General features: G+C 52.1%; 4 protein-coding genes across 6 annotated transcripts; 3 read left to right on the top strand and 1 right to left on the bottom strand.

Annotated features, from left to right (window-relative positions):
* Positions 1-24,477: 24,477 nt before the first annotated feature.
* ITGA5 (integrin subunit alpha 5) lies at positions 24,478-45,361 on the top strand. The gene is made up of 30 exons (XM_082849864.1): positions 24,478-24,738; positions 31,199-31,329; positions 32,706-32,821; positions 32,957-33,077; positions 33,285-33,346; positions 33,436-33,481; positions 33,747-33,872; positions 34,099-34,143; positions 34,285-34,328; positions 36,064-36,120; positions 36,308-36,360; positions 36,597-36,805; positions 37,087-37,278; positions 37,500-37,545; positions 37,717-37,818; positions 38,015-38,070; positions 38,206-38,360; positions 38,663-38,800; positions 38,932-38,999; positions 39,347-39,497; positions 39,580-39,672; positions 39,818-39,897; positions 40,044-40,124; positions 40,237-40,342; positions 40,875-41,027; positions 41,934-42,020; positions 42,131-42,244; positions 42,841-42,942; positions 43,495-43,617; positions 44,254-45,361. The coding sequence occupies exons 1-30, from the start codon at positions 24,518-24,520 to the stop codon at positions 44,335-44,337; spliced, it is 3,162 nt and encodes a 1,053-aa protein (XP_082705990.1). The 5' UTR covers positions 24,478-24,517; the 3' UTR covers positions 44,338-45,361.
* Positions 45,362-55,448: 10,087 nt separating this feature from the next.
* ZNF385A (zinc finger protein 385A) lies at positions 55,449-68,165 on the top strand (the record flags this gene model as incomplete). Of its 3 annotated transcripts, none has more annotated exons than XM_082850674.1 (7): positions 55,449-55,566; positions 62,873-62,983; positions 64,633-64,795; positions 66,707-66,949; positions 67,317-67,486; positions 67,695-67,790; positions 67,935-68,165. In XM_082850674.1, the coding sequence occupies exons 1-7, from the start codon at positions 55,480-55,482 to the stop codon at positions 68,163-68,165; spliced, it is 1,101 nt and encodes a 366-aa protein (XP_082706800.1). In that variant the 5' UTR covers positions 55,449-55,479. The 3 variants fall into 3 exon arrangements, with proteins under 3 accessions (XP_082706800.1, XP_082706801.1, XP_082706802.1); XM_082850675.1 differs by having other exon boundaries at positions 66,701-66,949; XM_082850676.1 differs by lacking the exon at positions 66,707-66,949.
* Positions 68,166-72,771: 4,606 nt separating this feature from the next.
* Positions 72,772-75,113, top strand: GPR84 (G protein-coupled receptor 84). Its single transcript, XM_082849958.1, has 2 exons — positions 72,772-72,843; positions 73,753-75,113. The coding sequence occupies exon 2, from the start codon at positions 73,761-73,763 to the stop codon at positions 74,949-74,951; it is 1,191 nt and encodes a 396-aa protein (XP_082706084.1). The 5' UTR covers positions 72,772-72,843; positions 73,753-73,760; the 3' UTR covers positions 74,952-75,113.
* Positions 75,114-85,593: 10,480 nt separating this feature from the next.
* Positions 85,594-105,809, bottom strand: COPZ1 (COPI coat complex subunit zeta 1). The gene is made up of 9 exons (XM_082849727.1): positions 105,756-105,809; positions 94,417-94,485; positions 93,046-93,127; positions 92,328-92,419; positions 91,100-91,155; positions 89,517-89,594; positions 89,309-89,360; positions 87,809-87,847; positions 85,594-86,992 (listed from the first exon to the last, which is right to left on the bottom strand). Exons 1-9 carry the CDS (start codon positions 105,771-105,773, stop codon positions 86,945-86,947), a joined length of 534 nt encoding a protein of 177 aa, XP_082705853.1. The 5' UTR covers positions 105,774-105,809; the 3' UTR covers positions 85,594-86,944.
* Between the last annotated feature and the right edge of the window lie 16,219 nt (positions 105,810-122,028).

Raw genomic sequence — 122,028 nt, 5'->3', positions numbered from 1 at the left:
CTTCTTTAATCTTTAACTCTTTAAACTACAATAATGCTAATGTTACATTTCATTCTTTAAAAAAAAAACACATACGGGCTTCCCTGGTGGCTCAGTGGTTGAGAATCTGCCTGCTAATGCAAGGGACACGGGTTCGAGCCCTGGTCTGGGAAGATCCCACATGCCGCGGAGCAACTGGGCCCATGAGCGACAACTACTGAGCCTGCACGTCTGGAGCTTGTGCTCCGCAACAAGAGAGGCCGCGACAGTGAGAGGCCCGCGCACCGCGATGAAGAGTGGCCCCCGCTCGCTGCAGCTAGAGAAAGCCCGCGCACAGAAACGAAGACCCAACACAGACAAAAAATAAATTAAAAACAACAACAACAACAACAACACCACATACACTCTCCCCCGTATTAATCAGGGTTCGGTTGCAGAAAACATCTATTTGAGCTAGTCTAAGCAGGAAGGGACGTGTTACGGGGCAGTAAATGGATCACAGAATTATTGGGAAGACTGAAGAAACAAACTCTAGACCGGACTTCCAGAAATAACACCCAGGAAGCTGCTGCTTCTACTACAGTAAGGAAGCTGCCACTGCAGCTGCCAGTTCAGGAAGCACACTACCTCTGCCACTGTCAGCATCCCCAAATGGATGCCCTGTACCCTCTCTTAATCGCCGCGGGCTTTAGAATCATACAATGGTTCATCTGATTGGCAGAACCGAAATCACGGCGGAACCCTAGTTACAAGGGATTATGGGAAATGTAGTCCAGCTTTCCAGAGCGGTACACTAGAAGAGTATCATGTTAAGCAAATCAATATATAGAAACCTCCACACTCCCTCCCGAGCTATTGTTTGCTTGCTTCTTCCCTTCAGTGCCTGATTTCTTGAAAGAATTGCCTATATATAGTTGGTCTGTAGTTCCCACTTATCCCTTAATCCATTGCAGTCTGCCCACTCTGTTCTGTCTCCACCCAACCTACTAATTTGCAGGACCAGTGGTCTATTTTAGTCCTACTCCCTTGGACATTCAAGAAGCAGCAGGTTGTTTCTTGTGTTGCTTGTGGTAAGAGCCATATCAATGTGATGCACGAAAGAATTACTTAAGGTCACTTTCCTGGAACAGGCCTTGGACTTGGAGGCACTTAAAGCCTTGAGCTTCAGCTGCTATCTAGACCTGCTCTCCCTCATACGTGACTAATCTAGGTTAATGATGTTTCTGTTCGCCTAGTCTTTTCAGAATCCCTCACATTCAATTAGTCACCAGATCCTGGAATTTCAATACCAATGATGACTTCTGAAGCCAACCAGTTCTTTGTATCTCCACTGCCACTGCCTTATTTCCAATCATCGTCCCTGCCCGGATTCTTACAGTAACCTCCTAAGTAGTCTTTCAGCCACTAGGTTTTTCCCATTTCAGTTTATCCTCCACCTGCCTTCAAGATATTTAGTAATCGGTTTCCAGTTTACCTAATGATAATAGCAAAGGCTTTTTGAGCACTTGGTCTGTGCCAAGCACTGCACAAAGCACTTTATACGAACTGTCACATTTAATTCCCCGTGAAGTAGATATCGTTGTGTCCCCACTTGGTAGATAAGGAAACTGAAGACCATAGAATATACAAGATTTGGCCATTAGTTACCCCATGGAGGAACTGGAATTGGAGTCAGGTCTGCTACCCCGCAAAGGCAGTATTCTTACTCCCACCACATTTTACAGTTGCTCCAGCCTCATCTCTCCCGACCCTGTTGGTAGTCCAGCCGTAGTGAACTCCCCATCCCTCTAGCGCATTGTGCTCTTTAATGACGACACCTTGGTGCATCTTGTTTCCCTCGCGTTCCAGTGATTCTCTGCTTAGCATATTCCACCTTCAAGTTCCAACTCAAGTGTTATCTGGGTAACTCCAGGCTCTGTGGTCTAGGCTCCTGCTGTTCTCTGTTAGTACTCATTTTGAGTTGCGTTGTGATTAGCTTCTAAATGCCTGTACCCGCCAGTTTAGAATAGGAAACAGAAACCACTCTCAATATCTCCATATTTTAAGCAGAAAAGAAATTTAATACAGAGAATTATGAAGTGCTTACCAAATCCTTGGAATAGCTGGAGAAGCAGGCTGTAGCTGAGGCCTCCAGGAATGACTCGCAGAACACTACCAAACTAACCCACCAAAAAAAAAACAAAAAACAAAAAAAAAACTAACCCACCAACGGAGCTACAGCCTTGATGGCCATGGGGGTACCGAGTGTGAGAACGTAGCACTCTAGTACAATCCAGGGATCAGGAAGCTGCTGACAAACAATCCCACGACATATATAGTGTCAGACTTCTTGCAGAGCTACTGACCAGTGTAAACATCCAATGCGTAGTCAGCAGAGGGAGGAAAAAGGAAACTGCATAATCAGAACCTGGAGCACTGAGGGTTTGTTCTAGGGTGGGTTGGGGTTTTTGAATGTTTGCTTTCAAAAAGTAAGATTGAGGTAAGACTTTTTTTTTTTTAAGGAAATAGTTATTTTCAAAGTCCACAGGAAAAGATAACCATATGCCAACCTCCCCACTCCAAAAAAAAAGCCAAAAATTCTGTAGCTACAATACTTGAGTACTAAGTGCGCAGGCAAAACCATTTGAGAAAAGCGGTTACGAAAGCAATTAAGAGAGGTAATGTTAAACTGGGAGTCAGTACAAACTTACCTTGAATCTAAGACCAGCCCTGTGACCTTGGAAACATCATTTAAACTGTTTGTCCTTCATTCTTCTTTTCTCTGACCTTCAAGATTTAATCCAACCCTAAATTTTGGGTTTGTTAGTTATTCAACTGAAAAAAGCATTTTTAAAGTAAAGAGGAGGAAGATTATGCAACCATCTCTAGGACTCTCTGTACTTTTGATCATTCTGTAAAAGTTCCCCGTCAACCTTAAAACATTCTCTGAGGCCATCAGGATGAGGTGAGAGAAGCAGTGGGAAAGAAAGGAACCTAGAAAGTGGAGGGGATTTTGCCTTCACCATATTGAATCAAATACAGTCTTTTAAAACACACAGAGCAGCTTCGAAGTTCCCTAATTTCCCAGTTTGGAGTTTTGGTTAACCTGTCCCCCGAGTTAAGGGAGAAAGAGATTCTTCAAAGATTCTAGGAGCTAGAAGGGCTCATCACAACCTCAGAAGCCAAGCTTGTTATAAAAAGTGCATTAAGAAGCATCCTCTAGGCTATGTTAGCTAGGCCAGAGATTAAATGGAGCCTTCCCCAGGTCCCTGCAGCCTCCTTTGGGCTATTTGAGGTGCTTGCTGTATTTTTTGGCCTAATTTTTTTTTTTTTCCTGCAAGACTTGTCCTTCATCTTCTTGCTTCTCTGATGTAAATGGCTTTTCAGAACACCATTCCCAGACAAACCTTCAAGTGTTAGCGGAGGGTCAGTTTGCCAATACTGTTTTCTGTTGTTGTTATTTCCTTCAAAATAAGAGACTGGTGCTGTCTTCAGAGAACGCTATGGCATGACAGGAGTTTTGTGCAGCCGTTCATTTCTCCCCTGCTAATATGCTTCCTTCGTTTGCTTCAAAGCTTGTTTACCAACTCTAGCTTGGTCCCTGGACTCTCCTCCCTTCACCCTGCCCCCTGCATTGTGCATTTCAAAAGGTAGAGAAAAATAACAGCCTCTTTTCAGCCGTCTCCAGTGAAGACAGCAGAATTACCAGGGCCAATATGTCAAATTGTACAGCCTTCACAAAACCTTAGCCCAGAGATATTTCAGGTTAGTAAAAGAAAAAGCCACTTCACATAGAGCACAAGGGCCTCTAACAGACAGGGAGGTTCCAGGGCTGCCTCTCCTCAGTGCACACACACACAAAAAAAGAGAGTTAAGAGTGAATAGGCAGGGTTTAGTTCTTAGCCACAGATGATACAAACCCCAATGATACATCTATTGCTACATGCCGCCAAATTAAATGGGATGTACACATGAAGATTTGCTATAGTTACAGCCCTACCCTCAAGCCGTTTATAGGCAAAGGCAGTGTTTCTCAAAGCATAATCCAAATATCACCTACATCATAATTACTTGGGTGCGTATTTTAAAATGCAGATTCCTGGGATTTCATCCAGATTTCCTGAATCAGAATATCTGGAAGCAGCACACAGGGATCTAATTTTCACAATACACCTCGTATAATTCTTAGGTACAGTAAAGTTTCTGAAACCACATATTACTTTGAATAAAGGCTTTTTAGGAATTTACAAGGAAGATAATTATACTATTTGAGTTTTAAGCCTCCAAGTCCTTAAAAAATCTGCACATTAATCACAAAGTAAAGAGTATAGCATAGCAGCAATTAAGAACAGGAGTACAATATAGCGCAGTACCCGAATCATAAGATCATTTAAAGGTATAAATGGGGAAAAATGCGTTAAGGTTTTTAAGAGTGTTCACAGTAAGCCCTCAATACATTTTAGCCGTAATGAATAAACTGAGGGCACCTAATACACAAATGACGTGACGTACATGGAGCACAAGATTATCCCCATACGCGGTCTTAACGCCTCGATTTCTTCCTTCTAAAACAAAAATTTGAAAGCCATTAAAGGACATCCTCTCAGTCAAGGTCAGGCAACCAAAAAGTAAAGCAATGGCTGCTTTTTACTTAACCTGGGTAAATCACAATATCACCTGGGAAAGGAGAGTAGATTTCTAGATCTGCTGTCATTTGCTTGCCTAGCCCTGTAACTGCCACAGATTGATGTTATTGTATGTCCTGATCAATCCTGAGGGTATTTATTGACATTGTCCCATTTCACCAATAAAAGATTCATTTGAGAGCTATCGCTACTTATAAATGACCTTCACCTCTGAAGATATAGCCTGAGGACTCTAGGGGTTAGCTAGCCCATGGTTTCAACATGGACTGAATGACGCTAATGGGTTGTAGTGGTGTTGTCTCTGCTAGGAGCATAGGAAGATGAGAACAGCCAGTGAGTATAAAGAGAACAGTAGAGGATGCCCCCACTTTCTCCCATACCTGGGTCAGGCAGGGGATAGACAAATAAGGGCAATTCTTTATCTAGGATTTCCTTCTCCTGGCCTCTAAGGCTAACGAGTACCTAGTGATTTATGCCCAAGCATAAGCCCACCTGCCTGCTGCTTTCTGTTTGTGGACATAGCTAACCTGTGTGAGGAGGGGCATAGATTTCAACCTCCCTACACCTCTGGCAGCTGAACAAGGAGACAGGGCTCTGTATTCAGCCTCTGAGTTTTCGATAAAAGACAGCATATGGGGGAAACTGTACCCAGGTCTCCCTTGAATCCAGTCTCCGAAAAAGGCAGTCTTCCGAGAGAAAACTGTAACTTCAACAGATTCTGAGAAGGAATAATTTAACCTTGGAATGAAGGTGGAGTAATTGTGAAGTTTTATTTAATTCTATGTCTGAAGAGTTGACACAGAGTTGTCGATCTCCTTGGTGTCCAGCAGGTGGAGATACAGTCTAAGGCTGCCCGGGACCGCAGTGGAAATTCCTGGGCAATAGGTACATTCCAGAGTCTTCTGAAGCCTGTGGCAGACAGTAAGCAGGGTGCCTTTGCTGCTTACCAGTCCCCAGTCATCCTAACCTGCATATTTCTCTTCCTTCCCTTTCACAGAAACTTTAGCCTGAGACTATGACCTGTCAGCTTTTGGTTTCAGACTAGGAAGGGGTGATACAAAGAACTCTATGGTGGAGGAGAGATGGGAAGAGGGGGATCATGGAGACATTTGAAGAACTTTCCTGAAGTCCAGGATCTGTGCTGTTTAGCACAGATTCTGTGTTGGCAGTGAGGTGTCATTCCTGCCAATCTGGAAATGTCAGTATCTTTAAATCCATGGAGACACCACCCCCCTAAAACTCAAATAAACAAATACCAGGACCAGGAGACCAGGCAGGATTCAGCATAAGTATCTAACTAAACTTCTGGCATCTGTGGTTGCCAGGCATCAGGTAAAGATATGGGTGGGCGCCCTCCCTGCCATTGGGCACTAGGCCATGGCCACCAGTTGGGTACAATCAGCCTGCCAAGGTGAAGGGCATCCCAGGATGTTGTGCCCATCAGCTTCCCCTGCCACAAACTGAATGGAGCCCGAAACTTACGAGAGCCCTCCTCCATAGACTCAGTTCCTCCTTGAGAACAGCAGGAGAAAGGGAAGCAGGGAAGGGCGGTAATGCTCTACTTAACCTAAAGACAGTAGCAGAGGCTCTTCACTCCTCCACTGGAAAAGAAGAGTCTGGAAATGGACCTTTCTGAATAGGACAAGTTAGTTACAAGTTAGTAGGATAAAACAAGTTACAAGTTAGTAGGATAAAACAATGTATGATGGAAGTAGAGTGAAGGCAGTGTGGCATCGTGGAAGGAGCTAATTTGGGATAAGGACACCTGGATTCTATCCCACGTTAGCTGCATGACCTTGGGCAAGTCATTTATTTTCTCTGGGCTTCAGTTTCCTTGTCTGTAAAATGAGGACATTGGGCTGGATGGTATCTAGAATATCTTCCTTCTCCGACATGTGCTATTCAATTTTGAGAACTGATTGACTTTCCCTTGTTGAGGGTGACTAGTCTAGCACCACAGACCCCCATGTGACTAGACATAAGCTATGTCTGAGCTAAGGGAATCAAGTACTAGAGGAGTGGGGGAAGTGAAAGTTCTGGGTTCCCAAAGTGCCTCCAGACTCACTATCTCTATTCCCACACTACGCCACAGGGATTCCCCACCACCACAGAGACATGAAGTTCAGAGGTCCAGACCTCCTAATCTTCTGTCTACTGAGAAGGCTGGAGGCTCTTGTTGTCAACCTTGTAACTAAGAGAATCTAAAACCCCTGTGTCAAAAAGAAAGTGATACTCATCTGGGTAACATCCATTGAATTCCTATCTACTGAGTTTGGATCGATCGAATGCAGATCTGTCTCTGATCTCTGCTCCATTGCCCCCAGAGCTGCCCTTCCTCACTCAGGTCCCTTCCTGCCCATTCAGATTCACAGTGGGCTGAGTGCTGGTTCTGGCTGCCTGTGCAGGGTTCACCTGGTCCCTAGGATAGGACCTGTGCCTGAATTTATCCTGTGAAGAGAGGTATCCCTTTACTTCCCCTCCAAGCATTGTCTCACTTCTTTGCCCAGGTGAGTTTCCATAGGATATTGGAAACTCCTCATTTACCAAAGCTTCCCTATATACCCAGGCTTAAGAAAATATTCCACTTCAGAACTGAGAACAGGGAGTTTGGGGAGATTCAAAAATGACAAATAATCATACTCACCTGAGACCTGAGTGCTACTCCCTTGTCCTCCCCTCCACCCTGGGGAATCTTAAATAACACCCTCAGGGAGGAAAAAATGGTTGGAATAGTCTGACAGATTAACATCATGTTGCATTGTGCTGAATTTCAAAGGGAAGTTAATTTCACCACTCATACTCCACCATATATTTGAATATGCTATAATCTTCAAGGCGGGGAGGGGCAGGGAGATGCAATAGCTTGAAGTAAAATAGGTATAAAACATGAATCCCACTTTCAAGGAATTTATAGCCTATATTATTTATCGATTAACACATAACAAAATTACCCCCAAAATGTAGTGACTTAAAACAACAATAAACATTTACTCTAAAAAAATTTTTTTTTAATTTACAATTTAAAACAAACATTTATTCTCTCACACAGTTTCTGTGGGTCAGGGACTCGGAATCCGCTTAGCTGGGTGGCTCTGGCTTGGTGTCTCTCATGAGGCTGCAGTCAACATGTCAACTGGGGCTGTAGTTATTTGAAAGCTGAACTGGGGTTGGCCACCACGTACTGCAAGATAACTCGCGTGAGTGAACTTGACTTCTAGCAAGTTGGTGCTGGCTTTTGGCAGAAGGTCTCAATTCCTCTCCACAGGGGTCTCTCCATAGGCCTGCTTAAGTGCCCCCCCTGACATGGCAGCTGGCTTTCCTCAGGGCAAGTAATCCAAGAGAGAGACCAAGGTGGAAACTGCCGTGTCTTTTATGACAGCCTTGGGCGTTACACATGACACTACCGCAGTATTGTGCTGATCACACAGGCCAGCCATGACTCAGTGTAGGAAGGGAACACAGAAAGGGCATGAATACCAGGAGGTGAGGTTTGTTGGGCCATCTTGGAGTCTGGCTACCATATAAGCCATCTGGGATCTCAATGTTGTCATAAATAATACATTACGCTAAACAAAAGGGGTAGAATATTTATAAACCTGCAAGAAATTTGAATACGCCATGATAGGGCAAATTTCATAGTTTTTCACAAAATGCCATTAAGTAAATGACTTCAGCAGATTCTGTTTTCATTGAAACTTGCTTCAGTTTTACCTTTAAACTCCTTGAGAACATTCTTCAGAGTAGGCTAAGAGATTGCATGATTGCATTGCGATCTTAATCTTTATTCGAAGAATGTAAGCCATGCTGCTATAACCAAGAGATGGGCAAATAGAGGGGCTCAGATAGAGTAATAGTCCAGAGGTAGGTAGAGAGTCCTTGACTGGTGAAGAAAGCTTGCATTGCTGATCCAAGGTGGCTGCTTAGTTTGTCACCATGTCCCAACAAGCAGAAGGAAGAAAGAGGAAGTAGAAGATCATCAGCTTTCCTTTTTAAGAACATGACTGAGAAGTGACACACGTTGCTTTATTCACATCCCATTGACCAGCACTTAGTTGTGTGTCCACCCCCTAACTGTTGGAGAGGCTGGGCAGAGTGCCCTAGCTGGCAGCCACACACCCTGCTAAACTCAGCGTGTGGGTGGCCAGGTGGAGGGGGTCATATTACTAAAAGGAAGAGGGGACTAGATCCTGGGCTACAGTGCTCTCTGCTACACCTACAAAATTTCATTCTTTGGGGATAGGTCAGGTGACCGAGGTTAACACGTAATTGGATCACATCTCCAGCTACATTTTTTAAAATATTAATTAAAAATATTTTTAATATTAATTAATTAATTTGGCTGCACCGGATCTTAGTCGTGGCACACAGGATCTTCGTTGCCATGAGAGGGATCTTCGTTGTGGCACGCGGGATCTTTAGTTGCGGCACGCGGGATCTTTAGTTGCGGCATGCGGGCTCTCGTTCCCTGACAAGGGATCAAACTTCGGGCCCCCTGCATTGGGAGCGGGGAGTCTTAGCCACTGGACCAACAGGGAAGTCCCTCCAGATACATTTCAAGAATTGGATGTACATTAAAACACGATAGCAAGAAGTGCTATCTTGGGACTTCCCTGGTGACACAGTGGTTAAGAATCTGCCTGCCAATTCAGGGGACATGGGTTCCATCCCTGGTCAGGGAACTAAGATCCCACATGTCGTGGGGCAACTAAGTCCGTGTGCCACAACTACTGAGCCTGCACTCTACAGCCCGCGAGCCACAACTACTGAAGCCCGCACGCCTAGAGCCTGTGCTCCGCAACAAGAGAAGCCACCGCAATGAGAAGCCTGCACACCGCAACGAAGAGTAGCCCCCGCTCCCCGCAACTAGAGAAAGCCCGCACGCAGCACCGAAGACCCAACGCAGCCAAAAATAAATTTATTAATAAAAAAAAAGAAGAAGAAGTGCTATCTTGATGGAAGACTTTCTTGGTTTTGTGGTTTTTTGGCCACACCACACAGCATGTGGGGTCTTAGTTCCCTGACCAAGGATGGAACACACACCCACTGCAGTGGAAGCACAGAGTCTTAACCGGGGAAGTCCCTAGAAGACTATCTTGTTAAAATAAATAAATAAAAACCTTAACTTATTTGTCATAGAGTTCAGAAATTAGTTTTATAATATCACTGTTATGTTTACCGTTACTTTTTTTAAAAAGACTCAGTTTATTCACGTAATGTTTACTGATCTAGGCAAAGTGTTAGGCAATGATGGGAAAACAGAAGTAAACAAGATTCTCACAGAATTGAGTCTAGTGGGGGATGCAATTAAACAATGAGATACAATACAGTGGGGTAAGGGCTATGACTAGTGAAATCTGGGGTACTGGGTAGGGGATTAACGAAGGCTTTTTGGGGGAAGTAATATCTGTGCTGAGAACTGACCTATAAAATACATTCCATTCTATTCAGAGAGCGCATCAGACTGAATAGTTTTCAGATTCCTCAGACAAACTGAACGAGGCTTTAATCTGTGCAGTCAAGCACTGTGGTAGGTAATTTTACATACAGTATATTAGTTTAATTCTCCCAATAAATCTATGAGGAAGTTGTTATCTCCATTTTACAGAGGAAGACGCTGAGACCCAGGAAAGTTAAGTAGCTTCCCAAGGTCACATATCTATTAAGTGAGGGAGGAGGCATTCAAACCCAGGTCTTCTTTCCAGTATAGTATACACCTTTCCTTTGCAAATTAAAAGTACTTCAATTAAAAGCAAACGTTAGCATTAAAAATTCTATGGAATATGCTTTCATAAAATATTTATAGTTGCTTCTATCGTATGTACATCCAAATGTATTCCATTTCTAAATTGCACAGCATTTTGTAAATTCCCTGCATAATTAAGTGCTGGACTGTGTAGTCCAGACTATGAGTGCAGGAATTCAGAAGAGTGGGACGTTACTGAGAATTATAATGAGCTGGAGAAACGTATGCAGGGCTTGGGTGGGCCTTGATGAATGATACAGAGGTCAGTGCATTCCAGACGTGGGAATCACAGGAGCAAAGCTAAAGATAAACTGGGCACAATAGTGAGACAATATGGAAACACAGAGACTCAAGTGACTGGACTAGAGGTTGTATTGGAAAGAGGCTTTTTATGGTCCTCACAGGTGGGGGAAGAGTGAGGCCTCGATGTCAGTTTACCCTCATTTAAGTGGTCCTGGTAGCTGTGGCCCTAACCCTTCCCCTTTTCTAGGAAAAAATATATCCCAGCATTCCCAAGGTCTCCCCTGCTCCTCTATTATCATATTGTCACTTTGCGTATCAAGGAGTATAGTATAGGGCTTCCCTGGTGACGCAGTTGTTGAGAGTCCACCTGCCGATGCAGGGGACGCGGGTTCGGGCCCCGGTCCGGGAAGATCCCACATGCCGTGGAGCGGCTGGGCCTGTGAGCCATGGCTGCCGAGCCTGCGCGTCCGGAGCCTGTGCTCCGCAACAGGAGAGGCCACAACAGTGAGAGGCCCGCATAATGCAAAAAAGAAGAAAAAAAAAAAGATGTATAGTATATTATTTTCCTAATGCTGGTCTAGGGCCTGTACCAACTGACAGACACACAATCTTTGTTCCATTAAAGTTTCCAGACTAATGGGGCTACAAACAGACAATTCAGAGAAAAGAATGGGGTAACCTTAGTCCAAAATAAGAGCATCATGATTCCCCTTAAATGTCAAAGTGCTTATAGCTACACCACAGACGGGCCATGACAAATTTCTTTACATGGAAGAGAATACTAGACATGGGATGGTTCCAGACTGGATGGGGTTACTTATGCCCCCAAATCCCTGCGATTAATCCAGAACGGTCACCTGGAAAGGGGCTGACAGAAGGGGTACCTTTCCTCCAAAGGAACCCTGCCTCTCCTCTCTCTCCCCCCCTCAAATGAGCATTGAGTAGGAAGCTGACCAAAGGAAGAGGTAGGAGGTGCTGTGAGGGTCAGACAAGACCCAGCAACCTGGACCCAAGCCAGCGGAAACCACCATTGTCTGAGTTGCTTTCTCAACTTCCTGCCCCCCTCCCAACGTGCATACTCCATCTCAGGCCTCCCGCTCCGTCACTGTGGTTCCCAGGTACCACAGACCAAGAGGACAACAGACCACCAAGGTTCTCCTAAAGTGAGAGGGGACATCATCCAGACCTGTCCCCAGTGGGGAGGGGCAAAAGACATGACATGGTCGCAGGCCTTTGAGATCGCGAGAGGAGGCTGTTTCCAGATCTTAAAGGAGATCCAGGATACTCTTATCTCTTTCAACCCCACTTGCAGCTCACAGGAAGATCTGGGGTTTTCTGGCAAAAGTGAGCAACAGCTGGATGGGGGAAGAGGTGGATGGGGGTTGCGTCTACATAGGTATCTGTGCCTCTAGGCATGTCATAGGGGGTTTATCTGTGGGAGAGAATATGGCAGACTGGGTGTGGCAGTGGGCGTGTCCTGAATGGGATGAGGGCGACAACCCTCGCAGGCATTTCTCATCATTACTCAGTTAAGATCTCCAGCCTCCCTGTTCTACCAGCCCTGACCCTGAGCCCATTTCATGACCCTGATGAGACTGGATTCCCGGTCCCAGCTGATTCCCATTCCCAGCCACTGGCCTCCAGCTCCTTGGTCCCTCCCCCATCGCCACACTCACTCCTCTGGCAGGAGAGCTGGCTCTCGGCTGAGAACTGAGCTCAAAGCGGAAACGGGCAGTTTGGGAGGTGTGATGGTGTGATTTGTGTCTCTGACTGCACCCCAGGCTGGAGCCCAAACACATGGACCCTCCCCTCGAGAACCCTTCTGGCAAATTTCCTCCTCCTCCTCCTAGAAGTCTCAGGCTCTTCTAGCTGGTCAGAGGTCATGCGGGCGAACCACCCCGTGTCCACGTGTCCACTACCATCCCCCTCTCCATCATCCCCCTTCTCTACCACCACTACCACTACCCCTCCACCTCCCACAGACTGGTAATGGAGGAATGCATTGACTTTACAATCACCCTAGGAGCGAGATTCCCCTATCGGCCCCAAACAATAGGGAAGTCCCTCTATATATCTAATTGCCTTCTCTCCTGCTGTTGGGCCCAGTAGTTAGTGAAAACAAAGAGCAGTTAGCTCACTCAGAATTCTCCCTCTAGCTTCTCAAGCTCCTTTTGCAGATTTAAGGTAACCCCCAACCCTATGGGGGTGTTTCTATCGCTGAAGACTTCTAAGGCGCATTCTCCAAGATATCAGTGTCATTTTCCCCCTCCTACTCAGTAACATGTCATGTGGCCTTGGTGCGTATCTTCATCTCCCTATTTGTCAAGGGCTGGAAAGCACACCCCACTCTCCCTCCAGCTAAACCAATCTAGAAATCCAGAGCCAGCAAAGATCTTCCTGGGAAGTGAGGGTCCCCTAACTCCAGGGTCTCCCACCTTCACCAGTTAGAAAATCCTACTAGAAATCTAATTTCCCTTTTTCCGGCTTTTTCAGATCCCTCATTAACCAAATGGCCTTGTTAACTTTAGAGGGTTGTTAGGAAGATGAAATAGGGACATCGATTTGAAAGATATAAAATGCTGCCTCACAGGATTTTGGGGGGGGGGGGTTAAATGAGGTAATACATGTAAAATGCTTAGATGTGTACCTGGTACTTGGTAACTATTCGCTAATTTTTCCCATAATACCTCAAAAATTGAGGAGGGACCTGAGAGTTTGCCCTTCCTAGACATCTAGAGCTCAGACTCTCATACAGCCTCCTCAGATGGGAAGCTCAGCTCTCTAGGTTTTAATTTCTGAAGGGACACAGTTGAGTGAATGAATGAGTCCATCCTCCGTTCACTGTTCTGGGGTCTGGCCTTGCGTGGCCTGGCTTCCTTCCCATCCCCCACTGCAGAGCCTTTCCCCCAGAGCCCTGAGCTCATCCTAGTTACCAAATGTTTGTTTAGTTGTAACCCCACACAAGGACTCCAGTCTCCACGCTGGTTTTCCCCGCTGAGTTCCCATAGAGGAATCTGAATGTGTTGGGGATGGAACCTCAGGGATCATCTAGTTCAATTCCGTTGGCTTATGAAAGACAAAATGGAGAGCCAGAAAAGGGGAGAGTCTTGCTTAAACTGGTACTTCCAAGTCAAATACCTGGATCTATCCCAGGGGCTTCCTGGCTGCTGTCAGGGCTAGAAGAATTCTCATCCCTTTCTTCCTTTCTCCCCCTCAGTGGGGAGAATAAATCACTATTTTTAACTGCCTAGAACAGAAGCAAAGGCTGGGGAGGGGCTCAAGGAAGTCCCTCCACACACTCCCTGTGGCTTCTCCTTCATTCTCTCAGCTCGGCCCTAACTCTCACTTCTCACCCCTTCTTGCATTCCCCCACTCCCCCATCTCCTCCCTGCTCCCCAGTCACACTTATTTAACTTCTGTGCTAACCTGCATATCCTTGGCCTGTCACTTAACAATAGATTTTGGTTTTAGTTTTTGGTATTTTTTTAATACATCAGTGGCTCTCTGGGAGTATATACTCTGAATCCATGCAAACACCCAAGGGGCCACAGTAGGGCCCCTGTGACCGGCAGCTTCTGTGAGGCATCGCCATCCCACAAGCCACTTGGGCATCCTTTATGCCTCCGCCAGTGAGTCTCAAGGATTCCATAGGCAAAGCGAGTGGGTTGGTTTCTCCTAAAGAGAAGCCTGATTGCTTGGGTTTGAATCCCAGCTCTTCCACTTACTCTGGGCAAGTTACTTAACCTTGCTGTTCCTCAGTACCCTCCTCTTACCAGATAGGTCAACGGTACCTCCCTCATAGAGCGGCAGTGCCAGTTAAATGAGTTAATACATGTAAAGCTCTTAGAATACATAGGATGTGTTATAATAGGTATGATAATATTTATAATACTATATATTATATAGTATGTATAATAATAGCTTATGAGATTATTATTATTGTAGGAAAGACAATAACTCCGGGAAGCTGTGCCCTCACCCCCGCCCCCATACATACCTGGGTCATGCGGCCCAGTTCCCCTTTCTTCCCGGGATCCCGTTACCCTTCTCCAAACCTGCCCATCTGGCCCCTGTGCAGTCTTACCCTTACCCAGCCCCCTTCTCTCCCCTGGGGCCCAAACCGGGGTGTTGGGGAGGGAAGGAGGAAAGGAGGGAAAACGTGGCCATTTTAGGGCAGAGGAGCTGTTCGAGGGGAGAGGGAGTTAGGGGAGTGGACCCGGAGTTCGAGGCTCCTTATTGGGAAAGGCCCCTGTCTGATTCTGTGAGACAGAGGCCAGGCCTGGGCAGTCAGCCAAGTGCAAAGAGCGGGCCCCAGGCCCTCGTCCTGGCCCCGAAGGCAGCACTGGTGAAGGGACTAGATGCTCGGTTGCTTTGTGCCCTTCTCCGCAGTCACAGCACTGTCCCCTACGCCAACCCCACCCCTTCTGCCTAAACCTTCGTGGCCCTTAAGATGGCTGGACTCAGGAGTACCACCTCCGTGTGTGTGTGTGTGTGTGTGTGTGTGTGTGTGTGTGTGTCTGTGTGTGTGTTTGTGTGCGTGTGTGTTGGAAGCAGGGGGCTCCTGCTTTGGCTCTCTCTGGGACACTGCCCACCAGACACAACCCCTGCTACTGCTACCTCCCCTCCACGTCCAACACCGGAGCTCCTCCTACAGGAATTCAGCCAGTTCTGGGGAGACGACTGCCGGTGAGGGGGGGCTCAAGGGTGAGTAACAGTTCCCGTGGGGATCGGGGCGCCCATGACTAATCAATGGGAGAGTGAGGGAGGAAACTTACATTCCTTGACTTGTAGGGCAGTGGATGGAGGTGGGAGGTGGGGCGGGGGCAGACTGAGGCAAGGACAGCCAAGTAGGGACACAGAGATGGAAGCCAGGCTGGGGTGGGGGTGGGGTGTCTCTCCAGCCCTGATCTCTGCGCACCCCAGGCTGAAGGAGAGGCAGGCCCCAGGTAACCAAACACCTGGGCCCCTGCTGTGCTCAGAGAGCTTCCCACTTGCTGGCCAATGAGCCCCTCCCGAGATCGCTCAAGTCAGCTTACAGACCTTGAATGGGTTGAGGGAGGGGCTCACTGGCATCTCATTTGCATTCCTCAGCCCCCATTCCCACTCATCTAGGGGTCCCCATGCCCAGAAATCCAGCTTGGAAAAGCTCTACGGTGCCAGGTCGAGGGCTGCGCTAAGGGCATAAGAGCGGAAATGAGCTGGGAGCCAAGGTGCCGTGGGGAGGAAGGAAGCCAGTCTGCCGCCACCGAGGAGTCAGGAAAGAGAGGGAACAAAGAGCCAAAGGCTTCCTGCCCCCCCATCCCTGCCTCCCCCTCACATGCCCCACCAGCCTCCTTCAGCCTACCCCAGCATCTTGGGGCTGGGAGAGGGAGAAGAGGGGTGCAGAGACCCACACCGGACACCCAGTAATGCTTCCAGCTCCATAGCCTTCACGGCAGGGCGCCAGGGGCTACTCTCACAGCAGCCCCTGCACCCGCTGCTGGGTGATCATCGTCCCCCAGCCAGCTCGGAAACCCCTTGCCCCAGTTTCTTCCACTGGGGACGAGAGTGACCCATTCCTCTCTCTGTTCCCTGGCTTACTTTCTCTAGCCTTCCCGTTGTCTGTGGTTGAAAGAGAAGGCCCTGGGTTAGGGAAGGGATGGGGTGACGGGGAGGGCAGGCAGCTGTCTCACCTCCCACTGCACTGGGAAGGGAGCAGGGTGGTCTCACACACGCACGCGCACGCATGCACACACAGGTTTTCACCTCACATAAACATTCACATCACACGGCATCTTCCCAGTCCTGCCAGGGCAAATGGTCAACATTCACGTGTAGGGATAAAAGAACGTGGGCCAACGTGGGCCCAAAATCTATCCTAGCCTTGGCGCTTCTCAAGGCTCCTCCCCCGGGGCTTTCCCCGCTGAGCACAGCAGAGGTGGGTTGGGGCCACCTGGGGGTGCCCCATCCCCAAGCCCGCTTGTGAGACTCGGTCAGCACTGTCTGGGTTTCTGGAACCCAGCCCCCCTCCCTGAGGTGATCACATGGAAAATGTCCAGCTGTGGTTGCCTGGAGAGATGAGCTCAGCCAGTCTGAGTGGGGCTGGGGGCCCGGACTCAGCGTCAGACTTTCCACCTCAGACGTTTCCCCTCCCCCCACCCGCAAATACCACCCCAGGGACTCTGGAGCAGGAAGGGGGCCAGAGGGACTTCTGATACACATTCTCAGCCCTGCACTGGTTTGGAGAAGGAGGGGGACCACTGAGTGCAGACTAGGCCAGACCTGGATGCACCTCTGGTCTGTTTCATCCCTGCCCACCCATTTCAAAGACAGAAACCCAGAAAAGAGGGCCACGGGAGACTGCCCCGCAATGTGATGAGTGGGAAGGACGCTGACTTCAGAAATCTGTGCCCAAGAGATGAGGGTGGGGAGGAAAGGGAACCAGAGGAGGAAGAGTCAATTCAAGGACCCCCAAAGGACATAGAAAGTCCTAAATGGGAAGGGGGTGGGGAGCAGACAGGTGGCCTGCGGGCTGTCTGACCATCGAAACTGCGAAACTGCCGACAAGAGGCCAGAGGGGAGTGTTCCCCCTTTCTACCCATCTCCCACTCCCCATGGCTCCGCACCCGGCCTCTCTCTCTCTGCCGGTCCTCTCCCTCCATTCCCCTCCCTCTTCTTTCCTTCTCCTTTCCTTTCCCCTTCCCTCCCTCCTACCATCTTTTGGGGGCCCTCCTTCCTACTTCCTCCACCACCTTCATTTCACTCCCCACTCATCACTCCTGGCTCACCCTCCTTGGTCACTCTGCCTTTTGTCTCTTTGGAAGCCTCTCTCTACCTCTTTGCTCTTATTTGTGTCTCCACCTCAGCCCAATTCCCCCTCTTCTTCTCCCTCTTTATGCCTCCCAGCATGGCCCCCTGAGCTTTGTACATAATTAGCACCCAAAGATGTATATTGAATTGGATCACTACACTTACTATGTGACTTGCACAGTTCTAGACATTTTATTTTCTTTTTTATAAATTTATTTATTTTATTTATTTATTTTTGGCTGCATTGGGTCTTTGTTGCTGCACGCTGGCTTTCTCTAGTTGCAGCGAGCGGGGGCTACTTTGTTGTGGTGCACAGCCTTCTCATTGCAGTGGCTTTTCTTGTTGTGGAGCATGGACTCTAGGCGTGCGGGCTCAGTAGTTGTGGCTCACAGGCTCAGTGGTTGTGGCTCGTGGGCTCTAGAGCACAGGCTCAGTAGTTGTGGCGCACGAGCTTAGTTGCTCCGCAGCATGTGGGGTCTTCGCGGACCAGGGCTCGAACCCATGTCCCCTGCATTGGCAGGCGGATTCTCAACCACTGCGCCACCAGGGAAGTCCCAGTTCTAGACACTTTAGAGTAGACAGATCTTTACTGATTAAAAAGTTGAAGCCAGGGAAGGTTTTGAGCTGACAAGGAACATCCTTAGAGCCTTGGTGAAGAAGATTAATTTGTCTGCCTGCAGTGAGTAGGGCAAGTTGTGGGGAGATGAGACCCTTTTTCACGTCCTTTCTCTCCCCCTCCAGCTGTTTCCCTCTGGCTCTTCCTTATCCTCACAGGCTTCCCCACCTGACCGCAGCTTCTCCCTCTCTCCCTTCCATGGATCTCCCTCTCCTCCTTCCTTCAGTTTTCCTTCTCTGCACCCCCTTTCCACCCTCCCTTCTCTCAACCCCCCCCTTTCCTAGAACATCTGTAAGCAATCGGCTTGTGGAGGGGGGGGTAGGGTTGAGAGCTCTTCCCAGCCAGCTGTGGAGGGTGTGGCCTAAAGGAAGGGCTGATCTCCAGGAGGTGAAAACTTAGAGCTCCATCCCACCTTCCCCTCCCCCAGCCACTCAGCTCTCTACCCAAACCCCAAACTTTCCTTCTTCCCCTATCAATCTCTACCACACACCCCTCCTCTATCTTTGAGACCTGAAGGCCCTAGCCCTGCCCCTAACCCCACAATTCCGTCATCTGGGACACTCTAGTCAAACCTAGATCAGAGACGTGTCCCAGTGCCCAGGCTCTGAACTGCTGGACAGCTATTGAAAGGGATCTAAGCCAGAAGGTCAGGGAGCTCCTCTCCTCGGCTTCTCCCCTGGGGCTCTGAAGTCCAATCTAGGGTTGAGGCCAGAGGTGAGAAGAGATGGAGGGGAAAGGGCATAGTCCATTCGACCTTGCTGCAGGTAAGACAGGAAGCCCAAGATATTTTTATACATCAGACTTGTAAATTGTATCCACCACTACCTTCTTTTATATTAATATCTCAACTCAGTAAGGCCACAAGCTTGAAGTCCAGAGGTTGTTTAAAAATCTTTTAGGGCTTGGTTCCCCCTCCAGCTATAGCTACGGAAGAGAGGGCTGTGCAGAGGAGCTCTCCCTCTCGCTGCGCTCCTGAATCTCGGCCCCAGAGACTTCTCATTTTACCCTTGGGGTTGGCTGCTGGGAACACCTGGATCCCTTCAGGGATCACGGTATACCCCCATTTACCCCCTAATTCATTACCCCAACATATTATATCTCCCTGAAGGGAAGGGCAAGGGGAGGGACCTATTCTTAGCCCTGTACATGATGCCGGGCAAACAAGTGTGCTCATTACGAGGTGACGATGGACAGGAAGGAATTGGCAGCCAAGGAAGGAGTGTGTTTGTTTGGGGGTGGACGGGTGAGAAGTGCTAGAAGTCCAGAGAGCTCGTGGGAAGACCTACACGTTTTCATGAAAAGCAAGAAGGGGAACGTGCTAGCCCCCATCCCCAACCTGATGCCGAAGCCAATTTATTGTGTGTGTAAGGACAGATGGCATACCTGTGCTGTACACACACACGCGTGCATGCATGCGCGCACACGCACACGCACATCCTGATTCCAAACCGATCAGAGATGCTATCTTTTTTTTTTTTTTTTTTTTGGCTACACCACATGGCCTGTGGGATCTTAGCTCCCCAACACGGGCCCTCAGCAGTGAAAGCGAGGAGTCCTAACCACTGGACCACCAGGGAATTCCCGCTGTCCTCTTTATAGAGCCAGAAAAAGCTGAAGCTAGTGAAATAGTATGTCTGTGTTTTGGGTGCCATCTCTGGCCCTCTTGCCCTCCTCCCGGCCCCTTCCAATGCCCTAATTTTCTGTCTGGCATTGGTAATATTTTCCCAAGAGCAGGCTAGAAATGGCAAGCGTCGTGGGGGTGGGAGGGAACGCCTGGCTCCTCCTCAGCTCCTCACAGCCCCAGCTGGGTGTGCACTGGGAATCCTGGTGCTTCAGGTCCCTCCCTGATGGGCTCCAGATGTGCTTACATCTGGGAAGGCCATCCCAGGAAACGACGCTCCCGCCCACACGCTCCCACCCCGGATGGATCTCTCCTTCAGCTTCCAGGCCCTTGAGCCCAGAAGCTTCAGGCACTCCTTTCTTCTCTAGAGGTAGGTACATGGCAACAAAGGAGAGAAAAAGGATGGACAGCAATGGGGGTGGGGTGGGGGAGCAAATAAAATGAGGTCAATGCTTAGGACACCCCAGAGAATCCTATTTCCCTTTTAACTTCCTATGTGAAGTTGTTACATTTTCCTGCAGAATTCTGTTGCCTCAAAAAAATGCCAAGAAGTAGAATAGGAAAACTGAAGAGGGTTTGGAAAAGAAGACACTAGCTTGGATGGTGGAAATTCCTTCCCATTAACCTGATTGCTCTGGACCCCTGGGCCTTGTATTTTTTTACCCCAGTGTTCCCTTAGCCCTGCCCCTCTCCCACCAGTGCCCTTCCCCTAATCCCCGTCCCTCTGCCCCTCCCAAACCTAGTCCAGCCTGGAAAAAGTCCCAGTTTCGTCCCTACAGAGATACCTGAGCACAGTCTCAAGCCTTAGGTTCAGAGCCCTAGAACAAGAGAACCAAAGCATCTCATCTCCCAGGACTGGTCTTGTCCCCATGATGTCTAGCAAACATCCTTCATCCACCCCTCCTGTGCTGTGAGCAAAGTGGGGGTAGAAAGGGGAGGGGAGTCTGCGTTTATTTTAGGTCAGGACATGGGGGAGGGGTTCCCCCCCCCCCCCGGGTCAGACAGGGAGTGGGGATGGTGGTGGGTGAGTCACAGATGATGGAGCCGTCAGTTCCCCTAAGCAGAGACCTGAGTCAGGGTGGCGAAAGAGCTTTAGGGTTCGTATGGCCCACTCCTGTACTTTCCGATTTCTCTCTCTTGGACACACATACATTTCAATGCTCCAACTTTAGCAGGCTCCAGACCCAGACTCCTGGGATAACCAGGATCTTACTCTACTTCCAGAATCCTCCCCCCCAACCCTTGCAGCTCCATAATCTGTACACCTATCCCTCCGTCCTTCCCTCTGGGAGACCGAACTCCCACTCATCACCCCACCACAGGGCAGGAGGAGGGGGTCCCAGGAGCCGCAAACCAGTAAGCTCCTCTGATCCCTTTGTCCAGCAAGTCTTCCCACTCTTTTTTGCATCATATCACATTGAGAACATTAGATTTGGACCATCCCCAGAGGTAGTGAGAGAAGTCGCTCTGGCCAGAAGCCACTAGCCTGGGGTCTCTGGTGCTCCCAGGTCTTACCAGGCTGCGAGGGTTGAGGGGATTGATACCTGCCTCGGCACACCCACAGCCCATCTGTGTGTGTGAACACACACCAGTTGGGAAGTGTTATTTCAGGAAGACCTCACCCAGCCTATGCCACCCCACCAGGCTTCTTACAGGCCCCACAAGGCTCAAGTCTATTCCCTGAAATCAGGATATCCAGCCTCAGTGCTCTCAGAGTTTGCAGGCATTTGAGAATCTGGAAGAAGCAACCCCAGAGAAATCACACACACACACACACACACACACACACTTCCATCCTGTTTCCGAGGATTAATGAATTGTGCACCCAATCTTCCCCACCCCCACCCTAGGAACAATGGTCCTATGTTAAATATCTCTGCTCCAGAATCTTCCCCCTGTAGAAACCCAGCCCAGTTTAGAGGACTAAACTAACAGTGCAGTGGGGAAAGCAAGGACTTTGGGATCAGTTGGGATGAAATTTGGATTCTACCTCTGCCCCTTTCTTTGTGCTGATCTTGTCTTAGTCACTTCACTCTCTGGGCCTCAGTTTCCTGACAGTAACATGAGAATCATAATACCTGCAGTGCTGGAGATATTCGGAAGATGAAATGGGATAAAGGCAGGTTAATGGTCAAGCCCAAGGCCAGGCATATAGCATGTGCTAAATAAACTGTTATTAATATTCCTCAGCCCTCTCCCATGCCACTGACACTCAGCGTGGCTCCTGGCTTTAAAACTTGCACCTCTACCCTGAACTCCTCTGAGGAAATTCAGTCTCCTAGTTCTAAGCTCCAGCCTTCAGGGCAGGCAGGCTGGTGACAGCAGGAGTCTGGTGAGTGTCCTGCCCTTGCCCTTCACCCCTTCTGCCCCTCTGTCAAGCAGACCGTGATTAATAATAATCAGTCATCACAGCAAATAATTCTTACTGAGCAATGAAGGGACAGAGGGTAGCAGAGAGGTCAGAGCCGAGAGAGAAAACAGAGACACTTGGAGACACACAGACTGGCCAGAGACAAGCTGAGAGATACACAGAGAAAAAGCTGACAGGAGACAGAGCATTTAGTGGGCAGTGGGCTGAGAGGAGAGGGTATTGGGTTTAGAGTCAAAACACTTCGGTTCCAGACTCACCCCTAACTAGCAGCCATGTGACCTTGGACAAGTCAATTCACTTCTCTACACCCATTTCCTCTTCTGAAGGAGAGGGTTGGGCTGATGATCCCTAGGAACCCCCTCCTGGCTGACCTTTCTAGGCCAGCTTCCAGGCCTGGAGGGCTGCCTGAAGCAGCTCCAACTGGGAGGGAACCCCAAGTGCAGGCCTGACCCGGAGCAGAGGAAGGGAGGGCCAGGCAGAGGCAGGCATGGTGAGATGGAAGGCAGGAGGTGTTGGGGCCACTGGGAGAGGACTTATAAGGGCAGAGAGAGCCAAGAGAGGAGGGATATTGGGGAGAGTAGAAAAGCCAGCCAGAGAATGACTAAGGGGCTCCCGGTGTAAACAGGAGCAGGGAATGGACAGGGAGGGGGCCTGTTTGACTTGGCCAAGCGGGGTGGGGGGGTGGGGTGGGGAGGAGAACTGGGGCAGGACGCTATGTCCCTTGTCCCTCACCAAGGCTCCTGGGAGGAGCTGAATCACACACCTCCCTCCCTATATCCCTCCCCACCCCCACCCCAAGCTCCCAAATCCTGGGAAAATCTAAAGAGCTTGTGCCTGGGCTGAAACAGGAGAGATTTGGGTTCACACACACAGGCTCTGCTGGGTTATACAGCAGTCAGCCCGCAACCTCTTTCCTCCCAGAGAGGGTCTCAGCCCTTGGCTTGAGTAGTTTTCACCTAGAGGTTACCTTCGCGGCAGTGCTGTGCTTAAGATCCTGACCCAGAGATTCTTTGGGTTCCTCGCCTAAGAGGGGGTCAGGACCTGCAGATGTGAGAGTGGGATGGGAGCCAGCACCACTCCACGGTCTGACCAGCTGCCTTCTCCCTTGGGCTGCAGCTGGCTCTGGAGAGGGGCTTTTAAAAAAACAGCCGGGCGATTTGGGACAGGAAGTAGAGTAGTAGAATGAGGAGGAGACTCGTGGAGAAGGAAAAAGCATTGATTCTGAGTCCCCCAAGCCAGAGTGGGGCAGGGGACTGGAGAAGAGAAGGGGCAGGGTTCCAATTCGGGGGATTATTATTCTGGAAGGGGAGGAGTCCTGGAGGAAAAAGACAGGAGGAGGGCTGGAAAGGAGAGGAGGTTAGGAGAGGATCTAGGCCCCTTGGTCCCCCTCCCCCAGACTAAGATAAAGACTAGAATCCTGAAAGGTGATCTCATCACACAGAGCCAGGGCTGGGGGAAGGGATGGGCAGGGGGTCACTGCCTTCTCCTGCTACAGTCCCTTCCTCTACATCCACAGGGCATCTTGGGAGAATGGGGTCCTGGGTTCCAGCTCCCAGAGCCTAAAGACAATAGAAGCTAAAGGTTGGGCCCCTTTGCAAGACACCACCCCACCCCATCCTACAATTCTCCAGGTCTGTAGGAATCAGGCCAGTTTGATCAAGAAGACACTGAAGGGCCAAAGCAACCCTTTCCCCCTCCCACTACCAGGCTCTTGGTCAACTGCCAGGTTCTAGGAAGGGACTCAGCAGAGGTTTCCATATCCTGCAACCAAGAAAGGGGGAGGCCTGGACCGGAATCCTCCTGGTGAAGTAACCCCAAATTTCTGGACTCCTGGGTTTTCAATTCTAGCAACTTGGGCGGGGGGAGGGGCAGGGAGCGGAGAGCCGGTGTAGGTCCTCCATCGGATCGGCCTGACTGGGAGCACCCTGTACCTCAACTCCTGAGTCCCAAATCCAGCTGGCTGGAACCCAGGCACCCCATGGCCCCGGAAGGCAAAGGGGGAATCCCAGTTGGCCAGATGCCAGAGGTGTCTCCTCTGCCTTTAGACCCCAAAGCCTCCTCCCTGAATTGGTGAGGGAGACCCCACACACATATTCAGACTCCCTCCGCCCTCCGGAGGTGATTCCTTTCCTCATTAGGAAATTCTCCGCTCCCTTTTTCCGACTCCTTTTCCGAGCGTTTACGTTGTACATCTGGAAAGGAGGCGGGAGGAAGTAGGGGGAAGCAGCGAGAAGGAGGGGGAAGAGCCCAAAGCAGCCCAGTCTGACCCAGTCCAGACAACCGGCCTCCAGCTGGGGCTGGGGCGAGGGAAGTGGAGAGGTGCGTCCCCCCCCACGCCCCTTCGGGGTGGGGGGCGCGGGCTCAGCGTTCCAGGGACCCAGGAATGCCCCCCCGCCCGCCCCCCCGGCAGGCGGGGGGAGGGCTCAGCCGGGAGTTTGGCAAACTCCTCCCCGCGTTGAGTCATTCGCCTCTGGGAGGTTTAGGAAGCGGCTCCGGGTCGGTGGCCCCAGGACAGGGAAGAGCGGGTGCTATGGGGAGCCGGACGCCAAGGTCCCCTCTCCTCGCCGTGCAGCTGCGCTGGGGCCCCCGGCGCCGATCCCGGCTGCTGCCGCTGCTGCTGCTGCTGCTGCTGCCGCCGCCGCCCAGGGTCGGGGGCTTCAACTTAGACGCGGAGGCCCCAGCAGTGCTCTCCGGGCCCCCGGGCTCCTTCTTCGGCTTCTCGGTGGAGTTTTACCGGCCGGGGACAGACGGGTGAGTTGAGGAGGGTTGGCGGCGGGCTGGCGGGGTCGGGGGTGCGCGCCTGGAGACAGGGGGCGCGGCTGGAGTCTGGAGGGGACCAAGGCTTGAGTTTGGGAGGCGGAGTTTGGAAGGACTAGGGTTGGAGTTGGGGGCCCTCGCCGGAGTTGGGGGCCCGCGCTGGAGTAGGGAGGGGACAGTGACCGGCGTGGAGGGTGGCCAGGAGTTTGAGAGCGATCAGCAGGGAGACGTGTGGGGTGGGGAGAGGACACGAAGCTGCAAGCTGGAGGAGTCTGGGCCGGGGTCTTGGGGCCAAGAGAGAGGAGGGCGCGGGAATGGAGAGCAGAGGGTCTCTGGCTGAGATCCGAGAGCTGCCGGGACCGGAGGCGGATGGGGACGGAGAGGGGGCGCGGAGGCCAGGGTGGGCATTTTGGAGCACTGGGGAACCCCGGGACCCCTGAGGGCCATTGTGCGGAGAGAGAACGGGTCGAAGCAGAATGAGCTGTGTGTAGTAAGAAGAGAGTCGGAGGCTGAAGGGGTCCGGAGGTTAAATGGGGGCCAGCCTTACCCTCCCCTCCCCCCTCAACTCAGACTGGGAAAGACTCGGGAGGGGGACGGCGGCTCCCTCCCCTCTCTCCTCGGTCTCCTACTCCGCCCGCCACCCCCAATCTCTGTTCAGAAGAGGGGATCCGGGAAGTTGGGGAGAGTCCCGGGACCCTGGTCCTGGGGGGCGCCGGGGCTGGGGGCTGGCTCAGACAAGGGCGGCGCTCGGATGTGTCGGGAGGGGTGTGTGTGCGCCCGTGAAGGGGGGTGGGCGGTTTCCCTCTTCCTCTAGCTCTTGGGAGGAAGAGAAAAACTGATTTCCTGTAGCTTGTCGGCTGGAGCTGAGCTGAGACCGGGACTTCTGGGGCTGGGGTCGGAAGCTGGGGAGACGCGGGCTCGCAGGGCCCAAGAGCGTCAGAACACAGGACCTCAGAGACCGGGGAAGTCTCAAAGGAGGATCCCCATTCCCAGCTCAGCAGGGTGACAAGCAGAGCGGACCCTGTGTGCCAGGAAAATGGGGAGCCCACGGGCTTGGGGAAACGAGCTAGGCAACATCAGAACAAGGGTGTTTGTTTAAATGTGGGGGGGGGGGGAGTAAGAGGGGAAGGAAGCTGCTCCTGGGGTGGGACGGGGACTCCCCGGTGCCAGATGCCTGATCCTCCACGATGTCTGGAATAATCCTCTTTCTGCATCTCTGGGCTCTGAGATTGCCACTGCTCCCCACCATCGCCACCAGCACAACCACCCCTGGTATCCAGCTTTGATAGGACCTCTGTCAGAGGTGAGCTGTTCCTACACATGATACAGTTAACTGAGCTCTACTCATTTCCTTTAATTTTTGGAGAAAAGGGGTTAATCTAGGTAATTCACTTGGGGTATGAGGCATATTTCTCCTTTGTCTGGAGGATGGTTAGGCCCCAGCTGTTGGTTCTGGGCTATTCAAGGTCCCCACCCAGCCCCCACCCCACCCCCCTGGCCTCCTGCCCAAACCCCATTGCATCACCCTGGCCTGGAGCTTCTGCCAGGCCCGGCCTCCCCCAGGCCCCTTGCAACTCCTTACCACAAACCTAAAGGGGTAGAGAAGGGGGAGTGAGGGAGGGGAAGGGATCCTCCCCCACAATAGGGTATCCAGTTATCTGTATCTTAACCTTCCTCTTATCCCACCCCCACTCCCACCTAACAAGAGTGTCATCTCCCTTTTAAAACACTCCTCTGAAACATCTGGACTTTCACATACTCCCAGTTGGTTCCCTAGGTGTCTGTCTGGCCCCTGGCCTGATCCTAAAGTCCCAAAAGCCCTTTTCTAAAGCAGGACCCAGCAGTCTCTTCCCCTCCCCCTCCCCTCTGCTCATCTCTTCTCCCAAGAGAACCCAGGTGTCCAGCTTGTGCACCTCCCCCTCTCATTTTCTCTCTACAAAGCACTCTTAGAATAGGACTTGGAACATTCCACCTCCCCAGTGACCTCCCTCCCCACCACATCTGGGACTTTCAACCCCTCCTACCTGCGGGGACAAATGTAGCCCCTCACCTGGGGCCTTTTCTGGAGAGGGAGGGCCTCAGTGTTCTTGGCCCCCTTTATCACCTCTCACTGTGGAAACCGAAACAGCATCAGAGGGCAGGGTAAGCACTAGAGAGGTTACACAGTAGGAAAGGGGCAGGCTTTAAGTCAGGCCAAGCTGGGTGTGCGTCCAGGCCTCACCACTTACTTGTTCTTTGTGTGACCTGGGCTGAGTTACTTAAGACTTAAATACTGGAGCCTGGTCTTCTCATGAAAATCAGACACCTAACTTATGAGGCTGTTCTGGGGACTAAACGAGACAATATATATAAAAATCACCTGGTCCGTGGAGGGTGGTCAGTACGTGGAGGTAGGACTTTTATGAGGTAGCTATTTTCTGTTTCTGGTTCTCTCTTCCCTGGACACCACCTAGTTCTTTGTCTAAGATTTTCACTATTTCTTACTCACTTTTAATATTTGCTTATGGCAGTGATAGTAATTATAGTGCCTCACATTCCTTAGCACTTTCATATCAATTTTTCTGTCGGATCATTACAAAAATCCTTGCCTTAGACAGACGAAGCATTATGGCTCCCATTTTATGTGTGTCTATGAACTGAAGCTTCAGGAATCATAGAAGTTTAGAACTAGAAGTTTGTTTAGGGACCATTCAAGGGCAACCCATCATTTTATGGGTAGAGAATTCAAGTCTTGGAGAGGGGAAGTGACTTGACCCAAGACATGCGCTTGAAAGGTGCACCAGCCTTAGCCCAGCTCTTTCGACATGTGGAGCTGCCACAAGTGGAGGCAACTCTTCCTTCCCAGCCAGCCAGGCATTTCCCTCGAGACTACACTGGGGGACCCAGAACCAGGTGTCTCCTCTGGCCTGGCCAGGGCTGCCGTAGGACCTGCAGGAGCTGGGTCCAGTCCACTTGCTACTCTCCACCCCCGACCTTGTCAGGCCAATAGAGTCAAACAGTAACCATGTATTGAACAGGAACTTGGTTAATCAGAAGCCTGGCTGGGGAGATAGTGGCGAGGAGAGGAGGGAACAAATTGGCAACGGGGTAGACCAGAACAGTGGCCTAGGTATCAGGATTCCTGGCTTCTGTTCTTAGGTTGAGAAGGATTCTGAGTGACCCCAGGACATGTGACTTAATTTCTCTGGGACTTAGTTTCCCCATCTGTACAGTGAGGACATGGGACTAGGTCAGCAGTATTTTTTGTTACAGTTTTTTATTTTCTTCCTTCCCTTCTTCCTTTCCTTCTTCCTTCCTTCCTTCCTTCCTTCCTTCCTTCCTTCCTTCCTTCCTTCCTTTCTTTCTTTCAATTCAAATGATATCTTATCAGGGCATTCTATATAAAACAGAGAAAAGGGCTTCCCTGGTGGCGCAGTGGTTGAGAGTCCGCCTGCCGATACAGGGGACACGGGTTCGTGCCCCGGTCCGGGAGGATCCCGCATGCCGCGGAGCGGCTGGGCCCGTGCGCCATGGCCGCTGAGCCTGCGCGTCCGGAGCCTGTGCTCCGCAACGGGAGAGGCCACAACGGTGAGAGGCCCGCGTACCACAAAAAAGAAAAAAAAAAAAAAAACAGAGAAAAAAGGTTGCTCTGAAAGAAGATGGAGAGGAGTGTCAGGACCGAACTGGCCTCTGCTCACTCCATGTGGCAGCCCTGAGACATCGACAAGAAAGTCTTCAAACCACGGTGCTGAGGCAGCCTGTGTCTCCAAGAAGCAGCTCTAGAACATCAGAGTTCCGAGGCTTCAAAATGAATTACGGCAATTTATTTCTTCCCTTGGTCTCTATATTTTGGAAGAGTTTATCTGCCAAGCTGCATTTAGGAAGGAATAATTCATTCCTTTTTCCTGTTTTTTTTTTTTATCCACCAAAAATTAGAACAAGAAGACGTCTATAGCTGCCAATCAGAGCTTCTGACCAATATGAGATAACTAGGTTCCCCACAGAAGTTGATATAATTCCGGCCCAAAGCAAATACACTTGAGGTTTTAATTAGCCTGGGCTGCCTTATCAGGTAAATGCATGATTTCCGTTAGGCTCTCTGAAATATTGAAAAGAGCCCAAGGACCCTCCATTGTTACCTTCTTGGACCCCTAGTAGGACCCAACTGCTGTAGGATTTAGGGAGAATAAGGAGCGGGAGAATAAGGATAAGGTATGTGACGTGCCACCCCTGACACTGGGCGCCTCTCTTGGCACATAGGGGAGGGCACTAGTTACTGGACTGACTTGGAGGAGCTGGGAAGGAAGGGCCACTGCATCCTCAGGTATAAGCCATGGGCGGCACGGGGCAAGTCTGGGTCGGGATCTGTGTCCCTTGCCTGTACCCCAGATCTCCTGAACCTTCACGCAACCATGGCATATGCCCCTGGCCCACAAGTCTGTGGGCTTTCTAAGCCTTGTAAGGCCTCTCTCTCACCTGCCCGCCCTGCCAAACTCCAAGCTTCTTCCTCAGGCCATCCCAGGAGCACCCAGGCTCAGCCCCCCTCCACGGAGTGGTGGGAAAATTGGGGGTGGGAGCAGGGTCCCTTGGCCAAGCAAGCCCCTACGCTCTCCTGGAAGAGTATGGGAGCTCCGGAAGACTGAGATAACCTGTTCAACCTCTTCACCCAGAGGAAGAGGGAGAGGGTATTCCCAAGTCCACACTGAGCTAGTGCCTGACCCAGAACCCCTGCACCACTGCTGTTTTCTGCGGCTGCCTCTGCTACAGAGGCTTGCACCCCTCTCTCCTCCCCCAGCCCGGGGGCAATGCAATCTCTCCCCACCACCAACCTCACCTACTAGGCCTGGCAGCCAACCAGGTCACTGTGCCTCCGAGTAGCCAGCTCCCACCCCCCTACTGAATGTACTGCCTGAGTGAGAGGGGTGGGGCCCAGCAGGCGGGCGGGTGGGAGACAAACGGCGAAGTGAGAGGTTGGAAACAGACAGGAAGCCGCAGGCAGTAAACATTTCCTGTCCCCAGGGTAACCGAGGCTGGCACCCCACCCCCCACCACTCCAGGAACTCTCACTCCAGGCCTCCCCTCCTATCCCTCTGGACCCTTTCTTCTCCCATCCTCACCCTCTGGCCCTGCTAGACCGCCCTCACTCTCTGCTTCAGCCCCTTGGAGCTGCTCTCTCTGGTGCTCCCATTCCTATTCCTCTTGGACCCCCCACCCCACCCCTACTCGATGTATCTCTTGTCTCCCATCCCGTCACACACACACCCGCTTTTGTGACCTCTACCGTAATCCCCGACTTGGGGACTCCTGGTAAGAAAGGCTAATGAAGGGATCCAAATATCGGGAAAAGGGTGGGTGTTGGGAGTGCTGAAAGCTGAAAGGGACCAGAAACCAACAGAGATGGAGAAGCCCAAGATCTGAGATGAGAGAGAGGGGGGTCCCTAAAACCAAAACCAAGAGAGCAAGCAGTCCTAGGGGCAGAGGGACAGATGGAGAAGCAGTGCCAGAGCCAGTTATGGGAGGAGAGCAGAGGCCGAGGCTGGCGGCTGGCAGGGACACCGGTTCAGTTGCCCCGGCTGCCAGATGCAGCCTCATGGGACACTCTGGAGGAGAAAGCCCAGAAGGCTGACTACTGCACAGAGGTCTTGGAGGCAAGGGACCCAGGAATGATAGAGGCAGAGCCAGAGGCAGCAAAATTATCCAGGACCTTAGCTGTCACCACCCCATTACATAGGACCCCCAGCAAAGGCAAACTTCTCCTCGTCGTCTCGGGGGAACGAGGCACTGTGTCCAAAACTAAGACCCAAGAAGACCCGGATCTGAGTTCAGACTCTGACCAATGGTGTATGGGAAAGGGGTTCAGAGGCTGAGACAGAGACCCAGCCAGGATGGGGAGGTCCCACCAGAGCCCAGGGTGAGAGCAGGTCCACGCCCAGGCCCAGGGGAACAATTTGCTTTCACCATTCTCCAGTTCCTCTCTCCACTTCTACTGCCTGGTTTCCAAGACTCACATTTTCCTCTGACATGCCCCAGGGCTGGGCAGCTGGACGCCTGGGTTTTGCCCAGAAAAGGGCTTTGGCTTGGGAGGAGAGGGTATAGGCTAGGTAAGAGGACCCTGGGGTTCTAGGGGCTGCATCTCCAGTCTTGGCAGGTCCATAGAGGAGATAGAGAAGCTCTGGCCCCGGCCTCTTGCCAGAACTGACTCTGGTTCCTCCTTCTAATGACAGGGGAAGGTAGGAGGGGAGAGAGTGGGGGGAGGCGGGAGAGGCTGTGTTAGTGACAGCGGCACATGGGGACCGCCTGACTCCGGCCTGGGCCTCTGGCATCTGTGGCATCTTCTGAGATATAAATACAACCCGGGGGGCATCTGTGCCACGCCCACCCAGACCCTGGCCCAGAGGCCTGGGTCCTTCCCGCCTGGGGAGACTGGAGAAGAGCTAGGAGCCCCCCTGAGCTGCCTCTCCTTTCCCCTCCGCAGGGTCAGCGTGCTGGTGGGAGCGCCCAAGGCTAACACCAGCCAGCCGGGAGTGCTGCAGGGCGGTGCCGTCTACCTCTGCCCCTGGGGCACCAGCCCAGCACAGTGCACCCCCATTGAATTTGACAGCAAAGGTAACCCTCTTCGTAGGTCGGGGAGGTTCAGGGAGGGACTAAGGGGTGGGGCTGAGGCTAGGGGGCGGGGCCCGGGTGGGGTCTGGAGCGAGGGGCGGAGCCTGACCAGTTCCCCGGCCACGTGCTCTGAGGCTCTGGGGCTCCAGCTCCGTGCAGCGGTGCAGCGGCTCCCCGTGGCACTCACACCACGTTCCCGATCCAGCCCAGCCCAGCCCAAGGAGGGCGGGCATGATTCAGAAACATGTGGCTCTCATTTTCCTTGAATCACCCACAACTCAGGGAGGCCAGGGCAGTAACACAGACAAAGACAGGGAGAGTCACAGAGCCTATTCGATTCATTTAACTAAGCACTGACTAAGTGATAATGCGTGCCAGGCTCTGTGCTGGTACTGCAGGGGATTGAAACATGATTAAGGCCCCGCCCTCAAGGAGCTTAAGGTCCGGAGTAGATGCAGAGAGGGATGGAAGGAAACAGGCTGAGAAAGAATAATAACAGCAGCTAACGCTTCAAGAGCACTTGCTATATACTGGGCACTGTTGTAAGCACTTTACATATATTAACGCACTTAATCCTTTCAACGATGGCGCGAGGTGTTATTATCCCCATTTTATAGGTGAGGAAACGGGTTAAGTAACTTGACTAAGGTCACACGGCTAGTAGAAGGTGGAGCGAGGACATGAACTTGAGCAGTGTGGCTCCAGAGATAAACTGGGGTGAGGGGACAAAAGAGGAGAGCATCAAAAGATGGAGACGGTGGGGGAGGGGTGGTGTAAGAGCACAAAACCGACCGATTTCTTTTTAAAACCTGGAAGACGGATGAGAAGCGGAGGAATAAAAAAGAATGCCCCATAGAGGGAGAGAGGGTTTGGAAGGAGAGAGACAGCCAGACAGACAGATGCACACACGCACACAGGCAGACACGAGGGGCAGAGATTCAGTGACGTGAGAAAGGTCAAGGACATAGAACACGTGCTGCTAGAGACACAGGCCCAGGTACAGACAGAGAAGTGCAGCCAGAGGGTAGCCCTCTCAGGAACTAGCCATTCTTCCCCACCTCACCACAAGCATCCTTGTCCCAGCTGGGTGAGGAGGCAGGCGGACCAGGGGAATGCACCTCTAGAAACTCCAGGTTCTGTGTGCGTGTGCATGTGCATGTGCATGTGCACATGTGTGCACATGGGCTTGTGTGCACGTGTGCAGGGGAAGCTGAGTCAGGCTACAACGGGCAGACTGTAAGGACCTTCCCCACTCCCCCTCCCATGAGTCATGGGCTCAGGGCTTGCAAGTGCTTGGGTGCCCCCAGGCTGAGGGCACGGGCTGCTCTAGGGCTCAGCTGCCCACTGCTGGCATGACTCCCCTTTCTCACTCCCCCAAGGCTCTCGGATCCTGGAGTCCTCGCCGCCGTCCAGCCTCGAGGGAGAGGAGCCTGTGGAGTACAAGTCCCTGCAGTGGTTCGGAGCGACGGTGCGAGCCCATGGCTCCTCCATCTTGGTGAGGGCCAGCAAGCTGAGTGGCATGGTGGGCAGGAGGGGCAATGGTTGCGGTTAGCGGAGCACAGTGGGGGAGGCGGGGAAGAGAGTTCTTGTTGGACTAAACCTGGACCCCCCTCCTCCTGGGCCCTCCCAGGCCTGTGCTCCCCTCTACAGCTGGCGCACCGAGAAGGAGCCGCTGAGCGATCCCGTGGGCACCTGCTACCTCTCCACAGACAACTTCACCCGGATTCTGGAGTATGCGCCGTGCCGCTCAGGTAGGGCAAGAGGGGGCACGAGCCCTGAGTCTGCCTTCTCTGTGAATCCCCACGGTCCCCCGCCCCCCATCAGCCTTGATGCTCACTGTCTGGTCCAGAGAGGTCCTTTCTCTGGCCCCCTCTCCCCTCTCCTTCCCCAAGCTTCCTGCTCTTTCCTGCCTGACCCATCTGTGTGGAGCTCCTTCCCACCACCTTCTCCCCTTGCAGATTTCAGCCGGGCAGCAGGGCAGGGTTACTGCCAAGGGGGCTTCAGTGCCGAGTTCACCAAGGTGAGGAGGGATCTGGGAGGAGAGTGGCTGTGGGTGCTGGATGCAGGGGAATCAGGACCAGATGTGGACTCACCTCCTTCCCCCCACAGACTGGGCGTGTGGTCCTGGGCGGACCAGGGAGCTATTTCTGGCAAGGTAAGCCCTTCCTCCTCTATCCCTGCATCTGTCTCCCGCACCTGGCCTCTTATCCCTCTCCCAGCCCGAGATCACCATCCTTCCCTCCTCTGCCCCCGTCCCAATTCTCCTCTCCCTTTCCTGAGACTTACCCATCCTCTCCCACCACCCTCCTCAAGCTTCCCCTCCTTGAACCAGACTTCTGAAATCCTACCCAGTCAGCCCCCAGTGCCCCCATCCCTGCCACCTCCTCCTCCAGCCATCCCCTCCTTATCCCCTTCCCCAGGCCAGATCCTGTCCGCCACCCAGGAGCAGATTGCAGAATCCTATTACCCCGGGTACCTGATCAACCCAGTTCGGGGGCAGCTGCAGACTCGCCAGGCCAGTTCCATTTACGATGACAGCTACCTGGGTGAGGGAGCAAACGGGGTGGGAGCTGCAGGGGGAGCACCTCAGGGGCCCCTGTCCTCGCTCACCCCCCCCACCCCGCCTCCCTTCTCCCACCCAGGCATCCCCAGCCTCCTGCCCTATGTGTCATGTGGAGGCTGACTACGAAGGTGGGGAAGGGATTGAGGATGGACCAGGACAGAGGGGTCCCCAAAGCAGGAATCCTAATATCCGCCCACCCTGTCTCCTAGGATACTCTGTGGCTGTAGGTGAATTCAGTGGTGATGACACAGAAGGTGAGTGTGTCCCCAGGCTGGGGCCAAGGGAGGGGGCAGATGGAGACCCAGGACCCGGAGCCACAGGGACTGAGACACTTACATTTTTGTCTGACTCCCCTTTCCCTGCCCTTAGCCTACAACTTTCTCTTCCCTCTACAGACTTCATTGCTGGCGTGCCCAAAGGGAACCTCACCTATGGTTACGTAAGGCCCAGCCTGACTCTCCCTCCCTCCTCTGCTCTCCCGTCCCCTGGCTAATCACAGAGAACCATGCATGGCCGTTTGGGGGGGTGAAAAAAGTGGATCAGAACACGGGCTCTTGGGTCAGACCAGTGTTTGAGTTCTGGTACTCACTCTGGATGAATCAATCTGTGATTTATTCCTACCCCACTTCATTCCATAAAAACCTTGAGTCTGCTTAACCTCTCTGAGCCTCATTCTTCTCTTTATAATGGTATAATAATAGTTCTGACCTCACAAGGCTCTTGTAAGGATGAAGTGAGATAATGCACGTGAAAGTACTTAGCGAACTGTGAGGCAGTGTACAACTGGAGCTGTTATTATTAGACCATGGCGAGTGCTTTAAAAAGGATATAGATAAGAACGCTATAGGAGTCCATTCAATTACCAACATTTATGAGGGCAAGGTAAGAGATAAGAAGATGAATAAGACATCATACCCCATCTTGTAAGGCGCTTCTAATCAAGTATGTAAGACAAGACACACAAGTGATTGTAATCGAAGGTGCAGCTCCTATACACGAGCCCCTCAGTGCGTCGGGCACTGTCCACTCATGATTTCTACTCTTCGCAACAAGCTTATCAGGGGAGATATTACCATTCACATTTTACACATGAGAAAGCTGAGGCTTAAAGAGACCAAGTAAGTTGTTTAAGATCACCCAGTTAGTAAGTGGCTGGATAGAGATTTAAAACCAGACCTGTCTTATTCCAAAGTCAGCATTCTTTCTGCGCTAGGATAAATTTCAGAAAAGTGGTCAAGATGATATAGCAGTTTAGAGGGAAGAATAACCTCTTTTCTAGGGCAGGGATGGATCAGAAAATGTCCTATGAAAGACCAGTGGAGATGAGGAAAGAGAGCATCCTGGGCGGGAGCGTGAGAAGAGGCAGGGAAGGAAAGGCAAAAAATTCAAGCCAGTTCAGCATGGGCTGATTGGGCATGAGGAGACTAAAGAGAGGTTGGGCAAAAACAGATAGGTTGGGGCCAGATTCTCCAGGGCGTCAGAGGACCAGCCAAGAAGCTGAGACTGGGCCATGGCTTCAGGGAACCACCAGGGATTTCCAAGCCAGACGTATCCCTCCTAGACCGGCTCTAGGGCGATCGGTCCCGCTGCCATGGGGGAAGGGTGCTGAGGGGAAGGAAGAGCCCGAGGCAGGGGGAGGCCAGGGGGCTCTCCAGCAGTCCTGGGGGAGGGCTCACACCAGAGGAACAGCTGCAAGACTGGGGAAGAGAACAGGGAGTCGAGAGCCTCAGGGGACCGGAAGGGCCCATCACTAAGGGGGGCACGTCGGGGGAGCCATGAGTGTTTGTGACTTGGGAGGGCTGGTGGATGTCCTTCAGCTAATAATTATTGAGTGTCAGCTGCTCACCAAGCACTACTTTAGGCTCTGAGGAGAAAGCAAAAAACAAAACAAGGCTCCTGCCCTCACTTATCTGACACTCTAGTAGGTAGACAGGCACAACAGACAGATAAGTACGAAATCTGTCAGTAGTAGTTGATAAGTGACATGGAGGAAAATAATGAAGTCTCCCTGGGATGGAGCTACTCAATATAGAGATGGGAATGTGAGGCAAAGCAAAGGAGGGAACTAGGAGACAAGTGCTCTATGTCTCCAAGGAATGCCTGCCCCTGGGTATCCTGTACCCATGGGATGGTCTGGGAGTCTGGGACCAATGGGTATATCTCCTCGTCCCCAGGTCACCATCCTTAATGGCTCAGACATCCGGTCCCTCTACAACTTCTCAGGGGAACAGGTGAGGACACCTTCCCCCACACACACACACACACAACCCAGCTTGGCCCTTTGCCGACCAAGCCCCTGCCCTGAGCCCATAAGCTCAGCCCAGCTTCTCAGGCTCCTTGGAGTCCCTGATTTCCCCTCATAGCCCTTTTGATTGACCCCCTAGTTCTGACCCACTGCTGCCCTTCTGTCCCTCCCAGATGGCCTCCTACTTTGGCTATGCAGTGGCTGCCACAGACATCAATGGGGACGGGTGAGTAGTGGGAAAGGGGCACAGCACAGGACGAGGAGTAGGGATGGGACCTGCCTGCATTCCCTAGGCTCAGGGGCAAAGAGAGAGCTGAGAACCAAAGACCAGAAGACCTCAGGTCTCTCACTTGGGTGGGAAGGAGCCCGGATGCAAGATGCCTGGGATTTCCTGGCTCTGGGATTGAGGAGGGGACATGGCAAGGCAGGGCCTCAGGATGACTAGGTTTCCCGTACCCTCAGGCTGGACGACTTGCTGGTGGGGGCGCCCCTGCTCATGGAGCGGACAGCCGACGGGCGGCCGCAGGAGGTGGGCAGGGTCTACATCTATCTGCAGCGACCGGCCGGCATGGAGCCCGTGCCCACCCTTACCCTCACTGGCCACGATGAGTTTGGTCGATTCGGCAGTTCCCTGACCCCCCTGGGGGACCTGGACCAGGATGGCTACAATGGTAAGCACCGTGGGCTCAAGTTGCTGAGGAGGAGTGGGGGCCTGAGTCAGAAGGGATCTGGGGAGAGATGGCTGTCAGATAAGATACCCAAGACCCCCAGTGACTCCTCCAGGAGGTGTGTGGATTTTAATCCCAAAGTCTGGATCTTGGGGCTTGAAGAGGTTAGAATACTGGGAATGACAGATGGGGAAAATAGGATCCCGGGTCCTGGGGTCTGATGGTAGAGATTTGAACTCCTGGATTCCTGGCTTGCTGACTGCTGTGTGTTGTGTGTCTTGCAGATGTAGCCGTTGGGGCTGCCTTTGGTGGGGAGAACCAGCAGGGAGTGGTGTTTGTATTCCCTGGGGGCCCAGGGGGCCTGGCCTCTAAGCCTTCCCAGGTCCTGCTGCCCCTGTGGGCAGCTGGCCACACGCCGGACTTCTTTGGCTCTGCCCTTCGAGGAGGCCGAGACCTGGATGGCAACGGATACCCTGGTGAGTTGTGCCAGCGGCCCCTTTCACCTTAGAATTCCCCGGTCTCAGAACCCTAGCCCCTCTAATGCAGTTTCCTAAGCTCCTGGGTGCAGTTCTAGGATGATGCCACCAGATGGCGGTGTCCCCTCACTTCGGCCTCCTTGAACAATGCAACTGGAAGGGGTTGGGAAGGATTCTGATTTGGGGCTTGCTGTAAGGGGTAGTTTCTTGACTTCTTGCAGATCTGATTGTGGGGTCCTTTGGTGTAGACAAGGCTGTGGTGTACAGGTATGAACTTGGGCAGGGGGCAGCCTGGGAGACGTGGGAACTGGGGGATTTCTCAACAGGGCCGAGTTTGGGGAAGTGCACAGACTGGGATCCTGGGGCTTGGGCGTCAGCTTCCTGTGCCCAGGTTCCTGAGGAGTCTTAGTTCTTTGACCCCACACCCACTCTTGGCAGGGGTCGCCCCATCGTGTCTGCCAGTGCCTCCCTCACCATCTTTCCCGCCATGTTCAACCCAGAGGAGCATAGCTGCAGCTTGGGGGGGAACCCTGCGTCTTGGTGAGTGGGGTGCCCAGGAGACTGCGGGGATGGAGTCTGGGGGTGCTTCATCTGTGCCTGGAAGTGGGGAGGGAGACCAGGTCTTTGGAAGTGGACAAATGGGACTGTCCCAGTCTGGGTCTGTCTGGGAGGCAGGTAGGGAATAGGATGCCTGTTCCAGTTGGATACACCAGCTTTCCCTTTGGTCTTCCTCCAGCATCAATCTCAGCTTCTGCCTCAATGCTTCTGGAAAACACGTTCCTGACTCCATCGGTGAGGGAGAGACTGCCTGAACCTTTCAGGCACTGGGATGGGGATGGAGGGGCTGGGGACTCGGGGACCTCTTCTCTCTCTGGATAGATTAGAAGGGAGGGGCAGATGCTCATTAACATATGTGCCCGGCTGCAGGCTTCACGGTGGAGCTCCAGTTGGACTGGCAGAAGCAGAAGGGTGGAGCGCGGCGGGCACTGTTCCTGGCCTCCCGACAGGCCACCCTGACCCAGACCCTGCTCATCCAGAACGGGGCTCGGGAGGATTGCAGAGAGATGAAGATCTACCTCAGGGTATGGGCCCGGGGGCAGGGTCGGGACTGGCCTGGGAAGAGTGGCCACGTAGAACTGGGTGCCCCTCATGAAGGGAAAGAGACAGGGAGATTCCAGTGAAGGGCCTGGGACTTTGGGAGGCTGGGGAAGGGGGCCCTTCTGTTGGAGGAGCTGGGAACCAGGCTGCCTCTGAAGCAATGAGCATGGTCAAGTTTGGACACCTGAATTCTGGAGGGTCCTGAGTGGACAGAGGGAGATGTGAGAGGATGAGGACCAAGTCCCCTGTGTCCCCTGAATCTGTGAACCCTCTCCCCCGGCCCCAGAACGAGTCAGAGTTTCGAGACAAACTCTCCCCGATTCACATCGCCCTCAACTTCTCCCTGGACCCCCAAGCCCCTGTGGACAGCCACGGCCTTCGGCCAGTCCTACACTACCAGAGCAAGAGCCGCATAGAGGACAAGGTGAGGGCAGGGTGGGGAGACGGGCCGGGAGGAGAGGGGCCTGGGCCGCTAGGGGTGGGGCCCTGGAGGGGGGAGCCGACAGCTTAGGAGGGGGTCGCAACTCCCCCTCTCAAGGCTGTCCTGCTCCCCAGGCTCAGATCTTGCTGGACTGTGGAGAAGACAATATCTGTGTGCCAGACCTACAGCTGGAAGTGTTTGGGTAAGTGAAGGCTGACGTCAAGCTGGGGGGTTCCAGATGCCAAGGTCTCCTAGCAGAACACATGGAGCTTGGAAGCACCTGGCATGTGAAAAAGTAGAGTAGGAACGTATTAGCTGGCTGTGTGACCCTGGGAAATTATGCAACTTCCTCATCTGTATAGTGAGAATAAGAGCATCTATTTCTCTGGCTTTGGGGAAAGATTAAATGAACTAATCTACATAAAGCATCTAGCCTAGTGCCTGCCATAGAGTTGGAACTCAGTAAACGGTGTCTATTATTGTTATGGCCCATTGTCTTGGTTTGCGGATTAATTCCCCAGCGTCCCTGACCCTGTGTGTCCCCTCCAGGGAGCAGAACCACGTGTACCTGGGCGACAAGAACTCTCTGAACCTCACTTTCCATGCCCAGAATGTGGGTGAGGGCGGCGCCTACGAGGCAGAGCTTCGCGTCACGGCCCCTCCGGAGGCTGAGTACTCAGGACTCGTCAGACACCCAGGGGTGAGAGGGGACTCTTAGGCAGGGCTTGGGAGATCCTGCCACAGGGACACCAGAGCCTTACCTGCACCCACCCCACCTCCAGAACTTCTCCAGCCTGAGCTGTGACTACTTTGCTGTGAACCAGAGCCGCCTGCTGGTGTGTGACCTGGGCAACCCCATGAAGGCGGGAGCCAGTGTAAGTCTGGGACAGGAGAGAGGACCCAAGGGAAAGTGACCGGCTCATCCTGAGCAGAGCTGTGGCATAGGGAAGGAGGGCTGCAATTGGGATTTGGCAGACGCCCAGTCTAACAGCCCCCTTGTCCTCCCTCCCTGTCCTCCAGCTCTGGGGTGGCCTTCGGTTCACAGTCCCGCACCTCAGGGACACGAAGAAAACCATCCAGTTTGACTTCCAGATCCTCAGGTAGGGAGTGGGTGGGGCCAGGCTGAGGCTGAGTGCCTCAGGCTGGGGCGGGGCCGAGGAGGGTGGGGCAGGGGCGGAGTCTGGTGCAGGTGAAATTCTTCCTGGCTGGGCTCCAGCACCACCTGAGTCTCTCCTCCATCCCACAGCAAGAATCTCAACAACTCTCAAAGCGAAGTGGTTTCCTTCCAGCTCTCTGTGGAAGCTCAGGCCCAGGTCTCCCTTAACGGGTCAGTTCCCCGGGCAAAATGGGGCTCTCTGGGAGGCAAGATGGACTTCTAGGAAAGGATGCATATGGGATGGGGTACCTTCCACTGTCCTCTAAACCACCCTCCTCTTTAGTGTCTCCAAGCCCGAGGCAGTGCTATTCCCAGTGACCGACTGGCATCCCCGAGACCAGCCGCAGGAGGAGGGGGACGTGGGCCCTGCTGTCCACCATGTGTATGAGGTGAGGAGGGACAGAGGCAGGGAGGCCCTGGTCCCCAGGTGGGCTACTGGGAGTGGAGGGCCGGACTAGAATGAATGACAGGGAAGGAGGAGCTGTATGAGTGACAGATGGCTGGGACCAGCCTGAGGGATTGAGAGCAAGAGAGGGGGAGTGGGGAGTGAGAGGGAAAGTCCTGGGCAGATCAGTGTGAGAGACTGGCCAGCTGAGCAACTTAGAAGGGAAGGATGGGGACTTACCTGGTGGTCCGGCGATTAGGACTCCGCGCTTCCACTGCAGGGGGCACGGGTTCAATCCCTAGTTGGGGAGCTAAGTTCCTGCAAAAAAAGAAAAAAAAAAGTTGGGGGGGGGAGGATGGAGCCGCCTCCTCCAGGAGGCTTGGCTGGGGAGGATTTCGCCTCTGCCCGTTGATTTCCTCCCTCGCTCCTGAGATGGGAGACTCGCAGCAGGCATGAGCGGGCCACCAGGACCTGGGTTTCAACAGGGCAGAATCACTGCCTCCCTTCCCATGATCACTGTGCCCTCCTCTCCTCAGCTCATCAACCTGGGCCCCAGCTCCATTAGCCGGGGCGTGCTGGAGCTCAGCTGTCCCCAGGCTCTGGAAGGTCAGCAGCTCCTCTACGTGACCAGGGTCACAGGACTCAGCAACTGTACCACCAGTCACCCCCCCAACCCACAGGGCCTAGAGGTGAGGGGCCTGGGGACTGGCCTGGGGGTGAGGGGACCAAGTCGAGGGTGGTTGGGGAAGGTCGCCGGGAAACTAGAAGAGCCAAGTAGGGTGTGCCTGGAGCTAGGACTTAGGCCACTGGAAGGGGGTCCGAAGGCCCACAGACACCTTGAGACCCTGGGAGGGGAAAAGACTGTTTTATGCACTGCCCTTCTGTCTTTCTGCCTGAAGTATCCTTCCCTGACGTCTTGCCCTGGCGTACTCCTAGGGCCCAGCTCGGCACCACCACCTCCGGAAAGCCTTCCTCAGAGCCGCTCGCCTGGGCCCCAGTGCCTGTTTTAAAGCTCGTTTACACATAAACAACAATGCACTGAGCCATGTTACAGGCTCAGGAAAGATCGCACCAAACAAAACTCACAAGGCCCCCACTCTCATGGGGCTTATGTTTTAGTGGAGGGTAAGAGACAATAAAAATTAAAAAGAGAGAGAGAGAGAAACAGGTATTGAAAAGTGTTGAGAGTGCAGTGCTAAAATGCTGGGGCAGGGCAGGTCCCGGCTGGGAGCCTGTTTGAGGCATCAGGGAAAACCTCTTGAGGAGAGAACAGGTGAATTGAGGCATGAAAGGCAAGGGTGAACCTGTGTGTGAAGACTCGAGAAAGCATTCCAAGCAGAGGGGACAGCCAGGGCAAAGGCCCCAAGGCAGGCACGGGGCCCTAATTATCTATTGACATCTCCTCCTTGTAAACGCCAAGGATCAAGTCTCACCCGTTTCGGTATGTCAGTGCTGAGGTCGGTGCCTTGCCACAGGAGGTGGTCAGTTGTATGGGTGGAAGACCAGGTCGAAGCTGCTCTGGACCCCAGAGGCAGGCTGACTTAGAGGCTGTAATGAGGTGAGAGAGGCAGCTAATGGTCCCTTTCCTCTTCCAGTTGGATCCCGAGGGTTCCCAGCACCACCAGCTGCAAAGACGGGATGCTCCAGGCCGGAGCCCTGCCTCCTCAGGGCCTCAGATCCTGGTAAGTCCTCCTGGGAATGAGGTCTGGGTCGAAGCGTTGAGTATCTGTTTGCATCCTCAGAGCCACCAGCAGGGCGGAACGCCGCATTCAAGCCTCCGCTTTCTTCCCAGAAATGCCCGGAGGCCGAGTGTTTCCGGCTGCGCTGCGAGCTGGGGCCACTGCACCGGCAAGAGAGCCGAAGTCTGCTACTGCATTTCCGCGTCTGGGCCAAGACCTTCCTCCAGGTGAGGGAGCCTCACCTCAGTCCTGACCCCCGACCTTCGGGCCTGCCTGGACTGACGCTCCTTTCCCCACTGCCCTAGCCACCCGCTTTGGTGACTGGGACCCAGGCAGCCGCGCTCCCCTCCCTCACCCTTGTTTGGACAGGGCTGTGTGTCCTTGGCGCCACCTAGTGGCCACATTGGGACCGACAGCTTCCCTTTCCTGGCCCATTCAGAGGAGGCAGGGCGGGAGGGAGACCAGTGGCAGAGAATGATAGAAAACAGGGACGGAAGACATATCCATCACAGAGAGGCAAGCAGATGTAGGAACAGTAGAGAGCAGTCATTTATTGAGTGCATCCTATAGGCCAGGCGTCATCCTGGGTGCTTCACCCATATTCATGATTCCAAAACAATGCTTTTTCTATTGAACATGCTGTCATCTAATTGTAACTCTTCAGTTACACATTTATTATCTCATATAAGGAACACAGAGAGAGATTCAGAAGAGAATGATTCCAAAATAGGGAAAGATCATAACCAGAGCCAGACCATGGGGAGCCCAGTGACCTCCTAGATACCATAAGAGGCCACCCTGAACACCTTTCCACCACCCACAGCGGGAACACCAGCCATTTAGTCTGCAGTGTGAGGCTGTGTATGAAGCCCTGAAGATGCCCTACCGCATCCTGCCTCGGCAGCTTCCCCGAAAGGAACTGCAGGTGAGTCCCGGGCCAGAGGTCTGGGCCAAGGAAGATGGAGTGCTGGGCCTGGCGCTAGCACTGGGATGCGACGGGGGCTGGCCTGATTATGGTGACAAATGTTGATTGAGCATCTACTGTGTGCCAGGCACTGTGCTAGGTCCTGGGAATACAGTGATAAGCAAGATGGACAGGGCAGTGAGAAGACAGTGTGACAAGTGCCAGCATGTTTATGGGAACACATCATAGGGACACTTGAACACAGGCTTGCAGAGTCGGGGAAGGCTTCCTGGAAGAAGGGATGTTTAAGCAAAACCTGAAGGATAATAGGATCTACCAGGCTAACCAGTCAGGAAAGGAATGTTCTCTGGGGAGAGGGAACGAGCAGGTGTGAAAGCCCAACAGTAAGAGACAATAATGCACATTTTAGGAATTTGAATTTTGAAGATCAGAATTCTGTTAGCCCAAGACGGAAGGGGAAAGGTGGGTCTAGGTCCAGTGGCAAGTGGGAGCCAAGTGTAGGGTGGGAAGAACTAACGGCTTTTCAGTGACCTCTCCTGACCTGCTCCCCAGGTGGCCACAGCCGTGCAGTGGATCAAGGCGGAAGGCAGCCACAGCGTCCCGCTGTGGATCATTATTCTAGCCGTCCTCATTGGCCTCCTGCTCCTAGGTCTGCTCATCTATATCCTCTACAAGGTCAGCCACATCCTACCTGACCTGGCCTCTCTCTCACCAGGTTCTGCCCTTGAGGCAGCACAGTCCCAAGCGTCTGCCTCCAGACCAGTTCTCCAGCCACAGGTCCCCACCTCTCCCTGGCCACGGGCATCCCATCTGGACACTGCCTATGGGATCCTTTCCTTCATTCTACAGCCCCTAGCTTAGAAAAAGTTCTCCTGACTCAAGCTGATAAGTTTATTTCTACTTTCAAAATCAGTGTTACTCCCAAGTGGCCAGTATGTGGCATTTGTGCTGTCACTTCCTCCAGAAAGCCATGGCAGCCATCGCTGATCGTTCATACCCTAGAAGTAGCCTCAGAACCCTTCTCGAGAGGCAGCCACTACTAGGCAATGAGACTTAGAACTTGACTTCACACCTATGTGCCGTCTCTGGCTGAACTGGGGGCATTCTTATGGCACCAAAGCACCCCCAACCTTAGCCCTCTTAACCCACTGGACCTCTTGGAGAGGTGGTCTTAACAGCCTGAATTTGGGCCACTTTTGCAAGATGGGGAGATTGGAAGCACTAGAGTCATCTTCATCCCGCCTTGGGATAAGATCTGCGGAGAAAGGGGAACCAGAGTAACTCAACTCTCCCTCCTTTTCCCCTCATTAGCTCGGATTCTTCAAACGCTCCCTCCCATACGGCACCGCCATGGAAAAAGCTCAGCTCAAGCCTCCAGCCACCTCTGATGCCTGACTTCTCCCGATCCCAGACTCCCAATCCTGAAGGTCCAGTCCCCCCACCCTCAGTCTACTGACAGGGAGGGGGCTGGGTGCTTCCTGAAGGTGCTGAGGGCCAGGGAGAAGCTCCTCTCCCCAGCCCAGAGACATACTTGAAGGGCCAGAGCCGGGAGGTGCGGAGCTGGGGATCCCCTCCCCCCATGCACTGTGAAGGACCCTCGTTTACACATGCCCTCCTCATGGATGGGGGAACTCAGATCCAGGGACAGAGGCCCCAGCCTCCCTGCAGCCTTTGCATTTTGGAGAGTTTCCTGAAAACAACTTGGAACCAGAACTGGGGGATCCAATCCCAGTTCTCCGGCTCAGACGTGCCACCAGGACTTCCTGTCCAGCTCCAGCCTGCAAAGATCTGTCCTCAGCCCTGCCAGAAGCCCCCAGCTAAGAACCTGGAACCTGGGGAGCGAGACATGGCAGCTCTGGACAGCCCCCACTCCGGTGGGCCAACAAGGAACAATAACCGTGGATGGTGCCCCAGGCCCCGCTCAGGACAGATCCCACACCAGGATCCACGCTGGCCCAGAACCAGCTGCAAGGGGAATCAGAACTCTAACAGGGCCAGATCGAACCTGGGGCCTGGGGTTGATCTGGGACCCAGACTCAGACATTGGTGACCTAACTAGGCAGATCCAGGACTACATTTGAGCCTGTTCCAGACCTGGGCCTGGAGGCCCAATCCACCTCTGACTCAGGAGAAGTCAGGAATTGCCCAGGACCCTGAAGGGGCCACGATGGCAACAGATCTGGAACCTTAACACTGGCCGGACACAGGCCCTACTAGTCCCCTGGAGAAAGGGGGAGCCCGCTGCCCCCGGCCTGCAGGATCTGGGTTCTGCCCGCCAGCTGCACTGACGCTGCCCCTCCTCTCCCTGCCCAACCCTCCCTTCACCTTGGCTCCGGACACCCGGGACTTATTTAAACTCTGTTGCAAGTGCAATAAACCCGGCCCGGTGCCCCCACTGACCAGAGCTGGAATCTATCCTATCCCCACTCTTTCCAGAACTTTCCTGGAACCAGACCGCTTGGTGGGTAGGAAATGTTTGTGTTTCTTGCAGCTTCTTTCCACTGGGAGCCAAGAGTATGACCCCCAGCAACTGTGGAACTAGTTTGGGGGTTCCCTTTTCTTAAGTGAAAGAGATGATGGAAGGGGTGAAAGAAAGGCTTGACTCTTCTGCTTGTCACCCAGCCCCCGCCAGATCTGGCCCCAACACCTCCAGGAGAGAAGGGAGCGGAATCCCTTCTCTTTGGGTTTGAGGGTTAGGGAAGAATACAAAGGGGGAGGTCCAAGTTGAAGGTGGGGGAACATGGTCCAGAGACTCACCTGGGCTTTCCTAAATCAGAATAATGAAATGGGTTTCGAGAAAAGGCCGCAGAACTAAATCAGAAGAAAGCCAGCTGGGTTTTTGTTTTGTTTTCATTGCCCATTGTATTCTGGTGCATAGAGGGAGTGTTAAATAGTTTACATACAGTATCTCATTTAATTTGATAGAAATTAAATGTGTGAAGTAGGTACAATTAACCCCATTTACACAAGGGGAAATTGAGGTCCCGAGAAGTTATGTAACTTGCCCAAGGTCACAGACTCAGATTCAGCCTTGCCTGACTGTGAAAGCCCTCATGCTTAACCAACATGGCCTTGAGGTCTTTGAAGAGAAACCAGAGTGAGGGAACCCCTCAGGATCCTCTGTCTCCTCTAGGACTGTCCTAATATCCCGGAAGAGGACAGAGAGGGGTGCTGAAATGCTAGCGGGATCGTTAGAGGCAAAGATGTTCATGTCCTGCTAAACCAGAGTTCAGCCACCAGAGGGCAGCATAGCCACAAATTCATGGGAATTTGGGGAGGGGAGGAAATGAGGTCCTCCTCACCTTTCTTCCCCCATCAACAGGGCTATTCTTATTAACTTAGGCTCCTGCCTATCAGTACCCACGTGATCTCAAAAATATCTCTCCTAGGAGGCCAAGCCCGCTCCACACTCCAATCTGTGACGTCTTGATAATTCTGTAACTTGGGAACTTCTTCCCAGAACCCATAAATGAAGAGGGACTGACAGGCAGGGTGAGACCTGACGAGGCAAAGAGACACGCAGTATTTCCGAGGATGACAGCTGTGGCATAACAAAGCACTGGGAATTCTCCAGGAAGGAAATCCCATACTCGCCCTCTCGGGGGATGGGTGGGAATGGCATCAGCCGAACTCCAGGGGCCAAATCTGAGATTTCTTATACGATTATGAGGAGGAAATGAGGAGGGGAAGTGGGCTGTGAGTACTGGCCTAGTATCATGGGTGTGTCTGTATAGTGCCTGTACCTCTGAGTCTCAGAGAGTGACAAGGTCTCTCCCGAGGATGCACAAAACAAGATGAGAATTCCTTGGGCTCAGCAATGCTGCAGAGGTAACCCAGCACCAGCCTCTCTGTCCCTGAACTGTAATTCTCAGGCTCTGGTCTGTTTCCCCTTCCCAATCTCCCAGCCCCTCCAGAGCCTGTCTGCCTCCCATCTTGAGACTTGAGTGATGCAAAGGGACAAGAGGGGAAGGGGAAGTCCTGAGTCCTAGCCTCGTCTGTGTCAGTGGAGATGGAAAGGAGGCCCTGGGAAGGGAACAGAGCAGCTGGGGGCACAGAAGGGGGAGGGGGCTCAGGAGAGGCAGCTGGCAGGCGGGAAGCTGATCTGGGGGTCTCAAGTTTCTTGACATCAATTAGAGCAGCCGGCCTGGGCTCATTAGTAGCCCAGGGTGCAGGGCTCATCAATAATGAATTCATCCCACACATTGTCCCCCTCCAGCTGCCTGCAAGGTCACCCCGCCCTCCAGCCAGCTGCCTCCCCTTGGTGAGCTAAGGAACCCCTCTTCTAAGACCTCCCTAACTCAGAGTCCCTGGGGGTAGAGTGGGAGGATGGACGAGGATGAGGGCAAAGGGGTCTCTATCACTGATCAGCCAGGCCTGATGCTGACTCTGGTTTGTCCTCTGAGTCCACCCAGGAGAAAGAATGGGAAGAGGCAAGGGGGGGTAGATAACAAGGTCTGGGAGAAGCAGGCTTTGTGATACTAGGCTCGAACAGCATGGTGGTAGGTCGGTTCTGGAGCAAGAGGACCTCCTCTGATGGGCTCGGAGACCCTACCTTCTCCCCCCAAGGCCAGATTCGGGCAGCAAGGCCACAGTCCCCTGAGATCTCTGGGTCTCTGGATCAGAACAATGCCAAGGCATTAGCACCCCCAGGATTCACTTGCCCTTGAGCTGGAGCATCTTGGCAGGTGCAGAAACAGATCTTTTTTTCAAACCAGATCAGTGGAGTGAGGACAAGAGACTGCTGGGGCCCAGAAACAGGAACTTGAACTTCCTGTACCTTAATTAGCCCTATGGTCCTAAATTCCCTGCAGAACCCAGGAATGCCAGTCTTCAGTCCCCTTGCTCTTTCCTAGACTGTTCCAAGACTCCAGTCCCCCCGCCCTTCTACCGACCTCTTCCTCCCTGCCTCCACTGTCCCTAAATCCCAAGTGTTCTAGTTCCTACTCACACCTCCTTTCCCTCTGGCTGGGGTTGGCCTGAAGCTGGCTGCTTGGCATTCTGGGAAATCCTCCTGCTGCCCTCCCTCTTGGGGCAGGTACAGACAGGTCCAGGCTGCAGCAGCTGCATCTTCCCCAGACAACTCGTAGACTCCCAGACTCCAGCCTCATGCCGCGGTCCCAGTTGCTTGCCTTGGAATACATCCTGTTGGTCCTCAGAATACATCCGGTGTCCTGTACTCCGCCTCTCCCCTGACGTTCTCCCCAGCCCATACATTCTGTCCTATCCTCCATCCTCCCCTCCACCTCATCAAAGACCCCCTACCAGGCCTCTTCAGTCCAAGTTCACCTTAATGGGGAATGCCCTGGATAGATGCTCCCATCCCCGCCAATCCAGGTCATCTCTACCAGGCTGAGCCTCAGTTCTTGATCTTCTGTCATCTCTGGTTGCCCTAATGAGCTCAGTTGCAAGCTTCTATTTCCACCTCTTTGGGTCCACTGATTGCAATCTCTTCCCTCAGACCTTCCCTAAGGACCTAGGCATTCGGACCCCAGCCAGAGATCAACCCGGGGTCCATCTTCAACCCCACGTTTCACCTCTGAGACCCAGCCCCCAGGCATCCTGCTCCAGAGCCAGGGAAACAAACTAGTACCTAAACGTTCTCTGCCCCACCCTCTGCTCCTGCCCAGCCCATCACTCTGGAGAGGACTCAGGTGTCCCATCCAGCCAGGCCCCATCCCTCGCCAGAGTACTTAGGCATTCCCCACCCCATATCAGCCTGTGACCAGACTTCCCGCCCTCAGACTCAGCCCTTCCCGGGATCCCAGGCATCTTAGTTTCCAGCTTCCTGTATCAACACACACCGTCCTCTAGATGTCTTGTTCCCCCAGCCCTGGCTGCAGTGACACCGTAAATCCAGAAGACCCAGGGCAGCAAGTAGCAGAGAAAGCGGGAGGAAACAAGGAGCCGCCAGGACGCCCTCTCCTGGAGCCCTGGGTGCCCGGGTCCCCCCTCCTCCCGTCTTCACCTGCTGCGGGCTCCGCCCCCGCTCCGCCTCGGTCGGCCTCTGCTCCTCCCCCGACTCCACCCCCCGTACCCCCAGCCCGGCCAGAACGGCCCCCGGGACAGAGCGACGCGGAACCGCGGACGCCTGGGTCCCCAGCATGATCCTCGGTGAGTGGGCTCTGCGGCTCCGCGGCTCCAGGCTCCTGGGTCCCTCTCAGTAGGTCACCCCCCAACCTCCCGCACCGCGGTGACTGCGGCCGCCCGTCAGCCACCGGTTCCCCCTCCCCCTTCATCTGGCTCCACATCTGGGGCCCCCTCTTTCCCTCTTCCCCAAACTGCCACTTCTTCTCCCGGTGATCCAGGGAGTGGTAAAGGGGGAGACAGAGCCGAGTAAGACCCCCGCCCCGTAATGAGAACATTGCGTATTCATGAGGCTCATGAATATTATATGACAGTCTACGAGAGGCTGGGGGAGGGGCTGGTCCTGGCCTGGCGGAGTTGAGCGAAAGGTTCTGACCCGTCCCCCCCTCCCCCCACCCCGCCCCGCCCCGGGGCCTTCCCCCACCCTTAGCTCAAACACTCCGACATCCTTCTGGGCCCAGGATAAGAGGGAAAGGAGGAAGTGAGGGGCGGGCGGGGGGAGAAGATGGTGGGTGTAGCTTCGAGGTGTGTGGTGGGAGGTGGGAACCTGAGGGCTGAAGATAAGGGGTCTGGGGAGAAAAAGGGGTGGGAAACTGTCCATCCCAGGGCCCCTGCGGCTCGGATCCTGTCTCCGCAGCCATCCTGCCCCAACACGCCGGGACCTGCCCCTCTGCCTCCGTGCTCTGGCTGCCTGGGCCCTTCCTTCCCGGCTGCCTTCTTCTTCCTTCCTCCCCCACCCCACCCCCACCCCTGCCTTGGGCCGGGGGCACCAGCAGAGGAAGGGGCCCCGGGGAGTACAAGGATGGCGGAGGGAGACTCCCGCGGGGCTCTGACATCCCTTCAGCCACAGCCACCCCAGCCTCATGACCTACATGGGAAGGGAGCCCCGGGAGGGGGAGGAAAGGACTCCTCATCAGTCGGGCTCCAGGCCCCTGCCTCCACGATAGTCCACAGGCCTGCTCCGTCCTCTGCCCTCTGACCTCTGCCCTCTGTCCTGGCTAGGCCGGTTCCTGGGCCCTGTTTGTGGTGGGAGACCCCCCACCAGGCCCAGACACCTGTGGTCTCCCTGCCCCCCACCGGGGACACCTGGCTGCATGCTGGCACCCCAGGGCTCACCTGGCTCCCACCTCAGCCCTCTGCTGGGGCCCCCTTGACTCTTGCTTTTCTTCTTTCCTTTGACCCCTATTGACTCCCACTAGGTGGCTCTCTCCCCTTCTGCCCTCCTTCCTCCACCCCTTTCTTGCCCCCCCACTCCTGTAGCTCCTTGCTCTCACCCCTCTACATCTGCCCCTCTCCACCTGGCACCCCATCAAATCCATCAAATGAATGAGCCAACAGAGGCACGAATGACTGGTTGCCTGCCTTCTTCCCAAGAGTGTCTCTAGCAGGAAAGAGACTCCAGGCCCATCTATGAAGACTGTCCCGACCCTGGCGTGACCCCCACCACCACACTTGGACTCAGGTTCCCAGAGCACAGGCTCCACATTCCTCCAACCTGTGCAATCCCTGCACCCCAGCCCCAGCCTGGGCACGGGCCCCAGAGGCAACATCACGCTTGTCCAGGACAGGCCAGTTTGAGTCGTGCTTCTCCTGGTCAGTAGGCCTTGGAGAGGACCTCGGGAACCTGCTCGAACCAGCCCAAGATCCCACCACAGGAGGAATGCCAGGGGCCACCAACTGGACGCCCACCACACCTCCCTGAGGACACTGCGATTAACTCCCTCCTTGTGCCCAGCCCAGAGAGGGGTGGGAAGCCTGGCGGGCCACATACCTTAACCCTCTTTGACAAGGAAGGTGAGAGGGAGGCAGCTGCCGGCCAGGCCTGAGGCCCATTCTAAGGTTTTCAGGTTCTGAACGCTGAGGTCCACTGAATCTGTGTGCAGGTGCTCTGCCCGGCAGGTGAGGCCCAGCCTCCCTGCTCAAGAGCTAGACTGTGGGCCCAGGTTTAAGGTGGTGGCTCTGGGCTCAGGTTCACCGTTCTGAACTTTGCTTACCCTCCTCTCCAACTGGGCCCTTGGTGTGGTGTGTGGGGCGGGGGCATTGAGGGAGGCTTTTCCCATCAGGCTGGGGAAAATTCCCCAGGGGTCTTCCTTCTGCCTTTCCTGGCCACCTCCCCCCTTTAGGCCCTGCCCCCGCCCACATCTCCCCCGGGGTTATTAGGGATGATGTTTTGAGTAGTTGTTCATAATCATCCCCTTGTTGCTTTCATCTTTGACTTCAAAGCCTTTCCAGCACTCAGCCGGCCTCCTGCCAAGAAGGGGGAAATTGCAGCAGAAGGGGACAAATACCTCAAATACCTGAGACTTGGTCAAGAAGGCAAGATCTAGGGGTTCCAGGCTCTCCCCTTAATCCCCCAGTTTTAGGCATTTCTGGGGTTAGAAGAGGCCAAAAGGCCTAAAGTGAAAAGGGGATGGATTAGAGATGAGATTCCAGTCCAGACGCAAATCTCATTTCTCCTTTGGCCCCAGAGCGTAATTCCCGTTTTAACCCAGTGCTGACCCCATGTTTTTCACCACCTTGGGCCCTAACGCTACGTGCAACCTTATCCCCGATACCTCTCTGGGATCTGAATCTCATCGCGGCCCAATCTCCAGACGAACGCTAACCTGCAGCCTTACCCTCACATCCTTCCTGGCTCCTGTTCCTACCCTGACGCTGCTGCTCCCAGAGCCAGCTCACTGGCAGACACTCCCATTCTTTGCCACAGGGGCTTCAGGCCCTAGGCCCGACCGGAGACAGCCAAGGGACTGGGACTCCCACCTGGCCAGAATTTCTGGGGAAGAGAGGAAGGAAAAGACCAGCTCTGAGTGGGATGGAAGGAGTAAGGAGTCAGACCTGGCTTGGTTGTGGCCTGGTGCTGGGGGGATACCGGAGCAGGATCAAAGTGCCTAGGTCCTGGTGGGGTACAGAAATGAACAGACGGCCATCCATCCAAGGGACTGAGACTTCACTCCCCCCAAAGTGGTTGGGAACTGTCTTTAATAAAGCATTTGGCAGCTCCCCACGGAGCTGGGTGGGGCTCTATCTGCTGGAGCTAATGAGCTTCCCTCTGGAGTGGCCTGTCCCAGCCAGGCCTCAGCTCCTCCCTGTCACGCCTGACATGGTGTGCAGACCCGCACGCGTGTGCGCGCGCACACACACACACACACACACACACACACACTCCAGTTTGCTCTCCACCTCCTCCTCCAAACCCACCTGAAGCCCTCACCTAGCCATATGAAGCCCTGGATTTCCTCCTTCACAGCCCTTATTATATTCCTGCCTTTTTCCCCCTCCATCCCTAGGAAAGTGTGGTGCCTGAAAGCCCTGTCTGGAGCCAGCCAGACAGGTTCAAATCCCTCACTAGCTGTGTGACTTTGCTCAATTAACTCCCCCTCTCTGAGCTGACAGTCATCTATAAGATGAGGATTCGTTTATTTAGCAAACATTTATTGAGCTTTCTTTGTGGCAGGCCAGCACTTTACATGGATTTGTTCAATCCTTTCAACAACTCCACAACGCAGGTACCGTCGCTCTCATTTGACAAAGGAGAAATGAGACAGAGAGGCTTCGGAAACGAGCTAGTCACCCAGCTAGTGAGCAGTAGAGCCGTCCGCAGGGGGGCATATATGTAAAGCGCCTGGCATACAGTGGGCCCTTATTATTCTCAGGATGGCCGAGAGGGGACTGAGGCGTGGGCTACCTGACACCAAGGGCCCAGTTTCTCCCCACGTGGTCCGTAAGTTGCCATCTGCCCCCTCCCACCTCTGATCTCAGTGGAGTGGACCCAGGAATCTGGGAAAGAGACACATGAATCTCCAGTTGCCCACTCTGCTTCCTTGCCTCACTGCATCCTTCCTTCCTTCCTCCCACTTCCCCTTCCCTCCCCCGACCCCAGGGCTCCTGTCAGTGGAAAAGATGAGTTGCTGGCTAGAGGGAACTGACTGGCTGCTACCTGTTTTCCTCCAACCCCAGGAAGTACATGGAACTTGTTCTCCCCTTCCTCTCCTTGGACAAGATGGAAGCCTTTCTCAGATCTCTGCTGAATTCAGGGTTAAACGGGAGCCCTTTGGGGTTGCGTAGCAGAGAAAGAGGGCGGCAGATCTCGATGGAAACCCCAGCTCTGATACTTACAGGCTGTGTAACGCCAGCCGAGTCTTTCTCAGTTCTCTGAGCCTCAGTTTCTTCAAGTATCAGATGGTTAAAAACTAGTAGCAGCTCCCCATAGAATAGTTACCTCAGAGGTTACATGTGCTACTGCTCAGAGTGCTTTACCTGAAAACATTGTTCTCTTCTGTTGCCTTTTGTGGAACTCACCTCTCTCCTCTGAGGTGGTTGTTTGAGGGGTGGGGGCCTGGAGAGTTCAGAGCCAGGAAAGGGTCAAGGAGCTGAGCTGCCTCCCTCTCTGGGGCCGGACCCGGGCCAGCTGCCTGGGGTGGGTGCTGGGTGCCTGGGGCTCTGGGAGTGCTCAGGTTTCTCTCACCATTCCTGATGCCGCCTGGGGCTCGTTAAGGCTGCCCTGGCCTTGTGTGCCAGACGGGAGGAGGCGGGCACAGAGGGGAGAAGCCATGGGCGGACAGAGGGGAAGGGGAGATGGTCGCCCTGCCCCGTCAGTCTGTCGGTCCCTCTCTCTCCTCTCTCCCTCTCTCGTTCTCTGTTCTCTGGTCTTTCTGCCCTGGTCTCTAGCTGTGTCCAGCTTCTCAGCGGTGTCTCTGTTTCTCTCTCATTTCACTCTCTTCATCTCTGCATCGTCCCCTGTCCTCTTCTCTCTCAGTGTCTATGTCCCTTTTCTCAGTAGCCTATTCCTGCTTCTGTTAGTCTTTCCCATTCTGTCTCACTCACTTTTGTCTGTCTGTCTGTCTCTCTCCTCTCCCCCTACCCCATCTCAACCCCGAGGTGGCAGAGGAGGGAAGGGACATGACACACAGACCCCCAGCTGTCCAAGGGCCAAAGCCAAGCATCCTGCCCTTCTCCTTCAACCCTTAGATGTCTGCAGCCCAAGCTCCCAGCAGCCTTGACCCCTCTCTGCCTCAGGCACCCTAGCTGCCCAGTCGGAGCAGTGGGTGGAAAAGACAGACCCCTCCAGACCTTCCTGGACCAGCTCCCTGCCCCCAGCTGTGCCTGAGCCCTCCCCACCCCCACCCTCTCGCATCCGATTCCCCTAATCCCTGCTCCCCCGCCCTCCCCTCTGCCCCACTTTTCCAGGACTCTGATTGGCTGATTCTACTGACTGGACTGGGGGGGAGGCTGGCAAGGGAGGGGGCAGGGGGCAGAACCAAGGGAAGGGGACGCTGTCAGGCCCAGGCCCCTGGGGGGCCAGGGCCAGGCCACTGCCTGGGGGCAGCAGGCACCAGACACTGAAGGTATGAAAAGGGGCCGTCTCTGGAGGGAGTAGGAAAGGATCCCAGGGGGACCCTCTGCCCCAGTAAGGTCATGGGAGGACGGGGCTAAGCTTGCAGCCTCCTGGGTTTGCCTTTGTTCCTGGGGACCCCTGTTGCTGGCAGGGGCTTGCCAGAGCCATGAAGGGCAGCCAGAGTTCCCTGACTGGTGGACAGAGAAGTCGCAGAAGGGAGCTGGGCCAGCAGAAGCCCAGAGGGGCCAGCCGTGCGGAGCCTGGCAGGGCTCCTCCCATGGCTCTGGGGCAGGAGGAGAAGCTTTCAGGGACGGTAGTGGAGTTTCAGTTCCCCTTGGGGTCAGACCCAGGCATTCCCCTCCCAGGGACTGGTCGCAGTTCCTCCCGCAGAGCCTGAGCTGAGCATTCCCGCGGCTGACAGAGGGACCTGGGGAGGACAGGAAGGTGGGGAGAAGGGGCTCTGAGAATGGCCACAGGCAGTCCACCTCCCAGATCGAATGCCACTTTCCTACCCTGAGACATCGACAGTTAATTAAGAATTACGACTGGGACAAAATCATAACTTTGGGGAGCCTGAGAGATCCAGCAGCCCTCCTCCAAATACAGGCCTCAATATTCCTCTCTAAGCAGTGGGATGAGTCACTCACCTGCCAGTTCTCCCTGGGGTAAGACTTAGCCTCTGGGATTCCCTGGGGGAAAGCAAAACCAGAGGAAGGGAGAAGCCAGGGGCGTGGGACTCCCGAGTCCTTGTGGTCCAGCAGGCGGCCTGCAGAGAAGGCCTGTGATTTTCCTGGGTCTGTAAAATGCCTAAAGGTCTTGGGGGAGGGAGGCTGGAGAAGGGGGAAGTGAAAATCACCCAGAAGGGAAGAACAACAGGTCTGCGCCCTCCCCCAGGCCCACAGGGCACCGTGCTCCGTTGCTCCGGAGCCAGCCAGCAGGGGAAGTGTGTGTGGTGGGGGTCACGCTTCTGAGTGTGGGCCCCCAGCTGGGAAGTGGGACTGCCAGGCTTGGGTTGGGCTCCTGAGCTTCAGCCTTCCTGCCCCACATAATGTTTTCTCTGGTCTTTAGGCAGCTTGAGCCGGGCAGGGCCCCTCCCTCTGCTGCGGCAGCCCCCCATCATGCAGCCCCCACTGGACCTCAAGCAGATCCTGCCCTTCCCACTGGAGCCGGCACCCACCCTGGGCCTCTTCAGCAACTACAGCACTGTGAGTAGCAGCCTGCCTGCCTTCCCCACCCTTCTGCCACCCCCGCTGCTTCCGTCCCTGCCCTCTTCTCCTCTTGTATCTAATTCCTTATGTCTTCTTAGGGCCCCATCTCCTTTACTTCTAGTCAGTTACAAGTTTTGTTGGCTCTCTGGTATACTATTGACAACAATAACAATAATAACTAATATTTGCTGAAATCCGGCTATGGGCCAGACACTGTGCTAGGTGTTTTATATGAATCATCTCATTCAGTCCACCATCGAGAGAAGTCACAAGACCTAGACTGGTGGTAGTGAGTACAGGGAGGTGGAAAGAGAGACTCTTCAAGGGCACAAGCAGGCTGTTTGTAAGCTCCAGCTCTCTGGAGCCCACCGTTGGGTGGATAGGGTAGGGTCAGTGGGGTAGGGCTTGGAGGGCTGGCAAAGTCGTCTAGATTTAATCACTATGAAGTAGGGAGGCATTATCCATTCTTGAGCAGGAGAGTGAGTGGGAAGGGGCAGTGTTTGAGGCAGGTGAGTGGGGCATCTGGATGGAAGGGAGCAGAGACTGGAGGATGGTGGCCAGTTAGGAGGCTGTCCCAGCAATAAGGGCCTGCAGGGGAACCTGGAGAACCAGACTGGGCCCGCAGCATCGGAAGAGTGCGTGAAGGAAGCGGGGTGGGTGAGGTTTTTCCAAGGAAATCTTGACAGGCCACGGTGACCAACCAGGGTTTGGGGGTGGGGGAGAGAAGATGAGTCAAGGATGACTCCGGGGTTCAGGCCTCTGTGACCAGGAGAAAGAACTCACCTTGCCAGGGACAGGGGCTTAGAGGAGGAGGCTGGCCTGGGGTGAGGCTGCTGAACGCACTTTAGGACATGGCGAGTTGGTGGACCAGTGGGACGTTGAGCCAAAAATGTCCAGCAGACAGTTGGAATCTGGGTCCTGGAGAGTGGGCTGGAGCTAAAGGTTTGGGGGAGGTCAGCTTTATTCAATTCAAGTAACCCACCGTCAAACCATATTCAGTTACAAACACGTACTGAGCATCAACTACGCGCCAGGCACTGCAGCAGATGTGTTTTTGTGTGTGTGTGTGGTTTTTGTTTGTTTGTTTGTTTGCCTACACTGTGTGACTTGTGGGATCTTAGTTCCCCAACCAGGAAATTGAACCTAGACCCTCAGCAGTGAAAATGTGGGGTCCTAATCACTGGACTGCCAGGGAATTCCCTGCAGTAGATGTTTCTATACTTGATCTCATTTAATCCTCACCACAACCCAACAAAGTAGACATTATTATTCCAGTTTGACATACTGGAAGACAGAAACTAAAGCCCAGAGGGTTTAGGGATTTATCTAAGTTGACGCAGTACATGCCTAAGGTATGATTTGAACCCAGAGCATCTGACTCCAAATACAGTTCTCTTTATACCTGCTGCTTCCTCCAAACTCCTCCCAGAGAATCCAAACCAACATTTGCAATGCGCTTTGAGGTTTACAAAGCATTTTTCATATCTCAGTTTTTATAGCAACTCTATGGGGTAGCTGTCATTTTATCCTCGTTTTACAGACGAGAAAATTGAGTAATGACGATCAGGAAGGCACTGTCCTAGATAAAAGGGAGACATGAGGGTAAATATGACATGCTCCCATGCTAAAGGCGCTATATTCAGGAAAGAAGTATAGATGTGTATGCAGTGATCTACAATGCAAAACAGAGGAAGGGTTATAAATATTGTGACAGAGACACTAACAAAAATTCAATTGAACAAAAAAAATTTTGAGCACCTACTATGTGCTAGGCACTGGTATCAGGGACACAGGACTCAGTCTGTGCTTGGAGAGCTCACGGTGTAGTAGGAAAGACAGTAAGTTAGCATTTACCCTATAGTGTGAGAAGAGCTGTGCTGGAGGCAGGTAGCTTGTAGGGGAGCCCAAGGGGGTGTCAGGAAAGACTTATTGGATGTGGTGAGGGACCAACCAGAGCTGAGCAGGAAAAAAAAAAAGAAACAGCAGAGGAAAAAGGGATTGAAGCTGGAGCAGATGACGTTATGATTTGGGCTTTGAAGAACTATTAGTAGGATTTTAAAAGGGATTTCAGAGAACACTGCAGACTGAAACAAGGGCTAAAAAAGAGCACTTGAGAAACTGCAGTTGACTGGGTGTGACTGGAGCAGAAGGTGCTGGGAATAGTTTCCCCCCAGTCTACATACCTGATTTACACTTAACCTTGGGTCTCCTATCTTTGTCCCCATTTTATAGATGAGGAAACACTGACCCAGAGAGGTTAAGTGACTTTCCCAAGATCACAAAGCTACTTTGTTGATTCACGTGGATAATCCCAAGTTTCTGACTCCCCAGGTTCATGGCTCCACGGCCTCTAGTGGGGAGGAGCTATTTAAAGCCATGAGAGTGGATAAGCTTGGAGAGAGTGTGGCCAGGTGTTAAGTGATACCAGCTTTGGCATCAGACTGGCAGGATTTGAATTGATTTTCGAAAAATACTGGCTGTGTGACTTTAGGCAAATTACTTAACCACTCTGAACCTCAATTTTATCAGCTGTAAAAGAAGACAGTAATAGCAACTCGCAAGGTTGTTGTGAGAATCGTATTACATAATCATAATGCCTAGCACCTAGCACAAAGTAAGTTTTCAATCAGTGTAAGCTGCTATGATTATTACGTTATTTCATTGTTTTTATTTAATAGAGGATCAGAGAGAGAAAGGTAGTTTCCAAGGCCCAAGCCTTGGGTAATAAGCAGAATTAGGCAGTAGGAACAGGAGGAGGCAGGCCCCTGCAAAGGAAATGAAGGAGCCACAGGACGGGGTGGGGACAGAACCAAGTTCCTATAGAGTTGGAGAAGCCAAGGGAGAGAGTGTGGCAGGCTGCATCAATAGTGCCAAATTCTGCAGGGGAATGAGGACTGCAGAAAAGCTGCAGACATGCCCTGGCAGTACTGTGCAGCAGTTAAGTACAGGGCTTTGGAGTCAGAACGCCCGGGTTTAAATTCAAATCCCAGTTCAGCCACTTACTAGCTTATGACCTTGGACAAATTATTTAGCCTCTCTAAACCTCAGTTCCCTCATCTATAAAATGAAGATAATAATAGTATTTACTATTATAATAGTGGTTGTAAAGATTAAATTAGATAATCCACGCAAAGAGCTCAGTCCAGACGCTGGCACATTCCAAGGGCTCAGTCAACATTAGATGGTGGTGATGGTATTATTATTCACGGAAGAGTCTCTCCTTCCCTGCACTAATACTTCCAGATGTCTCCTACTCGGGTAATTCCTACCCCTTAGACCCCTCCCTGAACTATGCGTCCCTCTGCCCTTGGACATCCCTCACTGTCTCCCAAAGACAGCCTCTCTCTACATCCAGGCCCCTGCTTCGCTCATCTCTCGGCCCTAGGTGGAACGGAGGGGATGAGATCCGGAGATGAGAGAGCCGGAATCCTAGGACCTGTCCAGAGAGGATAAGGAAGTGTCTTGGGGCAGTGGGCTGTTCTGCCCTCCTGTCCCTCGTCCCCCAGTGCTGCCCCCACTCTACCGCCAGAGGGCAGCAAGTGCACGAAGCATAAGCCCTTCGGGAACCTGGTTCTCCAGCAGGTGGCGGGCGAGAGGAGGAGGTGGGAAGAGGTTAGGGATGATGTCCCCAGTTTGAGGTCGCTTCTGCCCTGGGCGACCCCAGCTCCACCGTTCAGAGGAGTCACTAAGCAGTGCCTGACACCTGGGTACCTGGGCTCGGTCTTGCATCCCTAGTAGGGGAAGTAACATGTATAAGGGGCACAGGGGTCGTGTGCAGAGGGAGCAGGGAAAGGGTCGTCTGCGGACTCGAAAGAGAAGCTGTCAGCAGAAGAGCGAGGGTGGAAGGGGTGAAAGAAAGGAGAAAGGTCCAAGCTAGAGAAACAGGGTCGGCCACTGGTAGGGTTACTGGACCCAGCAAGGGTCCCCATTGGAGGAAGCCCAGTGGAGCATCTGGTCAATGCCCCGTCGCCAGGCCGAGGGGCCCTTCGCCAGGACCAGGTCTTTCTGGAACCAGTGTCTGGACATGGACACCCCGTCCTCTCTTCGCCCTAGCGCCCCTTCAAGCCTCCCGAGCTCCCTATCCCCGCCCCCGTCCTCGGCCCCGCCTCTGGGGCGGGCTCCGGGCCGGGCCGGCGCCGCCTCTCCTTCTCCGGGCCGGCCCGGCCGCACAGCCCCGAGCCACCCGGGCAACGAGCGCCGCGTCCCCGGCCTGCCCGGCCCGGCCAGGCTCGGCCTCCCCTCCCGGGTACGCCACCCCGGGCCATGGAACCGCGTCCCCCGGGGTCCCGCAGGGTAAGCCACCCGGCCCCTCCTCTCTCCCTGGCTCCCGCCGCTGCCGCAGCGCCCCCCCCACCCCATCCCCGCCCGCCCCTGCCCGGCTCCCTACCTCTCCCTTCGCCTGGTCCTCGGGTTATCCGGCCCATCCCCCACGACCGGCGCGGCCCCAACCAATCTCCGGATCCCATCTGGCGCCCCCCAGACTGCTGCCACCATACTGGATACCCCGGCCTCTGCTTCTCAGATCCTTGAAGTCCCCCAAATTTTCAGACTTCCCATCAGGTCCTGCACCTACCCTCAAATTGCCACGCCGCCGGTCAGATCCCTTATGCAGCCCTGACCCCATCTCAGCCTTAGTCCCCTTCCTAGCATCCCTCCCCCACCAGCTTCCACCTGCTCTTTAGACACCCTCTAGCTCCCTCTCTTTCCTGTTTCAATCCTTCCTGTCCCTCAGGTCTTCCCATCCCTGAGATTCCATCCCCCTTCCCTTTTTGCCTTTATTTGGGGCGGGGAGGTGGTGTGGTGGTCAGACAGGGGCAGCGGAGCCATCAGATAAAGGGCAATGGAAGGAAATATAATCATAGCCCCTCCTGGTGTTCCTGATCTGGTTTCCCCCTTCCCTCCCCCTTGCCCTTCCTGATTCATTTTGCCCCAGCTTAGGAGAGCGATTCCCTTTCATGTCTGCTATTGGAGGGCAGGTGGGAGGAGACGGTTTTGTGGACCTTTCCAGACAGTGTCTAGGCCAAAATCCTAGGGAAGGGGCTCTGGAGTGAGAGGGCTCTGGGAGATGCTGGCCTTCACCCCTCCCCAGAGAGCCCTCATCTAGGTCACCAGGGCCTCTTGACCTTGGCCTGGAGCAGCACTTCAGTGGCTCATATTCCACCTGCGCAGGGATTGGGCCCAGGAACCCTCACCTTCAGCCTGGTGTCTCCTCAGTTCCCGGAGGAGAGGGTGGGAAGGACCTACCTGACTGGGTTGCCGCCCTCCTCTCTGCCCACCTCCCACCCCTAGTTGGTGTTTATGGACTTAAGCCTGAGGAGAGGGCTGTGCAAAGGAAAAGGCTCTCACCTGGAGGAAGGACCCAAGCAGGACAGGGACCAATTTGCAGGGGATGGATGTTGGGACAGTCAGCTCACAGGTCATCCTCAGGGCACTGGGTCCTCAGCCACTCTGGGGAGCAGGCTGGGGTCCTGGGGTGGGGCACAGACAGAGCCAGGGACCTCTGCTTTCCCCTCTCCATCCCACTCCTCTCTCCCTACCATCTTCATCGACTTAGGTTTCCTGGCCCAGATTGGGTTTCTGTTTGGGCTGAATTCCATTCCCCACCCAGCATGTGAGGACATCCAGGGGCTATGGAGAACCCTGGGGCAGAGTTGGGGGGGGGTCCCTGGTTAGGGAGGACTGTCGCCCGGAGGCTGGGAGCTGAGTGCAACCTCTGTCTCCCCTTTCTGATTAAAGCCTGTCTCCAACTCGGTCTGTCTTCCTGCCAGACACATCATACATTCACACCGATAAACACACAGCTGAAGATTGCACAACCTGACCATTCATGGCTTCGGCAGAGCCCCTGACACAGAACTGTTGATACAGAAATGATGTACACACAGCACGTGACACGCCTTCACACTCCACCCCTGCACAGATTGATCATAGACTGCCTAGACACACACAGACACACCCAGTCTTCCCCTGTTTGGCTTTTCCCTGAAAAGGACCTGGGCTTCCAGGAGGTGAAGAGTAAGCCACTGAGAGGGGCTGCTTCCAGCCAACGGGCAGGCCAGGAAATTGACACTGGCCTGTCAGACTGGTTATCTGAACCTGGCTCCTGCCTCTGTCACTGCCAAATGGGATGGCGCATTTCACAGGGATGCTAACGCCCCTTTCCAGACCACCTTCTTCCCCCTGCTCCGTGTTCCTGTCTCTCACCAGTGTCTCATGGGGAATCATGAAGACCTGGGCGCAGGGAGGGCCTCAGCTGAGGAGCTGGGTACCCCCAGCAACTTTTTTTTCACTTGATCCTTCCACCTAGAAGATAAGGTTTCAGCTCTAATCTGGTTCCATGCTTATGAGAGATCCCAGCCACCACCCAGTTCTTCTCAGCCTCAGCTGCATTCCAGGCTCGCCTCTCCCTGGCCGCCTGGGGGCCAGAAGGGAGGAGGACGGGGCAGGGAGGCAGTTTTCATGCCTCTCGGCCCCTGGCTTTATCCTCATCGCAGAAAGCCTCAGACAGAAACTCCCATCCTCTTCCCGCCTCATGTGAACTCTTGGCAGGAGACTGCAAAGACATCTGCTGACCCAGGGTGGGGGCAGAGGCCATTCCTGATCCCTCCCAGCCCCATAGCCCTGTGACCAAGGGGAGGGAGTTCAGAAGATCCCCGGGCTGCCTCAGGCCAGCCCAGCTTCTTACGTTCTCTGACTGACTCCCGCTGGAGCCACCTACTCTCTCCCGGGTTCTTTTGCTCCCTCTAGAAGCTACTGCTTTAAGAGGTCCAGGGAATGAGTGTGTCAGGGCAACCTGGGGCGCAGAGATGGGAGGCTAGGAACATCTGCCTCCTGGGACCAGAAGCTTGGCTCGGTTGATGGTCTTGCCCCAGAGAGGAGGCCGAAAAAGGCTTCAGCTGAGAGCCCTAGGGTCTGGGATGCTTTGAGACTTCCTGAGTGGGCCTCTGGTGGATCAGCCCAGGAGAAAGGTCAAGGTGACAGAGCTTGATCTTCATGGTATAACGGATGGAGACGAGTCCAGGTTCGAGTCCCAGCTTATTAAGTCATGCTCTGACCTTGGGCAAACCACTTCTACTTTCTGTCAAATGGGAGCACTGGGCCAGGGGATCTCTCAGGTCCCTCCCAGTGCTATGAAGATTGGGCTGGGAGGGAATCAGGGAGCTGAGGCTCGGAGCCCTCTGGCATGCTGGGGGATTGGGAGGAGGCTCTGGGGACTTTGGTTCAACCCAGCTGCTGCCAGTGGGGTTGTGATGGACATGAGCTTGTGCTGGGGTTCCTGGCTCACCCCAGCCTGCCTCCACAGATGGACCCTGTGCAGAAGGCTGTACTGTCCCACACTTTTGGGGGACCCTTACTCAAGACCAAGCGGCCCATCATTTCCTGTAATGTCTGTCAGATCCGCTTCAATTCTCAGGTAAGAAATCCAGCTGCTCACCCATCCACTGGCTGGGGCAGGGACGACCAGGGGATCTTAGGGGAGGGCAGGGTCTGGGAGCTCTGGGTGAGGGGCAGGGATTAAGGGGATATGAGGGGATACTGCAGGAGAGGCAGGGCTGATGGAAAGCACTCGGGAGGGACAAGAGATGGCTGTATATTTTGACATGAAGTATATAGCCCAGTCCTCTAAGGCTGACCCCTCCCTCCCTTGGGGACTGAGGCATCCCTGGCTCAGAACTTCTTGGAACACAGGTGGCCATCTGTGTCTGGGTGGGAGTGTGGCCTCTGGTCCTCTGGTCTTGGGTACAGGGCTGAGTTATGTCATTGGCTCCCTGCAGAGCCTGTGCCCACCTTGGCCTCTGCTAAACTCCTCCCCGGCTCACCCATTTCTCTCTAACCTCCTGGCTTCCTCCTCTCTCCGCCATCCTCCCTCCAAATTACACACAAGGCCTGGCCCCCACTGCTCTCCCAAGGGAAAGCCTCTCCCATGGGAGAAGCCACACCAAACTCAGAACCTTGGTGTCTGGCCTCCCAGATTTTCTCCCTCGGAGGCTCCCTTGGGACTTTTGTATGGGTCTAGAGGGGGCTTTGTGGCGTGCAGGTTCTGAGAAGTTTTGGAGAAAAACAGCAGAGCCTCATTCTGCTGAGTAGGAAAAAGAAAGCATGTTCTGTTTCTCTACCCAGTACACACACACACACACACACACACACACACACACACACACACACGTGCCACACCATGCCTCCAGGCTCTGCACACCCCTGGCCCACCCCTGGGCTGTCAGTCTTTTCCTGCCTATCCACACCTTTTATTTCTACTTTACTGCCTGTCTGGGTGACCTTGTGGTTCCAGGATTGTGTGTTCTTAGCAGGGGGTGCACACAGTGTGGGGACCAACCCAGATTTAGACCTCCCCTTGACCTCGACCCCAGGCATCCCCTTTCCCAACCCTGGCTCTGCTCACTGCTGGAGGTGGGAGACTGGAGGGGCCAGGGGCCAATAGTAAACAGCCCTCTCCTCTTTTTGCCCTCCCCTCCCCTCCTCCACCAAGCGCCTCTGTTTTGACAGCTGTCTCTGCTGCTCTCTCTGTCTCCAGAGCTGGGCTTGGGGCCAGGGTCCTCCAGGGTGTCCGCAGAGGCTTCGGGGAAAATGAGACCCAGAGGGGAGTAGTCAGGGTACAGCCCAGGCTGCAGAGCTCCTGGGACTCCCAGCGTGAGGGTGGGAGTCCCAGGAGCAGCAAAGGCTGGATCTTGGGGCCAGGGGACACAGGCATAGAAGGCCGGGGGTCGAAGAGGATGCGGACTGGCTAGATTGCTCGGCCCCTCCCATTTAGGGTTCTCCTGTAGTTGTGGGGTCCCCTTCCCTCACCCCTGGACAAGGTGGGAAGCCTGAGTCAGCAGGCAGGCCCTGGGTGTGGTGGTGGGGTAGAGCCTGGGCTAGGTGGGGATCCAGGTTCCCAGCGACTGAGTAACCAGGGTCCTCGACATGGGGCTCTACCTCTCCCTGGTGTAGGGAGAGGTTAAGTGCAGCCTGCTGAGGCCACCCCAGCACCTGAAGGAGCTCCATGGGGAGAATGTTCAGATGAAAGACGATCTCAGATTCCCTCTTCTTCCTCCATCCCTACAGAGCCAGGCTGAGGCCCACTACAAGGGTAATCGCCATGCCCGAAGAGTCAAAGGCATCGAGGCTGCCAAGACTCGAGGCAGGGAGCCCAGCGTCCGGGAAGCAGGAGATCCAGCTCCCCCAGGCGGCACGCCCCCAAGTGGAGAGGGTGTAGCCCCCCGTCCAGGTATGTCTGACTCCCCCCCAGCATCCTTCAACTGAACTTGCCTCCTCCATTCTGTCCCCAGTTCCCAGAACTCTCCTCTGCTTTCATCTCTCTCTTCCTCAGCTCCCACCCCAGCCCCACCCAAGGTGAGTCCTGCAGCCAAAGCCAGTGACGCGAAATTTCCATCCTGTCACCCCCACTGCTGCCCCAGCTCCTCTCAGCAGAGTCCCCACTGTCTGTCCTCCCCACCTCCCAGTGACTCAGACAGGGGCTAGGGTGAGGCTACCTGGCAAACTTCCTCAAGAAAGAGGGAACCACCAAATCCAGGGAGAGACCATTTCATCTTGGGGAGAGGGGCAGGGGAGAGAATCAGGATATCTGAGGGCCTGCCCATGGGGGCTCCCCCCAGGGAGGACTGGGCCCAGGAAACCCAGGCAACTCCCTGGGTGATCTTGGGTAGATCTTTTGACCTCTCTGGGCCAGAGTTTTTTGTCCCTCGGAAATGAGGGAGTGAGACTTGAAGATCTGTGAGGTCTTTTCCGGGTTTACAGAAAGCAACTCTGAGATTCTTTCTCCCTCGTGGCTGGTGGCCATCCTCAACCTTAACTCCCAGCCAAGAAACTGGAAAGAAGGAACATCAAGACGGACGATCCGAGCCACCCCCATCCTGGGATTACATCAGATGTCAGTCATGGCAACTCCAGAGAGACCTGACTTCCCCATGTCCTCCTTGTCCTTGCCTGTCCTTCCTGCCCTACCCTAAGGAGAATGAAAACCAAGGAGCTGCACCACCAGCTTGGGAAGCAGGCCCCACTCTCACCACACATACACACACAAACACACACACCGTCCCTCGGGGATGCACAGACAGGGCGAGTGGGTGAGCTGAGTTCTAACTGTGTTCTGGCTGCTTCTCAGCCTGAACACCTCAGGTTAACTTGGTAATGTCTCTGTCAAAGGGGGATGATGGTGGTGGCGGTGTAGCTAGCGTTTTCTGTCTAGCCCTGTTCTAGGTGCTCGATACATATTACCTCACTTAGTTCCTAGGGTATCTCCCTAAGGAGGTAAGGAGACCTGCCCTGCTTTTGGAAGCCAGGAGCTTCTGTCCAGATAGAGATGTGAGTGTGCTGTCTGGATTGGGATGGAGATAAATGATGTCAGGAATGAGGAAGAGAAAAGAAAAGGAAAGATCACAGGATGGACCAGCAAAATGGACACTGGCAGGGCTCAGGAGGTCCCCTCCCACCAGCTCCCCAGCCCCACCCCCGGCCTCCCCCTGACCCGGAAACTGGATCAGCTGCTGGAGCAAGAATGGGAGCGCTAGAGTTTCCCCTGTGCAGAGGCCAGAACCCAGCGCTGAGGCCTGGGGCCTGTGCATCTTTAATCAAGCCATGAATTATAGAGCAGCCCACATCCCTGTTTCTTCCCTCTCTGGTTCTGCTGTTTCTGTTTCCCTTTTGCCATGTCTGTGCCTGTCTCTCCCAACCTCTCCTCACCTCGCTTCTGCCCCTTCCTAGAGTTCTTTGGCATGCCTCCCTGGGGACTGGGCAGGCCTCTTGAGAAGGGGCTGGCCGGGCAGGAAGCCCAGGCTGGCTGGCAGGCCTCGGAGGGGAGGTTCCTTGTTCCGTGCCCCTCTCCCCCTCACCAGGCTGGCTGCCAGCGTCACCCTGGCTGAAGGGGAGGCTGGTGGGGCTGGACCCCTCAGCCATTCCCAGCTCATGGAGAATGAGCCAGGCACTGGAGGCTCACACCCAGCCCGCGGCAGCTGGACCACATCTGGCTCTGGTCCAGGGCATGAGAGCACGCGTGTTGTCACAGGGTGGGGACTCCTGGGCCCTTGCCCTCCGGGAAACGGGGCTAGGCCTCCTCCACATAAAGAATCTTCTCCGAAAGCCATCTGGGATGATCCCTATGTTTCTCCCCCAGTGACAGTTTCCATGGAAAATGGACTGGGTCCAGCCCCAGGATCCCCAGAGAAACAGCCTGGCTCCCCATCCCCTCCCAGTGTTCCGGAGACTGGTCAGGGTGTGACCAAGGGTGAAGGGGGGACTCCAGCACCAGCTTCCCTGCCTGGGGGAAGCAAGGAAGAGGAGGAGAAGGCCAAGCGGCTGCTCTACTGTGCTCTGTGCAAGGTGGCAGTGAACTCCCTGTCCCAGCTTGAGGCACATAACAAAGGTATGGGCTCCCCTCCCCCACGCCCACTCCCCTGTCCCCATCCCCTCCTGCTCGCTATGTCCTAACCCTCCTGGCTTCCAGCATCCCTGGACCCTCGAAGACTCACCAGCCTAGCTCCCTCCCTAATCATCTTCCTCATTCCTTAGCCCCTGACCTTCTCAGTTCCCTCCCCGCCCCCGCCCTATTTCTGGTAACTGTGACTCTCCCCTGACCCACCGTGTGTCTGGAAGGGTCCCAAGGGCCTTGGAAAGCCCCCACGCTTGATGCCCCCCCCCCAATATAGTAATTGGAAATGTGGGTATTTGAGGCGTAGTAAGCCTGGAGAATTTTTTTCCACCTCTTACCTCCCGCCCTCTGGGGGCTCCAGGTACTAAGCACAAGACGATTCTGGAGGCCCGAAGTGGACTGGGCCCCATCAAAGCTTACCCTCGGCTGGGGCCTCCCACTCCCGGGGAACCAGAGGCCCCTGCCCAGGACCGAACCTTCCACTGTGAGATCTGCAATGTCAAGGTCAACTCGGAGGTCCAACTGAAACAGGTGGGTCCAAGGCCCTTTCCGAGGACTCTGGAGAGCGCACCTGCTGAGGGAGGAGGGGGGACAGGGAGCTTGGGTGAGACTCTTCTTCAGGCTCGTCCTTTGGTGCCACAGAAGGGGCGGGGCCAGGTGCTGAGGTGCGATCACTCCGCTCCCTGGCGGTTGCTCCTTTCCCCGTGGTTCACAGCCCCCCACCCACTGGTCCCTGCAGCACATTTCCAGCCGGCGGCACCGAGATGGCGTGGCCGGGAAGCCCAACCCCCTACTGAGCCGTCACAAGAAGCCCAGGGGCGCCGGGGAGCTGGCGGTGAGGCCTGGGCGATGGAGAATTCGTCCTAGGGGCGGGGACCGGAGCGGGGAGGAGAGGGGATGCCGGCCGGCCCTGGGAGAGGTGGAGTTTGCGGGGCCACAGAAGGACTTTTCCCTCTCCCCGCCCCTCTCCCCCCTGCAGGGCACTCTGACTTTCTCCAAGGAGCTGCCCAAGTCCTTGGCCGGAGGCCTGCTCCCCAGCCCCCTCGCGGTGGCTGCGGTGATGGCAGCGGCAGCAGGCTCCCCGCTGTCTCTGCGCCCGGCTCCCGCCGCACCTCTTCTCCAGGGACCGCCGATCACCCACCCCCTGCTCCACCCGGCCCCCGGGCCCATCCGAACTGCGCACGGACCCATCCTCTTCTCCCCCTACTGACCTGAACCCTGAACCCCCTCCCATTCAAACCCCCCACCTCCAGCCGGGACCCAGGCCTCCGGGCTCCCAGTCCGTCCCTCCTCCCGGCACTCCCTGAATGATCTCTCTCCTTCCCCCCCACCCCGAGGTACGGGGTTCCAGGAAAGGGGAGGGGTAGCGGGGGAGGGGGGCTTCAGAAGGGGGGGAACACCCCAGATCTCAGGGAACCCCGCCCCCTGCCCTTCCCTCTCCCCTAGAAAAGGGGGGGCTGTCTCACCCCCGGGCCCCCTTGGAGACACCCCCTCCCAAAAGCCATGTGCATCCAGCCCTTCCCCCCCAAACCTAGCACAAAACGGGGTTCACAAGCCATGATCGGGGTCCAGGGGGCAGAAATGGATTTTCTTGGCAATAAGCGGACTCTGGGACTCCGGCCCCCTACCCCCAAACTGAAGCGCTTCCGTGAACACCCCCGTCCTCCGCAGGGGGAGGGGAGCAGGCGGGATCCTGGGTCCCTCATAAGCACTTTGGTTTTACCGCCTGCAACCTCACTGTGCCCGCCCCGCATCACGCCCCAGCCCGGGTCCAGCCGGGCCCATGGGCAGCACTTGGTGGCATCTCTGGCACTTGGGTGGGACCAAGTAGATGCCCCTATAGACCCTTCCCTCACCTTCTTCCTTCCCAGTCCGGATTCCATTCTTTTCACCAGCACCCATCGCCCAAGGGGTACCAAGGGGGGCAAGGGGTGTCCAGTCCAAGCCCACCCCCGCCTCGCCTTCCGCAAAACTGTGAGCAGAAAGCAATAGAAGCCTCGCCCCCGCCCCGCCCCTTTCCGCAGGATTTGCAGTCTGTAGCCCACCCCATCCCAGCTCCTAGACCTCATGGCTGTCCCTCCCACCAGGCACCTCCACTGCACAACTCGGGCGGGGTCGCGACCTCCCCACCCCACCTTGTGGTTTCCGCATCGTCAGTCCTTCCAGCACAGACCCGGGAGGGGGACAGGCCCCCACTGGCCTTCCCCTGCCCATCGACTCTTAATGCTTGACGATGTAGCAATCCCGGCCCCCAGCCCACGTCTTTCCCTTTTCCCCCTCCCTGACAATAAAATCTGGATTCGTTGCCCTCCGTCCCCCAGACTCAGCCTCTATCTTTGCCCGCTGAGGTGGGAGCAATTCCATCAGAAGTGTACGTGTATGGTGACGGGGGGGGGGCGGGGGGGGCGGGCACACAGGAAAGAGGGCCAGAAGAAGGAGGGGGACGGGAAAACGGGGCTGGGAGGAGGCAAGATCCGAGGCTTGCGCAAAGTGAGCAGAGCTCCCCATCCCACTCACGCCTACTCCGGCCCAGCTCAAGTGTCAACTTGGCCCTGGGGAATCATTTCGAGTCCAGGTCTCGGATTGCAGCCACGGCTGTTGAGAATTCGCCGCAACTCCACCAGGCGGCGCCAACGACATGGAAAAGGAGACCGCTAGGCTCCAGTGCGTGTCTCTAGATTCTAGGCAGACAGGTCTAGACCCGGTCTCAGACAAAGGAAGAATCCAGGTTTTTGTACCTCTGGTGGGAAACGCACGCCAGCAACCCTCAAGGCATGGGAATAAGTAGGGGCAGGGACTTGGGAATCTGAGCTGTAGGCTCTGCTCGGCCCCAATGTAAACAGTGACCTTAGGGTTAGTCCTTACCCTCTCGAGACCTCAACTTCCCCATCTGCAAAATAAGCAGGTTTGGGTCTCTTAAAAGTTCATTGAGACTTCATGGATCCATGACTAAAGTGTTGGGACCGTGCCATTTACAGGTATGCTAGAGTGCCTTCTCAACTGGTTCCCTAAATGGTCTATGGGACAAGAGAGCACACATCGCTCACTGCCTCCCACATGATGCTGGGGGAAGGGGTCTCTTCTCTGTCTTCAGAATTCGACTCGACCACACACTCACAAGAGCAGCCAGTGATTCTGTGACCCCCCCCCCCTTGCTCTAGTCCAGCTGGGCAGCAGAAGGTCAACAAGAAAGGCCAGACCAGAACCCAGTCTCTACATGGGCCCATCCTGAGTTGCATTCTCTTTGCTCATTTCCACCTCTCTACCCACTTCTCAGTCTTGCTGAAGAAAGGGGGAGGGAAGATGGGATGACATGACGACTGTCAAAGAGGAAGGAGAGGGGGAAGAGGGGCCTCCTGAGCTAGTCAATTATGAAGTTGTTGGGGGGAGTTTGCTGTAGGCTCAGAAATGGAACGCAACAAGGAGTTTTGGGGGTTTGTGTGTGTGTGTGTTTTGTTTTGTTTCAGGTCGATCTAGCTCAAAAAAAGAGACTGGAGATCTAGAAGTCTGAGGGGCAGGAGTGGCTGAATAGGAGAGTGGAATGAGAAAAGCCGGGGCTCGATCACATGTGGGAAGGGGGGGGCTGGAAGAAATCGGGGTTAGAGGGGCTGAGATATTAGCATGTCCCACAGGTACTTCAAATCTGGTATAAAACTGAATTCATTATTTACCTCCTTCCCTAAGCCTGCTATGCTTCCCACATTCCCTATCTCATTGATTAAGAGAACCACCATCCACCTGGAAAACTGGGAGTCTTCCTAGCCTTCCCTCTTCCTAACCCTTTATCTAATGAGTCATTAAATAAATCCTATTTGGGCTTCCCTGGTGGCGCAGTGGTTGAGAGTCCGCCTGCCGATGCAGGGGACGCGGGTTCGTGCCCCGGTCCGGGAGGATCCCACATGCCGCGGAGCGGCTGGGCCCGTGAGCCATGGCCGCTGAGCCTGCGCGTCTGGAGCCTGTGCTCCGCAACGGGAGAGGCCACGACAGTGAGAGGCCCGCGTACCACAAATAATAATAATAATAATAATAATAAACCCTATTTGACCTCTTAAGGACCTACGGATCCCGATCATTGTTCTCTATTCCCACAACCGCCGCTCTAACCAGCACCGGCTACATCATTTGTGGGGCCCAGTGCAAAATGAAAAAGCAAAGTGTTCAAAAACAATCTCAAGGCTGACTGCAGAGCATTAACTCAAGCACTGGACCCTTCTCAGCACAAGGCCCTGTGCGATTACACGCGCAGGTAGCATGCCCACCAAACCAGCCCTGGCCCTAACTCAGGCCCTGCCCACCCCTTGTCTGAACTGGTGCCTCCTTACTGGTCTCTCTCCCTTTGGCCTGCAGGCTTTCACTCCTTACTCACAGCTCTCCAAGTGTAAATCTCCTCCAGGATATAACCCCAGCTCCTCAGCATGGCGCACAAGGCCTTCCTTGATTCTGACCCCACTCACCTCTCCAGGATCTTCCCTCTGGGCCCCTCCTTCACATCCTTTGTTCACCTCTACCTAAACCTCCGTGACTCTGTGCATCCTGCTCCCTTTATCTAGAACGTCCTTCTACTTATCCGCCAAAAAAACTCCTGTTCATCACTCACAATCCAGTTCAGGTGTCTCTCTGTGAACCGTTTCCTGATCCCCTCCTTGGCAGTTCGCTCCTTTTCTCCAAGTCTCTGATGCACTTCACAGAGGGTCGGCAAACTTTTTCTTAAAGGGCCAGATAGCAAATATTTCAGGTTGTATTGGCCAAGAGGTAAAATTGAGGGTGTTATGTAGGTACCTACATAGGTAACCTTTTTTTTTTGTTTTGTTTTTGCAGTACACGGGCCTCTCACTGTTGTGGCCTCTCCTGTTGCGGAACACAAGCTCCAGACACGCAGGCTCAGTGGCCATGGCTCACGGGCCCAGCTGTTCCGCGGCATGTGGGATCTTCCCGGTCCAGGGCACGAACCCTTGTCCCCTGCATCGGCAGGCGGACTCCCAACCACTGCGCCACCAGGGAAGCCCCGGGTAACCATTTTAAAATGAAAGAAAACATTCTTGGCCCGTGGCCCATATGAAAATAGATAGTGGGCCAGATTTAGCCCAAAGGCCAAACTTTGCTGACAGCTGCTTCAGAGGACCAATTAGGCCTTTATATATTTACATATCTGTCTCCTCCCCTAGACTACTCACAAGGCCATGCACCATCCCAGGGTCTAGCTCAGAGTCCAATGCATAGTAGACACTCGATACGTTTTTGGTGAGTGAATGGATGAATGAACCAATGATTGGGAGCCTGAGGCCCTGTGGGGCGGGAAGCCAGCATCCTAGATGCTCCATTTCCCACCTTTCTTCGTCTGAATCCTTTTTCAGATGTGAACTATCTCCAAGTTCTGGAGAGAGGGAAGGCAGTGTTCTCCCAAAACAAACTCAACGCTTCTGGGGTGCCTAGAGTTGCTCCTAGAACTTGGTCTTATCCTTTGGCCCCTTGAGAAGTGGCCCAGATACTCTGATGCTCTGTCTCCCTGTCCCAGCAATTCTCAGCAATGATCTTATAGGTGTCCTGCCGTGCAAAGAGAGGAAGGAAACAGAGCTTGGGTTTCAGGAAGGAGAACTGAAGGAGTGATAAGGCTTTGGGGTGAGTAACAGGGAAATTTCAACAGAAAAGCCCAGATTTCACTAGCTAAGGCAAAGTGAGTAGGACCAGAGAGGCAAGGAAGGAAGCAAGGGAGGAAGTGGCTGAGGTTGTGTAACTGGGGAGTTACTTGTTCTCTCCGTCTAGTATAATAGGAGACAGGAGAGCAGAGCACCTCCTGTCTGAAGCCTGACTGCCCACCAGAAAGGACTGCTCTTTGAATGAGTTGGACATCTTCCACCGGAGAGAGATTTGAAGGCTGGGAGACTCAGGTGAGTACTTTGGTGGTGGGTGTACCTTTACGTTCTCTGTCTCCTCATCTCCCAGGTGGTAAAAACAGAAAACAACTGAGGCCTGGGGGCTTCCCCGGTGGCGCAGTGGTTGGGAGTCCGCCTGCTGATGCGGGGGACACAGGTTCGTGCCCTGGTCCGGAGGGATCCCGCATGCCGCGGAGCGGCTGGGCCCGTGAGCCGTGGCCGCTGGGCCTGCGCGTCCGGATCCTGTGCTCCGCGGTGGGAGAGGCCGCAACGGTGAGAGGCCAGCGTACTGCAAAAAAAAAAAAAAAAAAAAAAAACCCTGAGGCCTGGGACTACAGACAGAGGGTACTATTCTCCTGAATACAGAGGAGAGGGGACTCCTGGGTGGTCTTAAGGGACAGGGAAAGAGTTAGAAAGGTCGGAGGGTGCTGGGGTTACTGAGAGTATCTGGATGGATATTGAAAAGGCTGGGAGTTCGGAGTGGACAGAAATTAAAGTTAGATAAAACTTTGGGGAAATCTTTGAAAATGGGAAAGGAAGGGGTTGGGGATCTTGGGATGAAGAGGCCTGTGAATGGCTCAGGAGGCTGGTGAGATCCTGGAGTGGTTCAGATGTTCAGGAGCCCAGAGTTATTCAAGAGATCTAGGGACTTCCCTGGTGGTCCAGTGGCTAAGACTCCACGCTCCCGATGCAGCGGGCCCGGGTTCGATCCCTGGTCAGGGAACTAGATCCCACATGCTGAGACTAAGGTTTCGCAGGCCGCAACTAAAGATCCCACGCGCCACAACAAAGTTTCCTGCGTGCTGCAGCTAAGACCCAGAGCAGCCAAATAAATAAATAAATAAAATTTCGTTCAAAAAAGAGAACGATCTAAGTTCAAGGTCAGGTTCTGACTCCCTCTTCCCCCCACCCCACCCCTTTCAGCCTCCATCATGTGGAACACCTCTGATGCCAACTTCTCCTGCTACCATGAGTCGGTGCTGGGCTATCGTTATGTGGCAGTTAGCTGGGGCGTGGTGGTGGCCGTGACAGGCACTGTGGGCAACGTGCTCACCCTGCTGGCCTTGGCCATCCAGCCCAGGCTCCGTACCCGCTTCAACCTGCTCATCGCCAACCTCACAGTGGCCGATCTGCTCTACTGCACCCTTCTCCAGCCCTTCTCTGTGGACACCTACCTCCACCTGCACTGGCGCACTGGTGCCACCTTCTGCAGGGTCTTTGGGCTCCTCCTTTTTGCGTCCAACTCTGTCTCCATCCTCACCCTCTGCCTCATCGCCCTGGGACGCTACCTCCTCATTGCCCACCCGAAGCTCTTTCCCCATATTTTCAGTGCCAAGGGCATCGTGCTAGCCCTGGTGAGCACCTGGGTGGTGGGTGTGGCCAGCTTTGCTCCCCTCTGGCCAGTCTATGTCTTGGTGCCCGTAGTCTGCACCTGCAGCTTTGATCGCATTCGAGGCCGGCCCTATACCACCATCCTCATGGGCATCTACTTTGTGGTTGGGCTCAGCAGTGTCGGCGTCTTCTATTGCCTCATCCACCGCCAGGTGAAGCGAGCAGCACAGGCGCTGGATCAGTACAAGCTGCGCCAGGCGAGCATCCACTCCAACAACGTGGCTGGGACAGATGAGGCCACGCCTGGTCGTTTCCGGGAGCTGGACAGTGGGCTGGCAACAGGAGGGCACAGCGAGGGGATTTCATCTGAGCCGGTCAGTGCTGCCACCACCCAGACCCTGGAAGGGGACTCATCAGCAGTGGGGGACAAGAGCAACAGCAAGGCAGCTAAGCAAATGGCAGAGAAAAGTCCTCCAGGAGAGCCTGCCAAAGCCAGGACAACTAAAAGAGCCCAGAGAGCTCAGGACTCTCCATCGGAGTTTGGGAAGGTGACTCGGATGTGTTTTGCTGTGTTCCTCTGCTTCTCCCTGAGCTACATCCCTTTCCTGCTGCTCAACATCCTGGATGCCAAGGTCCGGGCTCCCCGGGTTGTCCACATGCTTGCTGCCAACCTCACCTGGCTCAATGGTTGTATCAACCCTGTGCTCTATGCAGCCATGAACCGCCAATTCCGCCAAGCCTATGGCTCCCTCCTAAAACGAGGGCCCCAGAATTTTCGTAGGTTCCATTAGAACTATGTCCCCAGTCACCAGAATCTGGAGATGTCTCCTCCAGAACTAAGGTGGTCAGCTGGTGTGAGAGGAGATGAAAGACCTTCGGGAATTTCCACAGACAACCTCTCCCCAAGCCCCAAACCAGGCCTCTCCACCCCTCGCTCAACATTTCAGCCCTAGGCTGCTCAAGGTGCGTTATTAATTATTAATAAACAAAACCTGTCCTTTTCACATTCAGGTGTGATCTTTGGGGAAGAAGGAAATAGGCCAGGGTTGGTCTGCAGCTGGAACTTAATAGTTAAGGGTTTGGGGGGACCTAGGTCAGAGCAGGGAGGGGCAGGAAGCGGAAGACCAGGGACACAGCCTTCAGCTGAGGGGTTTTCAGGTATAAAACATGTGAGTTGGTTTAAGAGGATTGGTCTGCCTTTTGCGTAACTTCCCAGAAATGGCCCCCACCTCTAACTACTGCTGCCAGGGTCCCCCATCACTGCAAACAGGTTTTTTCAGCTCAAAAATGTTTTGAAATCCAGCTTTGATAGGCCCTCCAGGGAGTCCAGCCTCCTGGCCCTTGCCCTATCCAAAGAGAATGGTCACGGGGAAGAACTCCTCACTCTGTGGAAACGGAGCTGAGCTTAGCTGAGGCAATGACAGAAGGGTGTTCTAGCCGCCCTAGCAAGGTCACACTTGTTGGAGCTAATTCACCTGGGTCCTGGCCCCTCCCTTCCCCCAGACTTGCTCTTGTCATCCTGGATTACGAAAGCCGAACAGAGACTCTAGTTAAGAGGGCTCAGGGGGCTTCCCTGGTGGTGCAGTGGTTAAGAATCCACCTTCCAGTGCAGGGGACATGGGTTCGAGCCCTGGTCCGGGAAGATCCCACATGCTGCGGAGCAACTAAGCCCGTGCGCCACAACTACTGAGCCTGCGCTCTAGAGCCCGTGAGCCACAACTACTGAGCCCGTGTGCCACAACTACTGAAGCTCATACGCCTAGAGCTCGTGCTCCACAGCAAGAGAAGCCACCTCAATAAGAAGCCCGTTCACCGCAACAAATAGCCCCCGCTCACTGCAACTAGAGAAAGCTGCGTGCAGCAACGAAGACCCAATGCAGCCAAAAATAAATAATAAATAAATTTAAAAAAAAAAAAAAGAAGGCTCAGGAGCCAAGCTGAGGGGAGAGCATATCATTCCCTTCCTCCAGTGTAACTGACATCCTGTCACCCATGTGCTCGCGAATGCACATGCACGAATTTAAAGCACCTGTGGCCACCAGGTGACGCTGGTTCTCTGTGTTTCCTTTCTGGCTTCCCTGTTGAGGACAGAAGGTGTCAGCAAGACTGGGAGTCCAGAGATACACCACCCTCATGGCCAGCAGGGGTGGAGACCCAGGAATCCGCACCCCTCCCTTTTCCCCAAAGCTTAGGAAGAAAAGTGAAGAATTAGACACTTATTTTTCATGAGATATTTATTGTCTACCTGGTTGGGCTGGGGGAGCAGGGTGGGCACTGGGGATAGAATGTGAGAGTCATGTTGATGGTGACACTGCTGTGGCTGCGTGCCGTCCCTTCCCTGCCCCCAAGTCCATGGTTTGAGCGAACAAGGTCCAGAGAGATTAAGACAAGGGCAGAAAGAACCATAGTCAGGGTGGACAGATTGATACCCTCACATTCAACACACTTCCAGGGCCCAGGAATCCTGCCTCCTAATGAGGAGCGTGTGCTTCGGAGTGTCCTCCTCCCGCAAAAATCCCAGCAGCCTATACTGAGTCAAATTCAGGTGGCTAAGGCAGGGGTCCAGACAGGTGGGGTGAACAGCAGACCGATAAAGAACATCAGCCTGGGAGTGTAGGGACCAGGGCTCCAAACAAGGCTCTCTGATAATTAGTTCTGTGAACCTGAGCAGGACCCTGGATCATTCTGGACCTCAGGTTTTATAATCTGTACAAAGATGGGGGTGGGGTGCACCCTTATCATATGCCCTGTGCTGTCCTAAATCCTATAAATATATTATTCTGTGTAATCCTTACAAAATTTACCAAAAAGTATCTATTATAATCTCTTGCTTACAAATGAAAAAACTGAAGCACAAATCGGGTAAGGAATTTGTCTGAAGTCAAGAGCTAGTAAGTGATATGATCATGATTTGAGGGCCGAAAGTCTGACTTTAGTACCAGCCCACATGTCTAACCACTATAGGACAGTAGCCTTTTTTTTTTTTTTTTTTTGCGGTACGCGGGCCTCTCACTGTTGTGGCCTCTCCCGTTGCGGAGCACAGGCTCCGGACGCGCAGGCTCAGCGGCCATGGCTCACGGGCCCAGCCGCTCCGCGGCATGTGGGATCTTCCCGGACCGGGGCACGAACCCGTGTGCCCTGCATCGGCAGGCGGACTCTCAACCACTGCGCCACCAGGGAAGCCCACAGCAGCCTTTTTATAACTAGAATCAAGTGACCAGATGATCCCTAAAAATCCTTCCTGCTCAAACCTAAGATTCTGAAAGTTGAGAGTTCTCTGAAGGGTTGTAAAAGGCTTCACTTTTCATATTCCTTGAAGGCGATTCAAAAGCTTTGGGAAGTAGAAAGGAGCAGCAATAGGGATTGAGGTTAGACCTCAGGAGGGACTTCCCAATCATCAGTCGCTGGGGAAAAAATGACTCAGGGAACACGGAAGGAAACCCTGGAGTCTGAGACCAGAGAGGACAGATCACAGCGAGAAAGATACGCCCTCCTCTCTCACCCTCCACAGCCCACACACCCATACCCCACCCCTAATCTCGATAGGCGCCGAGTGAGGTTAAAGAAGAGGAGGATGATCTCTCAGGCTTTTTCTCTCTTGCGGGTGTGCACTGCGCGCGTGTCCCTCGTGGTGCGGAGCTCACGCGTGTCTCGGGGAAGTGTATGCATTTGTCTTGGGGAAGTGGGTCACGGGGGCCCTCCTGAGGGTGTCAGTGTCTGTCTCTCTTTTCTCTTTATCTCTGTCAGTCTCGGGCTCTATCGCGGACTTTCTGACGCTATCTCTCGAGGCTTCTCTTTGTCTCTCTGCATCTGTCCGTCTCTCCTGTAGGTTGTCTTCATCGTTTGTACCTCCGTTATCGCCTTTTTTCTCCCGACCTTGTTCTCTCCCGCCTGCCCCCCGCCCGCTCTCCCCGCGCCCCCTCCCCGGTCCCTCACCCCGCTGTCGCTCGTCCGCACACTCTCTCTCTTTCGCTGTCTCTTACAGGCAGATTTATGGTCGGCCCAGGGCCTTTCATTGGCCAAGCGCTGACAGGACTTGATTTAACGCTGCCTCTCATTGGCTGAGCTTGACAGGCCGATTTACGAGTCACTCTGTCATTGGCCAAAACGCCTTGGCCCTGATTTATGGCTCGGTGGCGGAGGAGAGGGGGGGCGCCGCTGGGGAATGAGGTTGCCCCTCCCCTCTGCACCGCTTCCGCCTTCCTATCCCCTGCTTTTTCTCCCCTTGCTCTCCCTCCCCTCAAGGAACCGCACTCCCTCTACCTGTTCCTCGAGACCTCTCCTCCTCTTTCATCCATTGGGAGGGGAAAATGGGGCGTGGTGGTGGTAGGAACTGAAGCAGACGAGGAGGTCTGAAGGGGTGAACAGGAGCTGAGGAATCTGAGGGGTAGGATGGGGTAGAGTAGGGAGAGAAGAGGAGATTGGAGAGGGAGAGAGAATCCTGAGCTGAAGAGCGAAGGGGAAACTGAGGGGGCGAAGGGGGTGACCAAGGAGTAGGAAGGCTGAGGAGAAAAGGAAGACTGAGGGAGAGAAAGGGTGGGGGGCTCTGAGGAGAAGACGGGAGAGACTGAAAAGAAAGGGCGTGTATGAGGGGGGCAAATGGGCAGAAGCGGGGAGCTCCGGGCACGGAGAGAGACTTTTCTTTTCAAACCTCACTAACCAGACCGAACGAGATGGAAATTTCCTCTTCAGACAACGGTTCTGAAAAGGGGGAGACTTGGAGGAGCAAACACGTAGAGAAAAGCGCAGCACAGAGGGGAGAGGGGCGCAGGAAAGAACTAGAAGGTAATAGCAAGAAAAGAGAGAGGGAGAAGGATGGAAACTAATGGAGAAGACAGAACTAAGTTTGGTTTTTATGTGGGGGCGTGAGAAAAGGCGAATCCCTAGAGGAACGATTGAGAGCCACAACTCCTCCTCTCAGTGAAGACCCATAGGCGTCTGCCCGGGGACAAGTCAGACACCACCCCCAGGAGATGTTCTACTTCCTCAAGGCTGCAGTAGGCTCCCCTTCCTACACCTCACTCCTCCCGCTTAAATTTATGAGTTCAGGGCTGGCCTTCAGGAATTAGGAATATTTATGCTTCTTTGAGAGTGAGGTTTGGAAGGTGATATAAATAAGGGGCCATGGAGGGGCTGCAGCGCTGGGCTCCTACTTTTAGCACGGACGCTTTCCCAAGGCCCCCACCCACCAGTTCCCTCTCATTCTGAGCCAGAGAAAGGAGCACTGAGGGAGGTGGCGAATGGCTCTCAGATATCAGAAAGGGCCTTTGACTATCCTGGAGAGCCCCTCAGAGGACTGCAGAGCTTTGCAGCAGAAAGGATTGAAGGCAGATGGGGGAGGAACTCTCCAGTCATCCTGGCATTCTTATCACCCCTCCTTGCGTGCAGTTACAGCATTTCTGCAGAAGACGGAGAGAAATGGGGAGAAGCCAGTTTCCCCTCTGCCCCCCTACACTCAGTTGCTGAGGAATAAGGGAGAGGAGCCAGGAAATTCAGAGGCAGGTTTCTCTGGCTTGTCACCTTGCTCACTGGGAGAGGAAGATCTGAAATCCTCCACCGCCCCACAGACCACAGCCTGGGTCCCTGGGAAAGGAGGCTGGGAATGCAGGGCTCAGGGCATCTCCTAGGAGTCTAAGCCCCCAGCCTGTCCACCCCCACTGCTGGCTGGGAATTAAAAACAGCCAGTAGTTCACGATACCCCTGGGCCTCCAGGAAATGAGAGAGGGAGAGAGGATCTGTCCTGTGAGTCCACATGACTTCTCCAGCCCTCAGCTCCAGGAGCCGTGTCTGTGACTCCCAGCCCAACCAGAGGGCTTGCTCTGGCTTGGGGAGGTAGTGAACAAAGAGGGGGTCCATGATATAGGGGGACCTAAAGAGAACAGAGGGAGGTGGGGAAGAGCTGCCCCCTCCGTCCACACGCACACTGTGCCTCCCATCCACTGTGGCCTCAGCAACGATGGCCACAGCACAGACGCCGGACTGTGCTGCCTGGAGTGGGAGAAGGGAGGGAGAGAAAGGTCTAGACTGGCCCTTTAAGAGCCACTTAGGGTCAGAGAGCCTGGGCTACAGAGAGGGGAAGGAGCTGATGTCAGAAGACGGATGGGCAGCAAGATGGGGATTGATGCTAATGGGGGAGTTAAAGCTAAGTACCCAGACACGCAGAGGGCAGAACTGCAGATCTGTCTTCCTCATGCTCACCCCCCTCCCCAAACCAGTGCTGTAAATCTGCCTTCTCAATTGGGGGAAGAGGGAGCGAGGAAAAAGGAGATGCTCACATCTCCCTTTTCCTGTTTTTTTCCTTACCCTGTGCAAATCCCCACCCCACCCCCAGTTCTTTTGTCCTCTCCCAGTCTCTCCTCCCAACCCGTGAATGCTTCCCACTGAAATTTCCAATTTTTGGCTTTCCATCAAGAATTGAGGGAATGGTTTCAGCTTGCAGAAGAGCCTAAAAAGAAACCACGAGAAGGTCTCCCTCATCAGCCCCTGGGTGGGAATGGGTTGGTGGGATTGTGGTGAGAGGCTGCTGGACGGGAAGCTCCCACTTGCCTCGGTTTCTCTTCCCTCCATCCTCTTTTCACTTGGAGATAACTTGAGCAGCCTTCTCCTGGGACAGTAGGGTGAAGGCGGCAAGCAGGATGTTGGGTGCCAGGAGCTGGAAGTGGTGCAGCTTCAGAGTTGGGTTTGCGGAGGCCCCTGACACACTGAGATTCTGGAGGGGCTAGTGGGCCTCCAGTGGGTGGCTGTCCACTGAAAGATATATGGTCTGGTTTCTCGGAAACTCCTGGATCATACCGTTCCCTCTCCTTGAGCACACACCCTGCCTGCTGAGTAGAGACAATTTCGGGCCAATAATCTATTTACTGTAAAGGCAGGGTCCAGCTGCTCCTCATCTTCTCAGGAGGCAGTTGGAGGTCTCAGGGAGGAAGACCTACTTTTTTTTTTAAAATCCAATCTGAAGGTTTTTTTTGTTTTGTTTTTTGTTTTTTGCGGTACGCGGGCCTCTCACTGTTGTGGCCTCTCCCGTTGCGGAGCACAGGCTCCGGACGCGCAGGCTCAGCGGCCATGGCTCACAGGCCCAGCCGCTCTGCGGCGTGTGGGATCTTCCCGGACCGGGGCACGAACCCGCGTCCCCTGCATCGGCCGGCGGACTCCCAACCACTGCGCCACCAGGGAAGCCCTTTTTTAAAAAAAATAAATAAATAAATGTATTTCTTTATTTATGGCTGTGTTAGGTCTTCGTTGCTGTGTGCAGGCTTTCTCTAGTTGTGATGAGCGGGGGCTACTTTTCGTCGCTGTGCGCAGGCTTCTCATTGTCGTGGCTTCTCTTGGTGCGGAGCACGGGCTATAGGCGCACAGGCTTCAGTATTTGTGGCACTTGGGCTCCGTAGTTGTGGCTTGTGGGCTCTAGAGGGCAGGCTCACTAGTTGTGGCACACGGGCTTAGTTGCTTCGCGGCATGTGGGATCTTCCTGGACCAGGGCTCGAACCCGGGTCTCCCGCGTTGGCAGGCGGATTCTTAACCACTTCGCCACCAGGGAAGCCCGAGGAAGGCCTTCTCAACGGGGCCTGGAGCTAGTAACCCTTGGGGAATTCCATTTCTTTCTCCGCTTCCGGGTGAGACGGTATCTTCCATTTTTCAGGACCCATAATCACCTTTATCTCCCTCTTTATTGGCAATCAGGGCCTGTTCTGGAGAAGTCCTTCTAGATTAGGGGAAGTTCATCTCGTTTCGCCTGTTGCAGGGCTAAACCTGAACTCCTTTCTAGTCTTGGAAATAACTGGCACCTGATTCTACCTGGTTTCCAAATCCTCCCCAGTATCCATAAAAGAACGACCCTAAAACACTAATCTCATCTCTTCCCTCCGCCCAGGTTTTCCTTCAGAGGCCTAAAGCCACGTCGAGGCCATCGTCTCTGTTTCCTCAGTCTTCAGGGACAAAGGAGAGAGCAAGGTTATAGTGGGAAGGGGCGGGGGGTGAGGGTTGTGAGCAGGAGCCATTGGAACCCAGGCTTCCTGCCTCCCAGCATCTGGCCAAGCACTCCCTCCCATCCAGGGAGGTCAGCCATTGCCCTCAGCCCTATTCTCGGGGATGCTTCTCAATCCTGGTGATAAATCCTGTCTTTGTCTTCCCTCCAACCCAGGCCCCAGGCGGCTGGGGGTCAGAGGCTGGGGGAGGGGTCAGTGTGGAGGAGGGAGAGATACAAGGAGAGTGGGAGGAGAAGACGGACAAGAGCAGCTGGTGAGCAGGCATGGGGGTGGGCAGTGAGGGGATGGGGCCTCTTGATGCTGCAGATCCTGACTGCACATTCCAGCAGGCCTGCATTCCAAGTGAAAAAGCCAGGATTCCTTGGAATCCTGGAAATACCTTGGGGATGGCCCCTGGAGCATCAGGAATACTGGGGTGGGGGGGTTGGTATGGGGTGCCTCAAGGAAGGAAGCTGCTGAAAGAAATGGGGGAATGAGAATATTGTGGGGATCATCTCTATCCCCACCAGACACCCCTCCACGCCTGTGCCCTGCATGCACGTGCATAGACGGACAGACTGACACACATACATGCGCATACACGCAAGATTTCTGGCCCAGCAGCGTGAGGGCGCCCAGGAGGGCCAGCCTGCCCCTTGCCCGGCCCCTCTCCAACTGCCTTCTCTTGCTTTGACTTTCCTGTCTCCACCTCCATTCTTTCTCTCTGCTCCCAGCCTTGCTCTCTTTGTGTGGGTTTCGCTCACTCTTCCAGTTTGCTATGCCGGCTTTCTGCTAACCCTCAGCCCCTGCCCTCTTTGTCTCTCAGTCACTTTTTCTTTCCATCTTCCTGTTCCGCTCCTCCCACCTCTCCTACTTCCTTGGACTCTCCATCGGCCTCTCCAGCCTCTGCGGCTCTTCAGCCCAGCCCTCCTCTAGCCCACTGCCACCCCAGAGCACTCTGTCTGGCCCTGGGGGACAGTCAGATTGCAAAGAGGGATGGCAAGGAGAAATGAGTGACTCTGAATCAGAGTCTCTGCTTTGATGGGAGGTCTGGGATCATACTGTGTTAGGACATGGGATGGATGGAGGTGGGGGAGGCCAGGTGACTGCGAGACAAGTTCGACAAATTGAGGAGGGTGAAATGGGAGGGAAGAGAGATCGATACAGAGAAGACACAGAAGGGCAAACACTAAAGAGAGACGGGTAAGGACTAAGGGTTCCCTTTAAGTGTGTGTTTTGGGTCAGTCTGAAGGGTAGGAGCCGAGGGGCATCTACTGAGTCATACTGAGACACAGATCCAGAGACAAGATCTGGAGACCCAGCCAGAGGAACACAGATGCCATGTCCACCAGGCAGCCGAACAATTCGAGCTCTCCCACCTACCTGGGAAGGTCTCACAGACCTCTTTCTCCTCTGCAGATAGTCCTGGAGAGCCAGTTCCCTCTCCACTCACCTCCTGCTCGCCTACCCACTCCCTGCCCCACCAGTGGGAATGACATGAGCTCTGGCTGCCACTGTCCTCAGCCCTGCTGATGTACTCTCCCATGGGTGAAACAGAGGCCAATCACCTCTGCCCCACCCATTCATTCTCCAGTCCAGGAGCTGGGGCTTACACAAGCCAGCACCCCGGGGTGGGAGGAGGCTGTACCAGGAAAAAAGGGGGGGCATGGGCACCAGGGGGAGGGAGAGGAACTGGAGAGGGGTACTGAGGAAGAGGGGCTGCAGCACTAAATCACTGTTGAGGGGGCTCCCTCTGCTCAGTGGGGTGGGGAGAGGATAGACGTTTGGGGAGGAGGGAGAGAAGAATGGGAAATCGCCACATCTGGCAGGCAGGTGTCTGGCACTATTCAGGCTGTAGTCACTTTCCCAGCCAAAGGGGAGGGACGGGGATGGGGGAGGAGGGGTTCCCAGGATCCCCTGGGGAAGAGGGAAAGGCTCACAAACAGAGACAGAGGCCCAGAATCAGACAGAAAGAGACCAAAGGAGGGAGACAGTCTGACCCTACTCCCCAGTCTCTGCTTCAGTCAGGGCTGGGAATGGTTTTGCTCACAGTCCTGAAAGGAAATTGTTGGCCAGAGGACTGGGTAGGCCGGGGAACTAGAGTTCCATTCCTAGTGGGAAACGGAGAAGGCAGGAAAAGTTCAAACCAGGCCAGGCTGGGGAAACAAGCTCAGAGAATTCCAAGTCTGAGAACTGGATAGAACACCATTCTCCACACCCGTCACTGATCAGCAGCCCTCACCTCTCAAACTGACACGGCCCACCCCCCAGCAGGGCCAACGCTGGGTGATGAGTAGGAAGGTTAGGACAGCGACCTTAATTACTGAACACTGCTCTCCCCCCACCTCAGGGAGGCAAAGACAAAAATCCCTAGCCCTCATCCAGCCCCCTGTACCCTAACTCTCCATGCAGCACTGCAGGGTGCTATACCCAAGCATTTTTCTTTTTCTATCTGCTGAGGGTGACCCTGGGCCCAGTTGCCCCACAGTTGCTGAACTGAATTGCTAGGTTCTCAAACAGCAGGCGAGACTGGACAACTGTAGGTTTCATGCCTTGACGCTGGAGAGCCTTCCCCCTCTGGTTGCCTTTCTTCCCTCATCCTTTCCTATCTAAGGTCCTAATGCAGTCCCTCTTGCCTAACCCCAGAATTAACAGGCCTACCTCACAAGCAGTAGAGGTGACAGAGACCCTTCAGATTGCAGTGCAGAGAAGGGCTCCCCACGCTCCCCCTCTGCTTCAAATCCTGCAGGGGAAGGGGTAAAGAAAACCAAAGCATTCTCCTGTCGCCGCGGCAACCATAAAACCCCCAGCTAAATCCATCTTGTGAGCTCACCGCCCCATTAAGATGCAGGGCCAGGCTCCGCGCCAGCCCAGCCACATTCATTTGTGCGAAGAAAGGTGGAGGAGGGGGAGGGGAGCAGGCTCTGGAAGGACGGGGAAATGGCGAGGAGAGGTTATTTACACCACTGTCCTGACCTTCTGGAGCACCACTGGCTCCGATAAATAACCCGCTCAGCGCCATTTCGGAGCGGGAGAGGGAGGTGCAGGGAGGGTGCAGGGAGGGCGCCGGGGCTGCAGGCGGCCCCCACGCAGGTGCGCGTCTCCAGGTTACTAATGGCTGAGGCGGGCGCAGGCAGCTGGCTTCGGGGGTGGTGGGGTAGCGCTCAGTTCCCTGGGACTCCCACTGAGAAAATACCATCCCTACCCCACCCCTGGCGCCGATTTCCAGGCGAGTGGCCGGGGAGATGCCAAGGAGGCAAAGAGCCCCGTAAATTAGGGATGGGGGGCGGGAGGGGGGGGCAGAATGCTGGGGATTCTCTGAGGTGGGAGGGAAGGAATATTACAAGAGGGGGAGCGGGCGTGGGGGGGCTGTTTAGAGGAATAGGAGCAGCTGCCGAGAAGAGAGGAAGAGGAATGGAAACATCACACAAAGGCAGTTTGGAAAAAGAAATGTTTTATTCCTCTCTGCGCAGAGCAGTATATGAAGGTGGCTATCATGCTGACTCCGCATGTGCCTCTTCCACAAAAATGCCCCCTCAAGGTCCAGGATGCCCAGTTACCCGCCCAGTTACCCGCCCCCTTGGAGAACCGGCAGTTAGTGGGTGCGGGCAGGACGCTAAGTCTCAGGAAGGTTTCCTGAGACATTTTTGTGGGAAGTTTTGGGTCAAGGGGAGAGATGACCCAACAGTGGGTGTCCCATCCTCCGTCTTCCTGGGGAAATCCAAATCCCAAAGGTCTTCTGAAGAAAGGCACCTCTCTCAGCGACCTAGGGAAGGGAGGCACCCAGACCTACTGCCCGGATGTAAGGCTGAGGCAGAGAGAGGACAGGGTTAAGCAGCAGAGATCGCAGACCCAGGGCAGAGGAGTGAGGTGCATGTGGGAGAGAGAAGGGGACTGCGAGAGCCCAGAGGCCCAAGTCATAAATTCTACCCTGTCCCCAGTTCTGAGCAGAAACTCTTCTTCCCAAGACTGGAATGGAGTTTTAGATCACGGACTGGCTTTGCTCCAGAGCACAGACAGGGCAAGCCAGGCAGAGCTCGCATGGGTAGTGAAGGTGGAAAGTTAAGGTATCAAACTGAGAGACAGACACTCCCACACCGAACACTCACAGACCATAGCAGTTTTGAAGCTATAAGCCAGGATCAGGGTAAAAAATGCAGCTGTGTCTGAAATACAGAATTTTATACGCCCTGTCCAATAAAATTTAATCACTGCTCCTTCCACTCTGTCCCCTGACTATGAGCTGTTCCCAATCTTTTTTCCAAGGCTGGGGGCCTGGGCAGTAAGAAGGAATGGGAGAAAATACCGAGTCCAGCAAGCGGGGCTGTGGCTGAGACTTCATCTGCCTCTCCCCACCCGCACTCCTTCTATAGAAAAGAATTCTCTCTCTCTCCCCTTGCTGGACATATGGACTGTTGGGATGAAGGCCGGGTAAAGGCAAAGGGAGGAAAACACTCAGCACATTCTTTCTCCTGCTTTGATCTGAAGTGTAGCTGCAGCAAAGGGCACAGAAGCGGAGGAGAAAATATGGGGGATAGCAGAGCATGGGAGCATAACCCAGTCGAGCAAGGAGGAGGGTGCTCCCCCTGCCCTGTGTCCAAATCTGCTAAGAGCTTTACTCCCAGGACTGCAAAAAGGAGTGAGAAGGAACGGGAAGCGTATACGGGTTTGCGAGGGGGCAACCACAGACAGGATGGAGATTAAAGGATCCCTGTTATCCCCGAGATGACCCTGAGAGCATCAGCTGGGGGGCTGGATGAGAAGTCACAGCAGACATGTGGATTTTTTGAGGGGGTGAGGAGCCAGGAACAGTGGGGTCTTCACCGAAGGAGTGACCACTTGATCTGTTCTTTGGCTGACTGCAGCACCTGCAGGGACAAGGGTGGCATTGAGGGGCTTGCTGGGGGGTGGGGGTGGGGGGACGGGGCTCTCCTTCCCCTCACTTGCCTTCCCTGTCCTTAGAAGACTGGCAAATAGAAAATCCCCAAGGGTAGAGGGATGGGAAGAAGCTCTCTAAGGCCCTAGAGGACTATCAGTTTGGGAAATTCCAAAAAAATTCAAGTCCACTGGGGGGATGAAGAGAGAAGAGGTATACCTGGGAGGAAAGAAAAAAAACTGGGGGTTACCGGACATATCCTGAAGCGGGGTGGTAGGGGGAGAGTTTTACCACATCCAGATGGACCTCTTGGTAAGAATTCCAAGTGGGTAGAAAACAGAATCCCTCCCTGGCCCCCCTCCGCATCAGGTAGACAATCTCTCTGCAAAGTAGCAAGATCGATCTGCAAAACCTGCATATTCTAGAATGTGCACTTCCAGCTTAGCCCTCATTTGAATAATAAGAGAAAGACAGAGAGTGTGTGTGTGTGCACGCACACAGATCGTCTGCTTAAGGCAAGCCTCTGCTGGGGAATAAATCACTGAATGAGGCATCAGGCAGGGAGGGTTTGAAGGGTACACAGCAAGGCTGACAGCCTACTGCTCATAGGAAACGGATAGGAGTTGGAGTGGGGTAGGGAGCGGCGGGCTATATGAGCCCCAGTTTTCTGGACTAGGAGGGAGCCCAAGAAGATATGTCTTCAGTCTCTAGTCTCCTGAATTCAGGCTTGGTGGGTTGGGGTGGAATACTACGCTAGCCTCTTTAGTGACCCAGTCCATCTGGAGAGGACAAAGGAAGAAAGTCATACCTGAGACACGGTCTGCTCCGTAAGGGGGACATCTTCTCCCTACGGCACAGAGAGACAAGCATTCAGCGTGGAAGAAAGCTGGAGTAAGACCTGACTGAGGTGGGACAATGGAGAAGGAAGAGGTGGTCCTTTAATGTCATTTTATTGATTTATGTATTTTTTGCGGTATGCAGGCCTGTCACTGTTGTGGCCTCTCCCATTGCAGAGCACAGGCTCCGGACGCGCAGGCTCAGCGGCCATGGCTCACGGGCCCAGCCGCTCCGCGGCATGTGGGATCTTCCTGGACCGGGGCATGAACCCGTGTCCCCTGCATCGGCAGGCGGACTCTCAACCACTGCACCACCAGGGAAGTCCAGAGGTGGTCCTTTAAACTGAAGCAAAGGGCACATGCCCTAACCTTCTCAGTCCCTCCTAGGGACTAGTTAGTACAGCCACAGTTTTACTTGGCCAGAGGGACTGTTGAGCAAAAAAGGGTCATTTCATCCATCTTCTGTTTTAAGGCAGGAGGACTTCTTAAAAGATTTATTCCATTCCAGGTAATCAGCAGGTTGTCTGATCCTCAACTTGGGGATGGGAGACCAGATTCCCTAGTCAGAGAAGACCTTCCCCGAATATCAATATCGCTAGGGAGAGGATAAGGGGGAGCCCAGGATAGTTTAATGGATCCCGCAAGGCCTGATGGGTAACGACAGCATGTTAATTTGAAGAAATAAACTGCTGCAACAGCAGCCTGAGAAGGGGAAGGAGGGAGTTGGTGAAGGCGGTGGGGGGGGTAGGGGGGGGACCTTCTCTCTTGCCACATAGAGACATATGTTAGAGGAGAAGATTAAACTATGCAAATGGAGCCCACGGCAGTTAAGGGAGAAGATTTCCCATTACCCGGCACTGTCAGCCTTCACTCTGTGGAGGTCAGAGCCGAGACATTCTGTGAATGGAGAGACTGGCTTTGCTCAGGCATCTCTGCACCCCTACAATTTGCTGGCAGGCTCTCTCTGCACCCAGCTGACTCGGAGCTTTCTCTGGTTAACTCAGAGGACTCTTTCTGCTATCACTGCACCAAAGAGGACAGAGGTTCTGGCAAATAAGTACTTCCTGACGGAGAGGTACTGTTCTCAGTCCTAAAAGCCTTTAAAAGACAAGGAAGACATTCCTCTGCCTCAGGTAATTGGGATTCATCCCCACAGGAAGAAGAAGCCAACCTCAAATTCCTTTATCGTTTCAGAACCATCAATATTAAAGTTCCCTTTATTTCATCTTTGATTTAATAAGTATGTATTAAATGTCCACTCTGTGCAGACTGTATGAGATGCTAGGTACCAGGTGAGGGGCAGAAATATATTCCTCCTGCTTCCCTTCTTTGAGACAATGAGAATTTGAAAGGGAAGGAGACAGTATTCCACAAGTATGTATTCTACAAGCCCCAACCCTTAGATCATTTAGCAGGTCTGGCCCTGGAGGGTGAGTAGATGGGGGATGTAGGGGGGAGACAGTCCTGCTTACCCTTAACGCCACCCGGTGTACCACTTGCTGGGGATCGCTCTCCAGGATCACCCTGAAAAGACAAAGAAGAGACCATTGTTCACTCTGTCCTGAAGAACCAACTTAGTGTGGGGAAACTGGTCACTCGGCCCACTTGCCTTCGGACAGGGGCAGTGGCCCCACCCCTCATCCCAGATCCAGGGAGGTCCAGGGAGGTCAGAGCACTCACCCTCCGTCTACGATTTCATCCACAGCCAGGAAGAGCCCCTCCATGTTCTCCAGCAGAGCTCGCTTTTCTACATTTTTCCTGAGTCCCCGAGAGAAGACAAAACCCAGCCTGAGTGTGAAAGGGATCCTAGGACATTGTCTGAGTTGGGGAGCCTAAACTAGACCAATATGTGTCTCCACGAACCACACAAAGAAGTAAATAAGCACTTTCTGACTAACCCATTCTAACTCCCTTCCTACTCTTTTTCTTTTTTTGCGGTACGCGGGCCTCTCACTGTTGTGGCCTCTCCCGTTGCGGAGCCGCGCAGGCTCAGCGGCCACGGCTCACGGGCCCAGCCGCTCTGCGGCATGTGGGATCTTCCCGGACCGGGGCACGAACCCGTGTCCCCTGCATCGGCAGGCGGACTCTCAACCACTGCGCCACCAGGGAAGCTCCCCCTTCCTACTCTTATTTGCTGAGTAACGATCAGGGATGCCAGGAAAGAGATTCAAAATATACATACAGTCAACTTCTGACTATTCAAGGGCTGATTTCCAGAGCTATTGTTTCTTTCCTACCTGCCAGGATGCTGCTCACAACATTGCTCATGAACACTGACATCAGTGGGTGGAAAAGAGGGAACACACAGAGCTAAAACTCAATCTGGAGGTGGCGGGAGGTGAGGAGGGGCTGAGTGCAAACTCTGTTTGCACTCAAGCTCTGATAAGCCTTCCAAGCTTCTCTCTGCTCCTACCACCAGCTCCCCCAGCTCTGCTCAGGCCTTGAAAAGAAGCCCAGCTAGGGGGCTGGGAACTGCCAGGGCCCGGCATCCACCAGCCTCAGATCTGGTGGTTGGTGCATATGGCCAGTCACATCCGTCAGTCTGACTCTTTCACTAGATCACCGAAATGAAGTCTATTCCATCACCTGGCTAAGAAATAAATCATCCCCTTCCTGAGGAAATCTGAGCCATTCACCCTGCTGATTCTGTGGGGCTGAGAGTGCCTGCTGTTCTGCTCTGTCCGGAAGGCTGTCTGTACTGGGTTCACTTGGGAGCCCTGGATGTTTTCAGGAAAAGCATCTCGTCTCTCTTCTATTGCCCACCTGCATGGGGAACAGAGGGCTGGAGGGGAGGTGGATGGGGAGGAGACGGTAAAAGGCACATTCTCCCTGCTCTCTAGAAGGAAAAACTAAGGGCCGGACGCGAGAAACTGTGAGTGCTGCCTCCGTTCCCGGGGTGCTGGTGTTGCATCTGGGACATTTCCCAATGCTTGCCCTTTCTCTACCTCGAATGTAAAGAATGAAGCCGGGAAGGCACCTTGAGCGTGCTTGGAACTCTGACAGAGCCACTGGGGGATGCGAGAGTAGACACAGAGGCAAAGATTCTGCTCCCTCCCAGTCCCTTTTCTCAGGAGAACTATTCCACAGGAGTAACACACTCTCCCATCCAGTCCTCCCCATCAGTGCAAATTACTCTGAAATAATAAGCCCAACTTCTCAAGGTAAATCAACTCCCCAGAGCCTCTGCTCATCCCCCACAAATCCCTGGACCTGAAGAACAGTGACTGTCTCTCGCAAACAGATGTCAAGAATGGCCTGCTCACCTCAGCATCTGGCTCAGTGAGTCGAAGAGGCAATTCAGAACAGCCATGAGCATCAGCTGTTTGGAGACAGAAGAAGCAGGAGGATAAGGTTTAAGGCCTGAAAGCTGCTACCTGAAAACAAAGCCCTCTAACTCATTAAGCATCAAAAGACACAGGCCTTCACAAAGGACCAACAGCATAAGGTGGACGACCCGTGGCTTCCCACAGAAATAAATTCTGCTTCATGACTCCATAATTTTAGGTCTCTCTTTGACCAGACTGTTCAAACAGAACTTTCCTGTCGCAGTCTTCTTCATGTCTTTACCAACTGTACGTGTGTTACCCTATGTCTTCGGTAGGAAAATCATTAACCAAGCAATAGCTGAGGTCAGACTGCTGTCAAAAGAGAATGGACTTTGGAGTCAGGCAGATCCGGGCTTAAATCCCAGCCGAGCCATTTCTAGATGTGTGACCCTGGGAAAGTTGTCAGTTTGAACCACATGAAACTGCCACTTTTGTAGTCCAACAGTGGTCAAATGTAAGTAATTTCATATGGTTCCTCAAGGTTTAGTTTCCCCACCTATAAAACAAGGGCACTAATGCCCAAGGCTCATAGAAGTGCTGTTAGGTTTAAATAACAATGTATTCTACAAAGCACTTACAGCAATAAGAACTCAGGAAAAGTTGGTTCTCTCCAACTTTGACTTTTGCCTCAAATTAAGTAAGGGCTTATTTTTACCTATCTACTCTCCTAGAAGTTGTGACCTGAGGTAAATAGCTTTTCCTGAGTTTAGGAAGCAGGTTAGGACTGCACCCACAGTCTTCAGAGAGCCACTCAGAACGTATGGCTTTGACGTGACCCACAATGTTGCCTAACTGACCCAAACTCAGTCAGGTGTGGACCCTTCACAGCAGGAGCAAGCATCCCCTGAACCTGACCACACCCCAGAAATCCATCTCAAAAACGCCACCCGGGGAAGGCCATTGACAATATACGCTAGTATGGATCAAAACACAGACGGTGTGTCCTACATGGACACAGGAATCTGGGAAAGCTTCCACTCTAGGTTGATTCAGGTGCTCAGCCGTGTCTGTGAGGCTGCCAGGGATCTCCGACAACTGCGTTAGCCAGTCGACGCCAGAGGGACACAGGGACGCGGCAGTCCTAGGGCCCAGAACCAGTCAGGAGGTCCTGCCGGAGGTTCAGGAAGAGAGAGCAGAGACAGCAAAGAGGGGTGGGGATTCTCACCTCATTTTCATAGGAGCTGCCGATCACATAGAAATAGAGATCGATGCTGCTTTTGTATACCACTGTCAGGCCTTCCAAGAGGGCAATTTCACCTGTGGGGGGGACAAAGGTGGAAACGGTGGGTGGCCTGAGGCAAAGAAGTAGGAAAGAGGGAGTTACCATGAACTCCTGGTATCCAGCTGTGTGGGGCTGAGGTGAGGCAGGTCTTAATGACCCCCAAAGACTGAAGCGGACCTGCTTTTTCTTTTTGGATGGTAGCAGGGGGCGGCAAGTGTACACTTGGGGGAGTCTAAGTATCTTCTCCTCTAACTGCTCCTGCCCCCCAGCCACCAGTAGCCTTATTTCCCTCCTCGTGTACGAGACAGGATACTAGTCAATCCTTCGGAGGTGGAAATGCAGAGCGGTCACCTTTACAGACTTCCATTTCCCTGCCCTAATGGACGCGGTACAACAAGCAGAGCTGCAGTTAAACTTGTCAAGTGAGGCCCATAAATCCGGGGACTAGACAGGGAGCTAACAGCCAGCCTCTAGCGCGGTACTCCCGCGTGGGGTGCGCGCACCTCCCCATTACATTGCTGAAGAGTTTATTACATGAGGGGAGGAGGAAGAAAGAGCAGGAAGAGGCAGAGTCATTTCGCCCTTTCTCCGCCGCCCGCCGCCGCCCCCTTCCCGCTGTGGCTCTCCCACTGCAGGGAGTAGTGAAAGGAAGACGACCTACTGTCAGTCCGGTGGGTCTTGTTGAAAATGTTCTTCTCGAAGGCCTTTTGCTCCTTGACACTGGGGTAGGTGTCGTCATAGTACTGGTCAGAGGGAAAGGAGATGGGTTGGGTCATTAGAGCTGGGAGCCCAGAATGACTAGCGACTGTTTTGCCCTGGATCTTGGACTTCTCTCCTTCAAGGCGTGGGGTGAGGGAGAAATACTGACACGAAGAAGGGAGAACTACAGAGGCAGGGAATGGGCCGCGAGTAATCGGACACAAAACAAGGTTTTTAAGGACCATGCTACAAGCCACCCCGCCTCACGGTTCTAGACCGTAAGGGCAAGAGGCCTAGAAGCCCTGTGATGAGGCTCTGCCCCATCTACATTCTAGGGCAGCAACCCTGAGGCCATTCCCAGGCGCCACCCCAGGTCAGGGAGCACTGCTAGAGAACACAAAAGGCACCAGGCCCTCACTGTGCGGAGCTGAGGAATGGGGAAGGGCTGCAAAAACCTCCTCTAAAGAAGGGCAAGCCCTGCCTGTGCTCTCTGATCTCCTGTATCTTAGCTTCCTTTCCAGTAAACTGAAAGAAGCGGGAGGCAAGCTAACACACTGTGGAGCCCACTCGCAAGCTCTCCCTGGCAAGGGGGTGGAGATGCAGGCGGCTAAATCGCTCTGCTCTTTAGGGGCTAATCCGCTGCAGTCAGCTGAAGACCTATAACAGGCCTGGCATTTAGTAACTGGATAACTGTTTCAAAAGGTGTCCTGCATAGTTACATCCAATTACAGGGAGGAACAGCTGGTGAATTCTGAACTAATCTCTACCTGCTGATTGATTTATGCTATGCTCGCCCGGAGTTAATCCACCAGGGACAGAAAAAATTTCTCCAGGAGGGGGAGAATATGGAGGGAGAGGAGACGGGTGTCCTTTCTCCTCTCTTTCAATAGATCCAAAGTTAGGAACATCCCACTGGGGAACTCAGCAGGTAACAAGCTTGGTGGTGACTGGAGACCTAGGACTGGAACCCTGGAGCTGCAAGAGAATTCCCTGGAAAAACCCAGGCAGGATGATGAGGTAGAAGAGAAAGGGACAGGGGTGATGGGCATGGGCAGGCTGCTTCTCACATCTAGACACTGCTTTGTTCAGAAACCAAGGCTCCAAAGTTTTATCCTGTTCTGATGTTGATGACAAAGTCTAAGGATGGCAAGTAGGGAAGCAGGGCAACTAAGAGACAGGAGCAGTTTAGGTTTTATCTGGAGTAGTCAGATGTAGATGGAAGAATTCTCAAAATTATGTGTGGGTGAATATGAGTTAATAGGGCCAGTCCCAAGATCCAAAGCTCAGAAAAAGTCTGTCTTTGCTCCTAAACTAATCTGAAAGGGAATCTCACCTTGGCAAAAAGTCGATCTCCGTCATTGTCCAGAATCAGGATGGCTTTGACAGTATACAGGGAGGGTTCCTGAAGAGATATGAACATACCTTCAGTCCTGAAGGCTCTTGCCACCATTAGCAAACCAGATACCTTCCCCTGGCCCCACTGGGGCTGCAAGGGGATACAGAGGTGCCTCTGTAGGTCCCCTATCCCAACCTGGTTAGAGTTTGACATTTCCCACTGAGAATGACCAAGTGGTAAATGAACTGAATTGAGGGAGGGGACATTTCAACAAAGGACCCAAAGCAGCACCAGAGAAACAATTTCTATGAGCCAGACTCACAGAGGGCTTAATATTTGTTATTTCCAAATATTATGCTACAGTTATTTTCCAAATTACTCTCCCTCCCTGGTCTCCCAGGCACAGGTGGGTATGGAATGTGGAATGTAACCAGATTAATTAATAGGCACTGCACGAGGCTTTTTGAAAATAGCATTGACTGCCCTAGTGTACTTGGAAGTTCCTGCAGTCCCAATGCAGTAGCAATGCAGAGGTATAAAGAAAGCCTTCCCTAAACCACCCACACACTGAGCAGATGGAAACAAGCACGCGTGCACGCATACACTCACACACAGACACACCAGTTCTGAATGCAGCCCAGCGAGACATCCATCTTCCAAGACTTCCCCTAGGAGCTCAACTCCTCTACTATACCCTGACGACCACCACGTAACTTGCCAAGACAAAAAGCAATCTGAATTTGTGGTAGTTAAGAAGCAGTAAGAAGAGGCTCCGTCTAAGAAACACTCTGGAGCCTGGAGACAAGGAGCAGGGGTGGAGTGTTCTTTCACAACCAAAAAGCAACCTTTGAGGAAACTGGCTCCATAAAGAAATCAGGGGCTTCCCTGGCGGTCCAGTGGTTAAGACTCCGTGCCTCCACTGCAGGGGGCACGGGTTTGATCCTTGGTCGGGGAACTAAGACTCTGCATGCTGTGTGGCATAGCCCCCAAAAAAAGAAAAAGAAAAGAAAAAGAAATCAGAGTCTCAGCCTTAACAGTTACACTAAAACTCAAAGCATATCACTTTGCAAAAGCTCCTTCACTCCGGCAACTTCCAGGGAACCAGCTAACAGGAAAGGAAGAAGAGGAAGGGAAGGGAGCCCGTGGGATGTGTACGGAAGGTGTGTGCAGGCTCACATTCCTTGACTTTCTCATCAGCGTTACTTACCGTGGATATCCTTCTCCCGTGCTTTGAGACAAGAGTGTTGCTTTACTACCTCCGTTTCCTGCTCCTACTTAGGAAACCCACAGCCTTCACAGGGCCAAACATATTCTCCGAGCGTATGTTTAACGAAGACCCAAAGGTGATCAGGAAAGATTCACTGCCAAGGATCTGCAGCCTCTACAAAGGTAAACTATCCCATAAGGCTCCAGGAGGTTTATGGTTCCATGCAAAGAACCAACCTTAGCTCAAGGAGTTAAGAATGAGAGTAAAGGGAACCCAGTCTTTTGAGAACAGGGTGATAAAGAAGGTAAGCTTTCCCCACTCGGATTCTTGAGGACAGAAATTTTTGTTTCTTTCACTGATTCATTACAAGTGTCCAGAACAATGCCTGACATATACTAAACTCTCAATATTTATTGAATGATTATGAGAATAAATGAAGTTTGAGAGTAAAGTAGAAATTTATTGATGCAGTAAGCATCTAGGGGATTCTCTTATAATTAGACATCCACGTACAGGTAGATTTTTTGGTGTGGCCATTTTGGGTGATATTACTACCAAGTCATCCTCCTCCGACAGACATTCCTTAAAGATGCCCATGCTACACATATTACTCTATGGAACACTCTCTCAAACTAAGGGACTCTGTCTAGCAGAAGGACGTCCTCTAGAGTCTCATCTAAAAAGTCACAAATAAAGCAGCTTTCCTAACTCCTAATTCCCCACAGAAAGATCTTCCCATAAAGCAGGCTCAGTTCTATAGCAACTTGGATCCTCGATTCACCAACAGGGAGACAGTCATGGGAATGAATTTGGAAAAGCAGTCCATAAGGAAGGAAATTTAGAAGAAATCATTTTTCCCACAACATTTTCCCTGGAAATCTTTGGCTCTGTTTCGCTATCCACATTCACAGCAACCTTAGAGAGCTTCCCAATGGTTGAAGCCGGGCATTGATCTGGCGCAGGTAACTCGTGCCTGCAGCCACAAAGTCTGGCATCTCTAGAAAGGATGGGATCCCAAAGCAAAAAAAACCCCTTACGGCAGGACTTCCCTGGTGGTGCAGTGGTTAAGAATCCACCTGCCAATGCAGGGGACATGGGTTCGAGCCCTGGTCCAGGAAGATCCCATGCCACGGAGCAACTAAGCCTGTGCGCCACAACTACTGAGCCTGTGCTCCAGAGCCCGCGAGCCACAACTACTGAGCCCGTGTGCCACAACTGCTGAAGCCCGTGCACCCAGAGCCCATGCTCTGCAACAAGAGAAGCCACTGCAATGAGAAGCACGCGTACTGCAACGAAGAGTAGCCCCTGCTCACTGCAACTAGAGAAAGCCCGCGCACAGCAATGAAGACCCAACACAGCCAAAAAATTTAAAAAAAAAAAAAAAGAAAAACCTTATGGCCACCAGCCAACTAGGACAGTCAGACAGTCCTCTGTGGCCAACAGGGTGAGAGAGTGCCTAAAACAGCCAGCAAAGAGAGAGACAGATTCCTAGGTCCTGCTCCTGGCTCTTTTCACTGGCTTCCTAGAAGACGCAATCAAGGAAACCCCCAAAATAGAAACCTGGATCTTCCTGGGAAGGATAAAATACAGGCAAAGGCAGGCAACGAGAAGACCAGAAGGGACCGTAAGTATGAAAAGGGTAAGATGGCACTAGAGAAAAGGCTGGTCATTTCAAACTTCCAAAGAAATGACTACACTAAATAAAGCTGAGAACTTAGGCAAGAGCTTAAATGCTGCTTTAATTCTCCACTCTGCTACAGCCAGAACTGGCAGCTTCTCCTTTACTTCTCCTGCCACCTCCTGACTGCAGCTGGTTCCACTTCAGCCTGGGGCCTTTACCTCTCAGGAGTGGGGAGGGCCTGGAGTTCCTCTCATATCATAACCAGCCAGTTTAAAGGGCCCAGAAGCCATTACTGATAATGTAATTTCATTTTAAGTTTTTCACAAAGGGCAAGTTTATAAATAACTCCCAGCTCTTGAGAAATGGGCTTCCTGGACAATGGACTAGGCTTGACCTTGTAACACATTAAACGCTGATTATTGAGAAAGACACTACAAGCTTAGGACCATGTTCAAAGGATTTAAAAGGTCTATTCTTCCCTCCCATTCCCAAATGGGTAGCTGCTAGAAAGCTTTCGAGACAAAGTTCTGTGATGCACTGACTTTCAGAGAGCCACAGCCTGAGTGTATAACAGAACTTCACCTCAAATGCTAATGGTGCCTGGAAATGATGTGCAGGCAGACTGGTGTTTGGGACGGTGGGTGGCTCAGATAGATTTTCATGTCCATTTTTATTATCAAGAAAGCTAGACTGGACTCCTCAGGAGAGCTGAAACAACACCGAAAGAGCAACGAGCCTGCTGCAAACAAGTCTTTTATCTCAATCACGGGCTTCTGAAGCCTGGTGAAAAACATCAACATCTCCCAGCATCCCCTACCCCAGCACACAGAGGACTAGAAGGGAAGAGTCATTCCTCGTGCTGCCCCCTGTGGGCCTTCGGATGACCTGCAGCTTCCTCAGGATTATAGTCATTAGCAAAAACATTAAAAAGGCAACTCTGGAGAAAAGCTCTCTATTTGTGTGTCTTGTAAGTCAATCTAGGAGAGATGGGCCCTGAAGAAGCACTGAATTAAGTCTATCCACAATGTATATAGTAAGAGGACACTCTGGGGTAAGATCATGATACGCCACCAGAAGAGGACTAGGGTAGTGTTTGGAGCAGGTAGACAGGATATTTGAGGCCTATGATTAATTATTTTATTTGATCCTTTGTGGGGGATGGAGGAGGAGGAGGGAGGGAGCCAAGAAGTCTTTGTGGAGTTAGAGGATGCTATCCACAAAGCTGAAAGGACACAAGTAAGAATCTGGTTGAGATTCCTAGAAAGTTCATTCCCCACTTGTAAAGAAATCTTTATGGCCATGCCAAAAAGTAGTACCCTGGCTTGGCAATGGGTCTCCATCAACTAGAAACAAGATGCTCTTCCCTCAACCCGATTTATAAAGTAAAACCAAGACAAAACCAAAACCAAGAGAAATTTCTAGATACCACTCCCAGCCCCACATGGCTAAGCAGGTATTTTGCTCCCTGATTCTGTGCCAATTTCTTTAAAATGAAAAGCTCCTCTGGGATTGAGGCTCCAATTTGCCAGCCACAAGCCTGGGGACTTCAGATGAAAAGAAAAGAAGAATTAGGCAAAGGTTTTGCCAGAGAAGGACAGTTTTCACATACTACCCAGGGGTTTGCTTAGATTCAGGCAGCACAGCTCAGGAAAGAATAGGAGCCACAGGTACCACAGAACATTACCTATCTGACCTGAGACCAAATATTGGTTACAAGGAAACTGAACACAAGTCTTAGGAAGGAAGAACTGTTGGCAGGAAGAGCCACCTAGAAAGAATCTTCCTATCTGACACAGATACAAACCATGAAAGCACGGTCACCAGAAGTCTGCCACTACAGGAAAAAATGTCTCTAAACTCCTAAAATCCTTTATTACAGTCTGCATCAGCCATTAACTCAAGTTCCACCTTTCTCTGGGACTCAGCTTTCTCATCAGTGAAATGAGAGGCCTGAGCTAGATCAGTTAATAACTTTTCTGAGTTACAGCAGACCCCCTTTGATAAGCTGACGAAATCTATGGACCTTGTTACCAGAAAAAATACACATTCACAAATTTTTATGATTTCAAGGAGTTCATAGACCTAGGTTTAGAATTAAATGAGATTCTCTCTGAAGACAAAAACACAGTGCAGGGAGGGGAGGAAAAAAGGGGGAAATGAGTGATACTTTTGTAAATCACCCCCTGTCCTCTGCCAGGCACCAAATAATGACTTCAAGAAGTATGTGTGTGGCCTTCATAAATTAATAAATGATTGAGAAAACTAACACAGCCAGCAGGGGGAGCTAAGGTCAGCACCACACCCCTCCAGCTTTCAGTATTAAATTTCGCAGCCGTGGGACAGGCAGGACAAAGATAACCAGGCCCCAAGCTCTTCAGGAATGCAAAGTCTCAGGTCCTTTCTTAAAATTCCAAAAGCTTGTCTGCTAGAGAATTTTTTGCCCAGGGGGTCACACAGTCCCTAATTCTTCAACTATTCTGGAAATGAGAGAATTACAGAAATGAGGGGACAAAGCGAGGAGCACTGCTGGGAAGACATGAACTGAACAAGCAGAAATCACAGTACTCCACACCTGAGGCCTGAGAGCAACATTAGAACTTCCTGCCTGCCCAGTTTGATAATCCAAGAGCTCTCATTTAAACATCATGCAGCAAAGGGAAAGATCAAATGGGGCTAGACCTGTTTCTGATGAGTCCTTGCTCATGATCGGTATCATAATTTACTCCCCACCCCACCCTCCATCTGCTTCTGAAAACAAAAAGGTAGTCTCTGAAAGACTGAACTGACAGCCTCTGTGTTCGTCTTTCAGTCCACTTGCTCCCCCAAACCAACCCCCGAGACAGAACTGCTCTCCTCCCCCCTAGTTTCAGCCTCCCTCTAAAAACTACACAAATAGTAGAAAAGGAGTTGGAGAAAATTGGTGGACAGGGCTGTCCAGGCCAACTGGCTGTGGATGGGGATATCTGCCTTAATAGTGGGAATATTAAAAAGCCAAAACAGGAGATGTAGGCTTCATCTGCAGCATGTAAGACTTAGGTTACACAACAGGAAAGACTTCCTGAAGAGGTGAGGGTAGTCAAACACCGGAAGAGGTGACACAGGCCAGGGAATCTAAAGACAGGAGAACTCCTCTAATAATCTGATCTGAGGAAAAGCCTATTCTGTGCAGAATCAGCTGAGGCAGAATGTGAGAGGGCCCTTGCCAGTACGGATCTCTTATAATGTGCATGGACCCAACCTCCTCATCCAGCTTCATCAGATGCCCATGGGCACTCTGCCTTCCATCTTCCTAATTACTCTAGCAGAAGTGGGTAGGTAGGCACTAATTCTTTACCCGTTCCATCCTTTATTTGCTTCTCTAGCTCCCCTTTCCATAACCAGTTTTCTTGTCAGTAACCTGACTCTAACCAAGTCACAGTGATGGACTAAAGTAAATAACAGTAGGGCTTCCCTGGTGGCGCAGTGGTTGAGAGTCCGCCTGCCAATGCAGGGGACACGGGTTCATGCCTCGGTCCGGGAGGATCCCACATGCCGCGGAGCGGCTGGGCCCGTGAGCCATGGCCGCTGAGCCTGCGCGTTCAGAGCCTGTGCTCCGCAACGGGAGAGGCCACAGCGGTGAGAGGCCCGCGTAATGCAAAAAAAAAAAAACCAAAACAGTAGCAAGTATCTAGCTGAAAAAGACCCTAAATCTGCCACTAGGTTCCCTCAAATATCTGGATAATTGCATTCATCCTCTGCCTCCCAGGGAAGACCTGGCTTCTCAAGGGTCTGGCTTTCTTCACATGGAGGCCCCCTCCTCCTCTTTTGACTGTGTGACAGCTCCCCCAGACCTCTGATATAATTTATACCTTGCCGGGGACCAACTCTTTCCCACCACTGTGAAGGAGAGGGAAAAAATACATATAAATACGTCGGAAATCTATAACGAGGTCTTCTTGGAGGGCAGGACATGGGGAGAGTTAGAAGCAGCGTCAATTGCTCTTTAGGGGTTTTAGTTCAAGCCGAGGTCTGCTTCCAGCAATCAACCATTAAAACAAGCCGGCCAGAGTAACAGCACAGTTTATTCTGATCATTTAATTTGAAGTGTCAATAAATTAAACTTCAATCAATTAAACTAGGTGTGCAATAACCCAGATGGACACCCCGACACCAACATAATCACAATAAAAATTTTTATGGTTGCCAGGGACCTCACAGGGGGCAGTGCTGGCACTGCTCGCGCCCTAGCTGAGAAATATATCTCCACAGTGCAGGAACGAGGAGATTGTCTCTCCTAACGAAATGGACGGGCCAGGCACCAGCAAGGACGCAGCTGGGAGAGGGGCACAGGGGACTGCCAGGAACGAGATGGGAGTGCTTTGGGGGCTTAATGTAATTGATACCTTTGCCCAGAGCAGGGGGAGGGGGCATTTAGGCCAAGTACCTCTACTGTTAGTGCCAAAAGAATTTAACAAAAGCCCCATTAAGATGATTCAGGAAGCAAAGGCCACAGAGCCATATGAACCTTTAAGAGTCACTGATGTATTCTGCAGTTTCTTCCTCCACACATACACATGCTCTCGTGCACTCTGGATGCCCTGATTTTTGAATGAGGCTTAGAATTCAGGATCTGGTTATTGTTTTAGGATAGAAATTTATTAAGGGGAGAGTAAGAATAAAATTAAGAAGTCTAGTCCAAAAAGCACTGGAAAAGCACTCAGAAAGTGAATCCAGAGAGGATTAGGAAAAATGAAACCTATGAGGAAAGATGTAAGGATCTAGACTGCTAGAGTAATTCAGTTTTGAGGAAAAAAAGGGTAAAGAGGGAAGGAGGAAGGGGATAAGTCATTATCTTTAAGATTCCATAGGTTATTAATGGCGAATGGTGACCTGCAGAGATCCCTCTCTATTCACAACTAAGAGAGTACCAGCAGAAGACAGCAGGAAAGGAGGAAGCTGAGTCCAAAGATGTGGGCTGGGGGCATTATTATCAAGCACTGGGAATGGAAGGAGATGAAAAGAGACCCGAGAAAGATCAGACAAATCTGCTTGAAAGGTAGGGCTGGATTACCTAATTCAAGAAAGAAACGCCACCCACTGTAAAGTACCTAAATGAAGGGAACCTATTGGCATTTAGAAATTCCCATAATCAGATCAAATTTCAAATGATGGTTCTTCTTGCCCCCCTCTAGCTTACTCTTCCCTTCTTCTAAACATCCTGTGGCTATGGGTCTTGTAGAGGTGAGGAGACAAGAATATGCTTTGATCAGGTTTCCCCAGAGAGCCAGCCAAACCAGGAAACAGAAATGTGAGAGGAGGAAGCCTAAAGGAACTTTAGAAGGTATCTGCCCACTCTAAGGAGTGTTTTGTTAAATACTATCCAGGCACAGTAAACTCTTTAGCTCAGCGGAGAGCTAAGGTAAAATCCAGGGAATTCGTTATACTTTTCATAACAAAGATGGTGACCTAGGAATTAGGGGATGCCGCTGAGTACACAGAGCAGATGAGATAAAAAGGAACAGTAAGGAAGGGTGATTGTGAACCAGATGGAGCTAAATTTCGTGGGCCAGTAGGTGAGGGTAGTGAGAAGAGAAATAAAAATTGAGGAAATACCACCTGATTCTCAACCACGGTTCCTCATCTGAACCACTGAATACTGCAAATTATTTAAATACTATTTTGTCACTTCTCCCAAGGATAGTACAAAACTAGTGTCACTGTGTAAACAGAGAAGCTGATCCATTACATACAATGATGCCTTAGGGCATTAGGGCTTAATTCTCCCCGGGAACTCCAGTTGAGAAGGGCTGGAATGGTGAGAAAGGTACATAAATTCTTAATTGGGGGCCCAAAATATATTGAAAATAGTAAACAGCATACACACACACACACACACACACACATGTTGGGAAGGGCTGACACAGAGGAAGGAAAATACTAATTTAATATCCTAAGAACTCTGGTGACCAGCACAAGAAATGATACCTATTGGTACTTTGTCCCCAACAAAAGCTTTATATAACTGATAGCTGAAAGTACAATTTGGCATACTGAAGACGTGGAAAGCCCATGATGAGATAACATCAGAGAGACACTTGGTCTGGGAGGCTTAGGAGTCGAAAACTAATCCTAGTCTTGATTGTGCTTCCTTGAGGAAGCCCTTTGCCCTAAACCTTCGTTTCCCCTTACCCCATCGAACAGGTTCCTCATGACAAAGAATCAGTGAGGTTTCTAGAGCAAACTTCAGAGGTACCTGACCAGGTCAGCAAGGATCTGTAAATGCAGCATCTTAGGTATAGATTAAAATGGATATAAGGAAGAAGCAGGTTGAAACAGACTTCGCTGAAGAAGCAGAGACAAGAATTGAGGTAAGAGAAAATGTGAGACTTTCACATGTAACTCCCTCAGTTCAGCACTACACACAAATCCCTTGTTAAAAGGGCTCCTCAAGTAATATCGCCCTCATTCCTTTACCTCTAGGCAGGCTCCCTTCTAAACAGATCTAGGGGGCAGTCTAAAAATTTCTTAAACTTCCAAAGAAACTAATTCCCTAGAATTTATCCCAGTCTGTTAACTGGTTAAGAATACTGGTTAATGGCGGGGGAGGGGGGTGTGGGGGGTGGTGGGATGAATTGGGAGACTGGGATTGACATATATACACTAATATGTATGAAATAGATAACTAATAAGCACCTGCTGTATAAAAAAATAAATCAAAATTCAAAAATTAAAAAAAGATATAATTCACATACCATTTACTCATTTAAAATGTACAATTCAACTGTATTTAGCATATTCATAAAGTTATGCAACTCTCACCATAATCTAAGTTTAGTACATTTTTATCACCCCAAGGAAACCCCATACCCACTAGCAATCACTCCCCATCACTCTTCTCCTCCCATTAGCACTAGGCAATTACTAATCTGTTTTCTGTCTCTACACATTTGCCTATTCTAGACATTTGATATAAATGAAATCATATACTATGTGGTCTTTTGTAACTGGCTTCTTTCACTTAGCATATGTTTTCAAGGTTATCCATGTCGCAGCGTGTATCAGAGCTTTATTTCTTTTTATTGCCAAATTGTATTCCATTGTATGGATATGCCACATTTTGTTTATCCATTCAGAAGGAGATGGACATTTGAGTTGTTTCCACTGTTTAGCTATTGTGATAAAGCTGCTATAAATATTCATGTGCAAAAAAAAAAAAAGAATACTGGTTAACCGCTTGGTACAGAAAATGTCTTTAGGGCTTCCCTGGTGGCGCAGTAGTTCCGAGTCCGCCTGCCATTGCAGGGGACACGGGTTCGTGCCCCGGTCCGGGAGGATCCCACATGCCGCAGAGCGGCTGGGCCCGTGAGCCATGGCCGCTGAGCCTGCGCTCTGCAACGGGAGAGGCCACAACAGTGAGAGGCCCGCGTACCAAAAAAAAAAAAAAAAAAAAGAAAATGTCTTTAATAAGATTTTAAAGCTTTCTACCTAGACTTAACCAACCCATATGATGGGAAGGAATTATCCCTATCTTTGCCATTTTGAAAGAGGGGAATTGAAACCTGTTATTCTTTTTTACCTGATGAGGATCTGGGTGTGTACATGCGAAGAGCTGAAGGAAAAAAAAAAAAAGGCCTAGAGTTCAACTCAATTAAGGAAGGAGCTGGGAGCAAAACTCCTACACCCACATATATATATGTTAAGATCCCCAAATTGAAAAAGGGGGGGCGCATTTTTGAGAGAAACGCTCTGGTTCAGTTCTAAAGAAAGGGTAATAGTATTTTATTTTTTTGAACAAGAGAAAAGGATCACATGGACAGGGGAGCGAAAAGGCGCCCTTTAGCCACCAAAATTCTTATATAACTAGAGGAATAGTGGGCATCCCAAATCCTACAATAAGAATTCCCAAAGTTTAAATGAAGAGAGAAAGGAGAACAGAATAAGGAGTCGAGAATAAGGAAAAATATTCCACAATCCATGCTGACTCTATCAGGTATTCCACAACTCTGATGGAATACTGATTCCTCATGATGCCAAATCTACATAGAGGAAGCCGAAGAAGAAAATCGTGTTTTTTGAAGGAATATGACTGGGAATTATCAACGGAGAGGCACACTGTGACAACTACCAGGAGGAGCCTGTGATGACAAACACCTGCACTCTATTCTGACAATTTGAGGCGAGTTCGGAGTTTTGGGGAAACTCAAATCAGGATATCATCCACAATGATCATAATCAGAGGGAATCTGAAGGACCCCAATCCAGTACGCTCATGATACTATGTGTCCTAAGGACTCCATGTGCTCCCTTCAACTTTCCACTGACTCTGCCCTCTCCACGGCAGAGCTTCCTACTCTAAACCAAGGCTTTAGCTCCTGCACTAGGCCACACGCTTATTCCAGGGACCGGCAGAACGGTCGGACCCCGAGGATTACCCGGAACTCCCCTTTCTACCCCCTCCCACTCAGGCTGAACCCCGACTCCCGGCCCCTCTGGACATCGCAGCATCTGGGCCGCCCCTCCAGCTCCTACCAAAATCAGCGCCTCCATCTTGCCCCGCAGCTGGTGCCGACGTGGAGCCGCAGAGACAACGCTGCCGCTGATTGGCCCTAAGTCCTCATTAGATCCCGCCCACAATGAGGGTTATTGGGCTCCCAGGTGTCAGCTATTACTGTATTAACCAATCAGTGTACTAGCTTACTTAGCGGAAGCAAGGTGTCCAGCCAGAAGGCGCAGATATTTGATTGTCAGTTTAAACACTCAATAAAACAACAAAACCTCACTAATAAATGGGGCGGGAGGGTCAGTGGGGCGGGGTTGTTTCCATGGGGAACAGAGGAAGCGATTATTAATTTTCAATTGGCCGGGCTGAGGGCACATGATATCGTCGGCCGGATTTAGCAACTTTAATTCGCACTCCCTTTAGGGAGCGCTGTGTCTCTTTAGCCCTTAACACAGGCAGCTCTCGACGGAATCCTACCCTAATCCGCATTCCAGAGCCTCCATTAGGTCCCTGATGTCCACGGTTGCTTTGGGAAACACTGCTAGCTCTTCCTTCAGACTCGCTCAGATCCCTTCAGCATACTCGCAGAAAGTCTGCACAGCTATAGAGTAAAGGCACAAGATGTCCAGCGTGTTATTTAGATAAACCAAGGCCTCTAGAGGTTGATTGCTAACAGTAACAATCTTCCTGAGGTGGAGTCCTAGACTTTGCTTGACCCAGGGAGTTTGTAAAAGCAGATTTTCTTTGGCCGGACGTGAAACGGGATGTTAGAGCTTTGGAGACTAGAGAGGGGAGAGTAGGAAGGACAAAGGGATAAAGAGTCCAGGATAAGGAAGGGTATAGGGAACAAGGCCTGCGGTTTTCCAGTGGGGACAAACCGTTGCAAAATGAGAAAAGAGAAGTTTACTGAATGCAGAGATTTCACAATAGGGAAGAATTTTGATGAAGTTTAGCTTTCCCCCACCCCTCAGTTCCTTGGCCCCTGACCCCCCCCCTTAGGTCAGTGACACCTTCTATTGCATTATATTGTCCCCCAAAGGTTTTTGTGGGTTTTTTTTTTCTTCCATCTCTAAAAATTATGTCTTTAGGAACTCTCCAAGAAGAGCATCCAAACCCAGGAGTCTTTCTAATAATTTCAGAGCAGAGTCAGAGTGCCTAAGAGAAAAGTATAGAACAATACAAAACAAACTACAGAGCTAACATAGGCTATGAAGGAAGATATATGATTTTCTGGTAAAGTCCCAGGTGACAAGCCCCAAATCTGGAACCAGCAAGGGTATAGCCTTTATCTATTCCCATGAGGAGTCCTTCAAACATTTAGCATTGTGCCTGGAATCACAAGATAGTCCTTGGCTTGGCAGTTTAATGATAATACTAACATTTATTGACCACTTACTATGTACCAGGCACATGCTAAATCTTTGAATACATTATTTAATATATTTTTTTAAAAACTTATGAAGTAGATGGTTATTACTCCCATTTTACAAATGAGAAAAGTGGAGCTCAGAGCAATTAAATAATTTACTTACGCCATACAACTATTAATTGACAGCTATACATTTGGGCATAGGAGGTCTGGTTCTAAAACCATGCTCTAACCCACAATCCACTCCTCTGACCTGTGATACAGGCTCCCTGTATCCCAGTCCTACCTGAAGTACCCTATACCAGTGCCAGATGTTCTATAGGGACCACGAGGAGGAAAAATATGAGATGTGGTTGGTTTGGGGGAGGGGGTTGGCTCCTCTTTCTTTGTGGAGTAACTGACAAATTTTAACAGTCAGACATTGTTCCAGAAGATGGCTGATTCTTAGCTCTCGAGCCTCTTGAGTAAATGTGCTGTGGAGGGAAGACAACTGGCTGGATAGGAGACATTAGTTCTTGTTGTGACTTTGCCTTAATAAAGTCCTTGTACCCTCTCTGGACTACAGCTGCCACTTTTGGAAAATGGGGAGGCTCAGACCAGAGTTGTTTTTTTTGTGTTTTTTTTTTTGCAGTACGCGGGCCTCTCACTGTTGTGGCCTCTCCCATTGCAGAGCACAGGCTCTGGACGCGCGTGCTCAGCGGCCATGGCTCACGGGCCCAGCCGCTCCGCGGCATGTGGGATCTTCCCAGACCGGGACACAAACCCGTGTCCCCTGCATCGGCAGGCGGACTCTCAACCACTGCGCCACCAGGGAAGCCCCAGATGAGAGTTTTTTCGGGTCCTACCTAGCGTTAAAGCTCTACAGTCATTGCTGTTCCTGCTTCCCTCTCTTCTTCTCCTGGAAAATCTTTTAAGAACCAATCAAATGGAAAATGCATGTTGCCCTCCCCCTACTCTCTCTATATACCCACATAGGATAAAATCATGTATATATGGTTACAAGCAGTTTATTAAAAATATGTGGAGGAGAAGACTGGAAGTAAATGCACCAAAATGTAACCAGTGGCTGTTTTGAAGTGCTAGGACTTTTTTCAATGTTTCCATATTTTCTTTTTTTTAATTAATTAATTTATTTCTTCATTGCCATGCGCGGCTTTCTCTAGTTGCGACAAGCGGGGCTACTCTTCGTTGCGGTGCGCGGGCTTCTCATTTCGGTGGCTTCTCTTGTTGTGGAGCACTGGGTCTAGGCTCACGGGCTTCAGTAGTTGTGGCGCGTGGGCTCAGTAGTTGTGGCTCACAGGCTCTAGAGCGCAGCCTCAGTAGTTGTGGTGCACGGGCTTAGCCGCTCTGCGGCATGTGGGATCTTCCCGGACTAGGACTCGAACCCATGTCCCTTGCATTGGCAGGCAGATTCTTAACCACTGCGCCACCAGGAAAGCCTGTTTCCATGTTTTACAGGTGTCCTAAAATGTGTGGGTGCTGGGGAATTCCCTGGAAGCCCTCCCACCACAATGAAGAGCAGCCCCCGCTCGGCGCAACTAGAGAAAGCCCGCGCGCAGCAATGAAGATCCAATGCAGCCAAAAATAAATACATAAATAAATAATTTTTTTTTAATGTGTGGGTAGGGCTTCCCTGGTGGCGCAGTGGTTGAGCGTCCGCCTGCCGATGCAGGGGACACGGGTTCGTGCCCCGGTCTGGGAAGATCCCACATGCCGCAGAGCGGCTGGGCCCGTGAGCCATGGCCGCTGAGCCTGTGCGTCCGGAGCCTGTGCCCCGCAACGGGAGAGGCCACAACAGTGAGAGGCCCGCGTAGCGCAAAAAAAAAAAAAAAAAAAAAATGTGTGGGTGCTATTTCAAAAGGAGAAAAATAAGCTATTTTTTTAAAGGATAAAATCAATCAATATCCTCTCCCATGAGGCCTTCCATGATATCCCCAGGTGGAGTTGGACACTTCCTCCTTGCTGCCATCCATGGCTCTGGTCATAGTCATGTTGTAATACATCAATCTAAGTCATCAGACTTGCCATCTGGGGCAGTGCTTTGTCCCATTCATTTTATTTCCTTAGCACCTAGCCCTCAAATCGTAAATACTCAAACAGTGTTTACTGAATGGAATGAATATTTGTGAAAATGCAAAATATAAAGAAGAATAAGCAATATCAAAGGGGAGTTTAGGACTAAAGGCCAGATGAGGGGCACAGATATTGAGAAGGAAGTGATCCCTGGGGATTTGGGGGTGGAGATGTCAAAGTTCAGGAGAAAAGGAGGCGTGAGTTAGGACTTGATTCATTCATGCATTGATGGAATGATAGGTAGGGTTTGGTATGAACAAAGGGATAGAGGCTGGGATGTGTAAGAAATTTTTTTTCACTTTTTAAATTGTAAAATTAATTAAAATATTTTCATTTATTTGTATTAATAACATAAAATTTGCCATTTTAACCATTTTTAAGTGTAAAGTTCAGTGGCATTAAGTATATTCATACTGTTACAGAACCATCACCACTCTCCATCTCCAGAACTTTTTATTATCACAAACTGAAGCTTTGAACCCATAAGCAATGACTCTTCATTCTCCCTCTCCCTCCCCAGCCTTTGGTGACCACTATTCTACTTCTGTCTCTACGAATTTGACTATTCTAGTACCTTGCGTAAGTGAAATCATATAATATTTGTCCTTGTGTGTCCGTCTTATTTCACTTAATATAATGTCTTCACAGTTGTGTAAATCTTTGAGGGGTTGATTTCATGGGACAGAGGATTCAAATAAAGAAATGGGAAAGAAGCCGGAGAGGAAACTGGAAAGGTAGCCAGATTGTGAAACACCTTGAATGCAAACTTAGGTAGCTGCTGTAGTGGGACCAGATGACTGTGGGAGTTGGAACTGTTATGCTCTCTTGGGAAGTATTATGGCAATATCCTGTAAAATTAAACGTGGACACATCCTCTCCTAGAGAATTAAAAACACAACCAGCACATAATGACACATGCATAAGAACACATATTGCAACATTGTTTATAATGGTAAAAAAAAAATTATTGTCTATCAATAGGGGAATAGCTGAATAAATTATTGTACACCCGGACTGTAGAATAATATGCAGTTTATAAAAAATGTATGTTAGAGCTGTTGCATTTACCTGGAGAAATGGCAATGGCATGTTAAATGACAAAAATAAGTTGCAGAGGGAAACTTCCCTGGTGGTCCAGTGGTTAAGACCCTGCCCTTCCACTACAGGGGGCGCGGATTCAATCCCTGGTTGGGGGATCCCACATGCCTAGCAGTGAGTCAAAAAAAAAAAAAAGAAAAAGAAAAGTTGCAGAGGAATTTATGTGGTATGATTCCATTTTATTCATTAAAAAAGTAAGACTCTAATCATGAGTAAATGTTTCTTTCTATTCGTTCACTCATTCAACAAATACTTATTGAATGCCATCAGGGGGGCCAGGCTTTCATTCATGGATACAAAACAAACAAGTATCGTGAAACTTGCATTCTAGTTGAGAAGCAGAAGCAGACAATAACCAAAGAAATAAGTAAACTCTATAGGACGTTAGGTAGTGATAAGTGTCATGGAGAAAATGAAAACTGAAAAGGAGGCTGGGGGCAATTCCACTATGTTGCACAATTTGGAGTACTACCACTCACACTGTGGAGAAGTGCTTTCCCTTTTTTTGGGGGGGGGGCGGGTATGCGGGCCTCTCACTGTTGTGGCCTCTCCCCTTGCGGAGCACAGGCTCCGGACGCGCAGGCTCAGCGGCCATGGCTCACGGGTCCAGCCGCTCCGCGGCATGTGGGATCTTCCCGGACCGGGGCACGAACCCACGTCCCCTGCATCGGCAGGCAGACTCTCAACCACTGCGCCACCAGGGAAGCCCACCCTCACTTTTTTTTATGGCCATTTATTGGGGGGCGGGGGAAGCCAGCACCGCGAGGCTTGAAGGATCTTAGTTCCCCCCACCAGGGATCTAACCCACGCTCCCTGAAATGGAAGCTGGAAATCTTAACCTCTGGACTGCCAGGGAAGTCCATGAAGTGGTGTTTCATTGTGGTTTTGATTTGCATTTTCCTAATGACTAATGATTTGAGCATATTTTCATGTGCTTGTTGGCCATTTGGATTACCTTTAGAGAAATATCTATTCAAGACATTTACCCATTTTTTAATTGGATTGTTTTTCTTTTTGTTGGTGAGCTCTAAGAGTTCTTTATATACTCTGGACACTAGACCCTTATCAGATATATGAGTTGCAAGTATTTTCTCCTATTTTGTAGGTTGTATGGAACAGATTTCAAGATGATTAATTTGACAACTCTGTGTGCAGGAAAGATTGGAGGAGAAATGAAAGGCAGTAAGACCGAAGGAAGTCATTGCACTTCTTCAGTTTGCAGTGAACGCAAAATAGTAACAGTAGGAAAATGCCCCCAAAAGATTGTGTACCACAAATGAAATCAGGAAAAGTCAAAGTGTAATGGATGAGAGCCATATTTAGAAGGCACAAATAACCTGGTGTAGTTTCAGGAAAGCATAATTCTTTTTTTTTTTTTTTTTTTTTTTTTTTGCGGTACGCGGGCCTCTCACTGTTGTGGCCTCTCCCGTTGCGGAGCACAGGCTCCGGACACGCAGGCTCAGCGGCCATGGCTCACGGGCCCAGCCGCTCCGCGGCATGTGGGATCTTCCCGGACCGGGGCATGAACCCGTGTCCCCTGCATCGGCAGGCGGACTCTCAACCACTGCGCCACCAGGGAAGTCCTTTTTTTTTTTTTAATTTATTTTATTTATTTATTTTTGGCTGCTTTGGATCTTCGTTGCTGCATCAGGCTTTCTCTAGCTGCAGCGAGCAGGGGCTACTCTTCGTTGTGGTGCGCAAGCTTCTCATTGTGGTGGCTTCTCTTGTTGCGGAGCATGGGCTCTAGGTGCCTGGGCCTCAGTAATTGTGGCACATGGGCCCAGCTGCTCCGCGGCATGTGGGATCTTCCCAGACCAGGGCTCGAACCCGTGTTGCCTGCATTGGCAGGCGGATTCTTAACCACTGCACCACCAGGGAAGCCCAGGAAAACATAATTCTATCAACATATCTAAAGCTCTAGCAGCCTAATCACTTAAAGTAAAATGGCTGAAGCCCTAACACAATCAGACTCTAACCTGATCAATTATAATAAAATGGCTGAAGTGAACATAAACAGAATCAGTTATATTAACTTGGCTGGAGCTGAAACCCAATCAATTGAACTGTACCTTGTCTTCATAGAAAGGAGAGATAATCTGCATAGAATTCTCCCTCTCCAACAACAACAACAAAATTTTTTTTGTCACTATGTCTCCTGCGATGTTTAGGGAAGAGCATTCCGTTTGGCCAAGTGAATATCTTATATATTTACAAAGGTGAGGGATGCAGTTCTATTAGACATTAAAATTATCCAGCTAATTTGAATCACTTGTTCACTAAACAACCTTCTAACTATAATATTTGACTTCCAAAATTGCCAACTATTTCGATCAGTCAATAGAATTGCCTAGGCTACTGTAAGTTTTATGTCGAACTATGTAAATGAACTGTATGGCTTATATATCATGCTCTTTTAAGTTTAGTCATCATAAGTGGGCTCTCCCAAGATGAATTAATTGACCAAAATCAGCTTCTGGGAATTCACGCTGAGGTTCGGATCCTCTTAAAGAAAAAAACAAAAACAAAAAACAACTATGTTTCTATCTCTTGCCACTCTAACATAAACCTAAGTGTGGAAGGAACCATATTTCATGTCCTCAGAGAGAGGTAGTGAGAGGAGTTTTTGTTGTTCTGTTTTTCCATTCTAGAATGGAACCAGAGACTCAGAAAAGTGACTCAAATTGCCTAGGGCCATACACAGTTCACAAGATTGACTGAAGCTGAAACCTAATCATTTGAATTGTACTTTGTCTTCATAGAAGGAGATAGTCTGCATAGAATTCCCCTCCTCGGCTTTCCTGGTGGCGCAGTGGTTAAGAATCCGCCTGCCAGTGCAGGGGACACGGGTTCGATCCCTGGTCTGGGAAGATTCCACATGCCGCAGAGCAACTAAGCCCGTGCGCCACAACTACTGAGCCTGAGCTCTAGAACCCACGAGCCACAACTACTGAGTCTGCGAGTCACAGCTACTGAAGCCTGTGCGCCTAGAGCCTGTGCTCCACAACAAAAGAAGCCACCGCAATGAGAAGGCCGCGCGCCCCAACGAAGAGTAGCTCCCACTCGCTGCAACTAGAGAAAGCCCGCGCGCAGCAACGAAGACCCAATGCAGCCAAAAATAAATAAATTAAAAAAATAAAAGAATTCCCCTCCTCAACAACAACAACAAAAAGTTGTCAATATTTCTCCAGTGATGTTTAGGAAAGAAGATTCTCTGTTTGGCACGTGAAAAGATGTTCAACTAATAATAATCACTAATTATTAGAGAAATGCAAATCAAAACTATAATGAGGTATCACCTCACACCAGTCAGAGTGGCTATCATCAAAAAGTCTACAAATAATAAATGCTGGAGAGGGTGTGGAGAAAAGGGAACCCTCCTACACTGTTGGTGGGAATGTAAATTGGTACATCCACTATGGAGAACAGTATGGAGGTTCCTTAAAAAATTAAAAACTTGAGTTACCATATAATCCTGTAATCCTATTCCTGGGCAAATATCCAAAGAAAACTATAATTCAAAAAGATAGGGGGGCTTCCCTGGTGGCGCAGTGGTTGAGAGTCCGCTTGCCGATGCAGGGGACGCGGGTTCGTGCCCCGGTCCAGGAAGATCCCACGTGCCGTTGGGGCGGCTGGACCCGTGAGCCATGGCCGCTGAGCCTGCGCGTCCGGAGCCTGTGCTCCGCAACGGGAGAGGCCACAGCAGTGAGAGGCCTGAGTACCGCAAAAAATAAATTAATTAATTAAAAAGATAGGGACTTCCCTGGTGGTCCAGTGGTTAAGAATCTGTCTTGCAATGCAGGGGACGCTGGTTCAATCCCTGGTCAAGGAACTAAGATCCCACATGCCACAGGTTAACTAAGCCCACGCACCGCAACTACAGAACCCACACGCTCTGGAGCCCACGCGCCACAACTAGAGAGGAGTCCACGCACCACAACGAAGAGCCCGAGTGCTGCAACTAAGACCAACGCAGCCAAAAATTAATAAATATATAATAATAATAAAGATACATGCACCCCAATGTTCATTGAAGCACTATTTGTAAAAGCCAAGACATGGAAGCAACCTAAATGTACATCGACAGATAAATGGATAAGAAAGATGTGGTATAGGGCTTCCCTGGTGGCGCAGTGGATAAGACTACGCCTGCCAATGCAGGGGACACGGCTTTGTTCCCTGGTCCGGGAAGATCCCACATGCTGCGGAGCAATTAAGCCCGTGCACCACAACTACTGAAGCCCGCGTGCCTAGAGTCCGTGCTCCGCAACAAGAGAAGCCACTGCAATGAGAAGCCCACGCACCGCAACAGAGTAGACCCTGCTCACTGCAACTAGAGAAAGCCCACGTGCAGCAACAACGACCCAACACAGCCAATAATGATAATAATAAAAGATGTGGTATATAAATACAATGCAATATTACTCAGCCATAAAAAAGGATGAAATAATGCCATTGCAGCGACATGGATGGACCTAGAGATTATCATACTAAGTGAAGTAAATCAGACCAAGAAAGACAAATATGTGGTATCGCTTATATGTGGAATCTAAAAAAAGAAAATGATACAAATGAAGTTATGTACAAAACAGAAATGGACTCAGAGACACAGAAAACAAACTTATGGTTACCAAAGCGGAAAGGAGTGGGGGAAGGGATAAATTAGGAGCTTGGGATTAGCACATACACACTACTCTATATAAAATAGATAACCAACAAGGACCTGCTGTATAGCACAGGGAACTGTACTCAATAAAAATAAATAAATTTAAAATTTTTTTAAATAAATAAATAAGCAAATTCCCTGGTGGTCCAGTGGTTAGGACTCGGCGCTTTCACTGCCATGGCCCGGGGTCAATCCCTGGTTGGGGAACTAAGATCTCTCAAGCTTCCTGCAGCCAAAAACAAAAAAAACAAAAAGCCAAAGGAGATGAATGCATTTCTATTAGCTGAGCACTCTAACTCCTAGCCCAGGGCTTGCTCTGCCTCTTGCTAAAGCAATCATAGATTGCTTCTACTCCAGCCACTGCAGAATGGGAAACAGCACAAACAGCGGTAATCACAGACAGCAGTGTTGGCAGCTACAGCTTATGGCCTGGAGGTGTGGGCACATGCCCTCTACAGGATGACTGGTGAGGACACCTCCCTCAAGTGTTGGGTGCTCAGAGGGGCACTCCCTGACAGTGAAGCAGGTCTTAAGGAAACAGAAGAAGGTGGCTTCTTTCTGACCTAATAACAGTCTGGCTTTGTCTCAGAGGTGTAGGAAGTGTCTCCCCAACATACAGCTATGATGGAACTTAAGACGTAAAGAGGAAGCTTCCTGGGATTATATAGCTGCTGTTTTCATCCAAGGGAATGGGTGGGGAGTTCTACCTGGATGAACTCTTAAGACTGCCACCTTGTGATTCAGCCGTACCTCTGAATTATTTTATCATTCTTCCTCATGACCAAATCCATGCAGTCGGCATCACTTTGCTGTGGTGCAGAATTGAATGTTAGCTGTGCACTCAGAGGAATCTAATTTTCTCAGCTCTTCACAGAGCTGAGAGGGTATGGCTAGGAACAGGGATACTTCTTTCATCTTAATAAGGTAGAAGGTCAAGCATGTAGATGCAAGTAAGCTGGTAGAGTTGATATTGGAAAGATAGGACAGTCTCATCTAATTGCATCTATTTTATCAATGAAATATGGGCAAGGTCATCTGCTGAGAGGGAAGTGGAGGGGGTGCTGGAGATTTTAGAAGAGAGAAAGTGTGAAATAGTTATTGAGCAGAGTAGAAAAAAGAATTTACTAGGGAACTATAGAATTATTTGGCAATGTTGAGTTTGGGGGGCATAAATTTGAAGTATACTAGTCAGCAAGATTCTGAGATTTCCTCCATCAATATTTAGCTGCCCAGGTATAGATGTGGAGAAGCTGAATTGTTAGACTTAACCAGAAATGTTTTGTTTGGTTTTGTTTTGCTTTCCAGGAAAGTTCAGTGGAGACGGAGAGGGGCAAGGAAATTTACAGTGTCTACAAGTTTGTAGTTCTGGCTATGAAGGGGAGTGGATGGATTATTTTAAAAATAAAATTAAGGGCTTCCCTGGTGGCGCAGTGGTTGAGAGTCCGCCTGCCGATGCAGGGGACACGGGTTCGTGCCCCGGTCCTGGAAGATCCCACATGCCGCGGAGCGGCTGGGCCCGTGAGCCATGGCTGCTGAGCCTGCGCATCCGGAGCCTGTGCTCTGCAACGGGAGAGGCCACAACAGTGAGAGGCCCGCGTACTGAAAAAAATAAAAAATAAAAATAAATAAATAAAATTAAAAGTAGTACAAATGGTTTAGAGGTCCTTGAGGCAGGAAGGTATTAGGATGGGAGGAGGGGTGTTAGGGTATGAGAAGGAAAGGCAGATGGTAAACAGAGAATGGGTTTTTTTGGCCATGCCTCACAGCTTGAGGGATCTTAGTTCAAACCCAGGCCCTGGCAGTGAAAGTGCCGAGTCCTAAACACTGGACCACAAGGGAATACGTACTTTCAGTTTCAGAGGATTTTATCTGGATTGAATTGCTCCAGCTCACTCTTCTTTTCCAACCCTTGGTTTTGCCTTCTTCCTTCTTTCCATCTCTCCTCCCACCAGAGAGAGAGAGGCAATGAAGTCTGCTTTTCATTTCCTGTCTGGACGACTGAGAGGCTGGCTCTCCACCAATCCTCAGATGGATCTCTCTTTTTCTCTCTCTCCATTCTGGAAAAGGGAAGCTGATATTTGGGGGATGATGTGGCCCAAGAGCCCTTGACCTTCCTCCCCGTGGATATCTCATTCTCTGGCAAATGATCTCTTTGGGGAAAACAAGGCCAGAGTTAGCAGCAACCAGGCTAGGAACGTGGTTTCAGCTGCAACCAGAAAGAGCACAGACAAGAACCAGGGAGAGTGGGAGGCCCTGGTGTGGAGACAGCCTTCAGGGGAAGAACTTTCAACACCAGAGAATCTGGGAAGTGGCCCAGAGACACTGAGCAAATTAGACAACCCTCATCCTGGCTCTCCATCACCATACATGAGACTTGGGGAATCAAAGGGACCCGGGCTCACACAGTGAAGACAATCCCAGGATGCTCCCTTGTTGTTGGTTTGGCCCAGATGGTCACTCCAAGAGACTGGAAGCACCTCAGGAAAGCCCTCTGAGTCTTCCCAGGGAGGGCCAGACCAACCTGCCCCAGGGTCCTTGGAAGGAAAGGACTATCTGAGAACTTTGATAGGCAACTAGACTCCTGGCAGGGAGTGGGCCCTGAGCCTGGTCACCATGACCTACCCTACTGTCCCAGGAAAGTGTGGGAAACTTCCCCTCCACCCAAACCTCCTTTTATATCCCTGGACTTCCAGACTCTGTAACTGATCAAACCTTTATAGACTTTCCCCCCACAGCTATGTATTTACACATATTGTTTCTTCTTCCCAGAATTCTGTCCCCCATTTTTCTCCCTAGAAAATTCAGATTCTTCTTTTTTCAAGACTAGTTGAAAGGTTACCTCCTCCCTGAGGCCTTCATTGAGAAAGTTAGTCGCTCCTTTTTCTCTGTTTCCCCGAATGTAACTTATCCATTCTCATACCATATCACATGTTTATACATGCATCTGCTCAAAGGCAAGGCTCACTCTTTTTTTTTTTTGATATTATTTATTTGAACCAATTTGGCACTTTATTCATTTTAGTTGGTGTGGCATTTATTTTACTTATTTATTTTCCCTATTATTATTTTTATTATTATTTGGCTGTGTAGGGTCTTAGTTGCGGCATACGGGATCTTTTTTGAGGCATGCGGGGTCTTTTCCTTACAGCAAGCGGTCCACTCGGGTTTCTCCCTAGGTGTGGAGCGGGCTCCAGAGTGCACGGGCTCTGTATTTTGAACCGCGTGGGCCCTCTCGTTGAGGCACGCAAGCTCTGTAGTTGTGGCACGCGGGCTTAGCTGCTCCCGCCCCGGCATGTGGGATCTTAGTTCCCCAACCAGGGATCGAACCCGTGTCCCTTGCATTGGAAGGCGGATTCTTAACCAATGGACGAGCAGGGAGTCCCAAAGCTCACTCTTTTTTTTTTTTTTTTTTTTTGCGGTAGGCAGGCCTCTCAATGCTGTGGCTTCTCCCGCTGCGGAGCACAGGCTCCGGACGCGCAGGCTCAGCGGCCACGGCTCACGGGCCCAGCCGCTCCGCGGCATGTGGGATCTTCCCGGACCGGGGCACGAACCCGTGTCCCCTGCATCGGCAGGCGGACTCTCAACCACTGTGCCACCAGGGAAGCCCCCAAAGCTCACTCTTTAATCATCTTGGTATCCTCCAAATTTAGCAATCTGTTAAATACTTTATAAATATTTGTTGAGTGAGTGACAGTATATTGTACTTAGAACTAGACACCTTGAGGTATCTATAAAAAAGACAAAACATAAAATGCAACCCCTCACAAGAAATTTACCTATTCGTTAACAATAAGTTAATGTAATATATTTATTTGATAATAATAGATGTACCATATATGTGTCATTTAATAGTGCTTACTATGTCCCAGACACTGAATCACTAAATTAAACATACATACCCAATTGTTAACGTCTCACAATAACATGTAAGGTAAGAATTGTTACTATCCCTAAATTACAGATGGGTAAAATTAGGCTCAGAGAGATTAAAGAATTTGCTTGAGATCTCAAAGTGGCCGTCAGAGCCTAGATTGGAATGCAGGCATTTCTGATTCTAAAACTTGTGCTCTTCACCATTAAACTATGATGCTCATGATAAGTTTTGTATAATACTGTTTATGTCATCACTATTACAAGATGATGTAACAAAACACAAAATCACGTGGTTCAATTGGAAAAGAAACAAATTTTTTAATAAATTTATTTATATTTTTTATTTTATTTATTTGGCTGCATTGGGTCTTCATTGCTGCGTGCAGGTTTTCTCTAGTTGCGGCGAGTGGGGGCCACTCTTCGTTGTGGTGTGCAGGCTTCTCATTGAGGTGTCTTCTCTTGTGGAGCATGGGCTCTAGGCACGCGGGCTTCAGTAGTTGTGGCACATGGGCTCAGTAGTTGTGGCTCATGAGCTCTAGAGCACAGGCTCAGTAGTTGTGGTGCATGGGCTTAATTGCTCTGGGGCATGTGGGATCTTCCCGGACCAGGGCTCAAACCCATGTCCCCTGCGTTGGCAGGTGGATTCTTAACCACTGTGCCACCAGGGAAGTCCCAGAAAAGAAAATATTTAAATGAGGTTATTAATTCTCTGGCACATATAATAATTGCAAAAGGAGTTAGACAAGAGAAATATGTGTAAGTGTTGAGGTAACCAGAGAAAATGTTGTGGAGACAGAACTTGAACTGAGCTGGGTCTTGGAGAGTAGATCAGAGGAAGGGATCCAACATTAATGTCCTTTGTGTATAAGCACTATGTGTACATTGTCTCATCTGATCCCTAACAAGCTCTGTTCTCCCCAGTTACCAAGGGGAAACCGAGGCTCAAGGAAGCTATATAATTTGCCCAAGTCCACACTGCTAAGTGTGAGCTGAGACTCAAACCCAGATCTCTTTTCCACTCTGTACTGCCGCTGGTTGGTAAAAAGGGCCAAGGAGAGCACTCTGGTGCAAGGGGGCAGGAAGAGCAAAGACAGGAGGCTGGAATGAGCAGGATGCCTGTTTAAAGGAGGAAATAGTCAGGCATCAAGCCTTCCATCCTCTAAGGAGCAGAGGGTGGGACTTCCTAGGCAGCTCCGCCCACTGCAGAGGATTGCAACAGGGTGGGGTGGGGGTGGGGGTTTTGGGGTTCCTGGAAGGTGACTGAAGCCCGTAAGGCTGGCACCATACCCATGGTGTGGCTACAACTGGCCCCGCCCAATAGTGCTGGGGTGGGAGAGCCATGGTCCCAGAGCTAGTTCCTGGAAGTGTACCACCCCTCCCCCACAAACACTGCTGTATCCTAGTCCTGGTTCTCTCCCAGAACCAGGCTGCCTACCGGCTTCAGTTCTGGCCCAGGTATCTCTCCACCAGAGTCTGGCTTCCAGATAGACTGTTCTCAATTCCCAAGCCCCTGAGGCACTCTGGCCTCCAGGTTTCTAAGCTTCTATCTCCTAATAATAACAGACTCACTTTCTTATTTATCTCTTTTTAGCTTCCCCAAAACTCTCTTTATCTTCTCCAAAACTCCATTATCTCCATTTTCCCCAGTGAGGAAGCAAGGCTCAGAAAGGTTGAGCTGCCCAAAGCCACGAAACCCGTGAATGCAGGGACTCAAGTCCAGGTTTTAAGGTTCAAGATCTGACCCTCCCTCATTCTCCTCTACACCATGCAACCTACTCCTCTCTCTAGATTTAGAATTAAGCTCCAGGGGTTATTTCTTCTGGACTCTTCTGGACTCATTTATCAGCCTTCATCTGTTTTGGATTCAGTGCGGGGCTCTGCTAGCAGGGCATAACTCATAGTCGCCCAGGTCTGGGAATCTCAGTCCTCCCACTCTCTGGACCCTTTTGGCCTGAAAGTGGGGCTCAATGTCCTCAACTCCTGAGTCAATCCTCTAAGAATTCTTATCTGTGGAAAGGAACCTCTTCAAAGACTTTTTTATTCTATCCTCACCCAAACCAGAACACAAGGAAAAACCAGTGGATGGCTTAGGAGATCTGTCTCCACCATCTGGGCCTCAGTTTTTATCTCCCTTTTCTTACTTTAGTAAGAGGGGCCTCACTATTCCCTGGTCCCAGACCCCCTCCAACACCTCCCCCAGCCATCCGGGGTAACCGCCGGGCTCTGCAGCCTAGGATAACGCCCAGCCCTCCCTTGCACCCTGTGGCTGCCTCCCTTTCCGTCTGTTGAGAGAGGAAGCCAGCGGGTGGCGGGTGCAACCCTGCAGGGCACTGATAAAAGGGCAGCCCTGCCCCCGCCCCCTGGGGCCACTGCGGTCAGCCCAGCAGGCAAGCAGGCTAGGCAGCCACCTCCCTCCGGGACCTGTGGCCCTCCCCAGGTTCCACCTCTAGCCACCCCGCCCTACTCGGGAAGCTGGTTGCATAACCCAGCGGGGTGTTTGGCAACACTGCTTGTGGCTTGCCCTGATGGTGGTGGTGGTGGTGTGTGCACACGCGCTGGGGTGAGGGTGGGGTGGATTGGCGGGGGGTGATGACAAGTCAGCCTTTTGGGGGTGCCTGAGCAGCATAGATGGAGAATGGTATAACAGTAAAGATATGTGGTCATGTTTTTCTCCATATTCTGTCTCTGCCACCTTTGCTGAAGCAGGAGAATCTTAGGTATCCCATCTTAGGGATAGGAAAATCTTAGGTATCCTGGCTTGCCCAGCCGCAGACACTATCCAACCCTTTCAGGCTCCTAATCCCCTGCTCATCTTACATCAAGCGAAAGAGATTTAAGATAGAAGGAGGTTGACTCTGGACCTCAGGGATCTGAGAGGAGGGAGCTAAAGGAATCATCCGCACCCCCGAGGGCTATAAAGAGCGTACTGGAGACAGGACAGAGCCTGGGAACCGCAGTAACAGCCTCTTCCTATGGGAGGGGAGTGGAGTGAGGTGGGAGAGACACTCTGGCCCGTCGCCTAAATGAGGGCTGTCTGTTCACTTAGCTCAGCCTGCACGACCATGCCTGTCCCCGCAAACAAGAAAGCTGCTTCAAACACATCTATGACCCTCGCACAGGATGAAATACAACCTCCCTAGTTTAACTTTCAAGACTTTACTATCTAGCCCCAGTCAAATTTCCCAGGTTTACCTTTTACTACTTGGTACCTCACACCCCATCCTAG

This window comes from Leucopleurus acutus, assembly GCF_964270905.1.
Source record: "Leucopleurus acutus genome assembly, chromosome: 11".
In the NCBI taxonomy this organism is placed as follows: domain Eukaryota; kingdom Metazoa; phylum Chordata; class Mammalia; order Artiodactyla; family Delphinidae; genus Leucopleurus; species Leucopleurus acutus.
This window is presented reverse-complemented; position numbering and strand designations above follow the sequence as displayed.

What these genes read in the sequence shown, in the direction of transcription:
- ITGA5 (XM_082849864.1), top strand. Translation starts at nt 24,518, where the DNA reads ATGGGGAGCCGGACGCCAAGGTCCCCTCTCCTCGCCGTGCAGCTGCGC. An exon ending in GACTCGTCAGACACCCAGGG is followed by an intron (nt 39,498 to 39,579) that starts GTGAGAGGGGAC and finishes CCCCACCTCCAG; the next exon opens with AACTTCTCCAGCCTGAGCTG. An exon ending in CCATGAAGGCGGGAGCCAGT is followed by an intron (nt 39,673 to 39,817) that starts GTAAGTCTGGGA and finishes CCTGTCCTCCAG; the next exon opens with CTCTGGGGTGGCCTTCGGTT.
- COPZ1 (XM_082849727.1), bottom strand. An exon ending in TCACTGAGCCAGATGCTGAG is followed by an intron (nt 89,595 to 91,099) that starts GTGAGCAGGCCA and finishes TCGGGGACTCAG; the next exon opens with GAAAAATGTAGAAAAGCGAG. An exon ending in TACACCGGGTGGCGTTAAGG is followed by an intron (nt 87,848 to 89,308) that starts GTAAGCAGGACT and finishes TCTGTGCCGTAG; the next exon opens with GGAGAAGATGTCCCCCTTAC.
- GPR84 (XM_082849958.1), top strand. Translation starts at nt 73,761, where the DNA reads ATGTGGAACACCTCTGATGCCAACTTCTCCTGCTACCATGAGTCGGTG.